Raw genomic sequence first — 144,179 nt, forward strand, 5'->3', positions numbered from 1 at the left:
CTAGCTGGTCAGTCGAGCCCCGTGTCCCTGTCAACTACAAGCAGTGAGACAAAAAGGTGTCGTGCGTATCGACCAAGCTGGTCAGTCGAGCCCCGTGTCCCTGTCAACTACAAGCAGCGAGACAAAAAGGTATCGTGCGTATCGAACTAGCTGGTCAGTCGAGCCCCGTGTCCCTGTCAACTACAAGCAGCGAGACAAAAAGGTGTCGTGCGTATCGAACTAGCTGGTCAGTCGAGCCCCGTGTCCCTGTCAACTACAAGCAGTGAGACAAAAAGGTGTCGTGCGTATCGACCAAGCTGGTCAGTTGAGCCCCGTGTCCCTGTCAACTACAAGCAGAGAGACAAAAATGTGCGACAATAAATATTCAGTATTGTTTTCAAAGACATATTTCAAGTATGCAAGAATAACCATAGCAAAGTTTACTAATTTATAATAATTTTCTTTTTGTATTACAAACTACTTCTAGGTAACTGGTTTCTAGAGGAAACTTTTGTATGAGTACAACATATTTCTCTTTGTGACGAGACTTAAACCCTAATAATTCATTAGTAAACCTCCTGCAACGTGCTGTCGACTTAAAGAATCAAGCTTTTTTCAAAGTTTCTGGCAAACGTTGGTAAAATTTGCTGCAAACTTGAAGCTAGCTTGCCCTACCATCGAGTTGGTGACATTCAGCCCAAGACTTAATGCAAGTGCAGAGGTTGCATGACAAGCCTAAAAAAAACTTCAAAGAGAATTAAGCCGCATAGCACCAAGGGTGGGTTTATAAACGCTGCAAGAAACGCAAGAGCGCAAGGACGCAGCACGCTATAAACGCAAGAAAACTGCAAACATATATGGGCCTGAAACATGCAACTTGAAACTGTAACACTTAGAAACAAATTCTCTATTGTGCTTTTAATCATCAATAACATTTTTTCCTAAAAAACTGTGGAATTCTTAAAAAAAGCTTGATTTAAAAGTGTCATTTACTTTCACTGTGAAATAGTTTAATTAGTGAAAACGCGATGTGTGTGAAAAAATAATATCTTTTTAAAGTTTTTGAAAAATTTCCTTCAAATGTGGAAGGCCGAAACACAAGTCGAAACGCTAGAAGTTGGGTTTTGGCCGATGCTTGATTTGCGTTTTTGCATCTTGCTTTTATTGCGTATAGTTTATAAAACCCAGCCTAAATCCCAGCCACAGCACACATGAGAGAAATTCGAGGTAACTACCCATATTTTTGATATAAATATTCCTTTTACTTCAAGCAACTTCTGTGATACTGACCAGGACGTTTTAGCACCTAATTAATTATTTGTCAGCTATGTAAAAACCCATTTGCCTGAAGCCATAGGATCATCAACACTGAGAAAGACGTTTATGGTGTCTTGCGCTGAATAGCCTATAATTTCCGGCCATAAGCATGATTAAATAGGTATTATTTTTTTTAACTCTGTAACTTCTCCCGACTTTGTCTCTTATTCACACACTAATGAACAGCTGTAAAATACTGCGGCGTTCTCCTGCGATACGTGCGCTGAAGTTTAATGAACGTAATGATTTAGTTGTAGCAAACCATAAACAAAAGGGAAATGTAAATGATCGTGTAAACGTTTTGGTGCCTCTTTGTAAATACATAGCCTATCAGGTCGTGTGTTTCCGGATTTAAGAAAGTGCCTCAGGAGGAGGTAGAGATCATTCTTAAACTAAATTCTAACCAAACGTTGACCAACTACGACAAGAAGAGTCTCGAACATTGTGCACAATTATTACAACAACAAACTGACAAAACTCATATGCTTTTAGTTCGAAACTACGTATTACAAAGTTTCCCAATGAAACACTGACAACGTGAGATCATTTTAGTAGTTCACACAATCCATTAAATTAATTATATCAAAAACAAAAACATTGACGACAACGTCATACGTAACATTTACATACTTATTAACTTAAAATTACTGGGACAAGCATACACAAATTTACCATTAATACATTTCAAATTTGACATGCTTTTCAGATTGCAGATTGCTACCAACTAGGATATTTCTAACAATGTTCACATACAACAGAAATATACTCACTGTAGTTTCAAGACTAATAGTTAAAAGGTAATTTACCACTTAAACATTTATTTTCCCAGTTCAACAAAAAAGTTTTCATGCCAACCACATGATGACAGTTTAGAAACTTGTAACTGCCTGCAAAATATATCAAAAGTACAATTTAAAGCTCTGGGTGATAGCATACCGTATCTTATAAATAGACTCGCAATCTTGATACTTAAGAATATTTCCCTCCTCCGCAACAGTATTATAAGAATATAAACTCCCACGCCACAAAATAGCATCACTTTTACGTATAAAGCTGACACTTAAACATACACATTGACTACATGACATTTCGTCTAGCTGAGTACAACTTCTACAACGAAACAGCAAACAACCACCTCGATAATTACTTGCCCCAAGTTTCTCAGCGATGCACCCTTTGTGAAAGAAGATTTTCAGTATAAAAATAGTTTTATTGGTCACAGCACTCGACAGAATCAAGCCCATATGACATTCCGAGTGATCGCTATATTAATATGTAGTTACAAGTCTACTAAGGTAGGGAGAAAGCAAGCTACAGTGAGATATTTTTTTCTCTGTAGGTTATACAATTAATACATCCTTTGTTTGAGACAAAAAAATGACATCAAATATGCATGTGTTTGTGTTTCCTGGTACTTGCTGTAGTTCATGATCAAAAACAGTAATTAATTTTGCAGACACACTATGTAATTGAATATTTTACCATAAACACAACAACCATTATTTTGTGGAGAAAATTGCCTATTATAGGGAGCCTACATATAGTTAAAAATATTATATAAATTTAATGCTAAATATTTCTTCATAATTTTAACAATCAAGGAAAATAATATTCAGTATTTTCAATATAATGATTAATTATTGAATAACTGTCCCTACCACTATTTTAATTTTAACTGAATCAGTGTACAAATAATTTAAAAAAAAATTACAAATATTTTTTCTTTTCAGGTTTTTCACTTTTATCAAAATATATAATTTTAAATGTGTTAAAATAATAACTCCAACACCACTATTTATCAGGCCATTTTGTTTCAAGTGTTTGATATGCCAGCAGTATACATATACTTTTGAAATTGCATACCAGCTACTTTATCGTTATATCCTAACATTTTTTTAAAACATAAACATGCATTTATGTGACATCAACCTGCATTGCGCATGCAGTAGGTTACAACATGAACGAAAGTAACACACTGACATGAGATGGAACCGGCGGTTCAGTTGGAGTACAAGGACATCTTGCGTATGATCCAGGGCACGTAGCGCGGCACGTATGTGTAGACGCCGGGCAGGTGAGGGTGTGCGCACTTGATGCCCCAGCTGACGATGCCTCCCACGAACCAGCGGTCGAAGCCCGCGTCGTCGCGGCACAGCAGCGGCCCGCCCGAGTCGCCCTGCAGGCAGCCCCGCCCCGCCCAATCAGCTCCCAGCTCGCACGCTCAATCAGATCCCAGCTCGCACGCCCAATCAGATCCCAGGTCGCACGACCAATCAGCTCCCAGCTCGTACGCCCAATCAGATCCCAGCTCGCACGCCCAATCAGCTCCCAGCTCGCACACCCAATCAGCTCTCAGCTCGCACGCCCAATCAGCAACCAGCTTGCACGCCCAATCAGCTCCCAGCTCGCATGCCCAATCAGATCCCAGCTCGCACACCCAATCAGCTCTCAGCTCGCACGCCCAATCAGATCCCAGCTCGCACGCCCAATCAACTCCCAGCTCGCACGCCCAATTAGCTCCCAGCTCGCACGCCCATCAGCTCCCAGCTCGCACGCCCAATCAGCTCCCAGCTATCACGCCCAATCAGCTCCAAGCTCTCACGCCCAATCAGCTCCCAGCTCGCACGCCCAATATGCTCCCAGCTCGCACACCCAATCAGCTCCCAGCTCGTACACCCAATCAGCACCCAGCTCGCACGCCCAATCAGCTCCCATGTCTCATGCCCAATCAGCTCCCAGCTCGCACGCCCAATCAGCTCCCAGCTCGCACACCCAATCAGCTCTCAGCTCGCACGCCCAATCAGCTCCCAGCTCGCACGCCCAATCAGCAACCAGCTCGCACGCCCAATCAGCAACCAGCTCGCACGCCCAATCAGCTCCCAGCTCGCACGCCCAATCAGCTCCCAGCTCGCACACCCAATCAGCTCTCAGCTCGCACGCCCAATCAGATCCCAGCTCGCATGCCCAATCAGCAACCAGCTCGCACGCCCAATCAGCTCCCAGCTCGCATGCCCAATCAGCTCCCAGCTCGCACACCCAATCAGCTCTCAGCTCGCACGCCCAATCAGATCCCAGTTTGCATGCCCAATCAGCTCCCAGCTCTCACGCCCAATCAGCTCCCAGCTCGCACGCCCAGTCAGCTCCCAGCTCGCACGCCCAATCAGCACCCAGTTCGCACGCCCAATCAGCTCCCAGCTCGCATGCCCAATCAGCTCCCAGCTCGCACGCCCAATCAGCTCCCAGCTCTCACGCCCAATCAGCTCCCAGCTCGCACACCCAATCAGCTCCCAGCTCGCATGCCCAATCAGCTCCCAGCTCGCATGCCCAATCAGCTCCCAGCTCGCACGTCCAATCAGCTCCCAGCTCTCACTCCCAATCATCTCCCAGCTCGCACGCCCAATCAGTTCCCAGCTCGCACGCCATTTATGCACTTTTACCACATCAGAAAATTTTGAATGTTTATAACCAAACAAAAAACACAACGAATTTTTGCGAGAGTTTAAAACTCAACAACACTTTTGCCCAATATTAACGTAACTAATGTAACATAACCAAACTTTCATTTCAGTAACGATCACCTAGACGTGCGAAAATATTATTTGCTAAACACACACCTAATCCAACCAAACTTTTGCCTTTACACAGCAAAAAGTGTTATATATGTGTATATAATATATTTTGAATTGCCATATTGTGGTTGGCTTTCATTGTACATCTTTGGCGTGGTGGTTCGTGTTCTTACCTCTCCTCCTTTCCTCCTACCCTTTACCCACTCATACCAGTGTTTCCACTGAAAGGCAAGAGGTAGGAGTAGGGTAGGAGTCGGGAGTTAATAGTGGAGGGGTTTGGGATTGAATTGGGCTGTGAGTTCGTGATTCTCACACTTGACTTTTAAGAAATGCCGTTTATTCTTTTAACACCGTTATGCCCTGTACATGGACGGGTCGCTGGGTGCTGCTACTCTAGCAGAGACTCGAACAGAGAACCTCGGCAGCGAGTACCCGCCACCCGGCGCATGACTAGTTGAGGCTCGCGGCCTTCTGGACTCTACTGCCGCTAGTATCTCAGCGACTCCAACATACAAATCAAAACATACAAACATTGTATTTGCGTAACTGCTAATTACTTGCCTAACATAGGCCCGAACACAACCATCCCTGGAGCTTGCTAAGTATACACTGTGAACTGACCTGCGGCGGAAGAAGGAGGGGGAGGAAAGGTCAGTGACCTGGGTGCTGCGTCGACCATTGCACTCACTCCGACGCCTTCGCAGCCCTATTGCTAAATATAGCCTCTAACATTAAGTATACTTAATAAGGCCACTGTAGAAATAGCTGGTTAGAGAACATGCATATTATTGTTCTTTAATTAAGGACTGCAATTTGGATACTTGCTAATAATTGTCCAGATAGACAGCATTGGCACACTTATTATGGACCTATTTTTAGTGTAAAGTGTACAGTGTATGATCACTGTAGCCAACATGGTTTAGGGACTTTGTGCTTATTTGCTTGTAAGGATACTGAAGTTATTTAGTATCTTAAACGGTTTAACCTTTTGTGTTAAATTCTCTGTGGAATATTTTCAAAATTTTAATCTTTAATTATAAAACTTTTATGAATGTTTATTGAAATTAAAGTCGAGGTTTTGTTTTTTATAAATTTAGTTAAACAATTTTTATTTTAAAAAAGAAATATTTTTGTGTAATGCCTTGTAGATATCACAAAAACGGCACCCTCAAATATGGCCCGAATTATAAAATTGTGGTCGTAAGGCACGCCGTGCTGGGGCCTATGGAAGGCCAAATTGTGACATGAATAACTAGTATGGCAGTTGCCTTGTAAATAGTCTTTGTTTGTAGTGCGACTGGTCAGCAGCTGAGATAGTTGAAATATTACTAACAATTTTTCATTTGTGATTTTACTTAGTGCTGAACCCAGGTAGAATTTTATGGTATCAGTCAATTTTCAATAAGTTAGGTGGTGTTTAATAAAGACAAGTTTGTAATAAGTAATGTTAAATGAAAATTACTTTTCTACACTGTCAATATAACAAACCAAAGACAGTTATCAATGAAATAAATTTAAGAAAAAAGGCCTTATTTTTAGAATTTTTGGAATTGTTTCCAAATTGTTTGGTCAAGATTGTAGTCAAGATGGCTGACAAAATGGCGGACAGTTTGATGGCTGTGTGTTGATTGACACTAGTGTTCTCTAGCCGATTACAAGTGAAACAAGATGGTGATCGACACTAGCACACTTTAGTACACGACACGAGAGTAATCCAATATGGCAGCCAATATTGCTATACTGTGATATATCGGGGGTTTAGTATATGCGGAGAGGGGGAGGGGAAGTGAGGCCTGTCTGCTTAGTTTTATGGTTTGTGTAGGGCTGCTCAATTAATTATTTTACAAGTGTAGAACTGAAGACACCTTACGATAATGTCATAACTGCACAGAAAAAATTAAACAAATATGTGTAGGATTTTTTTAAAAATATTTTAAATTTCAAATTACATGTTTACTCTCACCGAGGCACGAACTGTGGCCCACTGTTTTACTTTTATGTTTTATTCTGATAAGTGGAATAGATATTAAAATATATATAAAAAAGGTATTAGTGTTTTTAATTAGCATGTATTTGTAGTATAATATTGCACTCTAAATGTTAAATTTCAGTTGAATCGTTATATATCAAAGTCGAAGTCAACGGCTGTGATCAAGGGCACCGAAAACCAAGATGGTAGTCGAGGTCCACACCATGAACTAACTCTTTCCCAGAAGCGGCTGTTGTATTCTACTTACGGTCACATTCGCTGAACATTAGTTCGCAGTAATGGCGAGTGGGTGAGTGTGTAGGGACGCGATGTGGCGGGTGAAGCCGAGGCAGACGGCGAGCTGTAATTTGCCTGGCACGCGTCCTTGCCTCCCAGGCGAGCTGTAGCTTGCCTGGCACGCGTCCTTGCCTCCCAGGCGAGCTGTAGCTTGCCTGGCACGCGTCCTTGCCTCCCAGGCGAGCTGTAGCTTTCCTGGCACGCGTCCTTGCCTCCCAGGCGAGCTGTAGCTTGCCTGGCACGCGTCCTTGCCTCCCAGGCGAGCTGTAGCTTGCCTGGCACGCGTCCTTGCCTCCCAGGCGAGCTGTAGCTTGCCTGGCACGCGTCCTTGCCTCCCAGGCGAGCTGTAGCTTGCCTGGCACGCGTCCTTGCCTCCCAGGCGAGCTGTAGCTTGCCTGGCACGCGTCCTTGCCTCCCAGGCGAGCTGTAGCTTGCCTGGCACGCGTCCTTGCCTCCCAGGCGAGCTGTAGCTTGCCTGGCACGCGTCCTTGCCTCCCAGGCGAGCTGTAGCTTGCCTGGCACGCGTCCTTGCCTCCCAGGCGAGCTGTAGCTTGCCTGGCACGCGTCCTTGCCTCCCAGGCGAGCTGTAGCTTGCCTGGCACACGTCCTTGCCTCCCAGGCGAGCTGTAGCTTGCCAGCAGGCTGATTACGAGCACACACTTTGCGTTATAAGTTGCGATAAATAACGAAGGTTTGCGAAGAATATCGCAGGAACCAGCAACGTGATTACGAACACATCCTGTTTCGTTAAACTTCGAATATTGATGACGTTGTGGCGGTATATATCGCAAACTTTGATTACGAGCACACTTTTCAAGTGATATTTATCGCACCGGAGCTACGTTATATATCACGAGCATTTCAAGTGGTGATACAAAGCGAATGTGAGGTAAGTGATATAATTACTCTTAAAAATAATGTCATCCCGTCCTAAAAACGTCATTATAATCGCACATTATTGTTTTAAATATAGTCGAGTACGATGTAAAGCGATGAAGTTAAACGTAAACAATTGTTTTAGGTTAGCATGTGCATATTTAACATGCGAACATTATTCTTATCATGCTATTTCTGTTTATTAATTGTACCATGAAATCATTGTTTTCAATGCATATTTACCGTGTGGAATAATTATGAAGTGGTTTAAATACGATCAAAGTAGGTAAGAAGAATATTAATAAATGCTGTATCATAGCGTATCAAATTAATCCTAACCTAAAGAGCGATATTATTTACACGCACATTATGAACTCAACATAGCTATAAATAGTTCAAATAGGCTGCTTATGTATATTTTGTGTTTGGGTATTTGCTCAACATGCATTTTTGTTTAATCTGTGCGCTTGTAGACTTCAGACAGTAAATTGTATATTTCTCTATTTAGTTTCAGAAAGCTATTTCCGGCCTCCTTGTGTGTTCAATTGTGCAAGACATTTTTCATTTGTGCTCATTCATTTACATATTGGCTCTATTACCTAAGTGTGTTAACATTAGTAATTGTTAACAAGTGGGGCTGATCATAAAACAAATAACTTGATGAATAATTTATTTATCAATTCCCCTCCTTATACAGGATGATTCTATTAAATAACATTTCGAGCTTTTATGTAGGGGAGGCGAGGCTTTATTATAAAAATAAGTTTATGGAAACGGTAATTTTGAGTTCCTATTATCAACCTTGATACTTATTTCTGTTGAGATATTTCAAGTTGTTTACTGTTTAAATTGTTGGTTATGTGTGGTTAGCTACACTTCAAATACTGCAAACCTATTCACATCTACAGTTGGTTAGGTTAGCTACATTTTAAATATTGTATAATGAGGTAAATCTGGTGAAAAGCTACTTGTCCATATGTTTTTTTTTTAAATTATTTATTAGTTTTCAGACATTAATTCCAATAATTAACATAGGCTATCAATACTGTAACATTGTTTTACTAATAGAAAATTAAGCTTGCCTCACCTAACCAACCATCCACACATATTTTGTAGTACAATTAATGTAACTAACCTAACTTAACTAACCATTCACACAGATCCACACTATTTTTTTGTTATTTTTAATTCATCTAACAAACTTAATGGTGGGAATGGCTGGTTTGATTAGGTTAACTACAAATACTTGAAAGTAGTGTAGACAGTTTATTAGGTTATGGTCAGTGGCGAGGCGTGAGGTTTACATGAGGGGAAGCAATAACTCCGTTCACACCAAAACATGATGAGGTTGGGGGGGGGGGGGGGGGGGGTCTGGGGACCCTCCGCCGGGAAAATATGGATTTCAAGGTACAAAATGGTGATATTTAAGTAGTTTTCTTAACTGAACATTAACTATTCCACAGGTAGAAAAATTGACATTTTTTTTAATAAAATTATTTTTGAAAAATAATGATTGACTTACATTATTCTGATAGTAAAATACCTACTCTACATTACTTATATACTAAGTTGGAGTGTAGTATCATCGTACGCCCACAAATCCCCCACGCACTGCCAGCCAACAGCCCGCGGGAGAGATGCGCGCGCCCCGAGAGACGACCGCCGACTGAAACGCGACATCGCCACCTGCCGTGCCGAACTGTACCGGACATAGCCGAAGCAGTCAGCGGAAAAATTCCACCGTCTGCTTCGGCCATGTTCGCTCCAGTTCGGCAAGAAAGCGTTACCTTCGTAGCTTCTACCGCGTATTTTTCCAGCCAATCCCCTCCCTGAATCTTTGTACCATGCCACCCCCCTTCCGAAAGGAAACTACTGCGGCAGCCTTCCTGCTGAAAGCGATCCTACCAGCGCTTCTAAACCTAGCAACGCTTCTAAAACAGCATGTTTTTGTGTCAACGAGTTCTTTTTTTATAGCGCACAGCGCACAGTATTGGGTCCCAAGAAGATAGTGTAAAAAATACATACACCTAACTGCACGAGCCAAAGTAAAATACTATTCTGAATAAAATATTTATTTAAAAAATACAATGTCTGGAAACTGCCTGGGCAAGCACTGCTTGCCTTGCTTGCCCTGACGAGACGCCACTGGTTATGGTAGTTATATTAAATATACTGTGAACTCATTTTAACAGTTTTTAAGAATTATATATTGTAACACAGCTAACTCTAACCTAACCAACCACACTACAGTTTATACCTATTATTTTTGTTGGTAACATAACTTAAGAAACAGTTCACAAAATCACACAGTATTTTTAATGTAGCTTACTTAAGCCAACCAATCATTCTCATGTCTAAATTTTTTGATTTACCTAACCTAACAAGCAGTGGGGGATCCAGGATTTTGGTTTGGGAGGGGCTTGACCCAGCTGAGGCTAGGCTTTATCAAGGCAAACACTAAAACAATAGTGGACCCAGATGCTTTTGGGGGGGGCTTGAGCCCCTTAGCCCCCCCTCTGGATCCGCTACTGCTAACAAGCTATTAAAATGGCATATTTCTAGTTTAACTGCTTGAAGAATTACAACACACTCATGGAGAATTGTTGGAAAAGAAGTCGAAAAGTTAAAATGGTTTTTAGAAATTAAAGAAAAATGAATGCAGTTATGCGTTACATCGAGGAATATTAGCTCAATAATATCATCTTAAAAAATATTTTTATTAATCAGGCCCTCTTGTTAACAATTAGTAGCCTACCAAACTATATTACACTAATTTAGTTACCTAATGTTTGAAAATATTTCAGATTCTACACAATGGCCTTTGCTGCCTTTCTGCTAGCTATGGAACTTGAGGAGAAGGCAGAGAAGATTGTTAAGAAACCATCAAAATCCCTTCGAATTGCCAGATTGCATCCTCAGAAGCAGTTGGAAAACCTTAGAAAATGAAGAAACATGAAGAAACGAGCTATGCAATTTAATAAATACTTTGTTATAAAGTTTGTTGCATTTGTTAAAGAAATTGTGAAAATAAGTGTTCACTCATTTCCATTTTACTTTTGAGTATAACTTGGATATTATATTAAACACATGTTAACTTTTTATTTTCTGGTTTCAGCAGATGATCTCATTGTCCTGAGAGAGTTGGCAGTGGCTTTTTTGAACCATTGTTTTTTTTTGTGTGTAAAAAAATAGATACTATGCATCATTTAATGATAGGTTGTTATTTCAAGTAAATCTCATACATGGGAAATTGCTTGTGTGCTGCTTCATGTTTACAAGTTTATTAATTTAAAATTTTGAAATTTCAGATTTTGTTTTGGTTTTAAATGAAAAATATTTACAAAGAGTGTATTATTTAATATCTCAATTTTTTTCCATGGATGGTTATAATTAAACAATTATTAATATTAACTATTAATAGCCTGTCCAATAAAAAAAATCAATGCACATGTCTGTAAGGAATCTTGTATACAAAAAATGATTTCTTAACACAATATTTTCTCATAATTGGCAATTTTAGCACATGCCTCCAGCATGCCTTTTAACTTTTCTTTAAGTTCTTTGATGCATTTTTAATCAAATTGCTGGTTATCATTTCAGAAGCACATATTCCCAATGCTTCTCATCAGCTGCCAGCTGTCTTTCTTGAATGTTGTTTATCAGCTGCCAGCCATCTTTCTTGATTGCTGCTCAACTGATCTTTTTTTTTTATTATTTTTAAATTGTACTATTGATCATTACCAGTATGAATTGTATAGGTTACACTAGGTATCATATAGGCAGAGTTATAATAAAGGAGGTGCTAATAACAAAGTACACATTCTATAAAGTATGCTGACTAAAAGTATTATCAAGGTTTTTCCAGTCAAAGATTTCACAATGCTTGTATATAACCATTCTTTACTTTTTTTTTGTGTAAACAAGATATAACATGGAAGAATTTCATTAGACTAGCTGACTATGAATGCAAGTTTCAGCAAGTTCCACAACTGCTTGTTGTTGCCAGTGAGCCCATTTGTATACAGTATAGACATTGTTTCATGTGGACGAATATAAAAAAAATATTTTGAACTAATTTTTATTATTGTAAGTTTAGAATCAATGTAGGTATGTTTATTGAGACTGAGACAAGTACAAACAAATTAAATGACACACATTGCATTTAGCTAGATAATTCAGGAACAAATATTGACTTAGTATGATTCATCTTGCGATAAAGTTTGGTACAGCTCCATTCCTTGCACCTCCCCAGTCAACACTCTGCATCTTATGAATTATCATCACTCACTGTTCTTATCTTTCTATTTATCATCAGAATAACCAATAACCATTAAATCTGTGCTTAGATGTGTGTGAATATTAAAATAAGCAATTTTTGAGCTAGTATTTAGAGATCAAATCAAATGTTTCTTAAAATATGTGATAAAGCCTTTGAACAGCTTATTTAACTATATTAAGTAAAATTTAACTTAAATAAAAGACTAATACAGTAAATTAATATGTAACTGATTGTGACTGATGGCCATTCCTATAACAAATATGCATAAAAAAACTCTTAGGTTTCTTGGCTATCTTATGAAAACACAAGGATTGTAAGAGGTCTTGTTTTAATAATGAATCTACCAGGGGTATATGCAGGGGCAAGAGGAATATTAGCCTCCCCCAAAATCCTAAAAGAAAAATCTATATTCTCCCCCCACCCCTCCCTCCCTCCCAAAAAAAATAAAGCCAACAGCAGGCTAAGTGCTTCTATACCACTTTCCTCCTCCCCATCCCCCTTTCTCCCTCATAACAAAATTCTGCATACACTTCTGAGTAGAACAACTTTAATTTTTATTTTTTTTTAATATGAACTATTAACACTTCCATGTTCATGCAAGTCTTTTTTTTTTTTTTTGTGTTTCATTTTAAATGTAGCACACCTCCAATTTCTCTGTCAACTTTCAGGTATCTTAACTACTTAATTTTCACCACTCTTATTTTAAACCCACTACACCAATCTCAAACAACAAAATTGGAAGCATACCAGTATTGAAAAAAATATATATTTGATTTTCAAATAAATATTTGTAAAAGTATAGGATAAACAAAATGCATGACTACCACAATATAATGTCTACCAGAGGTTGAGGGACAAAACCACCTTCTAGAATCTACATCGTTCCCAATGATGATGCTGTACCGAAGATTTGGATAATTCTCTGGTCAAGGCTGCTCAGAAATATAACTTGGATAATATTGCCAGCTGTTATCTTAGCAGCTATTGCTTAAGCTGCTCTTTTTATTGCAGCATATATCATGTTGATCCATTACTGAATTAAAAAAAAATGGATTAAATAATTGGTATGCATGTACATCAGAAATTGTTCAAACTGAATATTATTTTACATATTAAACTATCAATTTCTAAACTTGCTGAGAAAAAGTAATCTATTAATTTATCTTAATGGAAAAAAAAGGGGGGGGGGGGGGGGGAGATAATTAAAATTATTGAATATTTCAAGACAGTTTTTAAAATAATTGCAGCATATTAATAATTTACATACATGTTGGATCATTAACCAACTTGAATGCCATCTTGAAAACAAAGTTGTTTACTCAGTAATTACTCTAATTACTCAGTACTTAGTTTCACTTGTTTAAGTCATTGGTGAGATTAAATTAAACAGCAATTAAAAAAAACATAGCAATGAACATTCATATCCTCAGATTATAAAAAAAAACTGTTCTTACACTGAAAATTTTCAAGAACTGTTCCATAATAACTGTTTAAAATTTCAATCTTTTTAAAGTGAAACATTATGGGCCTAATTTTATCCTTAGAATATGCAACCCAACACACTGAACAGTTTAAAACAGACTTAAAAAATAAAAATACAAAAAGTAGCCCATATCTTCTCCATTGTAATTGAAGGCTGCTGCTTACATAAAAATTGTAAAAACTAATATTTTGCCAATGGTCAATGGTTTTTAATGTCCCTAAACGTTTGTTAAGCCTCTTTGCCAGTTAAATCCACAGATACATGCAAGCTTCACATTCATTATTTGAAGAAAAATTGGCTGCAAACTCTCTGTGGCTCTTAATAAACCACACCATGATTTCTGTTGGGCAGCAGTAACTTTACCAGTGCCACTCTAAGGCTTATTTTAACTGAGAACACAAATATTCAACACAGTGTAGCCTACTCTTTAATAGCGGCATGTGCACTCTAATCAAGAAAACCACAAATTTAAATAATTTACTGTAATTAAACTTTACCAAGTGTACGAAGGGAGTAAAAAATGTTTGAGTGACCTATGATATAAATATTAGCAAAATTATTTGTATTTACGAATGGTACTAATATCTTGGAAACATTGTTTCACAACACTTGTATATAAAATCCACGAAAGCACATGAGTATTAAAATATATTTATAAAATATTAATTGATTAGATTACATAAACTAGAAAGCTCACCGCTGGAAATATGTTAAAAAGTGTTGTTTTTATTAGGTATGCTAATAACCACTTAAATTTATAATTAACCACATATATGTATAACTTTAAAGTATAAGGTTATGTTTTTACACAAGCACACCAAACTTGACTAAATATTTTTTAAATTCCATTCTTCATATCATATCAATAATAGGTAAAATAAAAACAGACACGGGTTCGTGGTAATTAGTTGTTCCTTTAATTTTGTAACCTGTAGAGTAGCCTCATTTTCATTCTATTGAAGTTTAAACATGCTTCTCGTTCGATGTTTATGTTTACATGGCAAGACGCAGTTAGCCACAATGACGACGCGAAATCTTTAACTGCATTTTTAATTTAAACTTCTACGAAAAAGGCAGCAAAAAAGCTTAAAATACTTTATTTAAGAAATTAGTGCATTGAAAAAGATTATTTTGTTTCCAGTAACACTAAGTATTCATGATTCACTTACAAAATAGTCTGTTCGACGAACATATTAATTGTTCAATTGTTGCTTGTCCTCTGACGTCATGGATTCGTATCGCAGGTTAGCGTTACCGTGGAAAATAACGAAACGCATATCGGAAGGTGGGTCGTAATCACCAAATGCGATACGTGTTTCGTTACCGCGTGAAGAATAACGCTAGTCGTCGATGGTGTTCGTAATCAGCCCGCTGACACGCGTCCTTGCCTCCCAGGCGAGCTGTAGCTTGCCAGGCACGCGTCCTTGCCTCCCAGGCGAGCTGTAGCTTGCCTGGCACGCGTCCTTGCCTCCCAGGCGAGCTGTAGCTTGCCAGGCACGCGTCCTTGCCTCCCAGGCGAGCTGTAGCTTGCCTGGCACGCGTCCTTGCCTCCCAGGCGAGCTGTAGCTTGCCTGGCACGCGTCCTTGCCTCCCAGGCGAGCTGTAGCTTGCCAGGCACGCGTCCTTGCCTCCCAGGCGAGCTGTAGCTTGCCTGGCACGCGTCCTTGCCTCCCAGGCGAGCTGTAGCTTGCCTGGCACGCGTCCTTGCCTCCCAGGCGAGCTGTAGCTTGCCTGGCACGCGTCCTTGCCTCCCAGGCGAGCTGTAGCTTGCCTGGCACGCGTCCTTGCCTCCCAGGCGAGCTGTAGCTTGCCTGTCACGCGTCCTTGCCTCCCAGGCGAGCTGTAGCTTTCCTGGCACGCGTCCTTGCCTCCCAGGCGAGCTGTAGCTTGCCTGGCACGCGTCCTTGCCTCCCAGGCGAGCTGTAGCTTGCCTGGCACGCGTCCTTGCCTCCCAGGCGAGCTGTAGCTTGCCTGGCACGCGTCCTTGCCTCCCAGGCGAGCTGTAGCTTGCCTGGCACGCGTCCTTGCCTCCCAGGCGAGCTGTAGCTTGCCTGGCAGGCGTCCTTGCCTCCCAGGCGAGCTGTAGCTTGCCTGGCACGCGTCCTTGCCTCCCAGGCGAGCTGTAGCTTGCCTGGCACGCGTCCTTGCCTCCCAGGCGAGCTGTAACTTGCCTGGCACGCGTCCTTGCCTCCCAGGCGAGCTGTAACTTGCCTGGCACGCGTCCTTGCCTCCCAGGCGAGCTGTAACTTGCCTGGCACGCGTCTTTGCCTCCCTCGGCGTAGCCGGCGCAGATCATGCCCTCGGTGACGTTCAGGTTCCGTTGCTGCAGCCAGATGTTGCACAGCTCGCGGTTCAACACCGGCACTTGCACCTCGTTCACGGCCGGCTCGTACTCGGTCGCTGGAACGCAACAGCGAACAAGTCCAGGTTAGGCCTTGCGTGTTGACGACGCACAATTCTGCGATGAGATCTAGGCCGTGACCGCATCCAAGCTCAGAGTTGTGTACTTACTTACGGCCCACGCAGCTACTGTATTTTTCCTTGTCTGCCAGAGCGTTTTGGACGTGCGATAGTGTTAGTCAGATACACAGGTTGTTAAATTAATAATATATATAAATAAATTGATAACAAACTATTTTAGCTAATAATAAAAAATTTACCCTCAGTTAGTTATAAAAACAAGAATTTATAAAAACTGCCTTACCTTTATGCAATTTATTTCGTAAATTACGATGGTTCTATGTGCACGTTTGTCATAAACATTTTATTATAAACATTTATTGATACATAATTTTTAGAATTTAATGTGTGAACCCTGACAATAAATAAATTCATATTGGTTTTACAAGTTTTTTTAGTAACTTAAGTGTTCTGTTTAATATAACTTACACCAAACGCTTTTAAAAATAGCGATGATTCTTTCCCTGGAAGTCCTCGAGAAGAAGACATATTCGTCTACTTGTAGCCCTTTATACTTCATTTCCAGTTCGGACAACCCTCATGAAGTCACTTCCGGAGACAAGTACGTATAAGTATACTTCAGGTGAATTATGATTTGTTACTGATTTGTGCATTTAACTTAATAAGTATCGTTCATTTTAATGTAATTGGAGTGATTGAAAAAGTAAATAATTTATCTTTATCTATACTTAATAAGCAAGAAGTTTCACTTCTGTCGTGCATGGAATCCACGCAAACACCTTTTTCCTTTTAAGTTTGTTATGAAAAGAAGAAATGCTATTTTAAGCTAATAATTATATGACTTTGCATGCGTTAAAACGATTATTTTTTAAATGTTTTTCCCCCTTCCAAACTTAAAGATTGAGGGTAAGACTGAGAATAAAGTGATTTTTTCACGTTAGTAAATACTTTTTGCAATAAAAAATTGTAGCACGAATGGTTATCTTTTAAAATTTTGGTCACTAAAACTTGTTTAATCGTACAAAACTAACTGTTACTACTTCAATCACCGACTGCTGCACCATTAATAACAAAAAAAAAAAATACTATCTGGTACCGAAAGTACCGGGAATTTTCAGTTCATTGGACTAGTACCGTAATCCCCGGTTCTGAAAATCGGTTACGGCTCCGAATACCCTATCGCGTAGGGGTTCATGTGTCTTGTGATAGGTGTTTGTTTGGCGAGCTCCGAGTGAAATTGAAAAGTTGTCGTTACTTACTGTCAAATGTTATTGTCAAACACTTAAAGTAGGTATTTGTGAGTATAATGAACGTTGTTATGTAATGTAAGATATTAGTAACATGATGTTAGAAACAACATCGCGTTAGATGTATTCGTATTTGTTTATTCGTAGATCATACATCATACCTAAGCTGGTCCATGGGCGACTTACATGACATCAGTTTAACTAACATCTTCAATTTTAGTAGTTAAACATTTTTGTTATCTGCCTAAACGTTTGATTCCCGGTGGGCTAATACCTTGCGTTGACTCAAATAGTGTTCGTGCTTTAAAAAGTAGTATCTGATTCCACCTGATATAAGTTACCTTCGAGAAAAATACAAGCATCGAAAATTCAATATTTGTTGTGTTGTAAAAGCAGCCTCGTTTTATGTGGAAATACGGGATGCTCTCTCATATTCGCAAGACAGGGAGGGCTTCACTAGACATCAAGGGGAAGAGAAATCGTCTTGCATGATGTTTCTGAGGTGTTTGAAAGCATATTATTTGACTTAGTTATGGATATATTTTTTTTCTTTCACATCATAAAAATAATATTGTAAGTGCTGATTTAGTAATAGGAATTAACCAATTATACGAAACTCTTAATACAATAATTGTATGTCTCATTATGAAAAAAAAGAACATAAAGATATTTTTTGCCATGGATAACCAAGAGCACTCAGGGAACACCCACAGGAGTCTTGTCAGTTACATTAATGACCACACGGAGAAAATCAACTGATGCCTTGGAAAAAATGCATGTCCGTAAATGTTACATTTAGACGATTAATATATAGTATGAGTAGTATGTTTTGGCCGGAGCTGGGACAGGCTTCAGGCTGTGGTGCCTGTGGTGCCAACCGCCATATTGGATTGTGACGTCACGGCGGCCATCTTGGATGGTTGTGACCTTGACCTTTGACCTTGACCCCGGCGGCCATTTTGGATCCGCCATCTTGGATCCGCCATCTTGTATCCGCCATTTTGGATGACGTCATTGTGTTCTCGAACATTCCGGTGATGTGTTATCCGCCATTTTGAATGATGACGTCACTGTTGCATTTTCCGTTACGGTAGCCATCTTTAACTTTTTTATTTATTATCCGATTTTAATGAAATTTTTTTTAAAATTTATAAAAAAATTTAAATAATAAAATTTTAATAAAATATTTATAAAAAAAAGCAAACATGTACGACACGGAGTTCGGAGTCCTCGGTTCGAACCCGGTGAGGGCAAAAAATAATTAAAAATGGCGACCGATCCTTCCCCCGTGGTGGGTGCTAGCAGACTGACTCCCACCACTTTTTTTCAAAGCATATATATCGTCATCTAGTATTACGTCATGTCCGCCATCTTGTCTTTGATGCTGGAAGCCATCATCAATGTATCGTCGGCGAGAGTGCGCTGACGCCATGTTAGTTTAGTTCTTATCCGCTAGAGTGCAGTAATCATTTATTACTGTGACACCCGCCATCTTGAAATTTGGCCGCCATATTGAAAATCCGTAATTATTTAGCTAGAAATTCGGGAAAAGTTCCAAAATTCATTAAATAAATCACTCATTAATTTACATATTGATTCGATCGATTCCCGTCATCGGTTCGATACCCGATCGATGCAATAATGTTTAATTTTATGAAAAAATAATAATTTCAATAAACCATGTTAAACTTTCGTAAAGAGACTTTAAATCCTCTACTACCATCATCCTATCAGACGTCAAGACTACCATATTGGAAATTCGTAATTTTAATGCTAGAGATTCGGGAAAAAGTTCAAAATTCATTAAATAAATTTGTAATCTATATACTGATTGATTGGATCGACTAAGGTCCTTGGTTCGATCCCTTGTCGATACAAAACAACATTAATATTTTAAAAAAGTACCACTAAAGTGTAAGGTTTGAGAAAATAAAAAACACCGCAAGTTCTTTTAAAAAAAATTTATTACATAAATTCAATACACTACTACAAGTACAAAAAAAACACTGACAAATTACCAAAGCCTTTTGGATTCCTCGATTCAAACAGTCTTCTTACTGTACGGACTAAGCCTTTTACATGACTTTAAATGACTATCCGATCCGTTCATCACCACAGCCAGAGACGGACTGAAGTTCATAGCACTTATATATAGTCTCATTAGCCGATACAACACATGAGTCAAATCAATAACCATGTTCATTATACGTCTCGGAGCATTTTTTATAATGACGATGTAAGCTATCGAGACGTGAAATTAGTTTATTGCACTTATTGCACTGAAATTGTATTCTGTGAACATTATTAGAACAACCGCTTCTTTCATGTCTGCGAGCATTTGAGGTGATAGTAAATGATGCACCACAGTATTTGCACTGATGCGAAGTACGCTCTTCATTAATTGAAGAATCCATTGCTGACGATGAAACTTCGGATGATGGTGGTATCACATCTGTTGAAATCTCCTCCAATGTTGACGTCGTCGTTGCCAACGGGATCTGCTCCAACATCGTCGGCGCCAACGTCATGGTTCCCGTAGTCGATGGTACATCCTCCATCGAGTACGATGTTAAAGTCGGTAAAGATGTCATCGAAGTCTCAAGAACAGGCAATTACGCGACTTATGCACCAGAAGAATCAAACTAGGTGATCCGTACACCGTCGACGGCAGTAACAAACTGAGCGTCCTGCTGTCTAGGACTCGTTTATATACATTAACCGGTTTGAATAATACGCTAGTCAAATCAAGAACAATTTACTAAAATACTAGAGTCAAAACAACATTAAAAAAATAGAAGCACCATCAACAAAAAAGGAAGCACATTTGGAAGCACCTTCAAAAAAGGAAAAACAATAGGAAGCACCGACAACGAAAAGGCAGCACAATAGGAAGCACCGACTACGAAAAAACAGCACATTTGACAGCACCGACAACGAAAAGGCAGAACATTTGGAAGCACCGACTACGAAAAGGCAGCACATTTGACAGCACCGACAACGAAAAGGCAGCACATTTGACAGCACCGACAACGAAAAGGCAGCACATTTGGAAGCACCGACTACGAAAAGGCAGCACATTGGGAAGCACCGACTAAGAAAAGGCAGCACATTTGGCAGCACCGACAACGAAAAGGCAGCACATTTGGAAGCACCGACTACGAAAAGGCAGCACATTTGGAAGCACCGACTACGAAAAGGCAGCACATTTGACAGCACCGACAACGAAAAGGCAGCACATTTGGAAGCACCGACTACGAAAAGGCAGCACATTTGGAAGCACCGACTACGGAAAGGCAGCACATTTGGAAGCACCGACTACGAAAAGGCAGCACATTTGACAGCACCGACAACGAAAAGGCAGCACATTTGACAGCACCGACAACGAAAAGGCAGCACATTTGGAAGCACCGACTACCAAAAGGCAGCACATTTGGCAGCACCGACAACGAAAAGGCAGCACATTTGAAAGTGCCATCATCGAAAAGACAGCACATTTGGAAGCTCCATCAACAAAAAAAAAGGCAAAGAGGAAGCACAAGTTACGAGATCTAAGTCTTAGTTAGAAATCAGAATACAAGAAATAAAAACATTAAATTCTTATAATCTAAATTATTTATTTTATTGCTTTACATTATACAAATGCAAGTAAAACAAGCCATTATTGTATGTAGCCATCATTCCTCAGTTCCTTGAGTATGAAGGATATTTCTTTGATGCACGAATAGTTTCCTGCACAAAGCGAACCATGTAGAAGTCTTAGCCGGTCAACCAATATGTTTGGATCTTTCCATGATGTGTAATCAATCTCTTCTACCACCATCTTCCTTGCACCTTTATAAATATTATGATCTCTGGTGTCTTCCGTTTTACCGCCAACCTCAGGGTAACTTTCATGTTTGAGACGGTGATCATCACAAGCTTGATCAGATTTATTTAATATATCACGTCGTTTCCACCGTTTCGGTCTCAGGACACTGCCACATTCTTCGATCTTGGCAGCTTTAGGTGCTTCATCATAGTCTATGTCTTTGTCAACAGCCTCAGAGTCACTGTAACAATCACCGTAGAAGGAATCGTCTTCACCCAATTTACCGTAATAATTCGATGTTGATGATGTTGAAGTGTCTTCATCGTCTTCATGCTTCCTTTTTAGGAGTCCATCATTTTTACAAAGTAGGAAAGATCTACTTGAATTCGGCTGGAATATATTCTCACTTTTCACGTTAAGGATTCTTCCATTGTCTTCATTCTTCCGTAAATCATCAACCTCCTTCAATTTAAGTCCTTTGTCGAGATCGGAAGAGCCAAGAAAATTATTGTCGTAATGCAGATCACTCTTCCTTAGGATAGTAGATTCATCGTTGTCCTCTAGCTTGTACGCAGGCTTGGCGCTACAAGTTCTGCCATGTCTTTTTAGGCTCTCTCTCCGTGTAAACAACTTGCTACATCGAACACAACTTATCATATTGCGCAGTGGATTTTTAACACAGTCATTCTTCTCGTGTTGTCTTTTATTCTTTCTCAAGATAAACTCTTTACTGCAAAACTTACACCTATGTTCTCTCGATACAGCGTCAGATCCCAAATCAGAATTCATATTAGTTACTGAGACTAATGCCAGATACCAATTGAGTGTTTTAAATTAGATCCAATACTTAAATAGAAATTTTTTCATATTTCATCAGCGAGAATTAATATATCTCATGCAAAAGTACTTTATGTATGTAGTTCTGCTTTTCAACAACAGATGTCGCCACATGTTGCTTGCAGGTAAATAATATTTAGTTCTTTTATGCGGGATGCGGGATGCTCACTAACGATCGCAAAAGAAGGATGGCTTCGCTAGACTCCAAGGAAAAGGAAGTTCGTCTTGCATGTTGGTGCTCCACAGATGTCTCATGGCATAATATTAAATTGACTGAGTAATGATATATGTTAATTCCACCTGATAAAAATATTGCAAGTTTTGATTTAGTAGCAGAAATTATCGAATTAAATGTAACTCCAAATAAAATGACATGTCTCATTAGACAAAAAAAAATCCATGCAGAGAGCGGTTTCTCAGAATAGTCAGAAACACTTGAAGAAACCACAGGAATGATTGCAAGAACACGGGAAAACCCATCAAAATATTGACAAGAATAATCAGGAGCACACAAAGAAAACCATCAAAATATTGACAAGAATATTCAGGAGCACACAGAGAAAACCATCAAAATATTGACAAGAATATTCAGGAGCACACGGAGAAAACCATCATAATATTGACAAGAATAATCGGAAGCACACGGAGAAAACCGCCACAAGTTTTCTTTGTTATCATAAAATTACAGAAAAAAATTAATAAATAAAAAAAACACAACAAATTCAAAAACTGATTATGCTAGCTTGTGAACTTCTCATTGTTGAGCAAAGATAGAGTTCTAGTCCAAGCCAGAATCAGTTTTTGAATTTGTTGTGTTTTTTTATTTATTAATTTTTTTCTGTAATTTTATGATAACAAAGAAAACTTGTGGCGGTTTTCTCCGTGTGCTTCCGATTATTCTTGTCAATATTATGATGGTTTTCTCCGTGTGCTCCTGAATATTCTTGTCAATATTTTGATGGTTTTCTCTGTGTGCTCCTGAATATTCTTGTCAATATTTTGATGGTTTTCTTTGTGTGCTCCTGATTATTCTTGTCAATATTTTGATGGGTTTTCCCGTGTTCTTGCAATCATTCCTGTGGTTTCTTCAAGTGTTTCTGACTATTCTGAGAAACCGCTCTCTGCATGGATTTTTTTTTGTCTAATGAGACATGTCATTTTATTTGGAGTTACATTTAATTCGATAATTTCTGCTACTAAATCAAAACTTGCAATATTTTTATCAGGTGGAATTAACATATATCATTACTCAGTCAATTTAATATTATGCCATGAGACATCTGTGGAGCACCAACATGCAAGACGAACTTCCTTTTCCTTGGAGTCTAGCGAAGCCATCCTTCTTTTGCGATCGTTAGTGAGCATCCCGCATCCCGCATAAAAGAACTAAATATTATTTACCTGCAAGCAACATGTGGCGACATCTGTTGTTGAAAAGCAGAACTACATACATAAAGTACTTTTGCATGAGATATATTAATTCTCGCTGATGAAATATGAAAAAATTTCTATTTAAGTATTGGATCTAATTTAAAACACTCAATTGGTATCTGGCATTAGTCTCAGTAACTAATATGAATTCTGATTTGGGATCTGACGCTGTATCGAGAGAACATAGGTGTAAGTTTTGCAGTAAAGAGTTTATCTTGAGAAAGAATAAAAGACAACACGAGAAGAATGACTGTGTTAAAAATCCACTGCGCAATATGATAAGTTGTGTTCGATGTAGCAAGTTGTTTACACGGAGAGAGAGCCTAAAAAGACATGGCAGAACTTGTAGCGCCAAGCCTGCGTACAAGCTAGAGGACAACGATGAATCTACTATCCTAAGGAAGAGTGATCTGCATTACGACAATAATTTTCTTGGCTCTTCCGATCTCGACAAAGGACTTAAATTGAAGGAGGTTGATGATTTACGGAAGAATGAAGACAATGGAAGAATCCTTAACGTGAAAAGTGAGAATATATTCCAGCCGAATTCAAGTAGATCTTTCCTACTTTGTAAAAATGATGGACTCCTAAAAAGGAAGCATGAAGACGATGAAGACACTTCAACATCATCAACATCGAATTATTACGGTAAATTGGGTGAAGACGATTCCTTCTACGGTGATTGTTACAGTGACTCTGAGGCTGTTGACAAAGACATAGACTATGATGAAGCACCTAAAGCTGCCAAGATCGAAGAATGTGGCAGTGTCCTGAGACCGAAACGGTGGAAACGACGTGATATATTAAATAAATCTGATCAAGCTTGTGATGATCACCGTCTCAAACATGAAAGTTACCCTGAGGTTGGCGGTAAAACGGAAGACACCAGAGATCATAATATTTATAAAGGTGCAAGGAAGATGGTGGTAGAAGAGATTGATTACACATCATGGAAAGATCCAAACATATTGGTTGACCGGCTAAGACTTCTACATGGTTCGCTTTGTGCAGGAAACTATTCGTGCATCAAAGAAATATCCTTCATACTCAAGGAACTGAGGAATGATGGCTACATACAATAATGGCTTGTTTTACTTGCATTTGTATAATGTAAAGCAATAAAATAAATAATTTAGATTATAAGAATTTAATGTTTTTATTTCTTGTATTCTGATTTCTAACTAAGACTTAGATCTCGTAACTTGTGCTTCCTCTTTGCCTTTTTTTTTTGTTGATGGAGCTTCCAAATGTGCTGTCTTTTCGATGATGGCACTTCCAAATGTGCTGCCTTTTCGTTGTCGGTGCTGTCAAATGTGCTGCCTTTTCGTTGTCGGTGCTGTCAAATGTTCTGCCTTTTCGTAGTCGGTGCTTCCAAATGTGCTGCCTTTTCGTAGTCGGTGCTTCCAAATGTGCTGCCTTTTCGTAGTCGGTGCTTCCAAATGTGCTGCCTTTTCGTTGTCGGTACTGTCAAATGTGCTGCCTTTTCGTAGTCGGTGCTTCCAAATGTGCTGCCTTTTCGTAGTCGGTGCTTCCAAATGTGCTGCCTTTTCGTTGTTGGTGCTGCCAAATGTGCTGCCTTTTCTTAGTCGGTGCTTCCCAATGTGCTGCCTTTTCGTAGTCGGTGCTTCCAAATGTGCTGCCTTTTCGTTGTCGGTGCTGTCAAATGTGCTGCCTTTTCGTTGTCGGTGCTGTCAAATGTGCTGCCTTTTCGTAGTCTGTGCTTCCAAATGTGCTGCCTTTTCGTAGTCGGTGCTTCCAAATGTTCTGCCTTTTCGTTGTCGGTGCTGTCAAATGTACTGTTTTTTCGTAGTCGGTGCTTCCTATTGTGCTGCCTTTTCGTTGTCGGTGCTTCCTATTGTTTTTCCTTTTTTGAAGGTGCTTCCAAATGTGCTTCCTTTTTTGTTGATGGTGCTTCTATTTTTTTTATGTTGTTTTGACTCTAGTATTTTAGTAAATTGTTCTTGATTTGACTAGCGTATTATTCAAACCGGTTAATGTATATAAACGAGTCCTAGACAGCAGGACGCTCAGTTTGTTACTGCCGTCGACGGTGTACGGATCACCTAGTTTGATTCTTCTGGTGCACAAATCGCGTAATTGCCTGTTCTTGAGACTTCGATTGCATCTTTACCGACTTTAACGTCGTACTCGATGGAGGATGTACCATCGACTACGGGAACCATGACGTTGGCGCCGACGATGTTGGAGCAGATCCCGTTGGCAACGACGACGTCAACATTGGAGGATATTTCAACAGATGTGATACCACCATCATCCGAAGTTTCATCGTCAGCAATGGATTCTTCAATTAATGAAGAGCGTACTTCGCATCAGTGCAAATACTGTGGTGCATCATTTACTATCACCTCAAATGCTCGCAGACATGAAAGGAGCGGTTGTTCTAATAATGTTCACAGAATACAATTTCAGTGCAATAAGTGCAATAAACTAATTTCACGTCTCGATAGCTTACATCGTCATTATAAAAAATGCTCCGAGACGTATAATGAACATGGTTATTGATTTGACTCATGTGTTGTATCGGCTAATGAGACTATATATAAGTGCTATGAACTTCAGTCCGTCTCTGGCTGTGGTGATGAACGGATCGGATAGACATTTAAAGTCATGTAAAAGGCTTAGTCCGTACAGTAAGAAGACTGTTTGAATCGAGGAATCCAAAAGGCTTTGGTAATTTGTCAGTGTTTTTTTTGTACTTGTAGTAGTGTATTGAATTTATGTAATAAATTTTTTTTTCAAAGAACTTGCAGTGTTTTTTATTTTCTCAAACCTTACACTTTAGTGGTACTTTTTTAAAATATTAATGTTGTTTTGTATCGACAAGGGATCGAACCAAGGACCTTAGTCGATCCAATCAATCAGTATATAGATTACAAATTTATTTAATGAATTTTGAACTTTTTCCCGAATCTCTAGCATTAAAATTACGAATTTCCAATATGGTAGTCTTGACGTCTGATAGGATGATGGTAGTAGAGGATTTAAAGTCTCTTTACGAAAGTTTAACATGGTTTATTGAAATTATTATTTTTTCATAAAATTAAACATTATTGCATCGATCGGGTATCGAACCGAGGACGGGAATCGATCGAATCAATATGTAAATTAATGAGTGATTTATTTAATGAATTTTGGAACTTTTCCCGAATTTCTAGCTAAATAATTACGGATTTTCAAGATGGCGGCCAAATTTCAAGATGGCGGGTGTCACAGTAATAAATGATTACTGCACTCTAGCGGATAAGAACTAAACTAACATGGCGTCAGCGCACTCTCGCCGACGATACATTGATGATGGCTTCCAGCATCAAAGACAAGATGGCGGACATGACGTCATACTAGATGACGATATATATGCTTTGAAAAAAAGTGGTGGGAGTCAGTCTGCTAGCACCCACCACGGGGGAAGGATCGGTCGCCATTTTTAATTTTTTTTTGCCCTCACCGGGTTCGAACCGAGGACTCCGAACTCCGTGTCGTACATGTTTGCTTTTTTTTATAAATATTTTATTAAAATTTTATTATTTAAATTTTTTTATAAATTTTAAAAAAAATTCATTAAAATCGGATAATAAATAAAAAAGTTAAAGATGGCTACCGTAACAGAAAATGCAACAGTGACGTCATCATTCAAAATGGCGGATAACACATCACCGGAATGTTCGAGAACACAATGACGTCATCCAAAATGGCGGATCCAAGATGGCGGATCCAAGATGGCGGATCCAAAATGGCCGCCGGGGTCAAGGTCAAGGTCAAATGTCAAGGTCACAACCATCCAAGATGGCCGCCGTGACGTCACAATCCAATATGGCGGTCGGCACCACAGGCACCACAGCCTGAAGCCTGTCCCAGCTCCGGCCAAAACATACTACTAGTATGGATAGCATGATAAATTTTATAATATTCTTAGCATATATATCTTTAAATATGCATATATTTTTAATTATATAAGTATGCTTAGAATATGTATTATTATATTAAATATGCAAGCATATGTACAACTGAGCTGTATTTTTTAATGGCAAATAACAATTTAAAAACCACGAAACTTTGAATGAAATTAAAACATAAACGAAAATTAGAATTACAAAAATGTAAACACAACATCGTCACTACCGCTCACAGCGTTCGCTGCGAGAGCGTGCGGCTAACACTGCCTCAAATCGTTCTTTTGAAGATACAAATTCCTGATCAACTATATCTTATCTTTCCGAACAATGTCAAGCACATGTATTGTTGGTAATTTTATTCTTATTTTCATTTGAAAACGTTTTATAAAAGTCGTTACTACCACTTTTACGGGTTGTAAAGTCTGCCGATAACACTACTTACTAAAGTCCAAATTGCATCAGGAACTGAAAGTTTTGCGTCGAGTTGGCTGTGGAAGAGAATTCACTTATTAGCATGTTGCCAACCCCTTCCACCTTAAAAAATTGGTTGTCTGTAAAGTCGGTTTACGGACGATAGTTTAACGTGACAACGTCATAACAAAACATTGAACAAATTATTGCATACTTTTATGAATAAAATGGAATCATTTTTATAGAATTATCACTATTTTGTATGGATACAAAGAAGGAGTGAAATGAAATCTACAATTTAATTGATAAATTTACTTTTATTTGCACTCATTAATTCAAATATGTTTATTACTTTAACGAAGAGATTATTTTAACTATAACGTTTATACATGTTTGCTATTTAACTTCTTCCAATCTGTGTTATTCTGTTAAGGATATGACGATGATAGGAAAAGTAGGAAACGAATGGGAGTGTTTCAAGTTTAATGTGCCTCGAAAAAGTCAAATCGATGGTTGTTCCAATCGAGTGGAAGAGAGATATATGCGGCGCAAGCGTACAATGAGCGTTACGGGACACAGCGTAACGGGACAATGTGCGTAACGGGACACTTTTTCGTGCGTGCAGCCGGCGTTCATCGATTTATTGGACGTTGTCACGTCAAAAAAATAACTCTCGAAATTAGTTGCTACTGAAAACCAGTTGTTGCCCGATTTTTCCGATGAACTAAGAATTTGATCGCTCCGAAGACGATGGTAATCTGCCGTCAACAATCATGATGAATTACGTGCTCGTTAGCATGTTTGTTACTGAGGCGCCGACACTAGACTCACTCTCAGAGTCCTCTCTCTTGCCCCAGCCGATGACGGTGCACATGGTGCCTGGAGCTAGCTCGTAGTGGGGCGAGGGCAGACACACCGGCAGCAAGTGGTCGTGGAACGACACGCGAGACTTCAGCTGCGAACAAAAAAAAAAAGGGGGGGGGGTTATCTGTAAAGTCGGTTTACGGACGATAATTTTACGTGATAACGTCAGAAGAAAACATTGATGAAAAATTGCATACTTTTTAATTTTCAAATTTTATTTACAGTTTTTTTTTTCAAATTTAGTTTAAGTAATTTGTTTAAATATAATCACGAACAATTAGTTAAAAAGCCCGCCTTAACCTGTTTGATATGATAGAAGATTTTCTCGCACGGTGGTTGGCCGGTTCTTGCACACTCGGCCCAGGCGGAACGTGACAATTTTTCGTGCGTGCAGCCGGCGTTCGTCGATTTATAAGACGTTATCACGTCAAAAACCAAACATAGACTGGCCAAACCTGCCTGGACACTTTTGAAATAAACCGCCGGGAACAAATCACTGGCCATTAATCGGGAATAAACTATCAGGGGGTGGGTAAAATGGGGCAAGCTGGGACCTGGAAAAAGAGTTCACTGGAAAACATCCCCCCCTACCCCTTGCTAATAAAATATCTTTCGAGATTCCACTTTATGGACTTCTGTGTTTTCAGGACCCACACCGAACATCAATAACGTAACCTAGCAGCACAAATAACGTCTAGTTTATAATTAAGTGCTTGCGGAATAGCAGGAACGGAAACGCCAGGCACGAGAACAGCAGTTTTTCTTCGGCCCGTTTAACTCTAAACCTGGCGTCAAAGCCAATTAGACTCGCCCGTCTCGTTTGGCTACCTGGGCAGAGTGCATGAACCCAACAACTTCGCCGTGTCTTGCCGTGTTTTCGTTTTGAATGTAAACAATTTTTTAAGTTTCAAAAAAAAAAAAAGCGAGCGAGTCTCTCAGTACTCGCCCGTGATGTGCAGAGATCTAATCTCAGTAACGACCAACTCATGTGTTCTCGTGTTGTTCATGTTGCAAATAAACTCATAATACGAAATTTGGACACGATATTTTAACGTAGAATTCTTTAAAATAATGCCGAGCGCAATAAATAAACTGATGAATAAAATAGTTGCTTTAAAAATACCCAAATTTATATTTGCGAATTACATACATAATTTCTGCGCCTACCGCTAGAATTCACTGCCTAAATCGTTAATGTTGCTTGCCACCATTAAACGCAGATCGCAATCAGCAGCACGAAACAGTCCTAAATTTTAAACTTTTTCAAACAGCTGCGATAAAACCCGGGTTTACGGCCTGATTTTCGACAAGGAATTTCATCCAAATACTGCCCATTTTGTCAAAATTTACTAAACAGTTAATACTATAAAGTTTCTGCTCACATTAGGAGTTAAACTTCTATGGCCTTAATAACATACTAACCTGAAAACTTTTTAACACATATTATAACACTAAGTATATTTTAGTATACATACTTTTATTTCAGCCGCCTTTTTGGGTGATACTGACCCGGCCACCTTTTTCGATGATATTGACCCGGACGCCAACATGAATTCCACAATTTTGTTTTTTTAAAATCCTCCCACCATCTCGTATTCTAGAAGTATCCACCATTTTGTTTTCTAGTACTTTCTTCCAACTTGGTATATGATGTCACGTAATCCATATTAATAATTATTGTTTAAAAAATAAGAAATAAATTTAAAATTCATAAAAACTTTTAATTCCGATTTTAAAAAACGAACTTACATTTTTGACCTTACAGACCTGAGTTCGATCCCATTAAGGGCAAACTAATAATTTCATTTTTAATCATTCCTCTATGGGACATGCAGCATATTGAGAGTTACCACTACTACCAATGCATTTATCATTTCCACATTGTAATGTCATAGTAGCCAGTAGCGGATCCAGAGGGGGGGGGGGGGGGGGGGGCTAAGGGGCTCAAGCCCCCTCCAAAAGCATCTGGGTCCACTATTGTTTTAGTGTTTGCCTTGATAAAGCCTAGCCTCAGCTGGGTCAAGCCCCTCCCAAACCATAATCCTGGATCCGCCACTGATAGTAGCCATCTTAGATCCACCATCTTGTTTACATCTGCTAGAGTGTGCACCCGCAATCTTGGTTTATATTTTACTCGCTAGATTGTAGTAGTATTTATTACCTGACCATCAACTATTAAAGCATCCGCCATATTGCCAGTCATCTTGGCCGCAATATTGAAACTCTGTAATTGACAACAATAAATTCATGAAAATTCCAAAAATCGTTAAAAATAATTTTTTTAATATTTTGATTCGTTCCTTGGACGATGAAAAAATAATTATGCTCAAATATAATAATATAATTAAATATCACCTCAATTTAACACTTTACAATAACATTTTTGATTTTAAATGCCACAAATAAAACAGCACATTTTTACAAATTATATTTATTATGTAAATTATAGTCTACTACAAGACATGCTGTATGGGAATGCCCGAATAGTGTGCAGAAAGTGTTTTATCACTGATACAAATGTAATAAATGTTTTGGTTTCTATGATAACTTAAATCGACATGAAGAAATATGCATTGGGGCCAGTAATGCGCAACATCGTAAATTGAGTCTTATTGAGTGTGCATTACCCAACTGTAATAATAACTTTGAGCATGTTAGATATCAGTGCAACAAGTGTAGTATCCAGTCTATATACTACGGAAAATTATAAAGGCACAGTAAGTTTTTGCAGACTGCTGATTGGCCATACATTAGAACAAAACTGTATCTTTTGTGGCAAGACATTTACAGACAGGAAAAACACAAGTCATCGTGAAATATACTATTACCCTTTAAAGTAAACAGAGAACTCTCACTTGTGTAACACATGCAGTGATCTACTGCCATGTGTAACTTCCCTGAAAAGGCACATCGTGATATGTACATGTCTTGTTTCGCATTCCAGGAAGACTGAAGCAATATAAAAATAGTAGTATAGGATTTACATACTAAATTCAATTAGAAAAAAAATGGTTTTATTTTTTTTTTTTCACCTAGAACCTCGAACTTTTGTTGTAAAATACTAAACTCAGGCGATATTTAATCAAATAAATATCTTTGAGCCTAAAATATGTTTTAGCATTGATCATGTATTGAACCACAGATAATTATCGTCCAAATTAAACAGTATTTAAATAGATAAATGATTTGGTGTTTTTTTTGGAATTTGTTTCAACATTTTTGTTTGTTAATGACAGATTTTCAATATGGCGGATGCGATGTCATATTCAAAGATGGTAGAATCCAAGGTGGTAGAAAGTTATAGAATCCAAGATGGCAGAAAAATATAGAAAACTAATTTGTGTAATCCAAGATGGCGGCCGTGTCAAGGTCATCCAAAATGCTGGCCAAGGTCATATATAAATATAAAATGTTAAGGTCAGTGTCATGCACGATGGCCGCAGTGATGTCCTAATCCAAGATTGCAATTAGTCATTGACCTACTCCATGGTTCACGCCCTAGTAGGCCTACCCTGCACCAGACTCACCCATTATCTACTACTATTACATTAAAGATATTCTAATAGTGAATTTATTAAAAAAAAAAAAAAAAATTTCTTCTATTTTTATGTTTACGCTTTGGTTATAACCACTGAAAACTAACAACATTTGCACCAATAAAGGGGTGAACCTGCTACTAGTATTTTCACGGAAATTGTTCTTATCTCATGCATTTATTACAACGAGAACCTACCTGGAAAAGAGCCACGTCGTTGTCGTGCGCTACTCCTAGATTGTACATGGGATGTGGCACAACCCGACGAACCTTCATCTTCTGTCCGAAGTAGGCATGCGAGTGACGTCTTGTTATCCCGAGCTGTATGGTCCAGCCGGATGGGTCAGAGATGCTGGAAACATTTCGTCAGCAATAATTTAATTAATTTATCAAGTGCCAGCCAACAGGCAAATTATAAAATAGGCTTGCACTTTACCAATACTAAAACAAATACATGGTTAAACAACACAAACATAGAAGGACAATGTGGAACAAAATAAATGTGAAGGACAGATGCAGGTACCCAAGCTATCAGCCACAACACATAAAGTAATTAATACATTAAAAATAATAATTAAAGAAAAATCTACTAAATAAATATTATATACAAAGTAATAAATGATTAAATTACATTTACATTTTTTCTCAAAGATACTATCTGTATATATTATTAATTAATATTACTAAAAGTAAAATACGAATAACTGTAGAAATTATCAACTTAGGAAGCAATAAGGCCATGTATCAGATGAGATGTCAGAGCGGTCCTCCTTTGCTCCCTTGTTGAGAGTCTGCCCGCTGCTTCCCTGAACCCTCCTGCATCAAGCACCCATGCTGCCTTCCTTGCTGCATACATTTATCTAGCCCAAAATATAAAGCAACACACTTGTATGTGTAAACATTTAAGTACAATTATATTAGTAATGGGTACGTAGTATAGTTGTGTTTCAACATCAAATGCTCATGCTGGCTGGCAACAATGTAACAAAATTAGTATTTAACTTTAGAATAAAACAATATCATACAGAATAAACACAATTCAAGATATTTTCTGTGAATAATTAAAAATCAAAACCAGTGATTGGAGAATATTCCAAGACATAGGGTGCCACGGCTATTGAAATGTCAAATCACTCGCCTCCCACCAAGTTGGTCAGGGTTCAATTTACGACCTTCAACTTGTGAGAAACGTAGCGAACATTGCTGTGAATCTATGGGGTTTCTCGGAACACTACCATATCCTTCACGAATGCATTCGGTAGCTGTCCCGCCTGATAGATTTGCTTCTCGTCGATCTTCAATGAACTCGATGCTAATGAGGTTTGAAACTGTGATTCTTTTGTATATTTGAAGTCATGAAAACCATATAAACTGGCTTTAACTACTTTAAAGTTCTTAAGCCCCAATGCGACCGACAAGTACACCTCGAATCTGTAAGAGAAAGAGGGTAGGCCCTGCTCTTGCCTCAGCCAAGCATGGAGATATCTAATGCTGATTCAGTATGGTTGAGAAAATTCACCAATGCCAAAATATTCTTAGAATACTACTACTACTACTACTACTACTACTACTACTACTACTACTACTACTACTACTACTACTACTACTACTACTACTACTACTACTACTACTACTACTACTACTACAGATGCATTATAATCTTTGCAGAGAATTGAGCTAAGTGGCGCAGTGGTTAGACACTTCACTCGCATTGCATAGAACATAGGTATGAAACCTGGTCCAGCCAACTTGTCTGCAAATTTCCATGTTTCCCCTATATCAATTCAGGCAAATGCTGGCACTTTTTATTACTATAGTCTGTCATGTTGAGTGTATCTGTCTCTTATGACGATGACCTTGCTGCTGACAAGCCAAAACGCCAATGTAAAATTAAAAAAAAAGTTCTGCTGAGATTCCCGTAGAGCAGCAATCAGTGGCAATAGTCGGTTTTGTAAACTAATGTAATTGCAGAGGGAAAACTGTCTCCAAACGATAAGCAGATGTAGCGAACAGAACCACGCCTCTATATTATTTTTATTCTGACTGTAGTTGTTACAACACTTTTTGATGCTGTAACAGCCGCTATTGTCTGGCGGCTTACTTTTGCTTCTATTCGACCTGCACACTCTGTGCTGATAGCCCGTGGCTGCAGCCTGATTGTTCCACCAGATAGCTTGTTTGATCTTACTTTTGACTACACTGATGACTTCTCAACCACGAATTCTTTAATTATTCCATCCAAAAGGTGAAATGTCTCCTATTTACAAGGATGTGACTATTGAAATGTGGCAGCAAAGCCACAAACTAGTCATTTATTTGCATTTTCTTAGCAAAGTACTTCTTTTAGTATTTCTTCTGTAAGCCACTCCTCTTCATAATCTTAATCACAAGTCACCAGCAAGTGAGGGCAATGATTGTGGGCCGAGAAAAAGACATATGTTTTAGAAGGTTGAGCTTCATTCATTAATTTATTTAACGTCTCGTCGACAGTCAGGTGATTAGAGACAACACACAGCTTAACCATACAGAGATGTCGGGGATGCAACCTATTGTTAGTAATCATTCAAGCATTGTCACTGAGTGTGTTTTTTTGGGAAACAATGGAAAACCAAATGGATGGCTCGACGTGATCCTTTGGAATGCAAGTCCAATGTCTTGGCCACAGCGCCAATCTCCCCATAAGGGACAGTTGACTAGCAAAGATAGATGAAGTTTCTTAGCGGTGTTTTATCAATAAGAATAGACTACCTGTACATTTACGTCTTGATTCTACAGTTTTCCTTTAAAAGGGCTAGTTTGTGCCCAAAGTATTTTAATAAATGTACTCGATGCCTTCAAATATCCCATCATTAATTAATGCATATCTCTGATTACATGTTTCATTAGCCTCTCCGCCAAAAGTTTCATGTGTGGTGCTCTATATTTCTAGCACATCTGTGTAGTTGTTGTTGTGAACAGTAACTCTGTGTGTGTGTGTGTGTGTGAAACTAGTCTCAGCGCGAAAAGCTTAGACGGGGAAACGTTGACACGACTATATAAATAGGAGGTGCGACTCTTACAGTAGGAACTGAAACCATGTTTCGCGCGACATGTGTCGCTATCTGTTGTACTAGTAAAATAAAACTCGGACAGGGGTTCAAAGCCATTTATTTAACTGCTTGACGACCAGTTGTTTAGTAACAGAAATTTAAACTGTGCGAGAAATACTCAATTCTGTTTTGTAATAAATTAGTATAAAAAGCAAAATTTCTGGTATGCTACACCACAACATATGTGGCTACAAAAATAAAGTGAATTAGTTTTCACTGGTTTGTTTGCCTGATATCAACGTATGCATCAATATAGATATATTAGTAATATATTATGAAAGCTACTATCTAGCGGACGGGCCCAAAACTATTTTAAAAAATTGTGTGCGTGGAGTCCATGCACTCTAGAAGTGAAACGTCTTGCTTTTTAGGTATATATATATATATATATATATTTTTTCATTTTCGATCAAACTATAAACATAAAAAATGAATGATAATTATAAACTGAATTGCACAAATCAATAACTCTATTCCACACGAATAAATAAACTGTAGAATCTTTAAATAAAAGAAAAGAAATATGGCACCTTCAATCGTCAGCCATCACGAAAACTGAGGAGTTGACATACACAAGCAGCGTCACGAGAATTCCGTAGCATCACTGCTGCGGCATTTCTACCTCTCCCTTTTCGGCTCCTCTTCCGACCGTTACAACCAGCATGTAGCATGCTACGCTGCTTACCTATCCCCTATCCCCCCTCCTTCTTGACATCTTCCCCTTCGACCGCTAGCGCATGCGTTGGAGTGGCGTCGCCGCTGACGCACTCTCCTACTCCACCGGTTCCCCCACCACAGACAAAGAAGCAGGTGTCGGTGGGGGCAGCCGGAGCGGACACCTACTTGCCGACGCAGTGCGACGCGGTGAGCACCCACTGGTCGGCGATGAGCACGCCGGCGCAGTAGAACACCTCCTCGGGGCCGCCCAAGATGGCGACGAGGAACGGCCAGTCGCCGGGCGACGCCTCCGTGCCGCCCACGACGCGCAGCGACGGTCTCGGGGCGGACATGCGGCGCTGCCTGCCGCACACTGTCGCAGACCATGCAGTTAGGCCATGCCCACCATGCCCGCCATGCTCGCCTTGCCCACCATGCCCACCATGCTCGCCATACCCTCCATGCTCGCCATCCCCGCCATGCTCGCCATGACCACCATGCCCACCATGCTCACCACGCTCGCCATGCCCTCCATGCCCTCCATGCTCACCACGCTCGCCATGCCCACCATGCCCGCCACGCTCGCCACGCTCGCCATGCCCTCCATGCTCGCCACGCCCATCATACTCGCCATGCCCGCCACGCTCGCCATGCCCGCCACGCTCGCCATGCCCTCCATGCTCGCCATGACCGCCATGCCCACCATGCTCGCCATGCCCACCATGTCGCCATGCCCGCCACGCTCGCCATGCCCGCCAAGCCCGCCATGCTCGCCATACCCTCCATGCTCGCCATCCCCGCCATGCTCGCCATGACCACCATGCCCACCATGCTCACCACGCTCGCCATGCCCTCCATGCCCTCCATGCTCACCATGCTCGCCATGCCCTCCATGCCCACCGTGCTCACCACGCTCGGAATGCCCTCCATGCCCGCCACGCTCGCCATGCCCTCCATGCCCTCCATGCTCGCTATGCTCGTCATGCTTGTCATGCTCGCTGCAGCTCGGGTGTCACTGGCCACAGACGGTCTGTGTTCGCTGTGTTGGCGACGTCTCGGCTATTTTTCCAACTTCGCGCATGCGCAGATAAACAATAACCATCTGTTTTTTCGCGCGGAATTGTGCTTCACTTCTGCGTTTGCTGTTTACGAAGTTTAATTTCTCTCAGTGTTGTGCTTTGAATAGTCAAGTCGATGGAAAAGTTAATAGAAAGATTACGAAAATATCCATGTTTATGGAATAAATCGATTGAAGAACATAGAAGGCAGGATATGCAGGAAAATTCCAGGGATTTTATTTCAATGGGATGCTATCAAACTGAGTTGGGTTTATCCTTAAATAATCCATGAATTTGGTTTCGTCCTCACTTAGCGACTGCTTCATCAAATTAAATTCTTCGAAATCTTTGGTTTTTATATTGAATTCATGTACCCATTTATTTTTGCGTTCAGGTACTGTGAGAGCCGGCAGAATATCATCAGAATATATAATATAATATTATATTACCATAATATAATATATAATATTATCGGAATCATCACTTGAATCCCACGGCATGCGTCTCTCCGACATCGCGAACTAGATTATCCTGGCACAGTGAACATAGCGAACATTGCGAACATAGCGTAGCTTTCTGTGGCGCCTCGACTCTAGCAACACCAGGAGAAGGCATTGCCGCAGCGCCCCGCCAAAAACACTGCGGGAATAGTGTTCGACCACGCCTCTTGACAGTCAGTCAGGTCCCGATTTCAAGTGGCTATCGCTCTGGACAGATATTCATTTTCCAGTTCCCCCCAAACATCATACAATTTTACAAATTCAAGCTTTTTTATTATAAGTTTTAAAACATCACATTTGGCAATTAAATACTAAGGTATTTCAAAGACAAAGTTGGTTTGTCTTTTTTTTATGTTTGAATTTATTACATGGTTGTTGCAGTTTTATACGACTGTTAAACGAGTTTTAAATCTATTTCCAAAGTATTTGGTTTAAGGCCTAATATTAGTTAGTATAAACTAACATTTCCCCTTGACATGTCTTCTTGAAAATCAAATCACTACCGTACGTTAAAAAAAACTTATTTTTCCCGTCCCTCAAAATTTGTTTGTCCAATTTTTTTCGCGCCTCAGATTCTCCTGCCCCTTAACAACTGGCGCTCTGGGAAAGTGGGCGGTTGGTCCGTTTGTAGATCGGGGTCTGTGGTTGGCAGGTATGGGTCAGAAACTCCATAAAACACGATCATTTAGAACTGTTTCCACAATGTGGACACTGCACTTCAGCCAAATTTTTTGGACGTCCAACCAACGTGGCGCTGACCGTGAGCTGAAAAACAAGCTTCCCCTGGTTACCATGCAAAAATGCAGACGTGGCAACCCCCTGCATAAACAAAATGCTGTGTACATCCTACTGTACATAACCTACTATTCACTGACACAAAGTTAGTGCATCTTCGATTGATAAATTGATTTTATTTTCCTGTGAAAAAAAAACATGATAGGCTAGGTCTGTAACATGATTAGAACTCTTCGAAAAAATTAGTTCATTATTTGGTTCCTATGAGGATAGGTTTATGCTCATCTAGGTGATTGTAACACAATTTTTTTTTTGCGTTAGCGACAGTTAAAATTATTTAAAATCGTAAAATAATTTTTTTTTCTCAAAATTGACAAAATTTTCTTAACCTAACTTAAACTAAGTGTATTTTGTAGGCAGGGTACGGATAAGGGAGGAACATAGATGCGTCCTAGGTCGAAGCCTATACTCCTGGCCATGCTGGGATTAGCCATGCAGGCAGAGGGTCGCATGCATCGTGTGCTTTGCTCGGGGATTGGCCAGCCTTGGCAGCGATCGGCGCCATGACTAACTCCCCTCACTCTTAACTCTGGTATATAACTAGATAGTTTAGGCCCAGGTTAAACCTGCATAGACACTGGGAAAACACTTCACTGTACATTTTGTTTTGTTAAATTTCACATTATAGGCCTATTAGGTGTTAGTGTGTATTGTTTTTTTTACATTTTTTGTCGCGTTAATTGAAAAAAAAAAACCATAAGGCTTATGAATATTTACTCAATTATTGTAGAAAAGTTTTACTACATCATGTAATTTTACTCCAAATGTTGGTTTGTATTCTAAAAATTCAAAATTTATGTAAAAATATACCATTGATGTGTTGATGTGTCAATTAAAAACTTTTTTAAAAAATTTGCACCCACACTGAAAAATTATTCTAAAAATGGCATATACAAACTTTTAGTAATTTTAAATTTGTGTAGTGTATTTTTTTTAAAAAAAAAAAAAAGGTTCTGTACAGCTAGTGTAATGTAAAAAAATGTTTATATGTAACCAAATTGTGCATCAGGCTTCGATAAAAAATTACAAATATAAATATTTATTTCAGTATTTTATGTGTAAAATAACACATTTGGATGTATGTGTAAAATTACACATACAACAAGACTTAAATTAATCAAAGCCATTTGTATATGTATATTGGGGGCTCCGAGCGCTGGTTCCTGGTTGAGGAGCGCGAAAAGCCGACTGCCATTGTGGATTGTGACGTCACGGCGGCCATCTTGGAGTCAAATTAACTCGAACATTTTCTTAAAATTCCTAGAAATTTCCCTATTTCATGGGAGAAATTCCCGTTTTGAGAGGAAATTTTCCCGTTTTTAATCAAAAACTCAATAATTTGGAATTCGAAAAACATCAAAATATATTTGTCTTAGAAAAATGAAAATTCCCCCTTAAGGCTTAAATTCCCCATGGGAAAGCCAACTAATAAGCCTCTGGAGGATAGCTTTGAACTTGGCCATGACCGTAGACATGAAATCTTTATTTTCCGACCAAAAATTCAGAATTAAAACCAAAAAAATATTTTAAAAATGTCTTCAAAATTTTAGTTACTTAATAGATTTTGGTCCCCGTTTCGATTCCCGGTGAGAGTAAACATGTAATTTATTAATAAAAATAAAAAAAAAATTAATTGCAATTTAATTAAAATTATAAAATCCTTGCTTACGTCACACCCTCCATCTTGGATTCCGGAACGTTGCACTTTTCCTAACGGCTAATGTGTTTTAAGGTTTTTCGAATATAATTTTTTTGAAGTTTTTAGGAAAAAACGAGAAATTTTCCCTCTAAATAGGAATTTTCTAGGAATTTTGAGAAATGTTTGAGGTAATTTGACAGCAAGATGGCCGCCGTGACGTCACAATCCAAGATTGTGATTGGCTACTCGCGCTCCTCAACCAGGAACCAGCGCTCGGAGCCCCCAATATATACCAATAACAACCAATTTTTTGTCAGTACACTGTAGTTGTATATACACACATCATTGTAAAAGTGCATACAATTTGTCACAGTAAATTTATAACGACCATGCTAATACAAAAATTACAATTTATCTTGCTATTTATACTGACAAAAGCACATTTAATTTACATTAGGTTAGCATAGTTATATTTCCATTTCTTCATAATTCTTATTGTGCACTTTGGTCGGGAGATTAAAATGCTTGACTAATAATTAGAAACCTTTGGGTTCAATCCTCAGCTAGGTTATTGAGAATATTGGAAAAAAAGTGATTTAAATTAAAATACACATAGTTAATAACAGCTGTAATATACAAAAGTAAAATCTTTTTTTGGAAATAGTGAAAATTAACATGTTCAGTGAAATTTTAAATTTGGTAGATCATACAGTAAAATTAACTGACAGTTGTGGAAAAATTTCCAAATGCATGCAACACAGAGTAAAAATACACAAACAGCTATAGCATATTTACCAAACCATAGTAATTGTAAATGTACGCTAAATGTATGTGGCAGCAGAGTGTCCACCGTTGTTGGTGTTAATTTTACACCTACACGTGTCTCCTGTGTTTAAGTAAATATATACCAACACACGTGGGTGTGGGACCACACAATATTTCCGCAGTGCGGGCTCAGACATGCGGGATGTAGAAGGCATGCACTAAGCAGAACAATGGGGACAGTCCAGAGTAAGAGTAGATCGGGGTGGAAAATAGTCTACCGTGCGGGGTTTGGCGTGCGTGGACGCTAGGTCGCTTTCTTATGTCATCCAGGTGCGGATGTTTGTAACCAGGGACGTAAGCGTCACTTGTGGTGGACAAGGGGGGGGGGGACTCTTAAACCACCCAGCCTCCAGTCACCTCCTACATTCTACGGGGAGAGGAAAATTAATACACCTTACAAACTAGGCACTCGATAGACATATGTACGCTATGTAGTACGCTCTGCAGAAGGCCACCTCCTCGGATCGGAGTCTATTTTGCCGATTTATTTTCCCTTCAATTGGTACTACATAATGTCTAAACTAACATTTAATTATAGGGCAGAACTGTCAACGTATGAATATCACAGGAGAATGGAGACTTGAATGCATTCGTATTGTAATATCCATTGCAGTAGACCCGATTTGCTACCACAAATTTTCACAATGCAATCCAAAATATACCATGCCTGAAATTTATTATTTTTCAAATATACATATTTTGACGCAAAATGGCTCGAGCGAGCCGCAAACATCGGAACTGTTGGGAGCTGATCCGGGGCCTATGAATCACAGGCTTACCAGCACACAGGTGCTAGGGAATTGTTGGGAGTGAATCTAACATGTTAACAGGCCACGCCGAAACAAGCAGTTTGTGTTGAGGAACAAGTGTCCGGGAACGCAACCCTGCAAATTTTGTAGGCACGAACTGTAGTGCGCGAATTTGAAATTCGCGCGCATTTTTACGGTACTTCACTGGCTGAGAAGACTCGCGAAGCAGGCTATGAGCCGGGCACAGAAGTGCAGAGCTAGCAACAAGCCCTGGTGACCAGATGTCTGGTTTATACCGCCATCCAACAAAATAGGTGATTAAAGACGAACATACATAAAGTTTAGTTACATCAGTCATTTTTAGGAGAAAATATTTTTACATGTGTTGCTTGTGTAACATGCTCGTACTTAATGCATAAGAAATGAATTCTGAAAACTTGCGGAGGCGAAAACACGTGTTTTTAAAATTGTTGTATCAGATGCCTTGAACTTCAAACCTTGAACGACTTACTTAGCACATTCCCCCATTATTTGGCCTATAAATCAGACTCAGTTCTGAAGGATCGTCAGTTCAGGATATTCGCATTTTTTTAATGATCGTGCTAGTTCGGAAATGGTAACAATCAAAATTTTGATTCTAGAAACTGAACAAAAATATTAATGCTTAAAAAGATCTACAGTACCATAATTAGTACAGGAGACCTCCACTGTAAGGTAGCTCCCATTACAATTCTTCAGGTTCTTGAGCAGACGTCTGGGATTTTGCCGATAACTTTTCCATTCATATCGGGTGTTGTTGTTGTGCAGCAGCATGGAATTGTCTCCTCTTCTTGTCAAGGTGTTGGAACTGGCTCTCCTGTTCAACAGTAAACTATTCTGTTCCTCCATTCGTAGGTTAAATATAGGCTAAATTGTACAAAGTTCTTATGGTAAATTGTAATTTTTTTAGCTTAAATACTTATTGGTTTACTGATCTCAGTCATTCTCTACTAAACGTTTAGTTGCGGCAGTAATTATGTTATATGAAGCGTTCCAGAAAAAAAAGTTTATTGGCAAAATGAAAATGATCACTTTGAGGGAAATGGTGTATGGTTGTTAATGCCAGCACCATCTGCCGTCTCACCTTTGAACAACACGGAAAATCCGGACGGACATTGACAAGAATTCGCTGTACTAACGATTGTTCCTACATTACTTTTCATGAAAAAAAGAAGATATTTTTGGTGCTTAGATAATTTTGCTTCGGAACGCTTTATATAAGTCTTCTTATTTGTAGTATGCGCAATGCCTTAATAAATGCATCAGTGCCAAATATTACTTACGTGTAGCCTAGTATAGAGCACAGCGTCTGAGCAGAAGTACCATTGTCCCACGTCTTTAGGCAAGCCGGTTGCCACATCTGTCGTTCAGCATGGAACACGTGTAGCTGACCATAGCCGATGTCTCCCATACGTTCGCTCAGACGGACTGTAATAATATTCACAAACATTCAGTAAGTATTGTTACAACTGTATTTTTAATGCTTATATTTTAGTGTTAACCAAACAACAAGACCGAAAAAAGATGGATGCGAGTGCAAATGCGGGCGTTGGTGCTCCAGCAATATATTTTTTTTTTTGCTACGCGGTAGCATCAATGAAACCGGCGTATACTCTCTCAGTGAAAACTACAGTTTTTACTGTATTATTTCGTTTTTCTCAGATAGAAACTCTCAAAATATTTAGCGCCAGCATGCGGCCAAAGTAGGTGGGTGACAACAAGCCTGACGGCCTGGAGAAGCAGGTCTACCAACAGCTTCGCGAGTTCCGCCAGCGGAGCGCCTGGATTGGTCGAGCTTTTAGTCTCATACGAGTTGGAGAATCCATCTTGCAAGAAGTTTAGCTGCGAGAAATGTTATAAGCAGCTTACCAGGAATTACAAATTGAAAAGACTCTCGAAGACATGTGGAAGATAGTACTGGGTGGCAGAGAGTAAATATACCACCTCAACAGTGATGCATAAATGCGCTTACGAATATACCAAGCATTAAAGCAACAACAGCAACATCATCTGGCTCATGTGTGAAAGGATTTTTGTTATCAAATAGACATCTTTGCAGATACTGTGATATGCCATTCGCATTTTCCCGTGATGCACGAAGACATGAGAAGAGTAAATGTGTGAACAATCCTTGTCGTACGAAGTTTCGCTGTGATAAGTGCCATCAATGGTTTACTCGTATTAACAATTTGAAAATACATCCAAATAACTGTAAATGTGAAGTCCAATTGCCTACTGTGCAACTTACTGCAGGCATTTCGACTCCTCAATTTAGGGAGAAGACCCAAAAGCGAAAAAGCTCTAGTAGTAAAGTAGATGTACAGCAACCGATTGCGATGACACATGGACATGAATCTAAACCTAAGGCTTTGTTGAGTGCATTACAGGTAAATGATAATGGATTTTACTTGGCGAAATATGTATTTCACGGAAGTTTTGATATACTACTACAGCTATTAATTATATTTAAGTTTAATGATAAGGTAACTGCTTTCAATAAAAAAATAAAATTGGTACTACATGTTTTTGTAAATGTCGGCCTAAGTGTTTGTATATCTGAACAAATATATTCTCAATTTTATTTATTGTGGAAAGAAATAAACATATGCAAATATCTTACTTGTTAAAGTATTTTACTGGTGAATTAAAATAAAAGAAACTAAAAAAACCGAGAGTAATACTTACTACAGTTTCTTTCGTCCTGGCCCCAAGGACAATCCACGACTCCATCACACATGTGGGTTTGGGAAATACATCTTCTTCCTCCGCAGTGTATCAGGCCTGTATGAGAAAAAAATATGTATAGATTTGAGTTCATTGCACACAGAATATCAGCAGGACGTATTCACTCTTATATTAAAAATGTTATTAGTAATTTCTTCGTAACTTAAATACATCCTAAAGTAGGCCTAAACCAATCAAACAAGGCAGTGCACAAGTAAAGCATTTCACCACAGAGATAAAACACGGGAACTGGGTTTAAAATATCGATTGAACCACCCGGATTTTGGTTTTTCACGTTTCTCAAAAATACTCTTAATTGGCTCCATTATGACAGCGACACTGTACACACGATCATATTATATATAAATTCTATATAATTTTTCATATCACACATTCTACAGACACAGTACGAAATATGCATTCTCCTTCACATAGGCCCATTAAGACAGAATACATACGAACCAACAAAAATATATATATTCGGCAGTGTGTCTCTGAATATAATAAAACATTACGACATGCAAATGAAACACATTTAATACCTACCTTTTTATTACCATTATTTTAATATTTTGACACTGTTCATTCTTTACAAAGAGCATAATCAGGATACATTTGTGGATGCATATGAAACAATTTAATATCGCATTTAACATGTAGCGTACATTATCTCGTGTGCAAATAAGCTCAAAATCTTTTAGTCAAGATGTAATTAATGATTGATGAAGGCGAAGGTTTTGTGCAGATGTCCCTCTAGTTAATCAGTCCAGTTTTGTGCAGGATGTAATGCATTAAGTCCATTCCTCAGATGCCACATCACTGCACGTTTGTAGTACTCTCGGGAAGAGTTTGCAGTGGATTTACATTAAACCATTTGGTATGTTTATCAATAAAGTATTCATTATTGTTTTTAATCTCGTTATTGTCCATTTCCGCACATTAGGAAACACTTCCTCATTGTATTCCGTGTCTTCGTATCCGCACCATTGACAGTCATCTTCCCTAAACCAGTCTTATACCCTTCCTTTTATGCTGTTTGAGTAATGTCGTTATAGCATTCATGTGTGGGGGTATATTAATGGCTGTTAATTATTTACATAAGGGAAAATTATTCCATTTGAAGGGCCAGTCTCACAGTGGTGGCTAGATATAATCTTTTTCAAGAAGCATTTGTTCCAACCAAAATGTATTGAATATTTAAACGTGTTACGATTGATTCCTTTCGGTAAAGTGTTGGTATTCGTTCAATACATGCGTTGTCTTGTTTCTGGGTAAAGGTTTTGATTATGTTGGCTGAAAAATAACCAGCTTTCACTTAAAAACCAGAAATCTATTAACACTAATCTTCGAGCTGTTGAGAGAAATAGTTTTCTCCTCCCTACCCGAAACGAAAATAGTTTCCAAATAAACCATCCAACAGACATTGTTATTCGAACTTGCAAAGTTCTTGCGCTATGCACCTTATTTTTGGCAGTATTATCAAATTAACCATGAATACTCATTGTAGTAAATACAATTTCATGATCTCAAAATCTGCCACATGATTTTGACACTTTCCAATAATTTCGTTCTTATATATTTGTATGATTGTGTTTATTACACAAATTAAAATCTTTGGAAACCCAATATTTTGCTGTTGTCGCGGTCTACTATCACTTGAGGTTGAGGATTGCACTTTAATGGTAGTTTATTACAACATTTACAATTTCTTGGTATTCCGCAACACATGTTTTAATGGTCATAATTTATTGGTCTGATCTTTTTTCGCGTGTAATATCATCTGCATTTGAGGTCAAAAGCATCAGTACTCGGACCACATGCATGGCTTCCCTGCGGTGGGAGAGTAGTTTTCAAATGGTTTCAAGTCATGCAGTGAAGAGAATCGTAGACATCGGAGGACGACCCTGTTTTACAGATCGTTGTATTTCCATGAGCTTTGTGCAGTGTCCATTTACTTGTATGCGTGATTTAATTCCTCTAAAAGTTATCTGAACCCATGCAGTGATATTATCTAGGAAATATCATTCTATTTAAGGTTTTGGCAAAATCTAAAAGCAGGAAATCTGCGTAAGATGTTTTCTTTACATTTTCAAGAATTATTTCGTCCCTGAACGCAGTTATTTGTATAATTATTTTCCATTTTGGTATTGCACGATTATTTCCCGGTTCTGTGATCTGTCCTAATTGATGAGCCACCACCTACTTATAAAATTATCAATTTCTAATCTGTATTTAACAGAGTTATTGGCTTAAAATCTGCTCCTGTCATTGTCACGGTAATAAAACAATTAGGCAGTTACATAGCAAAAAAGCTAAGCTTTTTCTTATGTAGTGTTTCTCGCAAAATAGGACATACTTCCTGGCCAATAATTTACTTATAGGGCCCATTACACATAAAACTCACACGAATTTCCTGTTTAAGCCAGGTGATATTTTGTATGGGAGGTTTTTTACTTTGTTTAAGATTTCCGTGTCACTGGTATTTGCGATCAGTTGTTCTTTATTCCCGCTATGAAAAATCGCTATGCAGTGTTGTAAATGTAGTTACTATCGTTATTTTTAAAAAATGTGTAAGAACCCTGGGAAGCGATGTTAAAAACTATAAATTCTTCTGCTGCTTCAATTTGTGGTATGCCATACCCAACAATTATGGCATACCAAAGTGTTTAAATGCTAAAAGTACGAATCTTACTGCAGTAAGTTCTTTGTCGTTCAGATCGAAAACGTTAACAAACCTACCCTACGCTGCATTTATTTGTTCACATTTAATAACAGTTTTTTAAGACTGAACTATTTCCCATTCGGATTGTCTTTTTATGTTAGTATTCAAAAAATGTATTTAGCAAGAGTAAATTTTTATTTTAAAAAAAGTTCCTAGTAGTTCTGCATTTTGCCGATTTCACGTCAAGTCTGAAATGTAAAATTAAAACGATACATATATTTAGTGTATGAGAATGCATAAAACATTTATAAATTTTCTAAATATAGATAATTACGTTAAAAATACGCATATATACATAGGCATAAAAATTAAAATGTATATTAAAGCACAAGTATAAATGTAACATCCCAGAGCAAGCCTTTGCGTGACTACCTACTGTTGAACTTGCATTGGTTTCCCAAGTGCACTCCTAGGTTCTCTTGAGTCCAAAATCCTCTGTATAGTAGTTTACACGAAAAGTGGGATAAACTGAGAGTTTAGTTATGTTTTTGTATTCCTGTTTTCAAATTTAATTTTATAATATTTTTATCATATGGCAAGCAAACAAAAAAATCAGTGCCTAGTCGGTTACTATGGTTTGGTACAGCTAAGAAGTACACGGACAAGGACAAAAAACAAAGAAGCTCCTCCTTGAGATGTAGCGAAGCCCTTTTTTTATTTCGGCGATAAGAGAGCATCCTGTATCCCACATCAAATAGTGTCAGCTTTGCAACAAACATAATTATTAATATTTGTTATGTGTATTATTATATACATGTCTGATTATGCCATTTCAGTTTCATAATATTTTTGAAATTTGTTTTAATGATAACCAGAACCTTTAGGACCTTGTGATTTTTTCGGAAAGAAACTATCTTATGAAATTTTTTTAGCGCTGGCATATAAAGATTAGGTGGCTGGGAATTATTTAAGCATTAATTTAATCATAGTCAAATGTTTATGTCTGGTGAAGTTTCGATTATGTCATCTCTATCTCGATCTGGTCGACGATATACTTACTGCAGCAAGGATTGTGATAAAAGTTGCAATGAACTAAGACATGAGAAGAATGACTGTGTTAAATGTCCAGTACGAAAAATTGTAAGTTACGACCAGTGTGACAATGGCTTACGGAAATAGAGATTTAAAAAGGACTTGTTAAGTCACGCTCACTCACAAAACAGGGTATGACGAGGACATTCTCTATGTATACTAACTGAACCCAACCAAGCAATGTATCTCTCCGATTTTCTTTCGCCGTGTCCTACCAGTGCCACCCAAGCCTAATATATAATCAAACCTTGTATAATCATATCCCATAGTCGCATAGTTCATAGTATCCTCAAAATATTATACCACAACAATTATAAGCAGGGCTAATATTTGGTAACATGCATAGAACTACTTTTTTAGAGCACTGATTTTGCAACATCAGATTTAAACTCTACAATATATACTTTCACTCGAAGAACCAAGTATGCTAGAGTTTGATACACTCCATGAACGCTTTGGGCACCAAAAACTTGAATGCAGTTATGTAAGAATGCTATTGAACTTTAGTAATAAATATTTTATCTTAAACGGTTTTATAATTTATTTTCTTACAAACAAACATCAGTTGAAATATTTTATTGCTTTCATTTTAGAAATCCCGCACTTCTCACTTCATATACATTTGGTGATAAATTTTCAGCATTTTCCGAAGCAAGTGTAAATGTTGCCCTATCGACCCAAATGTAATATGAATTTTTTCATGACGTGTAATTATTATCTTCTGCTGGTGCCATATTCCCTTAACAATTATTATTATTATTATAAAATATTAATATCTCTAGAGTCTTCATCTCTATCACCAGCCTCAAAATCATAATTATTGTCATCACCTCTAGTAATCATTATCATCATCACAACCATGAGCACTGTGATTTCCAATTATTTTATTGCGACGTTCCCATCATTTTAATCTCAAAGGCGATGAAAATAATGAAAGAAATTTTAAAAAAAATGATTGCATAACAAAAACCAAAATATACTGTCAGAAGATAACGATAAGCGAGAAGTTAAAACCAAATTGTGTAAATATTAATAGTCAAAAGGCTCAACTCTGAAGTGTATCTCAATAGGATCTTACCTACTGGCCTGCTCTTGTAGTTGTGCCTGAATCAAAAATATTTAAAATCATTCATCTAAACATGTTCTCAGTCAAAAATGACAGGAAGATTATAAAAACATCACAACGAATTATAAAACATTTATTAAAACACAGATGTAACTCACACCTAATAATAGATTTTTAAGTCGTGATTTTCGAAAACGTCAACCATCAGAACCCAGTTTACAAAAAAAAAAAAAAAAATTGGCAAATCAACATTACGAATGCATCACATATCCAGCTTGCTTACCTTTTGCACAAGTGAAACAATTCAACTCGTCCGTCTGGTCTTCGCAGTCAATATGGCCGTCGCATCGCCAGTCTTGTGGGATGCATCGTCTGTTGTCGCACTGGAAGCCAGCGGTGCACACTGTAACCAACATTCAGAAGCTCTGTTCTAGGCATAGAGGAAGTAACACTTATTTTGAGTACTTGTAAAAATGGCTTGAAATATTTAATTATTGAGCAATTTTTTTTACGTGAATTTGTATTATAATTCGGGAAAGTCAGTTATAAAAGTTGAGTGTAAAGAAAAAAAAAGAATGATTTCAAAACATTATCAAAAATAAACTAGTATTAGTATTTTGGAGTTGCGCACACATATAAATAGGGAATGGTTTGCGTATGCGCCGTTATAAACAATTTTAATATGTTTACAGGTTGGTACGAGTGATAGGCAAGTTTCTCGAATGTTCGATTCCGGGTGACTGATGTACCTTGAGAGCAGATATTAGACACACGCGTACAGAAATTAAAAAAATAAGTTTGTGCAAAATATAGTAAACAGTTTGAACTACTTTTAAAAAGTTTGAAATAAGATCACGATTAAGAAACTGTGAGACGAAATTGCATAGACGGGTTTGAAAAATTTTCAATTTTGTGGTATATTGCGAATTAATACAATCAGAATCGCAAGAAACCGTTTAAAAGAATAGAACAGCTTTAGACGGTTACAAAAAAGCGCCACTCACCGGCGCCGAACGGACCACGCACTGCGGGGAGAGAAAGGAAGCTAAGATGGCGAATATCGCTCGGCCCTGCACCACTGATTAACGTAAAAACTTGCGGATGTGTCCTGACACAGCTAACCCCAATGTTAAAAATTTTTTTAAGAGTAGCAAAAGCCTAAAAAATGTTATGTGTTTACTCTCAGAATTCTCAAGTTTAGAACTTTGAAAACTTAAAAAAAGAAAGGCAGTTAAGTAATAAATTATTTCTTTTTCATCCATGATTTCGAAGCCCTCCATGCAGAAAATCATAAATGCTGTGTGGTGCTGAAGTAAGTAAAGGTATTTGATTGCGTCTCGTCGAAAACGAAGTCATAAAAACCCCGTCACAATGACAAATTTTCGCATCCAATATGTTTGATAAAATAACGTTGTTATGACTTTATCGGAATCGTCACTAGCACAGCCTTTTTTTTTATTTGATAAGTAGGGTCACTTTAGTTACCATCAAATATTTTGCATATAGGACCAGTTCTAAAACATGTTCGATGTTGGACGGAATCAGCTAACCAGAATTCCGCCCAGCGAAAACGGAAATGACGTCCGTTTCCGTCACAAGGAATATTTAAAATGGCGATAAACACAAGGGCGATTAAAGAGTTATAAAAGTGAAATATCTTAAATTAAATTTATATCAATGTCGTATGAAAATTCATTTTACATGTAAAAAAATCAATGATGGTTCCATAAAGTTCACAAATTGCAGAACAATAGGGCCTAATTATATTACATAACGAGTATTAATGTGAATTAAATTTATAAATGGTTTAAAGGTTAAAAATAAACAAAGATTACTTTAACAAGTTGGAAATTTCCATCCACCACTGTGATACATTATGTAATATTAAAATGAGATTAAAACGAGGAAATTCAAGCTAGCCCAGTACAAACATGATTTTTGATAGTATGACATGACTTAAAACATATCTAAGTTTATTTTTTTGAACTTTACTTGATGGAGAAACTTGTAAGTAATTTTTCGTCTAATATTATCCCTCATGTAGAGCAGCTACTTCTATAAAAGGGTGGTGGGGGGTGAAGGCGAATAATAACTAAAGTAAATTTTGGTTAGGTTAGGTCAGCTACATTAATATATCGTGTTAGGAATTATTTACGTGTAATCATTCATGTTGCTAACGTACCTAATTAACATTTCACTTAGGTTATTATTTACCTTATTTCACAGAAGCCGCTATTTTGAAGAGTAACCGAAATAATTATTTTTTATTTTATTTTATGTGACGAAGTTAAGGCAAGCCACCTTGTCCACCACTTAACCACAGACATGTTATACAATTAAATGTAGAGTTACAACAAAAAAAACTAAGCTAACCTAAATAAAAGACAATAAACAAGTACATGATAAACAACTTACAAAATAAAATACAAACTAAATAAACAAACCAATTACTAGCAAGTAATGGAACATGATTCACGCTTTTTAAGTAACATGTTACTGATATCACAATTGATACATTTTTTAATAGTAAACACAAGACCGAAATAAATTTAAGACTTTTTTTTTTAAATATCACTCATGCCAAATAAATTGGAAACAAAAAAAACTATTTATCCTTAAACTTTAGATTAAATTTTTTTAACCTGTAACAAACAATTTAAATAATCACACATAAACACACAAACACACACACACACAAAACCACTTCTTGTTCCACTTTTGCAATATTTTGTTGTTTGTTGAGATATTTTATAACAGACGTCCCGAAAGATGAACGTGACATTTGTTGCCTAACTGGCCTCCAAGCGCGCACTGCAGCTACAGAGAAAGATTTAGAACGGGCACTGGAGTGATGAATAAGAACTAACAAATACAAGCTGTTCTTGGAACGAGTACCGATATTGTGACGGGAATTTAGGAAGTGAAATCCTTTAGCTAGATACGATGGAAAGTTTGAAAGTACAACATTTTTCAAAAGAAGTAGGCTGTGTATTTTTCGTCTTTCGTCTAGTTTTAGCCAAGAAATCTTGTCGTGGTCTCGTGTTTTTAAACTAAAAATAAAACGGATGCATACCTTTTCAATTTTCTGAAGTCTGTTCAGTAATGACTTGCCAGCACCAAACACAATGGCCTGTGACTTGTAAGGATGAATTTGAAGCCCGTCATCAGTCGCCCAAATTAACGTCATCTTCAAGGTCCATATTAAATCGGGCAACATTGTTAACGTTGTCAGAGGGAGGGAACGATTAATATAATTGAAGATCGTCGGCATATAAGTGGCACTGAGTGTGTTTAAGCGATTAAGGCAGGTCTTTTATCTACAAAAAAAATATAACCGGTCCAAGCACCGAGCCTTGTGGTACTCCAGCTATGACCTTGGACCAGTCAGATGAGCTACCAGCAATGACGCTTTGACGTCTAGAAGACATGTACAACTTTAACCAATTCACTGCATTATTTGTGAAGTAAAAATTCCATTCTAGCTTAGCCAACAAAATTTCGTGGTCGACATTGTCAAAAGCTTCACTAACCAAATGGAGATTCAATTTATGCATTGTCTCTTGCGGGAAAACAGCATGGTTCGAGACATTTTTTTTTGTGTATATAGCTTTGGCAATATTTGCCGAGTGAATCTCCATTTGGTTAGTGAAATTGTATGCTTATATATATAAGCATACAATGGAGTTCATCATTGGTGTTGAAGCGTCGTCCTCCAAGCCACTTTTTCAACGTGGGGAAAAGGTGATAGTCACTCGGTGCCAAATCCGGACTGTAAGGAGGGTGATCAAACACAACTGAGGTGTGAGTTTGCCGCTCCACATGGTTGGTGGAAGGTGGTAAACACTACGAGACGTGTCGATTCGTGTACGAGCGATTAGGGTATCGATTAATGGGCATGCCATGGAGAAATGAAACTGTAATCACACTGCAGGCCACTGTTAAAACGTGGCTGAATAGGCAGGAGGCATAATTTTATGCAGAGGGTATTGGAAAGCTGGTGCATCGGTACGACAAATGCCTCAATCTGCACGGTGATTATGTGGAAAAATAGAGTAAAGATGTAAGTTTCTTTTGACATTAAAATAATTTCCCAATTCATTCCCGTTTTTTTATTACAGCCGATCGGAGGATGAAAACAAAAATAACCCTCGTAAATAACAGTTTTCTGAAATTAATAACTTCTTTGTATCACTCACCTGGTTTCAAAGCTCGTATCTCCTCATTGACGACTTCCTGATAACCAATGCAAACATTTGGGTTTGGTGATTCAGGAAACATGCTGCAATCCAAATAGTCTGGTAGTGTCAAACCAAACAGATCAAGGAAGAAACCACAACGACGTTTTGTTTCTGTGAAAAAAAACAAAGCAACATGTTTCTTAAAAAACTATAATCAACTCCTCTATAAATGTTTCAATAAATTTATATATCTAGACAAGTCTTATTGTTGTTACATAGAAAACCATTAAATTAATTGACAGTTTCAAAATATTTTAACTAAACTACATATAATCTTATTTTGGGCGCTGTACAACAAAGTTAAATTAAGTATATTTTCTCAAATAGTTTTTTAACAAAACAACTGAATCGTAAACTGGTAAAAAAAAAATGCCTTCTTAGTTCATTGCTAGTGAACTCAATATTTTCTGTTATTTTTAAGTGGACTAGACGCATGCGTAACTATGTTACTAATGTAACATAATCTAAAGGCTTGTAATTATTCCATAAATTTTCGGAATATAGTTCGCTTTTTTTTTTGATAGTTTAATGTTTTCTAAAGATAATACAAATTATATAACACCAATTGCTATGAAAAGTATTATGGTTTTGAGAAAAATGCGTATTCTTGTTTATATACATACATATTAGGCGTAACAGAAATGATTTACAAGCTATACAGGTTTGCATCACTGCTATGGTAGGATATTATTAATTTCACCATTTATTGTTTTATTTACGCATCCAGATTTCAGGAGAAGGGAAACATTTAATGCCTATAGTCAGAATTACTGTGACTTTATATTATAGAATTCGAGACATAAATATTACTTTTATACCTATTGCCTGTTGGAAACGTAAATACGTTTTTGGTCAGGGTCTGAGATATGAGTTTGTACTTATGTGTAAATATTGCCGGTTTAAAATATGGCAGAAGATATTACATTCCAAATCTGGCCAAAAGAGTACAAATTTTAAAAGGGACAATCAAACTTTCGTAAAATTATTGTCATTTTCCTTTTCAATCTTTAAAATACGTTTTCTCGCTAACCCTGTAAAGTACAGAGTAGTGAATACATGAAAACAATATGTTTTTTTTTTTGCTTCGTAAGCGATTATTTTTATGCCACCTCCATTCCATGTTTTATAATTTTTGCAATTAGTGAATTATAATTTAGCCATAAAAATAAACATATTGTATATTAATGTATAAACGACGCATTTATTGCTACACTATTTGAAAAAAATCGTGTTCTTGTATTTAAAAGGTGATCTTGTCTGGTGCGCAATGTTAAGAAAGCATGCACGAGTCTCAAGTATTTATTAACTACAATATAGTACTAATAATTCATGCTAAGTTTATGTATAAATATATAGTAAGTAAATGTGGCTAAATAAATTCGAAACAATGATTTATCGATGTATAATAGTTTATATGATAATTTTAACTAGGGTAGGGTGGGGCTATTTGAGTACCCTAACATTAAAATCAAAACTTTTACATCTTAAATCGATTTTAAAAATTTATTTTTGCTAAACATTGTTACTGCACTTATTGAATTACACGTGTCTCAGTTATAGAAGTCATATATATCAAAATGCATACTATAGAAATAAAAGTCAAACCCATTGTAAAATATGTCAATAATAGAATATGTGGGGCTATTTGGGTTTCGCAAGGGGCTATTTGAGTCGTTAAAATTATATTTAATTCTGGAGTAAATGAGCTGTTAAAAAACAAATTGTTCTTCGAAGTTATCTGCAAGTCCCTTTAGGCAATCTTTCGCGTACAAATGTTTCCTACAAAATAAAATGTCTACTAAGACCATGTTTAATAAAACAGAAACACGAGTTTCCATGGTCATTAAATGCGTTTCCCACAAACAAACATTTTCTGACCGACAGCTCCAACACAAACTTCATGATACCAGCGAACACATTGCTGACAAGTTATCCAGTCACCTTTCTTCAGCGATTCCAAGGAGTTATAACATAGGCTACAAAAACTACACGTTGTGTTACCAGTTCCTTCGCAGTGCATTGATACTTAGTTTGGATCATCCCAGAAGATGAATTTGTAGATATTTCACGTAAATCTTCAGCTGGACAGTGAACACTTCTTGCACTGGAATTTTTCTTTAGTTTCTTGCATGGTTGTCATTCCAATAGTTTTATTTGCCTCTTTGCTCTACAGTCAGAAATATTATCTTTTGATGTCAAAAGTCGAGATTTTTGTTTTCTGCTTCCTTGTTTTTGTTACTATTTGTTTTAACTGGCGTTGAGAGAATCTGAAAAATCTGGAGATTTTGAAGACAACTGCTTCGTGGTTAAAGTTACAGTAGATATCTCGGAGGAATCACGATATTTTTGTGTAGAAGCAGATTCTCCAGAAAGTGGAGTCGATGGAATAGAGCTCTCTAGCCCAGGTGGTTCTTGCTGTTTGTAGAATAGTGTCGATGGTAAAAATTTCTCTTCATGGACTATTTCAGGATTGTATGGATGTATTCCTGTACATTGAAAACCTTTTTCTGCAAGAGCTGGCGTTGCAGTTCTGAGCCAGACCTTTTTGAACAGTTCCCCAAAATTGAACTTGCTGATTTTTCCACCTGGTTGGCTATGGATATACTGCGTGGCTTCAGTGTGACAGTGTGTTAGAGAGTCTTAAACACAGTTCTGTCCATGGGTTGAAGCACATGAGTTGTGTGTGTGTGTGGGGGGGGGAGGGGGGGACAGAAAAAGAAGTTAAATGTCATTTTGTTCACAAAACTCCAAGCATTCGAGGGAGCAGTGAGAAGAATGTCCATCCAGCACGAGAAGACATTTTCCGGGAACCCTAAAAACATTATAATGTTTTAACCAAAAGATAAATATTTCCTCATTTATGTACACAGACTCCGACATTTTAACTACCGTTCCTGATGGCATGTGCTCGTTATACTCTTGTCGGAAACGAACACCCTTAAATATCACCATTGGTGGAATATACTGACCACTTGCACTGCATGCTGCAACTATTGTAACATTTTCCCCACGTTCTAATTTGGTGATAGATGTTACTTCTCTTTTCCCTTTTGGAGCTACAACTTTGACTGGTCTATTGTTCATAGGTAGGCCACTTTCATCAACATTATAAATGTTCTGAGGTTTACAGTTGACTCCAATTTTAAGAGTTGTAGTTTGAAGCAAAGAATAAAAGTCATTCACCGCACCTTTATTCACCCCTGCAGCACGAGCCTTCGAAAGTCCTTCGGGTTTTCTTAACGATAATTCAGGATGTCTTTTCATAAATGAAAGGAACCAATCTTTCCCTGCGATTCCATATTCTCCCCATGGATGTTTTATACTACTTGACACAACATACTTGTAAACAGCACGACGCACTCCTTTAGAACCACATCCTAATCCTCGATTGGATAAATTTATCAGTCTCAAAACAAGTTCCTTCTCTTGTTCGTCACTTAACACTGTTGAGTGGCCAATTTTTTTCTTTCTTGAAAGATATTCTTGGAGGTGATGCTCACTGTACGATTGTCTAAGTCTTTGTGTATACACACTTCTCCAAGACAGCTTTGGATGCTAAATTAAGCTGCTCACTTGTCCACTTTAAATATGCACCAGTCATTTTGTAAGTGGGAACCAGCTGGAAAAAAACAGTGAGATAATATTACATAATATGGTGTGCAACAAAACTTTTTCATATAAATGTAATGTAATATAATAAATATTAGCAAAAACCATCTTTACATTTAATAAATATATCCTTGGTATCACAATCACTTTTGTGTTGACCCAAATAGCCCCATTATTGACCCAAATAGCCCCAAAAAAAAAAAACTACTCAAATAGCCCCAATTACTTTAAATCACAAAATTAGCAAAATATTAAATTTATTAAAAATAATTCTTGCTGTGAATATACTAAGAGACTCACAAATTCTTCTTCTTTCGTTTGACATATAACACTTACGATAAAGTTTCACATGTAACTTGGATATCACTATTTTCCCGGGTATTAAACTTAGAGTTTAATATTTCAAGACAGTGAGATGATTACCTTGCGCCGTTCGCCGCCGGTCCGTACACAAAATACCACATAACATCCGCACACAACATGTCCGTCTGCTCAGCACAACCTTCTTCTCGCTTTTAAAGTCCAGGCCGTGCCGATGATGCGCGGAGTTATTGCGCAGAAGCCGAAAGTCTTATTTCGACTCAAATAGCCCCACGACCCAAATAGCCCCACCCTACCCTATATATATACATTTTTAGGGAATTATTTTAATTATCGGTCCACAAAGCATCAAAATTTCAATTAAGTGTCTCTAACGTTGCAGAAACATAACATTGCTTTTGGAAGGTAGTTACTTCCATAAATATATGTGAAACATTTTGTGTTGTGCGAGAAGTATTCGCATATAATCACCCAATTACAAATAAATTTAAATAATAATTTTTTTGTAATATAAAAGTAATTTTGAACAATTCCTTGGTAACATTTACTATCACAAACCTGATGAACAAAAGTACTTGCATACGCGTTTATAAATTAACAGTAACTACTTTTTGAGTGAAATTAAATTTACAACTACCATTAATTCTACTTCAGAACTGTTGGTTAACACCGAGTATAACAACATTACGCAAAAAAAAAAAAAAAAACGGCCGTGTCATGCAGTGTTCATAGACTTGTGAAAAGAGAGCGTTAGTTAGTTAGTTCGAACACTTGGAAAACATTAATGGAAGTAATTTTTTCACTATTCCCCAAAATGTTGCTTAACATAGCCTGGAATGCACCCAGTTAGGAATATAAATTTAACGCCATGTTTTTTTTTTTTTTAATATTTCGACACCTAATTGACTGAACACTATGTATGGATTATAGTCATTTTTGTTTCACAATCGAATTTTTTTTAAAAACTCTGTTGATTGAAATAATTCAGTTAATAATACGTGAAAGAAACCACATATATGGAGGCCTGTGCTAGGAAAAAAAAACCTCTCGATCGTTTGTATAATAATAGATTCGAACGGTCATTTTCATGCACTAACTTAGCTGCTCAGTATATATTGCTACGGTTTATTAAAAAAATATATATTCGTTGTGGGAAAACTACTACTGGGTTCATACATGGATAGCCCAATTAAATATTTTATTGCACAGTTTTATTGATTGCCAATATTTACATCACTAACAAATAATCTTTCTTGGAATGTATAATATTCAATTACACTTAAAAATGTTTATTCCCCAGTCACTAGCTTTTTACACACCGCACACCTAGCTGGGCCGCACCTCTGGCGCAACTCTCGCCGCAGCACTCCTTGTGGACCTCCGTCGCGGGACTCCGTCGCACTTCCCTTCGCCGAGGATCCGCTCGACGCTTCGCTGGAGACTCTCGCCGCACCCGCGGCACTATCGCCGAGACTCTCTCGCCCCGGAAAAACTCTCCACGGAGGCCGGCGTCCCGTTCTTATATAGGGCCTCGCGCCTTTCCATAAGTCACGTGCGCGGCTGGGGCCAGTCGTGTCATCCCGGGCCGACCCGACACCCGAAGCATCGAGAAATGCATCGGCAGCTCGCGCGAGATTCCCAATTGCTGCCAGGGGCCAGGTAGCGGCGCCGTACGTAGAGTGGAGGGGGAAGAGGTACCGACGACCCTTGTAATCCGCCAGGCGCGCGTGGCATGTCTGACGTCAGCGGCGGCCACGTGACGTCAGTGGCCATGCGGGGCCGCCAGCCAGCTCCGAACCTGCGCGCGCCGCGGTCCTGCTCACGTTCGTAACAATATGTTATGCTGACCTTTCTATCATTTATATACGGAACTAGCGACTGAAGCGAGAAAGGTATTCGTGAGCAAACCAATACTTATTTACTATATAGCAAGTGTTAAAAACTGCTAACTAGTACATTGCATGAAACATGATACTATTGTAAACCATTAAATATATAATATTATATCTAGAACACATGCTAAAGCATAAAGATTTATAAATATAAATAAAATTTGTGATGTGATAATAAACCGAAATCACCTTTATTTTACTATGAAAAATATTTTATTTTATCTTTTTATTATTTTTCTACTTATGATATAAATTATGTTAGTACAAAAAAATTTGAATAAATTTACCTTAACTAAGGTTTTTATGTGGCTTGTACTTTAGCATTAATTTCAATATGTAATCAAATAGTTCTCAAAGTATAAAACCGTAGCTGGTAGTAGGCGTTTATAGTTGTCAATAAATTATTTATGCTGTTTTAGAATTAATACATTTTGTAACAGTTTCCACGACCAGATATTTTGTAACGAGTACAGTACCTAGTCATTTATTCTTTGGTGTACAAAGGTTGGATCTCGACGGTAATATCCGCACCAACCAAGTCGGCATACGAACCTCGTATGCGAGGGCGCGATAATTCTTCAAGTGTATCACAAGTGCCTTTCGTACATAATTTTTTTTTTTTTTTGCCATAAATGGGCAGTGTTGAAGGTCGAGTTCTGCGAAATCCGTGATTGATCCCGGGGTTGATTTTCATTCACGTTCTACAACCGGAAGCCTTTGCCAGAACACTCATGTGCATAATATCTATGGGGTAGGGCTGTGTGAGATAGGGGACTCTTCCTGTGTACACGCTGCATTCACGGTAGCCACGAACCAGGACTCAACGGCGAGCATAGACTCAGATGGGACAAGGACATGAAGTCAGAGGTGACACGAATAAACAAACTGCAGAGCGAGCTGGGTTATTTACCTATATCTTGAAACGTGAAACTTTTACTCTCAAAACAATAATATAATAATATACAATACTCTTAATTATATATCTTGAAACGTGAAACTTTTACTCTTAAAACAATAATATAATAATATAAAATGATGTATAATAACATACAGTACTCTTAATTATATATGATGAAATGTGAAACTTTTACTCTTAAAATAATAATATAATAATAAACGATGATATAATAATAAACAATAATCTTAATAATATATAACTTGAAAAGTGAAACTATAACTCTTAATACAATGGTTCTATTCATGTGAACTGTCCGTCATTCACACAAGTATCTCATGTCAAATAAAAGAACAACTATCTGCAAGTATTGTGTCATGTTTAGCGCTAATCTTATGTTAACTGACTAATATCTTCTAACATTTTTTATGCTTGCATGTTATTGGGGTTGCTTGAATAATATTTTTAAGTCATTTGGTTTATACACGGAAAAAATTTGAGTAAGACGTTTTGACTGATTGTTGTACTGTTGACGACATTTAACGTCTGTTTACAATGCATGCTTACATATATTTAAAAGTTTTTTATTTGAATATGTTGTACAAATGGTTTTAAAAAAAATATGTTTATTACGTGGCGATAACTTATCTTTTTCGAATGCCGAGATGCTAAGTAATACCAAGTAAATAAATTTTGTTTCAATAAATAATAATTTTACTATACAAAAGGGCAAGTGAATCCTTGAAAGAAAATGAGAGAAAAATATGTTTATTCTTTTTTTTCCTTAACGAAACCATCATAGCCTTTAAAACTTAAATTGTAGATAAACTGTTAAAGAAATATAGCAGTGCACTTGCAGCTAAACATCGAATTTACGACTAATGTTTCTTGTAATAGTGCTCGTACATCTTTTATTTTCTCGTACAATATAAGATTTTTCCATAGCTGTTGTAAGCACCTAGAATTAACTTCCTTAGTAAATAAAGCTTCAAAACTAACTTTTATGTCTAAGAAATAGTTATTCAGGTATTCACTAAACTTAACTATGGTATTAATAATGGCTGATTAAATATGCGTAAACGTGATAAATACTTTTAAGATTTTATGTATTTGTAAGTTTTTATTTAATTAACTATGACAAAACTAATAATATAAGTATTTAAAAAATAAATAAATATTACTCTTCAGTGTCAAAATATATGTTGGCCTCTTTTATTGTGCGCAATTTTATTACACTAAGATGTAATTTAACTTAAAAAGTAAAATATTATTAACAAGAACATAAGAATTAAAACATATATATATTCTTGTCGAATCACTCTTAGGTGAGCCGTTTTCGCAAAAAGCTTACGGAAGTGTTAGACGCTTAATTTGAATTGCCTGAAAAGCAGGCAACACGCACTTGAAGCCAGCTTCGCGATGGCCTAAAGACTTCAGAGACGCTAACGGTAGCTCCCCTGATATATGTGTTTAGTATTGGTTATTCTGTTGATTATGTTTATTTCTTAGTTTATAAATTTTAATTAATATTTGGTTGATTGTAGTAAATTAATTTTTAGTTAATTTTATTTAATTTGTTTTGCACTTAAAAGCCTATCAAAAATACCGCTTGGTTATTTTTTTTTGGTAAAGTTGGCAGCCTGCTTTTAGCACGTTATTTTTTAAATGTATTTTCATTTCAATTGTTTTAAGATATGTTTGTTGGTATCGGTTGTAGCGTATATTACACGCGAGGCTTATAAGTAGGGACACCTGTATTTCGCGAATACATTTCGTGTCAAGGTATTTCACAAAATACTGTAGCTTTTCTCCTGTGGTTATTGGCTGAGGTCGGTGAGAGGTGTCGTCCCGCTCTTGACGGGGCCAATGAGAATGTGGTCACCGTACTGCTGCACCCTCACAATTTGCCATGACTCTTAGAAAAAGTTACAGTGTTTTGTGAAATACCTTGACATGAATGAAATCGCGAAATACAGGTGTCCCTACTTATAAGAGGTGGACTTTCAAGAACTGTGAAATACGTTGACTAACACGCGCGCCGATGAACTAAAGCTGTTTGCCGTCTCCGCCGCCAGGGGCAGCAGGAGGCTGTGGGAGGGGCGAAGTGACGCAGTGGCGGAGAGCGGGCCGCTGGAGTCGGCGGAGAACGACCGGGCCCTTCAGTACGGGAGTGACGGCGAGGACGTCATAAATGTCACGCAAGAGTTCCAAATTTTGAAATGCACAAGTCGAGAGTGCTAGTTCGCGCGCGCCCTACCGGCCTTCAACCGGCTGCTGGGTGGATCGCAAAAAAAAAAAAAAAAAAAAAAAAATCAGATTTCGCCGCTGGGTCAGGAGACCTGTTGTTTGAAGCTACGTCTTCAATACGCAATTAAGTCATCAGCTCCATATCCAAAACCCTTGCAATCCCGTGGGCGGAATCAGGTGTTCCTTTTCGTGCCCCAGTTTGACTGGACTAGTGCTGCGGCTTCATAGCAATGAGTCGTGCTAGGCGGCCGCTTAAAAAAATTAAACTTAAGGGTATCGAACGTGATGATCATGGCCAGTAGAACAGTTTTACGTAAAAGAAGAAACTCCGCATGCGGTCCCGCGGCGCGCAGACTTTAACACGACCCGGGTCGAATACACTGAAAATTATTTTATAGGACAAGTTAATAAGTATGGGTATTTTCCATGTATAGATTTTTTTTTAAGGTTGTTTAAGTACGCTATACATGCTGAATAGAATAACGAAATTTGTGTTAGTTGTAAGTGTGGTACATATATAAAACATGTACAATTTAAGTATGTTTTAGTAGCATTTTTTTAATGCGGGCTGATCTAGTGTATGAATAACAAGCCTTGTTTAACCTCAGATTCAGTGTTGAATCAATTTTGGAACGTATTTTTTTTCTAGTTGCGTAGTTATTTTAATAAGGTGATTGCATTTGGTTCTTAAATTAAATTTTTAGTATACGAATGTTTTGCTCTGCTTTTCGGGGCACCTGCTTAAAGGTACAGCGAGAAAAAACACACGTTAAAATTACGTAAAACTAAAAAAATTAAATTGTAATTTTTTTAAATTTTTTGATGGCCGTTCCCAGACGTTTGTCTGCCTTGTGGTTGTTTGCCCTTGAGCGGGTAACCCATTACACATTACACGCGACATGCTCTTGCGGTAGTGCACCATGAAAGCACCGTAGCAAGTAAGCAGAAGTACAACAGGCACCGTAGTACATAAGCAGAAGTACAACAGTTGCAAGGAACAACGAAGAAGCTAACTGCATGTATGAAGTTATTTTCAACGCTCACAATACATAAGCACCATATGTAAAGACTTGCGAAATTCGCAATATTTCAATCACCAGGGTTTTTATACACATCATGACGATGTCATTTGTTGATTGCCTGCCGCCACATTGTACCATATATCCTGGCTGTACATGACTGGTTAACGCCTTTTTTTTTTCATAATTTTCACCGAATGCTTGTCCATTACGGAGTGTCAAATAACCCAAGTTCCAGTGATAGATGTCAATGAAATGTGTAACAGTTTGCATACTAGCCTGTTGCTAAATAATAACTAGAATGTTTTACGTCCCTACTCATAAGATACGCCAGGATTTAACATAAAAGTGAGACACGTCGTTGTTGGTGATGGTCTGCTTGGATCTTACTTTCTACCACGAAGACTGGAAACATGTACCAAGAATTTCCCGAACGGGGCCACCCTGATTGTTAGACGTTCCCCTCTATATTCGTTATTGAATTGATGTGCACGAGGAGGTTGACAGATTCAATTGGCGCTCGCTTGGTCGGCCAGGGAGGCTGTGTGCCATTGGCTCAGATCAGCTGCTTTTGCGGACAGCACCGTCAGCGACCTGCGACGTCATCACAGCCGCTGCGAGCTTTCCTGCCCTCGAGCCGTCTCTGGCGCCGGGAGACTCGTGCAGTACCAGGCCGCCATCAGCTCGAGGCGAGTGCACTGGGTCTGCTGGGTTACCAGACGTCCGGCAAAAGGAGGACATGTCCTCCTTTTTATGTATTTTTTTGCGTCCGGCCGGATTTTTCTTAATGCTCCAAAATGTCCGGCTTTTTTATGAATTGAGATAATTCCTGCAGTTACACTCTGAGTAAAGCGCGCGGTGCGCGCTAATGCGCTGTCCGCAGAGTCACCCCACTAGTAAGTAGTTCTATGACAGCTTGACAGGTAGCAGCACATGCAGAAGCACGTGTTTTTAATATGCTGTATATGCGTATTTTGTTTGATTCTTTATACTGAAACTGTATTAAATGCCAAAACATTGTAAAATATCGTACTCCATTGTAATTAATTCATGGCTTTTAAAAAAAATATATATATTTTCCTCCTTTTTAGTGAAATGTCCTCCTTTTGCGAGGTGAATGTCCTCCTTTTCTGTTATCAGTGTCTGGTAACCCTAGCTGGGTCCCACTTTGGGCGAGGTTCGTGCCTGCACGATCGTCCGAGATGACAACAAGCTGGGTTCCTTCCCTGTGGACTCCTCAGCGGACACGTGACCCGAGCGACGCCTGACGCGCCAACAGTCCCGGCGAGGCTACGCCTGTGTTGGCGCGCGCGGTAGAAACCACAAACAAAAAGCCCCATAATGATGCGTGTTCATTTTGCTGTACCCTTGAATTTTGGCACCCTTCGGTGCTCCCCCACGCTTAGCATATTTCTCGTTTCAGTCTGTTTGTCAGGCCATTAAAATTTAGCGTATAACACGTGTGTACATAAGTACTTCACGAAAACTGCTGACCTGATTGTGTTCCAACTAGACAAGTTCTTTTTTTTTATTTCAGTGTGCTTGTTTATGTTATTGCAACGAAAATAGATTACAGCATAGTGTTATCAAATTGTATGAGGAAAAATAGTGACCAAAAATTGTTATTAATGAATGGGAATAATACTGCCAACCGCGTTTTTTTGATAAGCTATAAAAAGTTTCCGATATTTCTTTAAAAAAGGTGCTTTGAATTTGATTCTTAAGGGGCATATAGCTACCTAAACAAACACTTTATAAAAAAAATATGCCAAAATGTTTTCGTTTTTTTATGAGGAATTACATTACAGGCTTTGTCGATGTTAGGAAACATTTTTATTGTTAAAATATTATCTAAGTCCTTATTAATTCCAGTATAATCAAAAGTTTCGATGAAATTTAACTTATTTTCTAGAAAAACTTACAATAGTATACAATAATGTTTTCTGAATTGTGTGAAAAAAATGGGTTGGTTTAATGTGTAAACTGATTGCAACAAGAATTATTAAAAAAGCGTACAAATATATTTAGCTGAATAGGATGTATTATATACATCGTTTCTATTCATAATTTTTTTTTTTTAAATAATGTTAAAATGACTCAAAGAGTTCCATTTTAAGTATTCTCAATTTCATACTGTCTCGATTTAAATCATTGCTGGTTTGCACTGTATGTCATACAGAAAATTTGAAGAATGGAACAAAAAAGATGAACACACAAGCATACAGAAAACTAGCCGAAATCAGCCAATGTCAAATGTTACATGTAAAAATAGAACAGAGAATTTTGTGGGAAGAATTAGTCAGGGAATACCACAGCACACACGAACAAAGTGGCTGTGCCTCTTTGTGCCTGATGACGGACACAGATTTTAGTTCCCGAAACGTCGCAACTATTTGGTCTCAGATAGCCTACTGTGTTCGTCTGTGTCGTCATAGTTGTGTTGTCCAAAACATCTGTTTAGTTTCATCACTGGGTTCACCCGTTCGTCACTGTTGTCGTTGCGCTGTCCAGGTTATATCAGTTTTGTATCACCGTTGGGTTTGTCTGTTCGTCATTGTGTTCCAAGGTTATCGAGTGTCTGTTTTTCTGTTCTTACTAACCCGTCGTTGTCAGCCCACTGCGTTCGTACATGCCCCGACAGAATTCTCATTTAACATTTGATATCGGTAGATTTTGACTTGTTTTTCTGGGTATTCGTGTATTCTTCATGACATAGAGTCAAAACCAGCAAAAGAGTATGTAGTAGGGGAGTACAGGAATGCTGAGACACACAAAGAATATGCAAATTAGGTAATTAATCACTGTCACCCCTCCCCGTCCACTTATAAATTGCAAAGAGTATTAATGAATAAAGAACTACATACGAACAAAATAACATTTTAGTTCTTGACTCGGCAAAAAAAAAAAAAAATTAATACTCAAGTCCCTTGGTATTTCAACCGACAAAGTGTTGGCTACGTATATCCATTGCAACTTCAATACAGGATACACAGGAGTTACGCCCCTCCAAAAACATGCAAAGTGAAATAAACTTATTCTTATTTCAAGAAATGATCTGCCCCCATACTTCAAATCGATAATTTGCACCGAAAACAAGAGCGACAGGTTACATGCACATAAGAAAAACGTAGTATAAACATGCATACAGCACTTTTTTTTTCCACATTTACAGACACACAGCATAAAAATCAGCAAAGAAAAATTCATAAAATACTTGAAAACAATCCAATGAATTTAAAAATAGTAACAAAGATTTCGGAAAAATAAAAATCCGCGATCTCTCTAATCCCACTACTATAAAATTCACGCAACACTCGTTATCCAAGTAGCAGGAAAATACACGATCTTCCCCCACTGAGACCATGCTTTTCACTGATACCTAGTACTCGCTCACCTGCAGGCGCGTGTTTCCCCAGCCCCATACGAGACATGTCAGTGTCAGGCTCCTGTATTAAAAGGCCCTCGGAATATTTTCCATGGACCACCAGAGACGAGCCCCTATACAAAACTTCGCCCATTATTCAACACAGGAGGTATCATTTACATTCGCACTGACAAAAGAACATCGTTAAGTAATGCGGGCGCTCTCAAAGCCTCTCTAGCCACAGTGGCCCCTTAAAGTAAGGAAAAGAAACTGAAGGACAATGCCCCATCATTACCTGCGACCACCCCCCTCCCATAGAACGCAACACACCTGCCCTCTGAATACCTTAGCCCCACGTGCCAACACAGTCTGCTAGCTTACAAGATGTCAACCGTGTTTACAAAATGAAATATATATATATAAATTGGTTATACTATTTAACTTAAATAACTATTCGATATACATCAGCTTCCAATTACTGTCATACCCAACACTCCAGCGCAAAATTCCCATATACCACTCACATATCAAAATAAATGTCAAATATATGCGAAATGACATTCTCCAACACATAAGAAACATGATAATTTTACAAAAACATAAATTTATACCAATCAAAATGACAAGAAAGTTTTGTCGAAGGAGTACTGGGTATGTCAGTAAGTGGAAGCTGTATACCGAATCGGTACATTATTTAAATTGTGTTACCAATTTTAATATTAAAAAATATTTTTTATTTTATTTTGTAGCAAGTTTGGATCTTGAAAGCTAGATGTACATTTATCAAGCAATTTTAATTTTATGTATTACTGAAGACATTGTCTTTTGGTTTGGAGATAAATTTAGTGGAATTCAAACAATTTTGTCTGGACATAAGAATATATTATCTCAGTCTTTATTCGTGGTATTATATGCCTGATACTGTACATAAAATACTGGTCCACAGTACAGAGGCCATAAAAGCTACGATTGTTCCAACTGGGTAGCTATCGGAAGAAGCGCAGGAAGCTAGCAACAAAGATTGTCGTAGGTTAGGGGAGCATAGCACCAGAAAGCGTTCGTGTATTGCTACGAATAGAGAATTATTTTACATGTTGATAATAACATCTGACTATCTGATCAATAACCTCCGAGAGGTTCCTAAAAAGAATACGGGTAAATTGTGTTAAGAAGTCTTAAAGTTTATTATAGCTCCTATAATAGAGCCTTGACCTCTGCCATGTTCAAACCCGACACCTCATAATGAGAAATACTATCACATAACTGATACCTTGGGCAATTATGGTGACGAGAATTAGTTTTGGAATTATTTTGTTTTTATTTTGAACTCAATGTGTAATAATGTGTATTTGAAGTAGCCTAAATTTGTAATTTTTGTTTTGATTTATTTGTATTTTTCTTCTATCTAATTTTTTGTATAAAATATATTGGTTTTTCTGAATTTTAATTTTTATGGCAGTCCTCACTAATAAAGTTTATTATTAATAACAGTGATTTATAATTCTTATAATACACCATAACCGATCGATATAAATGCAACACTGCTGAAAAAAAAAATTGTCCGCCTAGATTGTACAGATGAAACACTATGCAGCACCTCTGTACAACCCCCCTCTCCCTGCTTCCCATTTTATAGTGTTTTCTCATTGTTACTAGAGAATACTCTGCTGCTCTCGAGGGTTCGGCAAGTTCCCCACCTGCATGAAGTGGTGTAACTAAGTCGCCATTGTTCTGGAAGCTTCGGGTGTCAAGTCTACCCTGATGAAGCAACATTTCGAAGAAGTGCGAGACCATTCCAGAAGAGGCCTGAGGGGTATACAAAGAGTGATGCCGTCCTCCGAGACAATGAAGTAAAGAGGGCGAGTGACCCATTGGTGAGCAGAAGCAGAGAATGAGCGACGGGCTTCGTGTGCGGAGACTGATGCATCGGGGACCAAAACATCCAGGCCTTTATTGTGTTCTATGAACGAGTGAGTAGTACAAGGCAGTGTGTTGGGACAGACGTGTGCGGTAAGATACCAGCAGAAGGGAGAGCTACTGTCGAGGCGAACTCCGCTGTGTAGAGTAATTTGTGAAATAAATGAAAGTATGATTAATTTGTGGATATACATTTTAAGTGTTCTAATTCAATCAACAGTGTAAAAAGTAGTTAATAAATAAAACTGTTTTAAATTGGTTGGGCTATTATTTTCGAACCTGTTTTCCCACTCGTAAAATATGGTGTCAGAAGTGGGATAGCCCTAATTAATAGATTGAGGATTCAGTTTCAAAATTAAAATAAGCAAAAAAATCATAAAAATGTTAGAATTTATGTATTCGAGAATAAAATTAATATTTGTAACTGTATTTAGTTTAAATGTTATAAGTTAGTGTTTGTTTGAGTGTAATAAACTTAATTTTTGTTTTGAGTAGGAGTTTAGGCTAGTTCATAGGTGAAATTAAACTGTAGTTAATAGGATAGTAGTGATAGTGACAGATTGATAGTGCATGTTGACAAGGAAGATGGCGGCCAACGGTCTTTGTAACAAAATGGCTTTCATGGCCGAAAAAAAGAGAAGCCAGGATAAAATGGAGAGTAAACAAGAGGAAATTAAGAATGAAATTAAGAGTGGCCCGGAAGACTTGAAGAATGAAATAAAGATCGGCCAGGAAGACTTGAAGAATGAAACAAAGAGTGAAACAAGGAACAGCCAAGAAGGGGTGAAGAATACCATGAAGATCGAAATCGACAAATTAAAAAGGCACAAGAAGACATGCGAGTTAACTTGTGACTGCTCAAGAAGAAACAAAAAAGATTGACGAAACCAGCATTCATTTCGAAGGTAAAATGCAGTGTTTGGAGAGGCATCTCGCAAAACAAGAACAGCTACTTTTCCAACAGCAGCAATAGCTAATTCAGCTTGAACAGGCCACTGAAAGGCATGTAGAAGCTGTAACAAAGGAGTGCCATCGAACGATTAAAGAAGCTATAGTTGTTGCAAGCCAAAGGAGCATTTCCAGAGATGTCAAAGTGGAAGGCTCTAATAATGGCCACCCAAAATCCAAGCCACCTAATTTCGATGGCCAATCTTCGTGGGCAGTATACGGACGACAATTCGAGGCAGCTGCGGAGGAGAATAGTTGAAATGAGGAAGAGAAGGCTAGAGCACTTGTCTTGGCCTTGCGAAAAGCCCCATCCTAGCTGCTTCAGACCATACCAGTTAGACCAGTAGCACTATGCTGTATTTGTAAAAGCTTTTGAGCTGAGGTATGGTGACTGACACATAGGCGAAGTTTACATGACTGCATTGAAGATATATCTACAGTGATCCTCAGAAACCTCCAGGAATTCGAGGATGATATCGAGAAGCTTGTGCACCTTGCCTACCCATAGACTCTTGCATAGTTCCTGTATCAACTAGCTACTAATGATTTTATAGATGTACTCAAGGATGCAGAAGTCCAGCAAACCCTTTGCTGGGCCCACCACAAGAAGAGTTGTGATGCCCTGGTTCATGACCTAGAGATAGAATCGGCATGGAATGCATCCATGAACACCAACATCAAGACCAACAGAATGGGACTAATACCAGACTGCGAGAAAAAATGCCACCATCAATGAATGGGAAATCATCAGGGCTCTGAAGAAGCTGCTTATTGGCAATTGAGGCTCCCAGTTTTGGAGGACAGGAGGTTGCCCATGCTGCTTTGTCTGCCAAGAACTAGGGCATATTCAGTGGGACTGCCCGACATGCAAGAAAACCCCACAGCAAGAAGAGCAACAGGGAAACGAGCAGTAGTGTGATAATCTGTTACTTAATGGCTGGGCCAACAGCAGACAGTGCTTACTGATCATCGATACTGGAGCATGTGTATCTATAATTCGTACAACCATCATTTAAAGGGATCAGCTGAGATGGACATCTTTCCCATACAAACTGAAAACAGCAACTGGAGACACATCACCTGTACGTGGACAGCTGAATTTGAAGTTAAAGATAGGGACTTGGACATTTTTGTAGACATATTTTGTTGCTGATGTTACTGGGAATCGACATCATGAAAAAATGTGGATTTTTTTCCTTCATATGGTCAGTCGGTTATTGTGAATCAGAGGGGAAGAGATAGCATTTGTACTCCCAAACAATTAGAAGTTCCCATAATGCAGGTAATAGCGATGAAACTGCTTCCATTCCTGTCAATCATGAGCAAATAATAACAGCATGACCTATATCATCAAGCCAGATATGACAAATGACTGGAGAGAATCCTGATCAGCTGCAGAATTACCAAGGTTGGTGAGATTATATCTTTAAGTGCGACCAACCTCGAATCAAAAATGAAGGTTTTGAAGCAGGGCGAACAAATAGCTAACTGTAGACTAGTCCTTTAGGTAGCACAGTGATAAGGTACTTCACCTCGTGAGTACAGTTTACCACCACTGAGCTCTGAAGTAGAGCAGTTATTAAAGTGATATCAGGAGAAACTTGCCCCTGAAGAAGCAGAATAAATTAATGTTTTTCTAAGAAAAAAAAATGTATTCTCTCGGGGGGGGGGGGGGGGGTTGTGTGAGTCTACCATCACATTAACACAGGCAATAAAGAAACAATATAGCAGGCTCTACAGTGGCTACCTTTTGCAAAGCAAGAAGAGGCTGAGAAGATTATTTAATGCATGATGAAGGGTGGGGTAATAAAGCCATCAGCGAGTCTCTAAGGCATCCCCAGTCGTTCTGGTAGCAATGAAGAATGGCAAACTGGGGTTCTGTGTGTACTTCCAGAAACTGAATGACATCACCAAACAAGACAGCTACCCCCTTCCACATATTGATAACAATCTGGATACACTTTCTGGCACTTAGTGGTTATAGTCATTGGACTTGAAGAGTGGTTACTGGCAAGTGGAGCTTTTGCCAGAGGACAAGGAGGAAACTGGTTGATAAACATGAAGTGGATTGTTCCAGTTCATTGTGCTGTCACTTGAATTATGTAATGCTCCCACAACTTTTGAAATATTAATGGAACTTGTGTTGCATGGCTTGACATGGAAAATATGCCTGCCTGGTATATGTGGATGACATTATTGTGGTGAGAAATACAAATAAGGAGCATCTACAAAAATCTCCATAATTTTTTTTAACAAGTTTCGCCATGTATGAGTCAAATTTAGCCCGAAGAAGTGTTCCTTGTTCCAACATGATGTAACATTTCTAGGTTATGTGGTATCACAGGATGGAGTATGGACAGACCCTGATAAGATCCAGTCTGTCAAGGAGTGGCCTCGACCTAAAGATAAACATGAGTTAAGGAGTTTCCTAGGACTTTGTACCTACTAAAGACACTCCATCCTTGAGTTTCCAGGTATTGCCAGACCACTCCATCAACTGACAGAGGAGAAGAAATAGTTTTTGTTGTCTTCTGGGTGTGAGGCTACCTTTCAGAACTTTAAGGAGTCACTATGTTCTAGCCCCATACTTGCCTACCCACATCATAATGGTGAGTATATCCTTGACACAGATGCAAGCAGAGATCGACTGGGCACTATAATTTCCCAGGTTTAAAATGAAGCGAACGAGTGATCGGGTAGTAAAGAAAAAAACTTTATCTAAGCTCGAACGTAACTATTGCGTTTCCAGAAGAGAACATTTAGCAGTAGTTAAGTCCCGGAATAATTTTCACATGTATTTATATTGGAGACAATTACTTGTACGCATTGACCATGCTGCACTTAGTGGCTATTGCAATTCAAGAAGTCAGAAGGACAACTCGCTAGGTCGATGGAGCAGATACAGCAGTATAATCGCCGAATCGAACACAGGAAGGGCCGAACTCACAGCAATGCGGATGCCTCTCTCGTTGACCATGCAATGCAGACTGCAGCCATAGCAAAAGGACAGAGAAGAACGAAGGAATCGAAGACATCAGACGCACGACTATCGTTAACAGCGAGGATAAATGGGACCATGGCAGCCTATAATTGGTACAGCGATAAGGCCCTGAATTTAGGCCAATTATAGGCTGGTTGGAGAGGGCTACAGGACTTCCACCATGTCATGAGATATCCAGTGACCGAAGGGCTGTGAAAGCTTATTGGGCCCAAGGGTATTCCTTGAGGATAGTGGATGGGTTATGAAGAGGGCATGGGAAATTCAAATGGTAAATTTGTTACCATGAAGCTACTCCTCCCGACAATCCTAGTACCAGAAATGCTAAAATAAATGCATGATGTGACCTCGGGTGGTCACCTTGGAGTAAATAAAACGCTAGCCAAGTTTCATCAGAGCTAGTACCGGTTAAGGTGCTGTAGGTTATAGAATTTTTGTGTTAATTAATGTCAATTGGTCAGTGTCATTACTAATGACATTTAAAGTTTTACACAATGGGACGATTAAAATAATATAAAACAGTATTTTGTGATAAATTACTAAATAAAATACAAATCAAAAACAGTATTTACAGATAATTAATAAAAATTCAATCGGTATAGACTACTGTAAAACTGAGTTATAATTTTTTGTTTAAACTCAAGGTTGGTAATGTCCACTAAATGGGAAATAATTATTTAGGATAACAAAAAAATATCTGGTTAAAATTGTATGGATTTAATTAATAAGAAGTTTGATTATGTCTATGATTATAAGCATTCTAAAGAAAAATAGATGAAAACACACTAAAAAGCAAGGAAGAATTTTATAATACAATCTACAACATTGAAATGAGTGAAAAAGTTACAAGCATGCAGAAATATTTAGGTATAAATGTAATATATGCTACCTGACAAAATATACAAAATCATAAAAAACAGACAGTCCCAACGAATAAAAAAATTATTTTATAAATGTCTATATGAAAAATTAAAATATATAAAAAAGCATTTCCATTAAAAGTAAAGATAAAAGGGGGGGGGGGGGGGGAATACGACAAAAAACGCTATGATATAATTAAATTTTTGGAAATTAAATTAATGGTGGAGTCATTCAGGTCGTAACATATAAAGTAAAGTAAAAATATTTGTATAGAAAAAATGTATTAAAAGAAACGAATCAAGCTTTTTAATGTAGATGCAGACAACGTAATTGAAAGCGGAGGGGAACAATATTTACCTCACGGAGAATATATATGGAGAGTTCAAACATTGGTGCAATAAAAATATCAGATAACTCGGAAACCGGATACATCTCCAACGAAGATTTAGAATATCTTTAAGAATTGCGTGATGAGCATTCAGATTTACACTAAGGACCTGAAAACAAAATTCCAGATGATCCAAACAATCAAAAATTAAGTATTACAAACCTACGGGATGGGGAATAAAATGGTTACCATCAGAAAAATATGAGCATCCGCCTATTAAATGCGTGAAAGAAAAACAATATTTATAAGACTTTGATAAAAAAAATAATAATATTTCCCGAAAAATGCAAGTGTAACGGTTTCAATGCAAACAAATTATAAATAAGCCTGTAGAACTTCTAGAAGTTTATGAGAATCTAACAGCTTGATATAAATAAAATGAAACATGAAAAAAACTGCTATTCAGTTTGTAAAAGATGTATAATAAACAAATCAATTGGGATGTAAATAGCAAATTCCAACCTAGTAGATTAACGTCGTCTGAGGTTAGTGCGAAAAAAATTTCAGCAGTTCAGACGAATGTTTGGGTGGGTTTATTAGAGCAATATAATATTAAAATTTCTTAAAGCGAAATCTAGTTTAAAACTTGAATTATTAAAAACTGATATATTGTTTAAATATATAGTCGTTAATGATTTCAAGTTTAACTTAGAGATTATAGATTGTTTAGTTATTTTATTACAGTAAGCCTACTATAACAGAAGTAGCATTTTTAAGATTAAATCAAACATGATATGATCCATTTATAAAAAAAAATATTTAAAAAAAAGCAGTAACAAAGTGCTATTAAATCAACAGATGTATAAGCATTAAATTTTTTTCTAAATATTTTTCTTGATTAAGAAGTAATGTTGCATATAACTTATATTACAAGCTTTAAAATATGGAGTTATTTCTTCAGATTATAAATAAGTACGTTTTACTTTCTAATAAATATAAAATATACGTTTTAAATGATTAAATTTAAATAATTCAATTTCTTTTTGTCGTTTGTCACTAAAGATATATAAAAGAAAAATTTTTTAAGAAAAAAGTATCTTTAGGATTTTCAAATTTAAAGTACTAATTTTAATTCATATCTTTCAAATTGCTACAAGAAAACACAGTCAATTTTATGATTTGACACGTTTTTTCTCAAATTTATATGAAAAAAATTTACTATTTATGTGGTGCAAATGCACGTGTACTAGCAAATGTGGCTTGTAAAAGTTGCTAATGTAAGTACTTTTTGTATCATGTACTGTATTTAAGAAAAAAAATTATTTTTGGGTGCTCATTAGATCTTATGTTGAAAATGTTTATTTTACAAGCTGTGTTTACTAAATATTATGAAATTGGTATTCCAGATACTTACTCTGTATTCTTCGCAAGATAAATTAATTAGTAAAATAACTTACAAATTATGTATTGTGATTTGCCACGTCTATGGTACTAAAATTACTGTAGACTAATGACTTATTAGGCGAGATGTTAAAACATGCCATCTCCATGGTGGTCATTATAGAAGTGCCAATATGTTTGACAAGTAACAATAAATGTATAAACACTTTTAACTGGTTTCGGAAGCTATACAGATAACTATTAGTACTTCTATTGTCCTAAAATGATGCCACAGCTTACATTTGGTAAAACCAAAAAGTAGGAGAGTGGCGTGAGTGTGGATGCACTCGCCATATTTTTTCTGTCATTGTAGAAGTCGAGATACAATTGTCTTGGTGTGTACTTCAGTTGGAGCCATTGGTTGAAGGGCCTACATCTTCAGTGACAGCCTTAACACCAGCGTAGGGTTGTACATGGTAAGTAACATTTGGTGCGATTTAGCTATTTTTCACAATATCGCTTTTAACCCTAAACCACACAGTTCATGGCAAACTGACCATGGTTCCACAAAGAAAACTACTAAAAGTTATTGTAGGTATTTGTTTCAGTGTGTTTTTACAACGGTAATACATTTAAAACATAGAGACACGAATCTATAATAATATTTTTGAACTGTTTTAGTTTGAAATGGATATTGTGAATTAAAATCTCATTCGTGACAAAATAGATTTTTAAATGTAATAATCTATTCTGGTACATGGGTGTGACTCTAGGTTTGCAGGACTTTTCAGTATGCAAATAATTTTTCTCTACATAATTTTTCTCTAAAAAAATAAATTTAGCTACCCATTGTTTTTAAATAATATTTTTTCAATTTGTCTCTTTACTTGAACCCGTATCTGAATTTGAAGTTTATAATGTCATATTATGCAACCCAATATTTTTAATTGATTTTTTAATTTATAACAGTTAAAAGTGACAGTATAAAATAATTTCAATAGCGCTTTTATTCTATTGGAACTAAAAACATGATAAAAAATCAGTTGACTATAACATGTTTCCTTTTTTACTTATATAATTATTTTAGGTCAAGTTTAAGTTACTTTATCAAATTTAAGAAGATATGTGGTAGACGTGGTTCAGCTAAAAAATAGAGCGTGAGAAATGAGACCGACAGGCTACCCGCATCCAATCCCTGATGCATGTGTTGTATACCATGGCTTCTTCCACTACTCAGTTCGTTTGCAGTAGGTTTTTCTAATCACAACTAATCAACACTTAAAATTTCAGGTTTCTTGTAGAAAATTTTAAAAAAGTAGTATTTTTGTCAATATTATAAATTTACGAAGTTATACTAGTATTTTTAGCTAAAAGGTTTATTGCTTAATAATCTACATTCATTAGACACGGTATTTATTACATTATAGTTTTCCGCAACATCAATGTTTTTCTATTATTTAAAATATTATGTATTATAATTTATTAGAAATGCACCTATCAATAATTCTACCTTAGCATTATAAATTAAAGTTCGTTGAGATTAAATACCGTTTTAATATTTTAAGTGTGAACATACCTACTGACACGAGTAAAAATATTACCAACATCTAATGTTAATTTGGAATATGCAAGAGAAGATCTAAATAAGATATTGGTAATTTTTAATTTTCCAAAAAAAAAAAAAATTGCTTAAGCATAAAAGCAGAAAAAAAAACACATTTTGAGGACAGTAAGTGCACTTTTATATTAAGAGTAAATGTTAATCTTGCTCGCATTTAAGCTGAGCGTATATAAACCTATTGCAATGGTCACATCTGCTACGACCACGAACACGACAGCTAGAGGTGAACACTTCCAATGGGAAACACGGGATCGTTACCGAAACACAGTTTGCTGCATGGCGTGACAGATCTCCCTGTGGATCCGCACTTCGGCACGAACACCGAGCACAAAAAGAGGGCCGCCAGCTCGTAGCAACGCACTTCCACGATCGCATTGAACATCTCGAATTCCTGAAAACAATAATTTTACATTTCAAATAAAACATTAAATAAATTGTAAATCACATTATTAGAGTTATGAGCATTTACTGACCATTCAAACATATCAGTTTAAATAACAATAAAATTGAGTATCGTTAAGTTTATTATTACTTTGAATTAACTTTCACTGCTATTTTTTTCTCTACGCTTCGTTTTCATCAGAACACTTAAGTAGTGTAGAAAAGGGGCTCCGGGGACAGGCAGGCTATGGATGTGGAGCTGACCACCATCTGACGTCACGGCGGCCATTTTAGACTCAAAAATTACTCAAATTGACTGAAAATGACTCAAAATTTCTCAAATTTCCCGATTTCGGGGTAAAAATTCCCGTTTTGAGGGAAAATTTCCCGTTTTAGTCCTTAAAAATCCCAACGGCTTCAAAATTCCTAAAAACGGCTGAAATTCCCTAACGACTAGCCGCTCTAAGCCGCACCTTCTCTATTAGGATGCCATGACCGCCATATTGTATTAAGATGTAACTGTTGCAATTTCCGTTACGGCCACCATCTTTAAAATCTGTTAGATTTGTTCTATAAAGAGGGAAATTTTTTAAAATTCATAAATAAATTTAATTAATAAAATTTTATTAAAAATATTTAGAAACACTGTTGCACATTTTGTTATGCCCGCCATTTGGGACCTGTATGACCTAATCTTCTCAGCAAAGAACACTCGCTTCAAATATGTCAGAATAGTTTCTAGATGTAGCAACTTTATTTTTTATTTATGAACTATGAAATGAAAAGCTTAATAAATTAAATACAATTGTTTGGTTTTGAAATATTAAATGACATGGATTCATACCTGTTGAGCATCCCTTTGGGTGAAATGGCCAATATAGTTTGGAAACATGGTGTAGTTGTAGGACACCCTGTGGTAGTGGCAAAAGCTTACAATCACTGGTAGACAGAGGCCTGTAAAAAGTCAAATATTAGACGATTGAAATTAAAACCTAAGAAATATAAGTTCCGTATTTTTCATTTTAACTATAAAAATGATAACTTCTGGTAAATTTGTATAGAATGAGTCTTTTAAAATATTCTTCATGGAACATGTGTGAAAAGACTGATTGAGTAAATACAGTATGACAACGAGCTATCTAGAGACGGGTGTATAGCAACAGCCCTCCAACATTCGAGGAGCTCCAGTACCTCATTATCACGGGAAGCCTTCTTTTCACAGACGAGAGAGCCAAAACCCGAAGTTCCCCGAACTTTATATTTTTTTTTCCGTATCCTTAATGTAGCTATCCTAACCAAATCAACCGTCCACAATGTTTTAAAGTATTTATGACGTAGCTAACCTAACCTAATTGACCATTAGTATCCTTTTATCAACACCGCCATATTTATTTACAATGAACAAAAAAAAAAAACCCGAAGTTGCACGATCGGACGTTTGGCTCTCTCGTCTGTGAAAAGAAGGATTCCCCATTTTCACAGGTATTCAGGTCATCCACGAGGTTGTCAGAACACGTGGTGTCGTCTGCACACACACCTCGATGCACGCGGATAACATTCCAGCGACTCATTCAGTCAAGCTCTTATTACACTGGGCTACGTTTACAACACCACTCCATCTTTTCACACATGTTTCACGGGATCGCTTTTAAAAGACTCATCCTGTATACTACATGGACATATTGTGTGTTCTCTGTTTAAATTATGATTTAAATGGAATATGGCAAAAAAAATTACTTATAAAGTTTGCAGAATTTTTTAAAAATTTAAACTATAAATCAAAAACAATTATATTTTTAACATTGATATAAAATGTTATACTTTCACTGTAGTGCATATTTCCCTTTATGCCACTAACAGTATTAGAACTTAACCAATATATTGTATATGCCACAGGTGTAAAAACACCATAACAGTATAAAAATAAATAGGAATTATTTTTAGACATTATTTTTTACATACAATGTTATTTGTAGACTTTGCTGTTGGTCATTTCTTAACGCTTCACTATGAATGACATACACACCATGCAATATCACCACTTTACGTCAAAATGAGTAGTGGGATTATGAAAAGCCTCATGAAGTTTTAAGGGTGTGGTGCAGGGTGCGAATCAATGACCGGCCACCAAATTTAATTTTCTTGTCAGCATATCACGTTTTCTTTAAGAATGACTCAAAAATCCTCACAAAGTCACAAAATTTCCATATTTTTAAATAAACTTTTCCAGTTTATTGGGAAATTGTTTTATTCCACAAAAATTTAAGATTTTTTAAATTCTAAAATTTGTTTAAACTCCTTAAAAAATAGTAAAACTTTTAATTCAAATGTCTGGGTTTGTACCTTACCTTTGATTCTGACCAGGACTGAAATTATCATACTAATTATCCACACTACGAATAAGCACTCTATGTCGGGCAACTTTTCGATTAATTATGGATACTTTTATTACGCATCCTATAGGCCCATACTCAATATATTTCCGCTTGCACATACTCTTATACTACCTATTATATCCAAGTATGTATATGCACACATAGATACATACAAGGTTGTGTCAAATTAGTGCAAACATAATGATAAATGCATGGTTTTTTCTTAATTATTTGGCAGCCGGTTGTTGATTCGAATCTCGCACCTCACCTTGAAACCTGCACCAGAGATCCTATAAACACACTAATAATATTACATTCTGTTAAATTCATGTGTAAATAAATTCACTACACGTTTAGAAACTACAATTATTCAGACACAGCACCACTTAACAGGTGAGGTGTAATACAGGTTGTTTCTCCAGAATGAAGAATTACCCGGCTATAGATTACAAACTCCAGCCAAACATTTCACCGGTCACCACCACACATTAAAGATCTACGAAGTAACACCAAATAATATGTTAGCGAAAAAAGTATTTACCTGGCGCGGGGTTCATGTCATCTGAGCTACCTCTTGCGATCTCAACGGATGTGATGGTCTTATTAACATAATGCACTGGCGAAGGGTATGCTGAAAAAAATATTTAGGATTTTAGGTTGTAAATTTTGTATTTACAACTAAGACACAACAATTAAATCTACGTCGAGAGTTGCAGTAGTTGATGTAAACAGCTTACCTCACAAAAAAGTGATCAAAATATAAAATGACATATAGCCTGAAGTTGATATCGGCTGCATCCTTGTAATTGAGGATGGAAGAGGTTTATTGCAATTGAAACAGAAGTTAGCAACGCAAGGCACCATCCACGCATCTTCTATAACTCCGTTGCAAAGCTTCCGAAAACCATGTTTTGCCTGTAAAACTTCTACATTCAAACCACATTCAAAGAACTCATTTGTAATAACGAGGTTCGTAATAACATAACTTTTGAATATATATTTTAATGACAGATGTATGTTGATTTTTCGTGTAACGAAAAAGTATAAATTGTGCTCCATGCTTTAACATTCCTTAAATAAAATATTAATAATATTATTTTTAGTGCTTTTTAATGAAACTTTGAGTATAAAAAATATATATTCTCCTTTTCATAGCGACATAATGTTACCACCCAAGAAATAGCCGTCATTTTACTGTCTTTAAAAACGCCACAATGATATTTTTCACTACAAGGGGCTATTAATTTTGTATGGTGTTGAAACAGACATTTGTTACTAAACTATCTTAACATTCGATCTCTTTCATTTCCATGAAAATTTCACGTAATTATTTTGGCCGAAGGTTTGATGTTTTGAACCCTCTACACACAACTACGAGAGACATTACATTAATTTGAACCCTTATAAAGCTTATGAATCGGCTTTTCAAATGAGGTATATATTTCAAAACATGGTCTTTGAGAAACATTTAAAGTTATAATAGGCACCAGTAGTAGACTTCTTGGAGACATTCAACCTGTACAATTGAAGGGTCGCCACTCTGTGTACCATAGTTGCACAACGACTGCAAAACCAGTTCAGATACTTGCTCTCTGAAGCGATGAAGCGTTCAATGTGCCAGCGAGACTTGCACTTGATGCTCCATTGATTACGTTCCTAACGCACGCACACGTCGCGCTAGGCGGAGCCGTTATGTACAATTAGAAAAATTTTACCCTTAACCGCTACGTCTGTTTGAACTACGACCGTGAGTCATATTGCAACATAAGATCTTTTATCGAGGTTATTTTGTGAACAAAATGAGTTGAAAATTGGATGGTTTTAATAATAATTTGACCCCGTTGGGGTCAAACCCGGATTTTTCGCAAGTGGAGAAACTTGATGGAAGTTGCCGTGAAACGATGTGTTTTCTCGGGGCAATCCCGTTTCCCCTCACTCATTCATTCCATTATTGCTCCATTCACATGTCATCACCCTTCATCGTCTCTAATGGCCTCGATGTCTACGAGACGTGAAACCCTCAATTCGATCGTACATTGTCTTGTGTTTTGAAACAAAGCTATGAAAAAATACAGTCTGAATAATGGAAATCACTTTAAACTTTTTTTTTTTAGTATTAAGCCTCTTTTGGGAATTATTATTTTTATTTTTGTTGAAAAATGTTTCCTCAAAATTGGGAATTTTTCCTCGAGTAATTTTGCTGAATTTTGTGTCAATTTTAATAATTTTTTTTTGGTCAAGGTTTGCGAAACAGCTGCCGTTAAAGTCACAATTCCAAGATGGCTGCTGACAGTTTTCAATCCTCACCCAGCACCCAGCCTCGTGACCGACATTTGTATACTACTGACGGCATGTTGCTGACGCGCGCGGGGCGCTAAGGGCGATGCGGGCTGCCGCATCACCCACATTATAGCCTCAACGCACCAGGCAACCAACTAGCGAGCAATCTCCGCTTCGACAGCGCGCCTGTACGGGACTTTAAACGGCGACCCTGTAATTGTTGGTTTAATATCGAAGAAAAACTCTCCCTTCGCATCTATATGCTACTTACAGTACTGTGTACCAAATTTGGCACACATAAAAACTTCCGTACATTTTTTTGCCGTCCAAAATGTCATGATAAAAATTAACTTATGAATAGAAACCAACATAAGAAAGTGCAATTCGTAACTAGACACCGTTAGTAAATCTTGATGGTTCACAATTGAGACGGCGGCCCGACCGAGTGCAAAAATAGACATACATATGCTTGATGATAACAATTTCCGAAACTGCAAATTAAATTCTGTACCTCCAAATTCATTGTGATGCCAGATTTTTTTTTAAAGGTTTGGGTATGCAATGATTGCAAGCACGTCAAACATTATGAGACAGAATTTAGTTTGATTACGCAACTATGCTACATAATTTTGTGAATAACGGAAGCACGAACAAAAATACGTTATCAATAAGTTTTCTCCGGCATTGAAAAACATACTTACATACGAAGAAACTAGCATTCTTTTTAGCCTACATTCATTCATTATACCTTAGCAATCGTTAAATGTACATACCACTTATGCAAGAACAAAATGAATTCAAATAAAAACGTATTTGGTAAACACTACAAAATCTCTTCTATAATGTTCTACAAAAATTGAAATGAATCGTTGCAGCAACCGTAGTATAGCTATTAACGGTTGGTTAAATAATTTGTTAAAACATATATTGATTAAAAGTTGAAACAGTCTAGAGCATAAACCATTTGTCAAATATGTGTGGTTTACCTAGTATAGTACACATCATTTCAGATTTGAGTAAGAACTGAAATTTTTGGTTGTTTTTCCTCCAAGAAATACACTAAAACTAAATATAGGACACAATACATAAACTGATTAAAGATACAACTTGTCAAAGTAAGATATAATGCATTTTTTACAGAAAATTTTAAATTGTTAGTAAACAAACTTGAAAAAGTGACAATATTATCGTGTTGGTTGTCACGAGACAAGCATTTGAGCATGTGGGTGCTGACAATGATGCTTGTGGTAGCAATGTTGTTTGTGGTAACAATGCTGTATCTAATCATGCTTGCATTTGGGATCACAACGAGAAAAAGACTTGTTTAGTTGAACAAAGCGTTACTTCGTATTTTACGAATAAAAAAAAATTATCTAGCTTTTAAACCAAAACATTTTTTGTCCAAACTAAGTGCTGAAAAGGTTAGACAACAAAAACTTTACGGAATATAAATTTAATTTTATAATAATTTTTGGACCAACAAATTCTGCTATTACAGTAAACAAATCTGCATTTAAAAAATATTTGTGCATCAATAATTTGTTTTTAGGCAAGCAAATCTTTCTCTCAGTGTATAGTGATATATTGTGTTATTGTAATAGTGTAATGATGATGTTTGTGGGGTTATTTGTAATTCATGAAATTTTTGGTACCTAAAGGTTTGTTACTAACAACGATTATGGGATATAAAAAAACTTCAGCTTGCTGAGATTGTAATATTGGTTATTGAGGAGAGTACATGATGTTGGTTTTAAATAAAGGATAGATTGCCGTGGTTTTAAACTAACAATAATGGAAAATAAAAATGAAAATATCGGAAATACATACTTATTTGGGTTTTATGATAACGACTCACATAAATTAAGAAATGTACATTTTTTGGTGTTGATGGATGATGGTGATTTTGTTAGTGGTAGTGGTGGGGATGCGGCAGTGACGTTGATTGCTATGTTATATGTAATCTTTTTTGCTAATGATGGCTGACATGATGACAGTGATTGAGTATACGCAATGACAAACGTTTATATAATAGTAGGCATTGCAAAGAGAGCGTGATATAGTGTATGCTATTCACGCCAAACGTTTTTGCAAAAGTTTTAATAAGTGACTTTACCCCAATATGTTAACTGTAAAATGCAACTTCACTCACCTCTAAAGTACGCAGCCAAGCCACCAGCAATCGCTATCAAAGCTACAGCATTTAAGAACACTTGACCAAACCTAAACAGCAGCCTCTTTCTTGTCGGGTAGTGTGTAGATGGTCTGCGCATATCTCGGATTATCTAAACATTTGATAAAAGAAACAACGAAGTACGTTTGTGAATAAACGTTTCAAAGAACTGTGACAGTAATTAAATACAATTTAAATCCTAATCACAGTTTATTTCAAAACAAACCTGGTTATTTCCTAAATGTTTTGTCTAGGTCGTAATTAAAATAACAAAAGAATTATGTACTTCATGTAAATTAATAATAAAGATACAAAATTTTGGAACATTTAAGAATACTTGCATGTAATCAACATGTTATCAAATTTAGAGACGAAAGAATTATGGTGTTATTGAAACAGAACAACTGTATAAAGCTAAATAGGTGTAATGTTTGGAATAAAACAAAAAAACTTATGCAAGTATATAATGATTTTAAAAATAAAACCTTACTTATAAACTTGAATGTTATCCAAAATATATATATATTTTTTTAAAAATTTACTATTTGTTCAGGTAACAGTTTAGGTATTGATTAAAATATTGCAGTACACATTGCATTAGGCATTACCAAATATTTAAAGGAACAGTAGGTACTTGCATATTAAAAACAAATAAATAAATTATGTGCAATAAATCAATTCAAATAATATATAAATAAAAAACCAAACATGCATTTATATCAAAGAACTAAAGGTTCTTCAGAAACAAATGTACAGCAAATAATAACAAGAATTACAACTACGTGAAGAATAAACACTCTCTGTGGTACAGAGTTACATACAAAAAACATATTCATAAGTACAGTGACTATAAATAACATTAGAAGAAAATATAAATTGTTGTATGTGCTTTTGTTTTAAAACTGCTTCAAAAATAAACTTCTTACTTTAAACACACCAAATATCTGTGAAACACAATAAAAAGTTTAAATAAATTAAGTATATAATATTATTATATATGTTCACTTATAATCAAGCTCATTCGCAAATTTTATATTGTTTAAATTTAAATCTCAAATATCTATCTTGATTTTTCTTCAAAATAAGATTCTAAATATTTTTATGTATGGTTTAATGAAATTTCTGGTTATGGTGGGTATGATTTCCGGTTTAAAATTTAAGGATGTATAAATATCATGGAGATAATTAGTTACGAAGACAATATTTGTACAAAGTTTTTAAATACTCCTTTCAAATAGGGGAAAAAAATACTATTTTGGTTCATGCCAGATGTAAATTACGTAAACAGTTTTTGATTTACTCTATGAATTCAGCAATAAAACTAGATATATAATAAAGCTATACCATCATGTCTCATCATTTCAGAGAGTTTGCAATTTGAAAATGTTGCTTGAGCTATTCAACGCGCTACGATGTTACTTTATGTGTCAGGCGTGAGGCATACACAGGCTTCAGTTGGCAAAGTGCGAGAACCAAAGTTGACATTGTGCACAAAGGTAAAGCGTGATTGGTTTTCAAATACATGCAACACATATATTTGGCTTTAAATATATTATAATGCCAAATGATTATTTTTATAACAGGCCTAACAGATTTTTTTTTCCAGTTACTCTATAATGATTTTACTCTTCTCTGTGCTCAGGTGATTATTTTGAGTATTTTGATACGCATATTGTAATTTATTTTCATGTGGTAAAATTTTTAATTGTTATTTTGAGACTGTTTGTTCGGACGGGGGGACTAGCGGGTGGCAGGCTGCAGGCGAGATGTGACGTGTGTACGTGATTTCTCTTGTCCCAGTGTCCTGGACGGCAGCTGGTGTCGACCACCTGCGTGGCTGCGTGGCTGCGTGGCTGCGTGGTGTTCGTGGCACTTCACTCCAGCGCGGTGTGATGTCACTGGCTCCACAGGCTCGCATGTGTGCCCTGCTTTTGCAAAGGACATTCTCAAAACCGTTAAAATTTTTTTGAAGTGAAGCTTTTTTGGCTGCGATGAGAGTAAAGTTTCAAGGCCGAATTTTAATGCAATGTTTTCGCGAAACACTATAGTGAAAGTGTCTGACGCGAAAAGGACATGGACTAGGTAATTGGCCAAAGAGTTATAAAGAGAGAATTATGCTATATATGTTGCTGGGCTCTTTTGCGTTCTCCTCTTTATTAAATGATTCGTCCCTCACAAAAAAAAACAACCGAGAAAGATAAATGAACCAAAGTATAAGACAGAGAGTATGCGCATGCACTTGTTTCCGCAAATAGATGTAGATATTCTATACAGTCAGCTGTGAATGCCTTGAATTTTATATTTGTTACCAGCGCGTTCGCGTTCCTATTTGTTCAACCGGCAGCGTAGAAGCGCTGTTGAGACGACAGTCCCTGCATTTCCTGCATAAATAGTTCCACCTGTTTTGAAATTCATATTTTGTTCAGAAATTTGGCGTGTTCCAAATGGTAGAATTGTTTGAAGAAACATTAACACGTGCAGTTTATGTTTATGATGTGAGTATTTTAACAGTGAGAAATATTTATTTAGAAAATTCTTATTTCTCTCTCTCTTTCTCTCTCTCCCAGTTTACTCCTTACGATATACATACGAGTCGAGGTTTGAATTGCCAAAGAAGTATCGCCTATATCACGTGTACTGAATTATGCGCGCTCTATTTTTGTCAATTTTTATGAAATGCGTATTGTTTTAGTATTTCCATTATAAAAATATAAATTAATGTGAATATGAATATGTATGTGCATATTGCAATTTATACTATTGTTATTTAATAAAAAAGGTGTTTCTACTGTTCCGTTATTGGTGTAGTAAATTAACAATAGTATATTAGCGTCTAAAAGTAGCATATGCTTTGAGACTTCTATGTTTTACAGTTAATGAATGTATGCCACGCTAAACACACGAGGGTGTGTATTTAAGTATTTTTAAAACTTTGACAATACAAGAAAACAATGAAATAACACAGAGAAAATGCGTACTTCGCTCATATCTGTGGCCCTTAGGGACCATTTACCTAAAGACAGGTTTGCTGCATGTAGATTGTGAAACAGTTGGATTAGCCATAACAAGATGAGTTATAATTAAGATAATCTCAGTTTTAAATAGACATGAACAAAACCCTTGTCATTTTTAAATATATATTTTTTTAAATAAGACATAGTGATTTGCCTAGCAGAGAAAAGGTTTAAATAACATTTAAGAAAAAAATAATAAAACACATAACCCTAAATTACTTCACGAAATACTGTCGATATCCAATATCGTCCTTGAACTCACAGAGCTGGCAGGAAGTGAAATTACTCCGGGAATTTTTTTTATTTTGAAACGGTTTTTACTCGAGGATAGCAGAAGGTATTCAATTGCGAGATAATAAGGGAAACTCGCACTGGAATGAATTCCTAATATTTAGAGGATCTTCCCCCAGATGGCAAATCCACACCCCCTCCAAAAACCCTAATTTATAAGGCTCCGGTGGTCCCGAGAATATGCCATTCCGTTCAAAAACACGACACGCGTGCGATACCGCGGAACCTGTGATATCTAGAGACCGGAAATACTCGCGGATTCATTTAGCGGTAGGCTAGAATTCAAACAATTTTACTTTTGAACTGTTTAAATCATTTGCCCACATTTAACGTGGAAGACAATGGGCCAATTAGAAACCCTCATCAAAATAAGTAACGAATCACAGGTAGCCCAGGCAAGAAAAATGTCAAGCAGCAGCAACCAAAGGGCAGGGGACCCTTGCCCAAGCGCAGGGATGTTAGACAGTGGCTCAACGAACCTGGTACAGATGTCACTAAAAGCTGGTATCTGAAGAAAAAAAACTGGTACACTCCAAGATCTTACACTAACAAAGATCCTGTAGGTTTTGTTTCATAGATTTTATATATATATATATATATATATATATATATAATGATATTTATATAAACTGCTTTAATACGATATATACTATGGAAACATAAAAGGTTACACAATTGTCAACAAATAAAGTATGATAAGGTTGGTAACCTATTTTTTATTCAATCCGCACCCCATGACGGCAATACGGCATGGCGCTGTGATCAATTTCTACAGAACTAGCTTCTGAAATTATAAGATGGCCATAAAATCTTTAGCACCTAGTATGCATGGTTTCAATTAAATTAGCACTTAAAAATTTCTCTTAAAATGCAGTTTTATTAAACGTATACAGATGGAATTATTAAAACGCAACTATTCGAATTATTCGTCCACGCCTAATGTTAATTGTTAATGCATGGCGCATCGCGTATGGTCGATGTTCAAAGTTGGTATTTCTGCATACCAGCACAATTTATACTTGGTACATGGTACAAGACCCTGAAAAATTGTATGTGTACCAACAAGTTGGTACGTCTAACATCCCTGCCCAAGCGTGCACATGACTGTGGAGTCTGCCATTTAGATAATTGAAACCGCGAGTTATTTTCCAGTCCCTAGTGACGTCACACCGCGTGGCCGGAAACCCCCGGCGCGGCACGCGCTGAAGTGAAGTGCCACGCAGCCACGCAGCCACGCAGCCACGCAGGTGGTCGACACCAGCTGCCGTCCGGGACACTGGGACAAGAGAAGTCACGTACACACGTCACATCCCGCCTGCAGCCTGCAGATCACAGGGAACAGTGTCTCAAATGTACACTGCGGGTGGGCGGTAGACGTGGTTACACTCAAATACTAACGACAAGCCACGGGCGGTCTCTGCAACCAGAGCGTCATCTTACAAGCTCCCTAGACGCGAGGCTATGCCCACTAATGATCGTGTGTGCTGTTGGTTCCATTTGAACATTTCATTCGTGTGGCCAGTGATTGTAGCCTCGTGCACAGGGGCTTGGAAATTGACGATCAGCTATATGAGCGACGAGGTGTGGTCGAACTTCGTCTGTGGCTTGTCGGTAGTACTTGACAATACCACAATGAGGCCCACAGGCGGGGGAACACGTCATCGCTACCACTCAACTAAAATCGTCAAGATGGCGGACTAACGTGTAGCAGCACACACACACACACACACACACACACACACACACAATATATATATATACACACACAATATATATATATATATATATATACACACACACACATACACAGGATGACCCATTTATAAAGACCTGCAAAATTCGCGGTTTCGATGGCCTTCAGGATAGACTGAACATACCCCTGTACACTCGGGCAAATAACGCAAGTTCATTGGCTGCCGACTTGTAAGTCGTCTCAGCTGGTTTGTCTGCGATTCGATCCTTCTTTGGTTGAGGGTTTATAACTGGTTTAGATTCGTCCAGATGAACAGTAAGCCAATAGCAATAGCAAAATTATCTAAGAGGTATATGTGTTTGAATTCTAGCCTATCACCGAATGAATCCGCGAATTTTGCAGGTCTCTACCCATTACTAAACGTGAAATCGATAATTCCAGTAAATTACGGTTCTGATTATATAAAAAAAATTTTAAAAGTGTCTGAGTTTTCAAGTTATAGCAATTTTTTCAAAAGCTTTTAAATCTCCACCCTGCACCAATATAATTAAATACTGGACTCAAAATATTTGCTACAAAATCATAAATTACCTTACTATTGGTAACAATTCAAAATAAAAACAAACTATACTTTAAGGGGAAAAAATTTTTATTTCGTAGACTTCTGCGAAAAATATTCATAATTGATAAAATGTAACTAATTATGCTGTAAAAAATGAATTTGCCAACTTAGCAAGTTATTTTAAAATATAGTTAATTAAAGAATAGTACTTGTTATTTGAAAATATGGCTACTTAAAGCAAATAACTTGCTAAGTTAACAAAAAATGTTATTACAGTGTAAATAGTCAAAGTTACCCGATTAAAAATGGTTGCCAACCAAATATAGCTTATTTGATTTTAACTAAAAATTTTATCATCAATAGCAGGGTTATTGTATAGCAAAAGGTTTTAGTCATAGTAGCTAATAAGTTGGTGCAGGGTGGGGATTCAAAAACTTAAAACTAAATTCTTATAACTTGAAAATTACATCACTTTTAGAAATTGTTTTATTCAGAACCGTTTTTAATTGGTCTATCAACTCTTCTCGGCTTTACGTTGTTATTACACATTCTGTAAAATGTTTCATGAACATCAGGGACGTACCAAGCTTATCGGTGTGTCAAATAAACCTTTCTGATATTAAAAAATCTTCCGGAATACATTGCGTGAACTTAAATAGTCACGTAAAAATAAAAAAAAGTAAAAGAAAAAAATCCCTACTTTGAAATTATTTGTATCCTGGTATTACAGTATTAATAACGTACAATTCCCTTTATTTTGAATAAATCTCAGTTAAGCTGAATAGTCTGATACGTAAACTATCAATTCAAAGCTTTCAAGTTTAAATCCCAGCCACGGAGAGAAGTTTATAACTATTTTTACAACTTATTATTGCATTTAATACACTAAGTTTAAGAAAATTACATTGTAACATGTTATTTTACTAAACCAAAATTTATAATACCCTTCAATACATAGCTCTACCACTTGATTTTGTCAGCTTCGGCTAGTGGGTATAGCAGAACATAATATCGATACTTCCCAGCATTCAACAGTAGTCCTGCTGCTTAAGACGGCCGTGCTAAGAGGCTACGAAAAGTAGGCGGGAATGTTTATGTCATCTACATTTTTTTTTTAATTTGGGAATAGGGATATTGGCGGAAGACAGATAGTCGTAAGCAGCAGTCATGATAAGAAGAGGCTATTGCATTTTAGAATCACACATCTGGTTACCTAGTCCAACCAATGAATCTCGAAATAAAAATTCAATTAAAAATTTTACCGTGTGAAAATAAGGGGAACTTCCGAATATATGTAACTATATACTTTATTTTTTACATTTTTAATGTACACAGAAGAGTTCACAGGACATGAGAATATAGTTTCCAGGAAATTGTACTACTAGATTTAAATCTATGTGTGTAAGTATTTATTGTAATTAAAGGAGCATCGTAATATGTATATGTATTTATTAGACTAACTTCCTTAGTTAAAATAAATATTCTAGTGTTATAAAATTCATACAGAACCTTTTCTTAAGAGAAATAACAATGGTTAGCTGAGCCTAATTGAATGTGAATTTATTATGCGCAAATAAATTGATGATTTCTTTTTCTCAAAATTTTTAAATTGTTTTAAAGGTTTTTTTAAGTTAGGTGATTTTCAACAATTAATAATTATGAATATCATTATTTGTTGTGTTGACATATAATGGGTATTTGTAATAAACTGAAATTGTGAGTTTCATTTGAAATAAGAAATTAATGATGAGCGAATTATTCCTATGTTAGTGTCACTGATAATTGAAGCTTAACATCTATAAAATTATAGTTGCACCATACAGTTACATATATAACTCTTATTACATATATAAATGTGTTGGGCTGTTTTGTAACTCACCCTGTGATGCAGGGACATATTTGAGCCATGTCGAAATCGTACAATCGCCTGAAGTGAAGCTGGTGTGGAAATACTTTTTGTTAAAGACGTGTTACATAGCTCATCCTTACCACAGCCTTCGTACACTATCTTATCAAGAAGCGCATCTTTACTAGCGCCTGTAACAGAATACTTGGCCACTTTGTCGCAACGACTGTTCGTGCTTTTTTTGCCTACTTCGTGATGTTTTAGCAAAGGTGTTTCCATTGTTTTGTTTGTGTAACTAGGGGACGAATTTGGACTGAAACTGTCACTTGAAACATTCGAGTCGTGTCGAATTGTAGATTTGATTGTGTTATTTTCACTTTGTTGAGGTAATGGAGACGGGATAGCAGTATTTGCATGACTATCACTGTATTTCTGCGTCTCGTGACAAGTCTGGCTGTTTCTCGGCGTCACAGACTGGGAGTGTTTCTGCAGTGCAGGTTCCTGTGTGTCAGCAATCACCTTTTGATTAGGGATGTGAGTCAAGGAGTCAAAATTAACGCCGACATTGTGGCTACGGGTCACAGCCACCTGCCCGTCTTTCCCTCTGATCGCTTCGGAAGCATCCTCCGATACAGTTGCCCTAGGCGCCTGTAGCTGAGACCAGGACTGTGGATGTTCAAAAGGTTTCTCCACAGCGGCGGACGAATAGTGTTTGTGAAAACTGGGAACATTCGCTTCATTTTGACAAACGTAATTTGACCTACTGGTATTGACGGTCCTACTAGGTGACCGTTGTGCAATTTCTGGCATCACGCCCGTACTCTCTGCGTGGCGTAGATTTGATGGGTGGATTTGAGAAGCCAGTTGTTCTAAGGTTTTGTGAGCTCTTTTAGTACTCTGCTCGGATTTCAAATCAACTTGTGAAGTTTTTGGGATGACCGGTGTGTCTGAAGTAGCTTTTTCATAACTCTGATAAATCTTTTCACTTGGAATAGTCTGGGGAAGTAGTGATGTGCGTGTTGGCAATTCTGGGAGGTGGAGAGCGCGAAGTTCGCCTTTTTCTGTTATCTTAGGCTGCTGAAAGCCGTCTAACTTTTGTTGAGAACTTATTGCTCTTCTTCTCATTAAGTCGTGATCATCAAATAAGTGAAGGTTTCTCAGTTTCCAATTCGCAAGCTGTACTTTCTTCTGCAACTGCCGTTCATAGAATATTTGTTCGTCTCTGTCGCGTTGCTGTGGCCTGTACGGTAGTGGATGAATCTGTGGAGCCGTACAGATCAGTGTTTCTGGTATAAGCGAATCCATCCTCCTAAATGGCGAAGGTGTAACTGCTAGTGGTGCGTGCTGTATATAGTGTGGTTGTACTGTTATCTGCTTCTCTCCGACGATTGACGTTGGAATATTTTGGAATTTCAACTGATTTAAAATGGTTTTTGTACCTACTTGTTTGTCATTTATAAGATTGGGGTTATCGAGGAGTTGGTCGTATCTTGTATGCTGGTAGAACCCGCAGTTTTTTTGTGATGTTTTGGATGGTGATGAATTTTGTTTTCTGCCGAGTAATTCTGATTCAGCACTGATGTTTCGTTTATGTGGTGATGTGTGTGTTGGCTGCTCGTAAAACTGAGAAGATGGTAGAAACTTATTCGTGTATGCATACTCAGCACTAGAAATGCGTGTAGGCAGCCCAAACCTGCTTCTCTCTGGCACAGCCGGAGGCTGCGAGAAGATAGCATTTGGTCGTGGAGAGATCTGAAAAAAAAGGAAAATACAACATTATCAAAATTTATTGCTGCATGTTACTATGAAGTGAAAAAAAAATCTTTTTCAGAAACATAACATTTTGAATTTTGACATGGGCGATAAAAATTATTAATAGCTTATTTATTAAAAATTTAAACATTTTCACTTTTTAAATAATATTGAGCAATAATTTGGTGCATGTAAACTAGAAATCCAAACTTCATTTATTTTAATTTTATCTGGGATTTACGTCACGTCGACAGCCAGTTCATTAGAAACGAGCATATGCACAAACCAAATGCAGGGATATTAGGGAAGAAACCAGTCGTCGCTCCTGTAAGGGACCACCCAGCAATTGCCTGAAGTGATTCAGGGACGCCAAGGGAAGCCGAATTCAAGATGGCTTGACCGGAAAATTCGAGTACCAATGAATGCGAGTGTCAGTGTTTTACAACTGCGCCACCTCGTTTGCTAAATATATCCAAACTTCCAGCAGGAAAGTAAATTTACGACAGTACCGGCGATTGGTTAAACGGGCACAAATTTAACGAAGAGTGTTACTTTGTAGTTACTAAACGCTAATCTCAGTGAAGCTCTACTCCGAATTATACATTATTTTTACGAAGACACAGATTTACTGTTCTCAGAATTATATGCCAATTGTCTTTGCACAGTTCTGTGAGTTAAATTTATTTCATTCAATAAATTGTTTGTCTGAATAGTGCCAAGAAAATGTATCATTAAGATAACCAAACCATCAAAATGAAACCGACGAACATCAAATCAAAATTTTTGTTTGTGGCAGCTGTATGTGATGAAAACATTTAGCTGTGGCAACCAAATCAGCGTTTAAAACCAAATTAAGTTTTATAAATTTATTTTAAATAAATATGGTTGGCATTATTTCAACAGTCGCATTTTCAAGGGTATTTGGTTAAATTTACCTAAATATATTCTATTTGACGCATTAAATTAAAATTATTTTATTTCCTTCTGATACCGAAAAGCAACCCGCTAACTCGTCTTCCTCGGTACATTCTCAGAGTAAATGTTTACTCTTGTTACAAAATTTATGTTTAGGGATACATTAACTTACACAGGATTATTGTGAAGTTGTGTAGTTGTGATTTCTCATGAAAATTGAGGTAGGAAACATGACTTATATCCCAGCGTGACTTGTGGGGGGGGGGGGAGGGGGAGGGGAAGGAAGGGGGAGACCATGTCTCCTGGTAACTCGAGATTTATAATATTTAAATTAAAATTATTTTTGACTACGTGAGATCAAACATGAATAGCTTTTTTTTTTTTTTGTGGTTAATGCCAAACACCAGCGATTCCGTGTTCGTCATTGAACAAAATTATGTAACCCTGGTTATTTGTGACGAAATTAATATTTTGCTTTTTAACTAACAGAAGGGGTGCTTTGGTATAAGAAAAACTTCAGTTAACGATTCTCCAGATAAAAATAGTAACAAAGTGAAACGGTGTGTTTGTTTACCTATGAGCTATGACCTGTTAATAACAGGCATGTTTTCAAGAAAAATTTGGCGAGGGCTGGTTGACGGAAATGAGATACAAACTATTTGTACATGCATGTTTTAAACAAGGATTAGGGCAAATTTGTAGATAAGAATCATAGCGATACGTGATGGCTAGAATATATGAAATAGTCCGGGTATTAATGCCATGTCATGGATAAATATGTGAAATCTATATCATAAGCACACAAACAAGCAACAACAATAATATTTACTGCTCAAAGATAGCTCTCCGTTACTTATATTTGGAGGTCATGCCACAACATTTTCGGTGCTTTTCAGTTCTACTGCAGCTTATGTCGCAGTTTCTTGATATTGCCATGGGATGTGTATATGTTTGTGATTCTCATTAATAATTTAATATTTTTCACGTACAAGATTAGGCTATCGTAGGGGCAGGCATTTTTCGCGAATAAATCTTAACGCCTATTAGACTGCAACAAGGTATACCCGCACCAGTGGTTTCTCCCTTGTGATTGGCGGCCGTCTGCGAGAGAAGTCGTTGACTTATTTGACCGAGTCACTTTGGACGCGTTTGCTTCCCCACTGAATTACAGTGATTGGTGTTGTAACAATCGACATGCGCCTGAAAGAAATTCACCCAATCACGAAACACAGACGATGCTACAGTGTTTTAACTTATAACTGATCTCGGAATCTTTTCGCGAAATATGCATGGTCCTAGGCTATCGCAATCCAAACCTTTTGCTTCCTGTCATCTGGTTGACAGAGCTGCATGGGATGGTTGCTGGATGCTTGGCTTGCTGACAGTTCTTGCATGTAGTCCTCAGCTGAGTGCAAAATGGGCTCCAAGAGGTGACTGCTCAACCGCCTCTCGTTGAAGCCAGGAAGTGGAAGACAATGTGATGTATCAATTCTAGGCAAACCGGGAAAGGTAGGTTATTATAATGTCACATTCTAATGCAGAGTTTACATAAATATTTAACCAAGTACTTTTAATTGTGATAACACATCATAAGTGTTAATTTGTGAAAAACATAAAGGAGACACATTACTACATCCCGTTTATTCATGTTAAAATTATGTTCTGGAGCAAAATATTTGTCAGTACAACATATGCATACACTTTTATTGTAAGTAATTTGGAAGTTTATTTACAATAGAAAAATATTTCAAATGGACAATCTAACGTTTTACAAAACGATAATATGACTATTCAAACTAAAGTGTTAAAAGTAACTGCTAATATGAACATAATATTTATTTCACTCTAAGACATTTACAATGACACGGATGCATGTTGCGGTCTGATATCTTGAACTTAACAGCTCAATTAATATTGAACTTCAAAATTCATTAACTTATCTTTCCCAGAATATAACAAAAAATTTGTTACACAATTAATCTTTTATACAATTTACATATTGATACGATATTTAGATTCATTCCCAATGCTATAAATTTAAAAAAAACTGTTAGAACACGTGTAATTCAGTGTATATGTAAATCTTAGTAATACATATATTTTTTATCTCCTTTATAAATTGAATTCCGTTACAGCAAAAATTTATTTGCTTTGCAATATACAAAACACATTTATTTGGGGTAAAATGAAAAGGATTTCATATAATTGATATGTAGTAATAATATTTTCTGTAATGTAATAACCATTCGTGCAAACGGCATAGCAGGAAAATATTGTATTTAGAAAAAAAAACTTAATTTGGTAAATATTAAGTTCAAAATTTACTTTACGGATTTTCTAGATGTGTTCCAATGTTAACTCAAAATTTTCATCAGTAACAATGGGAGACATAGGTACATTGCAGAATTTTCTTTTTATGAGACAGTAAATGTTTGTGCACTGTGATTTTCTGCATTCCTTCCTCCAGGATGTTTACAAGCAGACTGACCCCCAACATCTACGCCAAGATATATATTTTTCTCGCCATTGTGGCATTGTGATCACTCTTTATAAGTGTTAATTAGTGCAAAAAATAACAGAGATACATTAATACACCCCATAAGTAGTATATACTGGGAGCTCCTGCTACAAGAATAGGCGTGTTGATTGAGGATGGGGTCTATGATCGTCCACCATGATGTCACGGCAGCCATCTTGGATGACCTTGAGCTTGACCTTTAACCTTGACCCAACGGTCATGTTAGAACCGCGTAATGGATTACGCCATTTTGAATACTTGGACTTTTCGCAATTTTGTTTTGCCACCATATTTATTTATTTATTGCCATATTTTAAGTGGCGAAGTTAAGGCGTACCGCCTTGTCTTACACTTAACCACATACATCTTATTTTTACTTTTTCTAAATTACAGATTACTGGATTATAAAAATTGTGCTTTAAGAAAATAAATATTAATCTGTTATTTTCTATAATATTATTAAATAAATAGCTCAGTGCATTGGATAATTTCATACTAGGCAGGCCTAATTCCTCATTTTTACTTAAAGTAGTATTAGATTAATTACGTTCGTCAAGAAATGAATTTTAATTAATTCGCATGGATGGTTGTCGACGCAGTTGCTCCGGTAGCGAATTCTAGCGGCGGGTGCGGGACTACGCGTGGTCGCGCTCAGAAATTTAGTGATTGATAGTGAATACTTGTCCATATAACAAAAAAAAATATGTATTGTGAATATTAGTAATAGAAATTGTGTTTAGAATCTTTTTCAAGTGTATTTATATAAGTGAGGTTATGTTCCCATGTTTATATTTCACTAGCTGCCCGACCCGGCTTCGCACGGCTATACTGATGGAAAAAAATTAAGCCACATCTCCCATTTACAGTAATGGTAAATAAAAAAAATTCAGTGAAAATTTATTACAATGCTGTATAATGTACCGGAGAGAAAATGAATAGCACCGATGGTTTCCCGAATCGTGCACGAAACGTACAATTGATGTACCCGTACTTCGCTACGGAAGTCTACAGGCATATCACTCTTGCGCCGCTCATTATACATGCCCCTCCTTGTGGGTACGCCACTGCCGCGCGATGCCCGTTGCCATGGAGACGCAGAAGGCATGAACAATGCAAAATCCTGTTCTCATGCAGACAAAGTACCCACTGTTGCCTGGTTTTAACCACCTATGGGATCTAATTTTCGGAAAATGTCATCCTGCGTAACATAAGGAACATTACTGTGAAGTTTCAAGTCTGTAAAATATATATACTTCAATTAAAGGGCAATTTTTGATATTTAAAGTACCAGCAAAATTTCAACGGTGATGAGGACTGCACTAACAATGAAATATTCGTTGCCCTAGAGACGAATGAAGCATCAACAAAGCAACAGCCGTTGCCATGGTGATTTCCTACCAAAAACTGGAAATTTTGATATATTACGCCCCCGAAACTCCCCTTGGGATCGGATTTCCGCAGAATCCGTTCTTAGTGAGCGTCTACATCACAAAATGAGTAACTATGCTAAATTTCAAGTCAATCGGGTGATTAGTTTTAGAGATCTCGTGATGAGTGAGTCAGTGAGTGGTATTTCGCTTATATATATAGATACAAGTCCTTGTCACAATTGTAACGGGAGAGGAAAATTATTGATGGTCCGAGAAATGAAAATTAATTAAAAATAATAAAAATAATTCTAGTAAAAGAAAAAAAAAACAAATTAAACACAGAGAGAGGAGAAAAAACAATAGTTTAGGTTTGCGATTTAAAGTGATAAAAAGTATTTAAATACTAATTGAACTCTTATGAGGGTACTGATTGCTTCGTTGTTAATATCACACGGGTGTTTTTTACTTGTATGGGAAAATTAAGAATGATAAGGCATCTAGTGCGTGGCAAAAATGTTAATAGGCAATAGGAAATAAACTTCTAGCGCCTGCGGCATTGTCAACACACACTTCGTACGTGTACTGCATGTTGTATCTAACCCCCTCCAACGCATTTGATTCTAAATTGGACTTTTAGTAAGGATCCCTAATGTTATTGATAGTATAATATAGCCTATAGCCTTCCTCGATAAATGTACTATCCAACACTGAAAGAATTTTTCAAATCGGACCAGTGGTTCCTGAGATTAGCGCGTTCAAACAAACAAACAAACAAACTCTTCAGCTTTATAATATTAGTATAGATTTTCATTATAAATTATTATAAATCATAACATTCTTATTTAATAAATAATCAAAATTAATAAATTAGAATATTTTGTTAGATTTTCACAAAAGTTTCAAATTTGCCTGTATTATTTTAATACATTAAATAATTAATAATTTTATAATGCCAAGTAAACTTACATAAGTACACGCACCCATTTTTTTCCCCCTCTAAAATACAACGATTACAAAAGAATGGCGCGTGTTGCCAGGCAGTGAGGTCGACCGCGGGCAGCAGCCGGTGAGTACCTGAGCGGCGAGGCGCGCGCGGCCGCCTCCAGTCCCGCCCCCGGCGGCGCGAAGCGTCTGGGCGGCGGGCGGCGGTGGCAGGCCGAGCTCACCTCGCTGTCCGCTAGCGACGAGCACATGTCGCCGGTGGCGCCTGCAACAGTACAGCAGTGTGCGGCTACAGTGCGGGCCGCAAGTCTCGGCCGCTCGGCGATCCGCCAGTCGCGCGATTCCCCGTCCGCTCGTCAAAACCTAGCCAAGCTTTAACCTTAGTTGGACGGAACGGATGAAATCATAACCTCAAAAAATGTCTGAAAACCATTGCCTTTATTTTATAAAAAAATTTATAATAGTGTTTAAGTGTTTAGCTGCTTCCTTATTATATATATATATATTTAACTTGCCTTTAAACACGTTTTAAGTTTATATATTCGAAACAAAAAAAAAAAGAGTCTGAGACATAAAAGTAATTAAAAATGAATGCACAATATCTCAAAAATGTATATTTTTTAAATTATTTTCTAGTTTGTTTTGTCATTTATAAGCGCGTATCGTTCACGATCGTCGAACTGGTAAACCGTCACAATATAAATTTTTTTCAAAAATTTAAGCCTGAATAGTTGTTGGCAGCATCCGAGTGGGAAAATACTACGGCGGACGGGCGGATCATTGTGAATCGCTAGGCTTGTTGACGAACGAACTGATGGCGGACGGATGCGACGGATCATTGTTGAGTCCAGCTTTAATGCGTGAAGGCAATGGGAGGATTAGAAGCAAAATGATTCACAGCGAAAATTAGAGTGTAATCAGCCATGACGTAACAGAAATAATAAATTAATAAACTAATGGTTATATAAAAAGTATTCAGTTGGAGACACGGCTTTCTTTCAGGGTATTATAAGTGCACTGGTCTGGTGTTACCTTAGTTGGCTAATGTGAAGCGCACAGAGGAAAACTTCCGTAGGCTCCAAACATTAGCTGATGGGAAGGATTACAATGCAGGACGAGAATAGCAACAGAACTCCCTTCTGGTAGGGAGACGGAAGAACAGAACTGGCGGCGTATACTTCAAAAAACCAAATAGAGGGGGGGGGGGAATATATATTTCGTGTCGCTTTACATTCAGGAATAATCATAAAAAAGTCGAATTTCCCAAAAGACGTTACATTATAATTTTAATGTATGAGTATGACGGAATAATCAACACTTAGGCAAACAATAAATGACACAATTTTACGAATGATTACAAAATAAAATTAAAGCTACACTCGTGATTGAACAGGCGAAGCGAAACACTCTGGAGGGTATAGAAAACACAACGATAAGACAAGGCGCAAAAATGCACGCAAACGTGCGTAACAAATAGAGCATCCAATAAGGGTTACAAAATTAATAGAAAAACAATACCAAAGAATGGCTCCATACACTATGTTGGTCATGCTGTTTGTCATAACAAACTTCAATAACGGACAAAAATACGAATTTGCAGACACACAGAAAACAAGCCAAAATCAGCTGATGTAAAAATTTAAATGTACACACAGCACAAATAATTCCGTAGAAGGAATTAGAAAAATATAACAGCACAGACGAACAAATTGGGCTGGAAACGACGAGACATTTGCAACAAAACCGGTAAATCAAAACAAAAACTGAGATCTGTTCCTGTCATCAGGCACAAACAGACTGATCTATTTATCTATCTGTTTGTGTGTGAGGACGGGAAAAGAACTCAGTCCCGGAAAAGTCGCAACTGTTTTGTCTTAAGAAGCCTACTGTTTTCGTGTGTTCTGTCCTCGTCGTGGTGTCCAGTATATCTGTTAAATCACATAGCTGGGTTCACTTGTGCGTCCCTGAGTGGCCGTTGTAATGTCTACGTTATCTGTTTAGCATCATTGTTGACTTCGTCTGTTTGTCGTTGTGTTGCCCAAGGTCATTTTTTGTGTTTATTTACTGTTCTGGTTGAAGGTGTCTCATCGTTTTCAACCTACACTCTGTTGATCTGAGCTGCGATATTTTCTGACTAAATCTTTCCACAGATTTCTCTGTGCGGTCTATGAATTAACTTTGGATATCGTCTTCTTTAGTTTTTTATTGTGTTTCTGCATATTCATCTTTTTTGTGCGTTATTGAGTTTTTTTCTGATTTACAGTGTAACCAACAATGGCCTAGGTCCAAAAAAATTTGTAATTACTCTTCCTCTTGCAAGAACAATTCAAATAATGAACCAAATACCCCTAGTAGTTTGGCTTCGGCCACAACGCGTGATGATAAAGCATAACTGAATATTTTAAACGATTAAAAGTATTATAAGATAAATATATTTTATGCCATGAACATAAGTTAGTCAAAGATTGGATGGTTGCGGAAATTAATTATATGATCTACGCAACTACAAAGACAGATCGTGAAAGGATGACCTAGTAAACAAGAATCCGCTAACTCTACAAAGTGCCCACATCCCTAAATATTACAACTAGGGAAAATAATCTTTGTATTAACTGGAGAGTGGGGTAGACTGAGTACGGTCGTGACAGTCGTCATATTGGCGAAACTGTAAGGAAAATGGGGAAGGGAAGGCAAGGGAAGAGAGGAGCGGCGTGCCTGTCCGGACGTGTTTCACAGTATTGCGTCAGCCGGCGCGCGGCGTAGCGGCTTGCAGAGTACCACACTATTATTTCTCCATGAAAAGTAAGTTTGTTGCTCGAATTCTTTGAGTGTTGTTTTATGTATACAAATAGAGTGATAAGTGTTTTTTCTCGTAAAAACTTAAACATTAGTGATTAAATAGCAGTGATTACTTTGAACGTAGGTTATCCGGTATAGTCATGGCAATTTTTTTTGCGAACGAATGCAATGGGTACGGTTGTGTCATATTTTCTGGGTACAGTTGTGACATAAGTAAACTTTTTTTTTTTTTTGCTTTTAGATGGATCAAATGCCAAGGAAAATGTAAGCTCTGGTCCCACTTTGAGTGCACAGATGGTAGTCGCCATTACATTTGTCATAACCGTGAAGAGTCCGACTAGATCTCAGTAGGTTACTTTTTTAGAAGTAAGAACTTCCTTAGATTTTATTGATTTTGTTTTTGTTGTTGCATGTTCACTTACAGAAATGTTTATTTAGGCTGTTATACAGCTGATTAGAATTTTAGTTAACTATTGGCTTATTAATATGAAGACTGTTAATAATTAAAGATTCTATAGAGCCTTATCTTAATATATATAAATCTCGTGTCACAATGTTTGTCCTCAATGGACTCCTAAACCACTTAACCGATTATAATAAAATTCGCACACCATGTGCAGTTCGATCCAACTTGAGAGATAGGATAGTTTAAATCTCAAATTATAGTCGCAATTTTAATTTATTGCGATTTATAAAAGCGAAATACCACTCACTGACTCACTCATCACGAGATCTCTAAAACTATAAACCCAATTGACTTGAAATTTAGCATAATTATTCATTTTGTGATGTAGACGCTCACTAAGAACGGATTCTGCGGAAATCTGATCCCAAGGGGAGTTTCGGAGGGGGGAGGGGGGGGGGGTAATATATCAAAATTTCCATTTTTTGGTAGGAAATCACCATGGCAACGGCTGTTGCTTTGTTGATGCTTCATTCGTCTCTATGACAACGACTATTTCATTGTTAGTGCAGTCCTCATCACCGTTGAAATTTAGCTGGTATCTAAATATCAAAAATTACCCTTTTTTTTTCAAGTATTTATATTTTACAGACTTGAAACTTCACAGTAATGTTCCTTATGTTACGCAGGATGACATTTTCCGAAAATTAGATCCCATGGGTGGTTAAAACAAGGCAACAGGATTTTGCATTGTTCATGCCTTCTGCGTCTCCATGGCAACGGGCATCGCGCGGCAGTGGCGTACCCACAAGGAGGGGCAAGTATAATGAGCGGCGCAAGCGTGATCTGCCTGTAGACTGCCGTAGCGAAGTACGGGTATATCAGTTGTACGTTGCGTGCACGAGTCGGGAAACCATCGGTGCTATTCATTTTCTCTCCGGTACATTATACAGCATTGTAATAAATTTTCACTGATTTTTTTATTATTTACCATTACTGTAAATGGGTGATGTGGCTTAATTTTTTTCCATTAGTATAGCCGTGTGAAGCCGGGTCGGGCAGCTAGTTAGTTATAAATGGGGTGGGGTGGCAATGAATGATGGGGTGAGGAGGAATAATTGGAAGGGGAATGACGGGGTGGAAATGACTAATGGCAGTAGATTAACAAGGGGAGAGGTGGTAGGATGGAGAGGGGAAGAACAATTGGGAGAAAGCATCGATGGGGCGGGGCGGGTTGTTGGGGAGGGGAGAAACGATGCGGAAGTGAGTAATGATGGGCATGGGAGGAACGATGGAAAAGGGAGGTACAATGGGTACTAAGGAGCAATGGGCAGGTGAGGGAAATTAGGGAGGGAAGGAACGAATGGGAGGGAAGGAACGAATGGGAGGGAAGGAACGATGGGGATGAAAGGAATGATGAGTAGGGAAGAAACGAGGGTGAGGGGAGGAATGAAGGGAGAGGAGAAATGAAGAGGAGGGGAGGAACGATGGGGATGAAAGGAATGATGAGTAGGGAAGAAACGAGGGTGAGGGGAGGAATGAAGGGAGAGGAGGAATGAAGGGGAGGGGAGGAACGATGGGGAGTTGAGGAATGATGGGGAAAGGAGGAACGTTTGGGAGGAGTGGAACGAGGTGTACGAAACAACGCACCACCGCCTTTCGTCTCCAGATTTTTAGCCTTAAAAACCACACTGGTGCTCCGTCACTAGTGCAAATAAATTGGACTAACTTTTGACTTAAATTTATATATTAGCAATATTGATTACTTCGAACATTTATCACATTTTAAAATAAAAATGTATTCATTAACTGTAATAACTTGCATCAACTGTAATAATGAGTTTGATGGAGATTGTGCCAGTGTATATGCTGGTTTACAATCGGAAAACTTAAAACAACTTCAGACACTAGTGAAGTATACAACACAGGATTCTAGAAAAATATTTACCGAAGAAACCACGAAACAATGCGTACTTTTCTGTTAGTGCCACCCACTGGAACTCAATGACTAAAGATTAAAAAAAAAAAAATCTGTTATACGTCGTTGAAGTTGTGGCTGAACAACAATTTAATTTTAAATAATAGAAAAAATATTTCAGATTGAACTCTAAACGTCTGGATTAGGTTTATTTGAACGAAGTTCTACAACCCCCGCGAATCTTCCCGCTGTAGTGACAAAATTCACGGCAGTGGTAGAACTTCATTCAGTTAAACATAATCCAAATGTGCTGTGTTTCATCTTATACGCTTCTCTGTTATTTACAATAAAATTGTTGTTCAGCCCCAACTTCAAGGACGCATACCAGCCTTGGGAAACACTTTAGACCGTAAGTCGTGTAGACTTTTTCAACTTACTGTAGTTGGTCGTTCGAATTCAGACTCACACAGTATATAACTATGGGGCACTGCTCGCAAGACGTTTGGCACGCACTATACGCTCTTCGTGTTGACGCGTGACGCACGCTGTGGCCTTACTCCTCTATCCTCTCCTCCTCCTCCTCCTCCTCCTCCTCCTCCTCCTCATCCTCCTTTGTCGCCGCTCCAGCAATCAACCCTCGTGACGTAGCTTACGGGCCCGACGGGCGACGCGCGCCTAGTGGATTCGATCCATGGATCCCGAAATCCCACTCCATTTCCAGTCCCGAAATTTCCTAAGCCCGTGATTTTCGGGATTGACAATGACAGAAAAATTGGCATGAAACATACATCATAAAACGAAGAATTTCCGAACGAAACGCACTCGTTTTATCTGCCTCTATCACTTTGGCTTTCTTGCCCACCATCTTGTTTTAACAGCTTAAGTCGCGTAAGCTTCGCAGCGAATTTTCAAAGTCAGTTATTTCACAATCCCCGTCGAAACTTATTATTTTAGCGGCCTAGGACTCCTCGCGGGCCTCGGGATTCGATGCCAAGTTCGGGTACTCGGTCCCTGGGTCCGCTACTGGCGAGATGATGTCCCTGTTAGTCAGTCAGCAATGGCTGCTTGGGGTTGCTTCACTAAGCAAATGATCTGAGAAAGTCGCGTTTGTTCCGGCACATAGAGAAGTTGTAATTTGTGAGAGTTGTGACGTTGTGAGTGAAAGTTTTACTAAAAAGCTGCGCCTTGAATTTCGTAAGTAGCATTTTTTTTTCTTAATTTTTGGTTAATTAGCATAAATAACCTAAAATAATGGTTATGAACTAAATTAAAGTCATTTTATTATTGCTTACAATTGTAAATAGTAAATATACAATATAGTAGTTAGGAATAGCCGATCCGAGCACAGAGGCTGGAGGCAAAGGAGCAATGAGCAGTGACCTTTGACCCCTGACGTCACAGTTATGACCTTTGACCGATGACATCATCACCGATTTCCTGGAAATTTCCCGATTTTCCGCCAATTTTCCTCAAAATTTCCCGTTTTTCCCTCAAATTTACCTCAAAATTTCCCATTTTCCTACAAAATTTCCCTACAAAATTTCCCCATTCCCGAAATTTTCTAAGTATCCGCAAATCTCCCCATAGAGGCTTGGTATCATCCTTACCTATCCGCAAATCTCCCCATTGCGGGTTGGTATCCCCCTTACCTCCCCACCCATATCCGGATCTTGGATTACGTCATTTCCGGCCACCATTTTGAATTCTAGAACTTTCAACCATTTTGTTTTCCAGTATTTAATATTATGAAGTCATAGCCGCCATTTTAATCACACCTGTTGCAATTTTCGTTACGATCGCCATCTTTGTTTATGACATCACAACAGTCATTTGTTTTCGTCTGCTGGAGGCCGCCATCTTGGATGTTGTTACTATCGCCATCTTGAATTTTTTTCTTCTGTGCTGGGGCCCGCCATCTTGATTTTACATTATGTTCCGCCATCTTGGATTTCCCCATCTTTGTTTCTGATGTTTGTTCCTAGAGAGCATCACCATCGCTCTATTCAGACACATAAGGTCGATATTTCATTACATACCAATGTTATTATGGTCCTTATAAATATATTAAAAATATTGTTTTTATACAAAATACATTCGGTACAGCTGAGATTCGAACCATCGTTCACACAGCTCTGACCTTTAGGTTGGAAAACATACGACTTTAACCGCTCGGCCATCAAGACAATTACCGATCGAAGAATTAAATAAGGTATATATATATATAAAACATTAACACACATATTCGGACTTGTAATATTTTTATTGAAAGTAATAATAGCATCATCTTTTCGAGAATTATACGACATATATTTTTATTATTGTTTTAATACTCGCTACCAGGAGCACTAGTGTAAAGCAGAGTGCAGCCGCCATCTTGTTTTCTGTATTCGCTACTAGGAGTGCTAGTGTCTAGCAGAGTGTGCAGTGGCCATTGCCATCTTGTTTTCAATATTCGCTACCAGGAGCACTAGCGTATAGCAGAGTGCAGCCGCCATATTGTTTTCTGTATTCGCTACCAGGAGCGCTAGTGTCTAGCATAGTGTGCAGCGGCCATCTTGTTTTCAAAATTCGCTACCAGGAGCGCTAGTGTCTAGCAGAGTGTGCAGCGGCCATCTTGTTTTCAATATTCGCTACCAGGAGCGCTAGTGTATAGCCAAGTGCAGCCGTCATCTTGTTTTCAATATTCACTACTAGGAGCGCTAGTATCACTTAGTACACACATAATTTGCCAGAGGGTGTTATATATTAGTTTAATTCTGCCCTGCTGGAGTGTAGTGCTGTCTTGACCTACAACATCTTCAGTATGTCCCTCACCTTGAACTTTCCGCTATCTTGGATTACATCATTTATGTTCGCCATCTTGTCGCCAAAACTATCTTGGTATCATCACATTTCACATTACTGTCGACACCCTGAACTTCCCGCCATCTTGGACTATATCATCACATTTGACTTATAACATATCCGCACAGCTGCCAACTTAGATTTTGTTATCACACACTTTAATCTTGACCACCAACATATTGTATTATCATCTCATGTATGCACCCACCATACTTGATTATATTAGCATACTAACTTTCATCCTCTGCTAGAGTATGTAGATTAATTATTCGTAATGAGCATCACATGATCCTCCCAAATACTAAGATTTAAAAAAATGTATTGTCATTAAACCTATCACGGTCCTTATACCAAAGTCATACTGCAGACTGTGCACTGTAGCACTCTACTCAAACTGACTTACATAGCTTACTTTTTCTTAACATGCTTTCATTTGCGCTTACAATTTCTTTGAGGGCTTTCATTTGCGCTTTCAATTTCTTTGAGGGCTTTCATTTGCGCTTACAATTTCTTTGAGGGCTTTCATTTGCGCTTACAATTTCTTTGAGGGCTTTCATTTGCGCTTACAATTTCTATGAGGGCTTTCATTTGCGACTACAATTTCTTTGAGGACTTTCCTTTACACTTATGTTTTCTTTGAGTGTTTTAAGTTTCGCTTATGTTTTCTTTACATGCATTCCTTTGCGATTACATTTTCTTTATATTGTAACTCAGTATCTCATGTAAACAATATTTAAGTATCCATATATATCATTAATCTTAATAGCAAATGTTATGGTCATGCATGCATCCTTATTTTTATAGTTGTCACCATAAATTAAGCAGGATAAATTAAGGGAAATAAAAAAAAACATAGTATACATGAAAAATTTATTTTATTTACAAAGTTTATTTTATACACAGTCTTTTACATAAAGTAAAACATCTATGCTGAGTCAAAATGGCTAATTCTCAGCTCCAGACGGTTCACCGAAGTCAGCGTCCAACCAGATCCTTTACCCATATATTCTTCTTCTTCCATGCAGAGTTCTTCTATACTCTGTTTAACTGACCGATCTAATTCGTCAGAATCGTAAATTGCAGCAGCCGATGTCTTGAAAGCACGCTTGCTCACTTGATTCTCATGCGGTGGCGGTTTACCATATTTCGACAATCCAACCATAAGTTATATTTTAAAGGCCCATGTGATGCTGTATCGTCCATAAGCTGTTGTATTATATTTTGCTCAATATCACTCAGAAAAGTGCAAATATCTTTGGCCTCACTAAAAGTATTTAGATAGTAATAGTCTTTCAGAACTCCTCCAAATGCAGATTGTGCCAAGTAAAATCCATTATCATTTGTCTGTAACTGACCAAGCATAGTGTTATATTTATGTCCAGATGACGATGCGGGTGGTTGTTGCTGCTGATCTCCTTTAATGCTGGAGCCTGTGCACATGGGTACCTCTAGTTTAAATTGAGGAATCGTAACGTTCACATGCTGTTCCACAGGCAAGCGAACAACACCTTTACAAATCTTCATATGTCTTTTCAAATTATCTCTGCGAGTAAACCATTGATTGCACCTATCGCATTGAAACTTCACATGTGAGGGATTCCTGACACAAATACTTCTCTCGTGCTTTCGCGCATGATGAGCTAATGCAAACATCATGTCGCAGTAGTTGCAACGATGTCTATTTGATGTGCCTTCCAAGACTTGAGCAGATGTGTTCGACGACGCAACACTTAAACTATTTGACACATCAATGCAACGCGGTTGCGGAGATATCATCACTAGTGACCACATAACTCTTCCTTTACATATTTCTTCATGTGTTTTTTTCAATTCTTCGCAGTGAGTAAATGTCTTCTGACATTCATTACAGAAAACAATAGTGCGAGATGGATTCTGCACACAATAACTCTTCTCATGACGTCTCATGTTAAAACTTGTTGAGAACATCATATGGCAGTGCGGACACCGATGCTTCATTGGTGGTGATGGCTCCATGCAGGATTTCGAAGAACTCGTGGTAGGATCCATACTCTCCCCAAATGCCTTTGTAGTTAAACAAGAAAGAGAGCTCCCAAGCGATGTTCACTCTTCGGAGTCAGGATGACAACTAAGCTACTAATTCCATCCACATCCCTACATATAAAGCCAGCCCCTACCCCCACTACGACACTCTTCACATCATCAACATGTTTACTCAGGACTCAGCTTGCATAGGGTCTCTCTCTCTCTTCTACTCCAAATCATTCAACTATCCTAGAATTCTTGAAACAATCTAGGAAAAGCAGATTCATAACCTAACCAATGTAATCACGAGATTATTTCTTTGTATGGTAAACACAACTAAAATACATCCCCTCCAGCTGCCATGATCTATTATTAATAAAATGCCTCATATCCTCTTAAATATTAACATCTGTATAGGACTTTGCACGCCTCATTTAATTTCAAAACTCCCAGCCACTATATCTACGCAGAACCATAAATCATTAATACTATTCCAAATCACAGTCTTACACCAGCATGTTTGTGTAATATTATCCACTGTATTTTTTTCGTAAAGTTACCATTCCAACATAACCTACTAACATAATACTTAGATAATGTTATGTAGCATTCCATACCATTTTATCAGTCAGTCGTAATCATGCATAACTATACTCTAGCCATTGTTCTAAAGCAGCCAAATTAATTACTATCAGTCCATCATTATCACACTACTTAATATAATTCCATAAATATTTACCATAAACAAACATTTACTACACCATATTAAATATGTACTAGGTCCACCCAACAATCCAACATGAACATCAGTCAAAAGAAAGTTTTTAAATCTACAAACCATAACATACATTCCTATTCCTCAGCCTCGCAGTACCCAACATTCATCAGCTTACAAACTCTTTAAATTAAACATTTAATTATGTATTTTTTTCTTTCATTCTTTGAATGTTTCTTGCAGTAAATAATTTTGAGTCAAATACCACTTATAGACATAACCAGTCACATCCTGCCATACAAAAATTCACAGCATATCTCGACTTAACCACAGGATAAATCCATACAAGATCTTAAAAACCAACTAAATATAATACTTAAGATATGTACAAAGTCCGATCTGACATTCTGGTCGAGTCATTGCGTATGAATACAAATATGAGGAGGGGACACACAAGCTAAGTCATTACATACGAATACAAATATGAGGAGTAGGGATCGTAGTATATTAAAACAAATATGAGGAGCGATCGTAGCATACATACATAAATCACACCAAACTTTACTCAAATACCAACTATATCAACCAGAAAAGAAAATTGTAAGAGGTATGTTTCCAATTTTAATTACTTTCCGATCGATCATTCAGAAACACAGGCATAAAACACATAAATATCGTCTAAGATCAAAAGAACTGCAAAGTCAACATATAATGTCACAGTCTAAGACATAAGATCTATGTACATCGCATTTATATCAGCCTTTTCCCTTATCCACCTAAAGTGTATGAAATGTAAGGCCAGCAAAAAGAAATACTCGATACATATCACCCATTTTAATTGTCCTTTTTCACAATGAAAAATACTTGTAATGATTATGCGTAGGGATTCCAAAACCAATTTCTTACTTAAATAACAACTACTATGCCACCAATTCATATTATAAGTACTGATAATAACTGTGCTTACCCACATAATATGAACATAAAGTTAAAAAACAAAAATTAATCAACCATCATTCTCAATTCTCAAAATCCTCAACATGTTAGTAGATCTACATAACAACAATATGTAAATCATGTGTATAAGTATTTACAACTGTTTAACGATTCGAGTAGTTAAACCATACAGGCTAAACATTACTTTAAGCCTTAAATATGTAGATCATAAATATATTATTTTCCGAAGGATTGAACATGTATTTGAAATAAGCATTGCCGCTAAGCTACATACATACATACAAGTTAATGACATTAGCACTCATTCGATTATTGAGTAACAATATTGAAGCAACATCTACAATGTAATGTCAGAAAAATGAGAAGTAAATGAAATGAGAAGGATCTAGAATTAACAACAAATGCTGGAATTTGGCACACAGCTATATTTTACTATAATCACTGATACAGCTAGGTACATTATACCAGGAACAAGTTCTTACACTTTCAATTACCTCCAACAATATTCGATGATTCTGGATTCAGCTGCGAAAACATATCATGAAAGAAAATGTTTTTTATCAGGTTCTTGTAGTCGGACATTACTTAATGTGCCAAGTTAAATCTCTTTAGGTGAATATATATATATTACACACCATTAATGAACAATCATTTCCAACTGCTTCACTTATAAATCACATCATCATCATCTGGAAGCCGGCGAGATCTTGTAAACTGGAGGCCAGTCTCATAGTAGTTTGTGCTGGGCTGGATGCTTTCATAAGAATGAAATTATATGTTGCAGCGACTCATGTGCAAATTCAAAATATCACTTCGTGAAAACAACTTTCCACATCTATCACACTGATGCGACTTGGAGGTAGGATTCACAAGACAATGATGTTCTTCATGTCGCCGAGCACTACTGCTACTTGCAAACTTCTGCTTACAATATCTACACAAAATTTCGGATTTACACTTCACAATATGGAGGTTAAAATTTTCTCGTCGCATCAAAAACTTTCCACATCTGTCACACAGAAGGTTTATATCGGGGGAAGTCTTCATACACTCATATTTTCCAGCACGTGATGATTCTAGTGACACTATAGGTGATGTAGGCGTTGGTGATGGCGGGTGCGATAACTTCGGCTTCATTTCTTGTGTAGTAGAATGATTCACTGCTAGTGATCTACCACTAAATGTTTGGCCCATTGCAGGAGAAAAAATAACCCCTGAAGGCTATCCCAATGAGTCTCCGCTATTTAAAGCCCAGAAACAAACTGATGGATTGCTATTTACATCACGCCTTATATACTCTCGAAACCATGATCACATCATATTTACCAATCAAAAGAAGCCGAGTTCTCTTACATACATAAATATGTATTCACACGGACATGCACTGCACTCACTGAATACACACAATGATCATACAATGAGACTAAAAACTAGCTCCAAATGGATCCAAATACCTTCAGTAGCTATAATAGCTCCAACTGCTACCATAGCTCCAACTATCTCCAATAGCCCAAATAAGTTCATTAGCTCCAACTAGCTCCAATAGTCCAACCAACTTCATTAACTCCAACTAGCTCCAATAGTCCAACTAACTCCATTAGCTCCACCTAGCCCCAATAGTCCAACTATCTCCAACTAGCTCCAATATCAACAACTGCTACATTATCCCCAACTAACTTCATTAGCTCCAACTAGCTCCAATAGCTCAAACTAGCTTCAATAGTTCCAACTAGCTCCAATAAAACTGCTAAAATGACTCAAAATTAATCCAACTGCTAAAATAGCTCCAAACGGCTCCAACTATCCAAATAAATCCAATATCTCCAACTATCTCTAATAGCTACAATAGCTTTAACTAGCTTCAGTACTTACAATTAGCTCCAACCTCATCTGACTCTAGCGCCTCAATTGCCCCACAGACTCCAAAGCACCAACCGATTTCAGATATAAGATTACACGAAATAAAATAAAAAAAAGTTTATATTCATATTAAAATTTATTTCACAATTTTATACACGTTTCGGTAAAACATATTATTGTATGTAGCCTGCTCTCCTTAGTTAAAGAAGTATAGTCAATGTTTCTTTGGTGATGGATACTTTTTCGGCATTTTGAAAAGCAACTAGAAGCCTTAACCTATCGACCAATACATTAGGATCAACCCATGATGTGTAATCTATCTCGCTTATTGTTATTAATATTTTTAAGCTATCTGAAGTCTTCTGTTTTAACAACCGTCTCATTGTCTTCCACGCAGTGATCATCATAAGAATGACCAGGTTTATTTATTTTTAACACGACGTTTCCATCATTTAGGTCTCACCGCTTCAACATATTCTTTAAACTTTTTTTTTTATCTTCGGGTGCTTCATCAAAGTCTTTGATGTTTTCAGTAACACAACACTTCCCTTGTTTAGATCTCACAACTTCATCACATTCTTCAATCTTGTCAGTTTCGGGCACTTCATCAAAATCTTCGATACCTACGGTTCCATCGTTTAGGTCTCAAAACTTCATCACAGTTCATAATCTTGTGAGCTTTAGGAGCCGCATTACAGTCTTCGATATTGCCAGCTTCAAGTGCTTCATCAAAATCTTTGAAGTTGTCAGCTTCAGCCTGTTCTATGTTGTTCATAATTTAGTGAAGGTAACTTGAATTTGGTGTAAATAATTTTTTATTTCGAATGAAGACACTACTTTCATCATTAGATTTCAATTCTATTTCATAAGTGATATCTAGTTAGAGTTGGTAGAGCAAGCATTTTCAACTTCGAGTTCATAATAATTTTTTAATAATTTATCTTCTTTCCTCTTCTTTGCTGTTGTAGACCTGACCTCGTTATCATTAGATAGTCTGATTGCACATATCTTGTGATGTTTATTCAACAAATATCTTCGACTAAAGTATTTCTGACACAGATTGCAACTAAATGGCCTTTGGTAAGGACTTTTGGTAAGGAATGTACACTCTGCTCTGTCATGTCGCTTCGCATTTTTTTTCCCCTCAAGGTGAATTCCTTGTCGCAATATACACACCTGTGTCCTTTCGACTAATACCAGATGCATATTGGGAGTTTTAATTTGTAACAAATACTTAAATATTATTTTTTTAACATGCCATCAGCAGTAACTAATTTTCCTTTTTTAAAATATGTAGGTTGCAAGTAGTTTCGCTTCATGCTAACATATATCACCACATGCTGTGTCAAAGTAAAGTTTGTGTATAATTAGGTAGGATGCTCTCTCACAGTCACAAGAGATGGAGAGATTCGTTAGACCTCTAGGGGGGAAGAATTATTTCTCAAGGAAAAGATCAGGTAACATACCGAACTGATGCTGGTAGCGATAAATAATCCATGTTAGCTTCTACAGCCAATACAACTTATGTGTTATTTTAATAGTAGACTTATAATATTCCAACACCAAGAATAAATGTTACTACTAAGATAAATAAAATAATAAATTGGAGAAGGAGATGTATCAATGTATTTGAATATTAGAATATGTCGTTGCGGATGAATGTGTGTTGGCAGCTTTCTTAATATTTTTTTTTATAACAACTGCCTGCAGTCAGCTAAAGAAAAATGAAGCTATAATAAAATAAATTATCTCCCACGACGGAAAATTTCTTTTCTGATGTAGGTGGGCACCATATATATATATATATATATATATATATATATATATATATATATTTATAGTATATAACTTATGCTAAGGCATATAATATGCTTAAGCATAAATAAATTTTAATTTTAGATATGTTAACATATATATGCTTTAGCATATGTTTTAAATATATCTAATACAAATATGCAAGCATAAAAGATATGGTGCCCACATACATCAGAAAAGAAATTTTCCGTCGTGGGAGATAATTTATTTTATTAAAGCTTGATTTTTCTTTAGCTGACTGCAGGCAGTTGTTATAAAAAAAAATATTAAGAAAGCTGCCAACACACATTCATCCGCAACGACATATTCTAATATTCAAATACATTGATACATCTCCTTCTCCAATTTATTATTTTATTTATCTTAGTAGTAACATTTATTCTTGGTGTTGGAATTTTATAAGTCTACTATTAAAATAACACATAAGTTGTATTGGCTGTAGAAGCTAACATGGATTATTTATCGCTACCAGTATCAGTTCGGTATGTTACCTGATCTTTTCCTTGAGAAATAATTCTTCCCCCCTAGAGGTCTAACGAATCTCTCCATCTCTTGTGACTGTGAGAGAGCATCCTACCTAATTATACACAAACTTTACTTTGACACAGCATGTGGTGATATATGTTAGCATGAAGCGAAACTACTTGCAACCTACATATTTTAAAAAAGGAAAATTAGTTACTGCTGATGGCATGTTAAAAAAATAATATTTAAGTATTTGTTACAAATTAAAACTCCCAATATGCATCTGGTATTAGTCGAAAGGACACAGGTGTGTATATTGCGACAAGGAAATCACCTTGAGGGGGAAAAAAAATGCGAAGCGACATGACAGAGCAGAGTGTACATTCCTTACCAAAAGTCCTTACCAAAGGCCATTTAGTTGCAATCTGTGTCAGAAATACTTTAGTCGAAGATATTTGTTGAATAAACATCACAAGATATGTGCAATCAGACTATCTAATGATAACGAGGTCAGGTCTACAACAGCAAAGAAGAGGAAAGAAGATAAATTAGTAAAAAATTATTATGAACTCGAAGTTGAAAATGCTTGCTCTACCAACTCTAACTAGATATCACTTATGAAATAGAATTGAAATCTAATGATGAAAGTAGTGTCTTCATTCGAAATAAAAAAATTATTTACACCAAATTCAAGTTACCTTCACTAAATTATGAACAACATAGAACAGGCTGAAGCTGACAACTTCAAAGATTTTGATGAAGCACTTGAAGCTGGCAATATCGAAGACTGTAATGCGGCTCCTAAAGCTCACAAGATTATGAACTGTGATGAAGTTTTGAGACCTAAACGATGGAACCGTAGGTATCGAAGATTTTGATGAAGTGCCCGAAATTGACAAGATTGAAGAATGTGATGAAGTTGTGAGATCTAAACAAGGGAAGTGTTGTGTTACTGAAAACATCAAAGACTTTGATGAAGCACCCGAAGATAAAAAAAAAAGTTTAAAGAATATGTTGAAGCGGTGAGACCTAAATGATGGAAACGTCGTGTTAAAAATAAATAAACCTGGTCATTCTTATGATGATCACTGCGTGGAAGACAATGAGACGGTTGTTAAAACAGAAGACTTCAGATAGCTTAAAAATATTAATAACAATAAGCGAGATAGATTACACATCATGGGTTGATCCTAATGTATTGGTCGATAGGTTAAGGCTTCTAGTTGCTTTTCAAAATGCCGAAAAAGTATCCATCACCAAAGAAACATTGACTATACTTCTTTAACTAAGGAGAGCAGGCTATATACAATAATATGTTTTACCGAAACGTGTATAAAATTGTGAAATAAATTTTAATATGAATATAAACTTTTTTTATTTTATTTCGTGTAATCTTATATCTGAAATCGGTTGGTGCTTTGGAGGCTGTGGGGCAATTGAGGCGCTAGAGTCAGATGAGGTTGGAGCTAATTGTAAGTACTGAAGCTAGTTAAAGCTATTGTAGCTATTAGAGCTAGTTGGAGATATTGGATTTATTTGGATAGTTGGAGCCGTTTGGAGCTATTTTAGCAGTTGGATTAATTTTGAGTCATTTTAGCAGTTTTATTGGAGCTAGTTGGAACTATTGAAGCTAGTTGGAGCTGTTGGAGCTAGTTGGAGCTAATGAAGTTAGTTGGGGATAATGTAGCAGTTGTTGATATTGGAGCTAGTTGGAGATAGTTGGACTATTGGGGCTAGGTGGAGCTAATGGAGTTAGTTGGACTATTGGAGCTAGTTGGAGTTAATGAAGTTGGGTGGACTATTGGAGCTAGTTGGAGCTAATGAACTTATTTGGGATTTTGGAGATAGTTGGAGCTAATGAACTTATTTGGGCTATTGGAGATAGTTGGAGCTATGGTAGCAGTTGGAGCTATTATAGCTACTGAAGGTATTTGGATCCATTTGGAGCTAGTTTTTAGTCTCATTGTATGATCATTGTGTGTATTCAGTGAGTGCAGTGCATGTCCGTGTGAATACATATTTATGTATGTAAGAGAACTCGGCTTCTTTTGATTGGTAAATATGATGTGATCATGGTTTCGAGAGTATATAAGGCGTGATGTAAATAGCAATCCATCAGTTTGTTTCTGGGCTTTAAATAGCGGAGACTCATTGGGATAGCCTTCACGGGTTATTTTTTCTCCTGCAATGGGCCAAACATTTAGTGGTAGATCACTAGCAGTGAATCATTCTACTACACAAGAAATGAAGCCGAAGTTATCGCACCCGCCATCACCAACGCCTACATCACCTATAGTGTCACTAGAATCATCACGTGCTGGAAAATATGAGTGTATGAAGACTTCCCCCGATATAAACCTTCTGTGTGACAGATGTGGAAAGTTTTTGATGCGACGAGAAAATTTTAACCTCCATATTGTGAAGTGTAAATCCGAAATTTTGTGTAGATATTGTAAGCAGAAGTTTGCAAGTAGCAGTAGTGCTCGGCGACATGAAGAACATCATTGTCTTGTGAATCCTACCTCCAAGTCGCATCAGTGTGATAGATGAGGAAAGTTGTTTTCACGAAGTGATATTTTGAATTTGCACATGAGTCGCTGCAACATATAATTTCATTCTTATGAAAGCATCCAGCCCAGCACAAACTACTATGAGACTGGCCTCCAGTTTACAAGATCTCGCCGGCTTCCAGATGATGATGATGTGATTTATAAGTGAAGCAGTTGGAAATGATTGTTCATTAATGGTGTGTAATATATATATTCACCTAAAGAGATTTAACTTGGCACATTAAGTAATGTCCGACTACAAGAACCTGATAAAAAACATTTTCTTTCATGATATGTTTTCGCAGCTGAATCCAGAATCATCGAATATTGTTGGAGGTAATTGAAAGTGTAAGAACTTGTTCCTGGTATAATGTACCTAGCTGTATCAGTGATTATAGTAAAATATAGCTGTGTGCCAAATTCCAGCATTTGTTGTTAATTCTAGATCCTTCTCATTTCATTTACTTCTCATTTTTCTGACATTACATTGTAGATGTTGCTTCAATATTGTTACTCAATAATCGAATGAGTGCTAATGTCATTAACTTGTATGTATGTATGTATGTAGCTTAGCGGCAATGCTTATTTCAAATACATGTTCAATCCTTCGGAAAATAATATATTTATGATCTACATATTTAAGGCTTAAAGTAATGTTTAGCCTGTATGGTTTAACTACTCGAATCGTTAAACAGTTGTAAATACTTATACACATGATTTACATATTGTTGTTATGTAGATCTACTAACATGTTGAGGATTTTGAGAATTGAGAATGATGGTTGATTAATTTTTGTTTTTTAACTTTACGTTCATATTATGTGGGTAAGCACAGTTATTATCAGTACTTATAATATGAATTGGTGGCATAGTAGTTGTTATTTAAGTAAGAAATTGGTTTTGGAATCCCTACGCATAATCATTACAAGTATTTTTCATTGTGAAAAAGGACAATTAAAATGGGTGATATGTATCGAGTATTTCTTTTTGCTGGCCTTACATTTCATACACTTTAGGGGGATAAGGGAAAAGGCTGATATAAATGCGATGTACATAGATCTTATGTCTTAGACTGTGACATTATATGTTGACTTTGCAGTTCTTTTGATCTTAGACGATATTTATGTGTTTTATGCCTGTGTTTCTGAATGATCGATCGGAAAGTAATTAAAATTGGAAACATACCTCTTACAATTTTCTTTTCTGGTTGATATAGTTGGTATTTGAGTAAAGTTTGGTGTGATTTATGTATGTATGCTACGATCGCTCCTCATATTTATTTTAATATACTACGATCCCTACTCCTCATATTTGTATTCGTATGTAATGACTTAGCTTGTGTGTACCCTCCTCATAGCCTATTTGTATTCATACGCAATGACTCGACCAGAATGTCAGATCGGACTTTGTACATATCTTAAGTATTATATTTAGTTGGTTTTTAAGTGTAGTAGTTGGAAATGGGGGGTTCAAGCACAGGCGCAGGAGCCAGGAGCCTGCCGCCATCTTGGATGACGTCATTTTTGACCCAAAATTCCTCAAAATTCCTCAAAAATGACTCCAAATGACTCAAAATTTCCCGTTTTCGAGGGAAAAATTCCCGTTTCGAGGGAAAAATTCCCGTTTCGAGGGAAAATTTCCCGTTTTATTCCGTAAAAATCCCAGTGGATAGAAAAGTCCTAAAAGTGGCTTAATCATCCCTAACGCAAGCCACTGTTAAGCCGCTATCAGGACTTGACCTTTGACCTTGCTAATCTATGCCAATCTATGCTAATCTATGCCAATCTATGCCAATCTACGCTAATCTATGCCAATCTATGCCAATCTATGCTAATCTATGCCAATCTATGCTAATCCGTATGCTAATCTATGCTAATCTGTATGCTAATCCATACTAATCTGTATGCCAATCCATGCTAATCCATCCACCATTTTGTATTTCTAGAAATTTCCACCAACTTTGAATCGTGACGTCACCGTTGCACTTTGTGTCACGGACGCCATCTTGGATTGGAATTTTTTTTTTTCGAACTTTGAAATTCGATGTAAACATCAACCACCATCTTGTTTTCGTCTGCTGGTGGCCGCCATCGTGTTTTCGTCTGCTGGTGGCAGCCATCTTGTTTTCGTCTGCTGGTGGCCGCCATCTTGTTTTCGTCTGCTGGAGGCAGCCATCTTGTGAGAGTGCGCTCACGCCATGTTAGTTTAATTCTTACCCGCTAGAGTGCAGTAATCATTTATTATTACTGTGACACCCACCATCTTGTCATTTGGCCACCATCTTGAAAATCCATAATTATTTAGCTAGGAATTCGGGAAAGATTCCAAAATTTATTAAATAAATCACCCATTAATTTATTTATTGAATCGCTGGATTCCCGTCCTTTGTTCGATACCTGATCGATGCAATAATGTTTAATTTTATGTAAAATAATAATAATTTCAATAAACCATCTTCAACATTCTTAAAGAGACTTTAAAACCTCTACTACCATCATCCTATAAGCCATCAACACCACCATCTTGGAAAATTCGTAATTATATTGCTAGAGATTCGGGAAAAAGTTACAAATTCATTAAATAAATTTGCAAACAATAAAATGATTAATTAGGTCGACTCAGGCCCTTGACACGATTCGGAATGAAGATGGAAAAAAATAAACATAATATAATAGTGGCAGGTTCGAGAAAGAAAACAACACAAGTTCTTTCACAAAATAAACTTTATTACATAATTTCTACTTTACTACACGAACACTTGCGAAAGCCAGCAATCTTATAATCATTTAGGTCCGCAGCGGCGTGAAATGACTAATTCTTAGCTCCAATCGGCTTATACTAGAAAGAGTCCAGCCAGAACCTTTACAGACATAGTCCTCCTCTTCTTGACAGAGTTTCTGGATACCGTTTTTAACAGTATGCTTCACATCGTTAGAACTGTAAATTACTGCAGCCGATGTCTTGAATGCACACTTCTTCACTTCGTCTTCGAATGGATACGGCTTTCCATATATACAGTCCAACCACAAGTTGTATTTTAATGAACCGTTTGTTGCTACATCATCAGTAAGCTGATTGATTATGTTCTCTTTGATATCATCAAGAAAATTACAAATGTCTTTCGACTCACCTAACGTATTTGGATAATAGTAGTCTTTCAATGTTCCACGAAATGCAGACTGCGCCAAGTAGAACCCATTATCATTCACTTGTAATGCGCCGAACACAGTCTTAGGTTTATTTTCATGTTCAGACGTCATACCAATCGGTTGCTGCACATCGGTTTTCTTGCTTGTTCTCTTACGAGTCTCCAATCTAAAGCGAGGAGTCGAAGTTTCTACAGGTAGTTCTTCAGTAGACACACGGACTTTACCGTTGCATTTTTTCACATGTCGTCGCAAACTGTCAATACGTGTAAACCATTCATGACACCCATCACAGCGAAACTTTATACGAGATGGATTCTTCTTGCATTTACTCCGCTCATGTCTTCGTGCATCATGAGAAAATGCGAACGACATATCACAGTAGCTGCAAGGATACCGTGGTGATGAAGACGATCCTTTCAGACCCGAACCAGATGATGTTGTTGCAGCAGTTACACCATCTCCAGGCATACTCTTATGAACATCAATACATCGTTGCTGCACCGAAACCTTTACTTTCTGCCGCACAGCAGGTCCTTTGCATGTCTTCATGTGCGTTTTCATATTATCTTATCTTGCAAATTGCTTGTGACATTTCTCACAAACAAACATTTTACGATAAGGGTTCTTAGCGCATTCTCTCCTCTCATGTCGTCGAGTATTGCTGCTGTTTGTGAAAATCTTGTCACAGTAACAGCACCGATGTTCGTTAGTCGGTGTTGAATCACCAGTCATTGAAGTTTCCATCGAGGGCGAAACGAAGTTCGACGAGTTTTCCTGCGTAGTCAGCACCACCGGCATTAAAGTCTCTCCTGCTGACGGTATCGCGACTGTTGAAATCTCCTCTTTTGATGACGTCGTCTTTGCCGACGGGATCTGCACCTTCTCCACCGTAGCTGACGTCAGGGTTCCCGTAGACGATGGTGCGTCGTCCATCAAGTTCGGCGTTTTAGATGGTAAAGATGCCATCGAAGTCTCAAGAACAGGCAATTACACGACGTATGCACCAGTAGAATCAAACTAGGTGATCCTTACACCGACGGCGTCAGTAACAAACTGAGCGACCTGCTGTCCAGGACTCGCTTATATACACGCACCGGTTGGAATAATACTCTAGTCAAATCAAGAACCAATTACTATAATACTCGAGTCAAAACACCATTGAAAGAAGAAGCGCACCAAAATAAGGTAACGCATTTGGAAACAAATTCATCAAATGAAATGAACACGCAATGCACGCACTTGCAGCTTTCATCTCAAGGTATCATTTAAATTTCATTCAAGCGAAGTATCAAGCCAATGTCACATCATATTATCATCCTATTGGTCATACTATCCTCAAAATATAACAGTCTTATAAATCACACCAGTTATAGAAGGACTTATAGTTTATAACACACATCATTTCAGCCATTGTTCTTTAACAAATTCGAATTTAAAAATGTAAAATGTAAGTACTTGTTAAGTTGAAGAACCAGGTACATAAATATATTATATACTTTATGGACACTGTAGGCACAAAAACCATGAAAGTACATATGTAAGAATGATATTTAATAAAACTAATATTAGCTCTATACCCACACGACTATGTGTTGACTGCTGTGTCTAGGGTGTTGACCTCAATTTATACCGCTAGGACCTCCCTCCAGTCCAGTCACGTGTACCGTTGCTTCCGCTGTTGTCCCCCGTCTTGCTGGCGGCCTCCAATATTCGAACGAGGTGATCAACCATCCAAACCCTAAACATGTTCGCATTGTGTCTTGAGATCGGACCTAGACATCCAAGTTACATAGAGTATAATATACTCTGAAATACATAATAAAGAGAAAATTGATATAAATAACATTATACTTTGCTTAATAGTTCCAGAAGTAATGAACGCACTGCTTGACCAGTGACAGGTGTAACTAAATATTAAATATATTTTATTTTCCATTACCTTTCGTGGAATTTATTAATCATTCACTCTACGAAAAACAACTCAAGACAATATACCTGACCATCGAATTAAAATACAGTACCGCTATGCCTTACATGAAAGTCTAATTATTCGATAATCTGAATAACCTATAAATCGTTCATGTACAAAGCCACACATACAGGCCAATTGTCTATGGACCATCAGACCGAGTCATGACAATATCAGACGTATAGGTTAGAATTTTCAGAACCGCAGGACCTTCTTCGTCTTTAGATAATTACAGTCATTTAGACCATCATGAAATCTTAATACATACTAAAGGACCAAGCGACCTTGAAAAATATTTTAGTAACACCAAGAGGTTTTGAACTAGTAAATATTCAGTCACTACATATTTTACTATGCGCAATCAACAAAAAGGAAGCACCATCAACGAAAAGACAGCACATTTGTAAACACCATCAACAAAAAGGAAGCACAATCGGAAGCACATTCATAGAAAAGGAAGCACAATCGGAAGCACAATCACAAAAAGGAAGCACATTTGGAAGCACAATCACAAAAAGGAAGCACATTTGGAAGCACAATCCACAAAAAGGAAGCACATTTGGAAGCACATTCAACGAAAAAGGAAGCACAATCATAGAAACAACGCACAATCGGAAGCACAATCAACAAAAAGGAAGCACATTCGGAAGCACATTCACAGAAAAGGAAGCACAATCGGAAGCACAATCACAAAAAGGAAGCACATTTGGAAGCACAACCACAAAAAGGAAGCACATTTGGAAGCACAACCACAAAAAGGAAGCACATTTGGAAGCACAATCCATAAAAAGGAAGCACATTTGGAAGCACATTCAACGAAAAAGGAAGCACAATCATAGAAACCACGCACAATCGGAAGCACAATCAACAAAAAGGAAGCACATTTTGGAAGCACCATCAACAAAAAGGAAGCACATTTTGGAAGCACCATCAAAAAGGCAGCACATTTTGGAAGCACAATCAAAAAAGGCAGCACATTTGGAAGCACCATCAACAAAAGAAGGAAACACATTTTGGAAGCACAATCAAAAAAGGCAGCACATTTGGAAGCACCATCAACAAAAAGAAGAAAGCACATTTTGGAAGCACCATCAAAAGGCAGCACATTTGGTAACACAAGTTACGAGAACTAAGTCTTAGTTAGAAATCAGAATGAAAGAAATAAAAACATTAAATTTTTACTTTTAATATTTAATTTATTTCTTAAGATTATACAAATAGAAGTAAAATAAGCCATTATTGTATGTAGCCAGCTTTCCTCAGTTCTTCGAGTATGAAGGATATTTCTTTTATGCACGAATAGTTTCCTGCACAAAGCGAGCCATGTAGAAGTCTTAGCCGGTCAACCAATAAGTTTGGATCTTTCCACGATGTGTAATCAATCTCTTCTACCACCATCTCACTTGCTTGTTTACTATAAATACTTTTAATATCACAATCGTCCCAGTGATCATAATAAGCGTTATCAGATTTATTTATTATAACACGTCGTTTCCATCGTTTCGGTCTCAGGACACCGTTACATTCTTCGATCTTGTCAGCTTTAGGTGCTTCATCACAGTCTATGCTTTTGTCAACAGCCTCAGAGTCACTGTTACAATCACTGTAGAAGACATCCTCTTCACCCAGATTACCATATGAATTCGATATCGATGATGTCGAAGTGCCATTATCGTCTTCATGCTTCCTTTTTAGGAGTCCATCATTTTTACAAAGTAAGAAAGATCTACTTGAATTCGGCTGGAATGTATTCTCACTTTTCACGTTAAGGATTCTTCCATTGTCTTCATTCTTCCATAAATCATCATCGTCCTTCAATTTAAGTTCTTTGTCGAGATCGGAAGAGCCACGAACATAATCTCTCTCAAGACAAGGAAAATTATTGTCGTAATGCAGATCACTATTCCTTAGTCTAGTAGATCCACCGTTGTACTCTGGCTTGTACGCAGGCTTAACGTTACAAGTTCTGTCATGTCTTTTTAAGCTCTCTCTCCGCGTAAACGACTTGTTACATCGAACGCAACTTATCATATTGCGTAGCGGATTTTTAACACAGTCATTCTTCTGGTGTTGTCTTCCATTCTTTCTCAAGATAAATTCTTTGCTGCAAAACTTACACCTGTGTCCTTTCGATACAGCGACAGACACCGAATCAGGATTCATATTAGTTACTGTGACTAATGTTAGATACAAACAGACAGTTTTCCAATTGGAACCATTACTTAAATATAATTTTTTAAATATTTCTTAAGCGATAGTTATCTCATGCAAAGGTACTTGTTGTAAGTAGTTCTGCTTTTCAACAACAGATGACACCACGTATTGCTTGCAGGTAAATATTATTTCTTTCTTTCATGCGGGATGCAGGATTCTCACTAACGATCGCAATAGAGGGATGGCATCGCTAGACTCCAAGGAGAAGGTAGTTTGTTCTTCCAGTTAGTGTTTCTCAGATTTCTCAGGGTATATATTATTATTTGACTGAATAATGATTTTTTTTTTAAATTCCACCTAATAAAAATAAAATAGAAGCACTCAGAGAAAACCATCAGGGATGATGTCGTTTATAAACATCATAAATTACCATTTTTTTAAAAAAAAGTCCAAATTTAATCCTGCTTAAGCAAAGAGTTCACAAGCCCGCTTGTGAACTCTTTGCTTAAGCAACATGAGAGTTCTAGCACAAGCCCGCTTGTGAACTCTTTGCTTAAGCAACATGAGAGTTCTAGCACAAGCCCGCTTGTGAACTCTTTGCTTAAGCAACATGAGAGTTCTAGCACAAGCGGGCTTGTGAACTCTTTGCTTAAGCAACATGAGAGTTCTAGCACAAGCGGGCTTGTGAACTCTTTGCTTAAGCATGATTAAATTTGGACTTTTTTTTAAAAAAATGGTAATTTATGATGTTTATAAACGACATCATCCCTGATGGTTTTCTCTGAGTGCTTCTATTTTATTTTTATTACGTGGAATTTAAAAAAAAAATCATTATTCAGTCAAATAATAATATATACCCTGAGAAATCTGAGAAACACTAACTGGAAGAACAAACTACCTTCTCCTTGGAGTCTAGCGATGCCATCCCTCTATTGCGATCGTTAGTGAGAATCCTGCATCCCGCATGAAAGAAAGAAATAATATTTACCTGCAAGCAATACGTGGTGTCATCTGTTGTTGAAAAGCAGAACTACTTACAACAAGTACCTTTGCATGAGATAACTATCGCTTAAGAAATATTTAAAAAATTATATTTAAGTAATGGTTCCAATTGGAAAACTGTCTGTTTGTATCTAACATTAGTCACAGTAACTAATATGAATCCTGATTCGGTGTCTGTCGCTGTATCGAAAGGACACAGGTGTAAGTTTTGCAGCAAAGAATTTATCTTGAGAAAGAATGGAAGACAACACCAGAAGAATGACTGTGTTAAAAATCCGCTACGCAATATGATAAGTTGCGTTCGATGTAACAAGTCGTTTACGCGGAGAGAGAGCTTAAAAAGACATGACAGAACTTGTAACGTTAAGCCTGCGTACAAGCCAGAGTACAACGGTGGATCTACTAGACTAAGGAATAGTGATCTGCATTACGACAATAATTTTCCTTGTCTTGAGAGAGATTATGTTCGTGGCTCTTCCGATCTCGACAAAGAACTTAAATTGAAGGACGATGATGATTTATGGAAGAATGAAGACAATGGAAGAATCCTTAACGTGAAAAGTGAGAATACATTCCAGCCGAATTCAAGTAGATCTTTCTTACTTTGTAAAAATGATGGACTCCTAAAAAGGAAGCATGAAGACGATAATGGCACTTCGACATCATCGATATCGAATTCATATGGTAATCTGGGTGAAGAGGATGTCTTCTACAGTGATTGTAACAGTGACTCTGAGGCTGTTGACAAAAGCATAGACTGTGATGAAGCACCTAAAGCTGACAAGATCGAAGAATGTAACGGTGTCCTGAGACCGAAACGATGGAAACGACGTGTTATAATAAATAAATCTGATAACGCTTATTATGATCACTGGGACGATTGTGATATTAAAAGTATTTATAATAAACAAGCAAGTGAGATGGTGGTAGAAGAGATTGATTACACATCGTGGAAAGATCCAAACTTATTGGTTGACCGGCTAAGACTTCTACATGGCTCGCTTTGTGCAGGAAACTATTCGTGCATAAAAGAAATATCCTTCATACTCGAAGAACTGAGGAAAGCTGGCTACATACAATAATGGCTTATTTTACTTCTATTTGTATAATCTTAAGAAATAAATTAAATATTAAAAGTAAAAATTTAATGTTTTTATTTCTTTCATTCTGATTTCTAACTAAGACTTAGTTCTCGTAACTTGTGTTACCAAATGTGCTGCCTTTTGATGGTGCTTCCAAAATGTGCTTTCTTCTTTTTGTTGATGGTGCTTCCAAATGTGCTGCCTTTTTTGATTGTGCTTCCAAAATGTGTTTCCTTCTTTTGTTGATGGTGCTTCCAAATGTGCTGCCTTTTTTGATTGTGCTTCCAAAATGTGCTGCCTTTTTGATGGTGCTTCCAAAATGTGCTTCCTTTTTGTTGATGGTGCTTCCAAAATGTGCTTCCTTTTTGTTGATTGTGCTTCCGATTGTGCGTGGTTTCTATGATTGTGCTTCCTTTTTCGTTGAATGTGCTTCCAAATGTGCTTCCTTTTTATGGATTGTGCTTCCAAATGTGCTTCCTTTTTGTGGTTGTGCTTCCAAATGTGCTTCCTTTTTGTGGTTGTGCTTCCAAATGTGCTTCCTTTTTGTGATTGTGCTTCCGATTGTGCTTCCTTTTCTGTGAATGTGCTTCCGAATGTGCTTCCTTTTTGTTGATTGTGCTTCCGATTGTGCGTTGTTTCTATGATTGTGCTTCCTTTTTCGTTGAATGTGCTTCCAAATGTGCTTCCTTTTTGTGGATTGTGCTTCCAAATGTGCTTCCTTTTTGTGATTGTGCTTCCAAATGTGCTTCCTTTTTGTGATTGTGCTTCCGATTGTGCTTCCTTTTCTATGAATGTGCTTCCGATTGTGCTTCCTTTTTGTTGATGGTGTTTACAAATGTGCTGTCTTTTCGTTGATGGTGCTTCCTTTTTGTTGATTGCGCATAGTAAAATATGTAGTGACTGAATATTTACTAGTTCAAAACCTCTTGGTGTTACTAAAATATTTTTCAAGGTCGCTTGGTCCTTTAGTATGTATTAAGATTTCATGATGGTCTAAATGACTGTAATTATCTAAAGACGAAGAAGGTCCTGCGGTTCTGAAAATTCTAACCTATACGTCTGATATTGTCATGACTCGGTCTGATGGTCCATAGACAATTGGCCTGTATGTGTGGCTTTGTACATGAACGATTTATAGGTTATTCAGATTATCGAATAATTAGACTTTCATGTAAGGCATAGCGGTACTGTATTTTAATTCGATGGTCAGGTATATTGTCTTGAGTTGTTTTTCGTAGAGTGAATGATTAATAAATTCCACGAAAGGTAATGGAAAATAAAATATATTTAATATTTAGTTACACCTGTCACTGGTCAAGCAGTGCGTTCATTACTTCTGGAACTATTAAGCAAAGTATAATGTTATTTATATCAATTTTCTCTTTATTATGTATTTCAGAGTATATTATACTCTATGTAACTTGGATGTCTAGGTCCGATCTCAAGACACAATGCGAACATGTTTAGGGTTTGGATGGTTGATCACCTCGTTCGAATATTGGAGGCCGCCAGCAAGACGGGGGACAACAGCGGAAGCAACGGTACACGTGACTGGACTGGAGGGAGGTCCTAGCGGTATAAATTGAGGTCAACACCCTAGACACAGCAGTCAACACATAGTCGTGTGGGTATAGAGCTAATATTAGTTTTATTAAATATCATTCTTACATATGTACTTTCATGGTTTTTGTGCCTACAGTGTCCATAAAGTATATAATATATTTATGTACCTGGTTCTTCAACTTAACAAGTACTTACATTTTACATTTTTAAATTCGAATTTGTTAAAGAACAATGGCTGAAATGATGTGTGTTATAACCTATAAGTCCTTCTATAACTGGTGTGATTTATAAGACTGTTATATTTTGAGGATAGTATGACCAATAGGATGATAATATGATGTGACATTGGCTTGATACTTCGCTTGAATGAAATTTAAATGATACCTTGAGATGAAAGCTGCAAGTGCGTGCATTGCGTGTTCATTTCATTTGATGAATTTGTTTCCAAATGCGTTACCTTATTTTGGTGCGCTTCTTCTTTCAATGGTGTTTTGACTCGAGTATTATAGTAATTGGTTCTTGATTTGACTAGAGTATTATTCCAACCGGTGCGTGTATATAAGCGAGTCCTGGACAGCAGGTCGCTCAGTTTGTTACTGACGCCGTCGGTGTAAGGATCACCTAGTTTGATTCTACTGGTGCATACGTCGTGTAATTGCCTGTTCTTGAGACTTCGATGGCATCTTTACCATCTAAAACGCCGAACTTGATGGACGACGCACCATCGTCTACGGGAACCCTGACGTCAGCTACGGTGGAGAAGGTGCAGATCCCGTCGGCAAAGACGACGTCATCAAAAGAGGAGATTTCAACAGTCGCGATACCGTCAGCAGGAGAGACTTTAATGCCGGTGGTGCTGACTACGCAGGAAAACTCGTCGAACTTCGTTTCGCCCTCGATGGAAACTTCAATGACTGGTGATTCAACACCGACTAACGAACATCGGTGCTGTTACTGTGACAAGATTTTCACAAACAGCAGCAATACTCGACGACATGAGAGGAGAGAATGCGCTAAGAACCCTTATCGTAAAATGTTTGTTTGTGAGAAATGTCACAAGCAATTTGCAAGATAAGATAATATGAAAACGCACATGAAGACATGCAAAGGACCTGCTGTGCGGCAGAAAGTAAAGGTTTCGGTGCAGCAACGATGTATTGATGTTCATAAGAGTATGCCTGGAGATGGTGTAACTGCTGCAACAACATCATCTGGTTCGGGTCTGAAAGGATCGTCTTCATCACCACGGTATCCTTGCAGCTACTGTGATATGTCGTTCGCATTTTCTCATGATGCACGAAGACATGAGCGGAGTAAATGCAAGAAGAATCCATCTCGTATAAAGTTTCGCTGTGATGGGTGTCATGAATGGTTTACACGTATTGACAGTTTGCGACGACATGTGAAAAAATGCAACGGTAAAGTCCGTGTGTCTACTGAAGAACTACCTGTAGAAACTTCGACTCCTCGCTTTAGATTGGAGACTCGTAAGAGAACAAGCAAGAAAACCGATGTGCAGCAACCGATTGGTATGACGTCTGAACATGAAAATAAACCTAAGACTGTGTTCGGCGCATTACAAGTGAATGATAATGGGTTCTACTTGGCGCAGTCTGCATTTCGTGGAACATTGAAAGACTACTATTATCCAAATACGTTAGGTGAGTCGAAAGACATTTGTAATTTTCTTGATGATATCAAAGAGAACATAATCAATCAGCTTACTGATGATGTAGCAACAAACGGTTCATTAAAATACAACTTGTGGTTGGACTGTATATATGGAAAGCCGTATCCATTCGAAGACGAAGTGAAGAAGTGTGCATTCAAGACATCGGCTGCAGTAATTTACAGTTCTAACGATGTGAAGCATACTGTTAAAAACGGTATCCAGAAACTCTGTCAAGAAGAGGAGGACTATGTCTGTAAAGGTTCTGGCTGGACTCTTTCTAGTATAAGCCGATTGGAGCTAAGAATTAGTCATTTCACGCCGCTGCGGACCTAAATGATTATAAGATTGCTGGCTTTCGCAAGTGTTCGTGTAGTAAAGTAGAAATTATGTAATAAAGTTTATTTTGTGAAAGAACTTGTGTTGTTTTCTTTCTCGAACCTGCCACTATTATATTATGTTTATTTTTTTCCATCTTCATTCCGAATCGTGTCAAGGGCCTGAGTCGACCTAATTAATCATTTTATTGTTTGCAAATTTATTTAATGAATTTGTAACTTTTTCCTGAATCTCTAGCAATATAATTACGAATTTTCCAAGATGGTGGTGTTGATGGCTTATAGGATGATGGTAGTAGAGGTTTTAAAGTCTCTTTAAGAATGTTGAAGATGGTTTATTGAAATTATTATTATTTTACATAAAATTAAACATTATTGCATCGATCAGGTATCGAACAAAGGACGGGAATCCAGCGATTCAATAAATAAATTAATGGGTGATTTATTTAATAAATTTTGGAATCTTTCCCGAATTCCTAGCTAAATAATTATGGATTTTCAAGATGGTGGCCAAATGACAAGATGGTGGGTGTCACAGTAATAATAAATGATTACTGCACTCTAGCGGGTAAGAATTAAACTAACATGGCGTGAGCACACTCTCACAAGATGGCTGCCTCCAGCAGACGAAAACAAGATGGCGGCCACCAGCAGACGAAAACAAGATGGCTGCCACCAGCAGACGAAAACACGATGGCGGCCATCAGCAGACGAAAACAAGATGGTGGTTGATGTTTACATCGAATTTCAAAGTTCGAAAAAAAAAAATTCAAATCCAAGATGGCGTCCGTGACACAAAGTGCAACGGTGACGTCACGATTCAAAGTTGGTGGAAATTTCTAGAAATACAAAATGGTGGATGGATTAGCATGGATTGGCATACAGATTAGTATGGATTAGCATACAGATTAGCATAGATTAGCATACGGATTAGCATAGATTGGCATAGATTAGCATAGATTGGCATAGATTGGCATAGATTAGCGTAGATTGGCATATATTGGCATAGATTAGCATAGATTAGCATAGATTAGCAAGGTCAAAGGTCAAGTCCTGATAGCGGCTTAACAGTGGCTTGCGTTAGGGATGATTAAGCCACTTTTAGGACTTTTCTATCCACTGGGATTTTTACGGAATAAAACGGGAAATTTTCCCTCGAAACGGGAATTTTTCCCTCGCAACGGGAATTTTTCCCTCGAAAACGGGAAATTTTGAGTCATTTTGAGTCATTTTTGAGGAATTTTGAGGAATTTTGGGTCAAAAATGACGTCATCCAAGATGGCGGCCGGCTCCTGGCTCCTGCGCCTGTGCTTGAACCCCCCATTTCCAACTACTTTTAAGATCTTGTATGGATTTATCCTGTGGTTAAGTCGAGATATGCTGTGAATTTTTGTATGGCAGGATGTGACTGGTTATGTCTATAAGTGGTATTTGACTCAAAATTATTTACTGCAAGAAACATTCAAAGAATGAAAGAAAAAAATACATAATTAAATGTTTAATTTAAAGAGTTTGTAAGCTGATGAATGTTGGGTACTGCGAGGCTGAGGAATAGGAATGTATGTTATGGTTTGTAGATTTAAAAACTTTCTTTTGACTGATGTTCATGTTGGATTGTTGGGTGGACCTAGTACATATTTAATATGGTGTAGTAAATGTTTGTTTATGGTAAATATTTATGGAATTATATTAAGTAGTGTGATAATGATGGACTGATAGTAATTAATTTGGCTGCTTTAGAACAATGGCTAGAGTATAGTTATGCATGATTACGACTGACTGATAAAATGGTATGGAATGCTACATAACATTATCTAAGTATTATGTTAGTAGGTTATGTTGGAATGGTAACTTTACGAAAAAAATACAGTGGATAATATTACACAAACATGCTGGTGTAAGACTGTGATTTGGAATAGTATTAATGATTTATGGTTCTGCGTAGATATAGTGGCTGGGAGTTTTGAAATTAAATGAGGCGTGCAAAGTCCTATACAGATGTTAATATTTAAGAGGATATGAGGCATTTTATTAATAATAGATCATGGCAGCTGGAGGGGATGTATTTTAGTTGTGTTTACCATACAAAGAAATAATCTCGTGATTACATTGGTTAGGTTATGAATCTGCTTTTCCTAGATTGTTTCAAGAATTCTAGGATAGTTGAATGATTTGGAGTAGAAGAGAGAGAGAGACCCTATGCAAGCTGAGTCCTGAGTAAACATGTTGATGATGTGAAGAGTGTCGTAGTGGGGGTAGGGGCTGGCTTTATATGTAGGGATGTGGATGGAATTAGTAGCTTAGTTGTCATCCTGACTCCGAAGAGTGAACATCGCTTGGGAGCTCTCTTTCTTGTTTAACTACAAAGGCATTTGGGGAGAGTATGGATCCTACCACGAGTTCTTCGAAATCCTGCATGGAGCCATCACCACCAATGAAGCATCGGTGTCCGCACTGCCATATGATGTTCTCAACAAGTTTTAACATGAGACGTCATGAGAAGAGTTATTGTGTGCAGAATCCATCTCGCACTATTGTTTTCTGTAATGAATGTCAGAAGACATTTACTCACTGCGAAGAATTGAAAAAAACACATGAAGAAATATGTAAAGGAAGAGTTATGTGGTCACTAGTGATGATATCTCCGCAACCGCGTTGCATTGATGTGTCAAATAGTTTAAGTGTTGCGTCGTCGAACACATCTGCTCAAGTCTTGGAAGGCACATCAAATAGACATCGTTGCAACTACTGCGACATGATGTTTGCATTAGCTCATCATGCGCGAAAGCACGAGAGAAGTATTTGTGTCAGGAATCCCTCACATGTGAAGTTTCAATGCGATAGGTGCAATCAATGGTTTACTCGCAGAGATAATTTGAAAAGACATATGAAGATTTGTAAAGGTGTTGTTCGCTTGCCTGTGGAACAGCATGTGAACGTTACGATTCCTCAATTTAAACTAGAGGTACCCATGTGCACAGGCTCCAGCATTAAAGGAGATCAGCAGCAACAACCACCCGCATCGTCATCTGGACATAAATATAACACTATGCTTGGTCAGTTACAGACAAATGATAATGGATTTTACTTGGCACAATCTGCATTTGGAGGAGTTCTGAAAGACTATTACTATCTAAATACTTTTAGTGAGGCCAAAGATATTTGCACTTTTCTGAGTGATATTGAGCAAAATATAATACAACAGCTTATGGACGATACAGCATCACATGGGCCTTTAAAATATAACTTATGGTTGGATTGTCTATATGGTAAACCGCCACCGCATGAGAATCAAGTGAGCAAGCGTGCTTTCAAGACATCGGCTGCTGCAATTTACGATTCTGACGAAGTAGATCGGTCAGTTAAACAGAGTATAGAAGAACTCTGCATGGAAGAAGAAGAATATATGGGTAAAGGATCTGGTTGGACGCTGACTTCGGTGAACCGTCTGGAGCTGAGAATTAGCCATTTTGACTCAGCATAGATGTTTTACTTTATGTAAAAGACTGTGTATAAAATAAACTTTGTAAATAAAATAAATTTTTCATGTATACTATGTTTTTTTTTATTTCCCTTAATTTATCCTGCTTAATTTATGGTGACAACTATAAAAATAAGGATGCATGCATGACCATAACATTTGCTATTAAGATTAATGATATATATGGATACTTAAATATTGTTTACATGAGATACTGAGTTACAATATAAAGAAAATGTAATCGCAAAGGAATGCATGTAAAGAAAACATAAGCGAAACTTAAAACACTCAAAGAAAACATAAGTGTAAAGGAAAGTCCTCAAAGAAATTGTAGTCGCAAATGAAAGCCCTCATAGAAATTGTAAGCGCAAATGAAAGCCCTCAAAGAAATTGTAAGCGCAAATGAAAGCCCTCAAAGAAATTGTAAGCGCAAATGAAAGCCCTCAAAGAAATTGAAAGCGCAAATGAAAGCCCTCAAAGAAATTGTAAGCGCAAATGAAAGCATGTTAAGAAAAAGTAAGCTATGTAAGTCAGTTTGAGTAGAGTGCTACAGTGCACAGTCTGCAGTATGACTTTGGTATAAGGACCGTGATAGGTTTAATGACAATTCATTTTTTTAAATCTTAGTATTTGGGAGGATCATGTGATGCTCATTACGAATAATTAATCTACATACTCTAGCAGAGGATGAAAGTTAGTATGCTAATATAATCAAGTATGGTGGGTGCATACATGAGATGATAATACAATATGTTGGTGGTCAAGATTAAAGTGTGTGATAACAAAATCTAAGTTGGCAGCTGTGCGGATATGTTATAAGTCAAATGTGATGATATAGTCCAAGATGGCGGGAAGTTCAGGGTGTCGACAGTAATGTGAAATGTGATGATACCAAGATAGTTTTGGCGACAAGATGGCGAACATAAATGATGTAATCCAAGATAGCGGAAAGTTCAAGGTGAGGGACATACTGAAGATGTTGTAGGTCAAGACAGCACTACACTCCAGCAGGGCAGAATTAAACTAATATATAACACCCTCTGGCAAATTATGTGTGTACTAAGTGATACTAGCGCTCCTAGTAGTGAATATTGAAAACAAGATGACGGCTGCACTTGGCTATACACTAGCGCTCCTGGTAGCGAATATTGAAAACAAGATGGCCGCTGCACACTCTGCTAGACACTAGCGCTCCTGGTAGCGAATTTTGAAAACAAGATGGCCGCTGCACACTATGCTAGACACTAGCGCTCCTGGTAGCGAATACAGAAAACAATATGGCGGCTGCACTCTGCTATACGCTAGTGCTCCTGGTAGCGAATATTGAAAACAAGATGGCAATGGCCACTGCACACTCTGCTAGACACTAGCACTCCTAGTAGCGAATACAGAAAACAAGATGGCGGCTGCACTCTGCTTTACACTAGTGCTCCTGGTAGCGAGTATTAAAACAATAATAAAAATATATGTCGTATAATTCTCGAAAAGATGATGCTATTATTACTTTCAATAAAAATATTACAAGTCCGAATATGTGTGTTAATGTTTTATATATATATACCTTATTTAATTCTTCGATCGGTAATTGTCTTGATGGCCGAGCGGTTAAAGGCGTATGTTTTCCAACCTAAAGGTCAGAGCTGTGTGAACGATGGTTCGAATCTCAGCTGTACCGAATGTATTTTGTATAAAAACAATATTTTTAATATATTTATAAGGACCATAATAACATTGGTATGTAATGAAATATCGACCTTATGTGTCTGAATAGAGCGATGGTGATGCTCTCTAGGAACAAACATCAGAAACAAAGATGGGGAAATCCAAGATGGCGGAACATAATGTAAAATCAAGATGGCGGGCCCCAGCACAGAAGAAAAAAATTCAAGATGGCGATAGTAACAACATCCAAGATGGCGGCCTCCAGCAGACGAAAACAAATGACTGTTGTGATGTCATAAACAAAGATGGCGATCGTAACGAAAATTGCAACAGGTGTGATTAAAATGGCGGCTATGACTTCATAATATTAAATACTGGAAAACAAAATGGTTGAAAGTTCTAGAATTCAAAATGGTGGCCGGAAATGACGTAATCCAAGATCCGGATATGGGTGGGTAGGTAAGGGGGATACCAACCCGCAATGGGGAGATTTGCGGATAGGTAAGGATGATACCAAGCCTCTATGGGGAGATTTGCGGATACTTAGAAAATTTCGGGAATGGGGAAATTTTGTAGGGAAATTTTGTAGGAAAATGGGAAATTTTGAGGTAAATTTGAGGGAAAAACGGGAAATTTTGAGGAAAATTGGCGGAAAATCGGGAAATTTCCAGGAAATCGGTGATGATGTCATCGGTCAAAGGTCATAACTGTGACGTCAGGGGTCAAAGGTCACTGCTCATTGCTCCTTTGTCTCCAGCCTCTGTGCTCGGATCGGCTATTCCTAACTACTCAATATTTTCTTACAGTTAATAGTTTATATTTTGTTATAGTGTGCCGTTCGATAAAAAATTGCTAAATGTTTTTCTCTCCTGTTTTCCCAGATTATTCCTCTGTTTCACTTTTTCTTTAACATTTCCGTTACCATAAGTTACCATTCAAAATACTTACTTGAAAATAAGTAACTTATCTAAACAACATGATAAGCCACTTTCACTGTAAGAAATGTGTTTGACTAATTCTTATTTTAATATTTTTTTTGTTACTGTGCATCTTATTGTTGTTATGTAGAATCAAATGCTTACTAAAATTCATAGGTATGTTAACTTTTGTTGATATATAATTTGTTTAAGATATTAATTACACATAGGGTAAACCGAGGTAATTTGGTTATATTTCACAGTTATTGATAAATGGCTGTAATCTATGTTGAAAAATAAATTGTTTATCAACAGGATGTCTTAATATACACTTTCGTTCGTATGTTAAACCTTATAGACAATTGATACTCTAAACAATGCATTTGAAAATCAATTTTTTATATTTACACTTTTTTTGATGTAATTTGGTGATATATATTTAATTTGGTGATATAGTCGAGGTAATTTGGTGACAAAACATATTTTATAAATATAATTCTTTAAAGTAGCCAAATCATATTTATGTTACATAATATACACACAGTAGCACATAAACTTCCAACTAAATGTTGTTATGACATTAAAAAAATAATATATAAATTTTTATAAGCACACTTTTGAATTGACATTTATAAATCATACACGTACATACACAATCCAGGATTTAAATAATTAACATTAATAATTGGACATAATTACTAAAAACAATGTTATATTAATTAGAAAATATAACCCCCCCCCCCCCGCCTCATAAAACGTCATAATTATCATCGTTGTATCAAAATGTTTATATAGAAAGCAATTGTAAAGAAACTTTTTTTACAGAAAAGTTTTAGCCAATTTATACATTATTTACTGGGCACAGTTGTCACACATATAAATGGTTGTGTAATCATCAGAAGTTTGACACATCTCGTGGTATGGTACTAAACAAAAACAACACTGGACCCATTTAGCACCATTTATTTGTTTGCAATCGGAGGAATAACTTTTCTCACAAACCCCACACAACCAATCTCTTTCTGGCTGAATGTTCGTAGGTTTAGGTGTTGCTGAATTTAGTTACGTGTTCCTTCTTACTGTTTCATTCCTAACTGTCTTTTTCTTTTTTAATCCCTCATTTTTACCTGGGGGTGTTAAACATTTAGCTGAGGAATCCCTTTTCTTTGTTTTTTTGGTTGTCTGCTGATCCTTGTGGTTAGAGACAGGCTTTTTCAAAATGCCAGTGACAGCTTCTTCCAATGATGCCTGGCTCGCATTCATCGAGGGAACCAGCACTTTCTCCCCTGAACATGAAGCTTCTTGTCCGCTTGAAGTTGTATCAGTTGCCTCAGAATGGGAAACTTCATCATTTTGAGCACGTTCGGTGTAATTGACTGGAGCGAGTGCTGCATGTGTTATGGCATCGGGATTAAGTGGCACAATTCCCAATTTTCTGAAACCTGCTCTGATGTTATTACATAAGAAGGCTTTTACAAAACTAGGGGTCATCATTCGATGAAACAAAGAACGGTTTGGTTTTGTTGATGATTCCCTCATAAATTCGTCGAAATTTTCAGCCCAAGCTACCTTAAGTGCTTTGTAAACTCCCACGTCTAGTGGCTGAAGGAGGTGGCTGGTATGTGCTGGGAATGTAAACAAAAAAATGTAATTTTGTTTGGCCAAATATATTACTTCTGGTGAGATATGGGAGGTGTGAGAGTCCATAAGTAGTAACACTGGTCTTTGAGGCGGGATACAGTTGATGAAGTGCTTCATCCAGTCATAAAACAGTTCTGAAGTTATCCAACCTTTAGGTGATAGCCGCACTAGTGTGTTGGGAAGAGAATAATGTTTTAAGTCATCATTCCCTCGAACACCCTTAAAAATAACCATGGGAGGAACCCATGAACCATCAGCACACGCACATCCCAAAACAGTATGAGTTTCACCTTTATCAGCAAATGTCCTTTTATAAATGTATATTTTTCCAACAGCAGTGAGAATTTTTTTAGGTTTAACAACGAACGTTAGTCCCGTTTCATCACAATACCAGATGCAATTTTTCATGTTCTTGATTCCTAATTTTGTCAGCACCAAATCAAGCTTTGAAAAAAAGTCATCGATCATTTTACGGTTTCCCATGGATGCTCTGTATGCAGCTAAATTTTCAGGTACACGTAAAGTAAGTCCACATCTTGTTTTAAAGTTTACCCACCACCACAAGCTTGCTCTCTTTTTCTGTGGGTTAAAAAAATGTTCACGACCACACACTTCTGCCATTCGGTAAGCAACATCTCTTAATTGTTTAACAGTTAGTCCGAACCCTAATTCTTGCAGTTCAATGATGTAGTGATAAATATTTTGCTCTAATTCAACGTAAAGCGCATGAGGTCTTCCCATTTTAGGCAAACTAACGACCGACTTTGGGTTGGGATTTTCTTTTAAAAACCAAGGGACATTTTCTTCTTTTTCTGCTTTGTAAATTGTAAAATTGTTTTCAGTCACAAGGTCAGCTGCTTCAATAAGGTATCTGTGGTTGTATGATCGATACACTTCAATTCCAGAAACAGACTTTTCCTTTGTTTTATGTTTGTTCACTGATTTGCTTAGTACTGGAGGCATTTTTTTAAACTAAGTTAATTTGACGATATAGGTAATTTGGTGATAACAGGTAATTGGGTGATAAGACTGATAGCAAAAAAGCATTCACATTAAAAAAATATAAGCAAGAATACACATGATATTTAAATAAAATACTTAGTATTTGTCTGGCCTGCTTATGTAGCTACATTTCAAAACTATTATTTTAGCATGGGTATAAAATGGAGCTTCAAATGCCAAGAAAATGTTCTTAAAACTTCAGGTTTTGTGAAAATGTAAACATCAATCATCAAAAGTTTTTGCACTGAAAAACAAGATCCACATGTACCTAAACGTTTCCACGTTGCTGCATCGAAAAAATGCCTTTATTTCTGCTGAAAAAAACTAAACATAAGAAATCACTTTGCTTGCGCGTCACAACAAGACAATATTTGCACGGTACTAACATTTTTTTCTTGTGTCTTCGAAAGCGTTCAACAGAGCGCTCTGCCCGCAGTGACCTGCGAAGCTAGACTTATACCCTATCTAGCAACAAAATTTGGAAGCTTTTCCTCTACAGGTTTGTTAGCGAGCAGCGATGGCAGAAATATCACCGAATTACCTCTATCACCAATTTACCTCGGTTTACCCTACTGTTAGTTTATTTAAATTCAAAGAGATATATTTTACTTTTGTGGAATATCTAATATGATTGTGAGAATTCAAGTCTGGTCGCTTATAAATGATTATCGTGTAAGGACATATAATTACTGTGTTGGTAAAACTGGATGAAAAACTTATTTTCACGTGCTTTTTGGCTTGTATTTTGTTTGCCGTCCCAACTGCCGGGATTATCCCGCGGTCCCGGGATCGCCCGCACACAATCCCGAAATGGCGGGATTAGAAATAAGGGCCGGGGTGGAATCCTCTGCGCGCCGCACAGTCCCGTCGCCGGACGGGAAGAGTCCGCGGGATCGTTTCGCGACAGGACGGGATCACGAAGCGCCTGTGTATTCGCGCGGCTTCCTTGAGTGTCGCGCGGCTAACGAGAAGCCCGCGGCGGAGGAAAAAAAAAATCCCCAACTCAGAAAGTCAGCGGACAAAGAGCAGATAATCCCCTCGACATTTCGATGGTCGAGGGTCCAAGGTCACGATGGTTGAACTCGCGTAGCGCACGACGTGACGAGTGGCTTATTCTCTGTGACCTCTGTGTACAATGCTCTTTTTTTTTTTACACAAGATTTCGTTATGCATCTGCCCTAGTATGCTGTGATCTCATTTTCATTAATTTACTTTCTGTTTGGTTGAAATCATGCGCTATGTTGGAAATTTATTTAATTTTTTTTATATACTTTGGAATCACTTTAAAATAAACATAAATTGTTTCTTCAAAAAAACTAGTTTTTACTTCTGCAAAAAAAATCGTCACCACATCTGCTATATTGTTCAAGTGATACAATATCTTATTTGACACCCGATGCGGTACTATGGAACACTCTTATGGACAGTTGCCAGTCAGCGGCGGGCCGGAGCGGCGAAGGATGGGAACGCGGGAGGAAACTCGGAAACCCAGGAAACAACCCGACGGCTCCGGCAACGTCCGCCACATTCCTCGCAAAGAAACTGGTCCGGGTCTGGGATCAACTCGGCTCAACTCGGACTCGGGTTCGGAGTTCGGAGCACACGTCATCGAGAAATAACAACATTCCTTCAAGAGCTTTACCACTCAACAGAACAGTATGTTACGAATCACTACTACCATCAAGCCAGCATCTGGGAAAACAAACTGCAGTGCCTTATCCATTATGTGGCCAACGGTTTAAAACCGTTTCATTTTTTCAAACAATTGTGCAATTTTTGGTTTCTTGCTAATTCTAGATGATTAAAAGAAGTATTTCAATGATACATAGTACTACACAAGTTATGTTTTACGTATTGCCCATGTGTGGAAAGACAGTAATTTAACTTATGGTTAAAAATCATGACATAGTTTGTTACGTGTGTAATTAACTCAGAATTTTCATGTAAGCGACTTAGGTGTGCACCGAGTATTGCCGCCGGGAGGCAGGCTACCCGCCTTACTTGCCGTCTGGTAGCAGGCTATCCACCTTGATTGCCGCTGGGAGGCAGGCTACCCGCCTTACTTGCCGTCTGGTAGCAGGCTAGCCGCCTTGATTGCCGCTGGGAGGCAGGCTACCCGCCTTACTTGCCGTCTGGTAGCAGGCTAGCCGCCTTGATTGCCGCTGGGAGACAGGCTACCCGCCTTACTTGTCGTCTGGTAGCAGGCTACCCGCCTGCCATAGCCGCCTGGTGGTGGGCCACCCGCCAACTGAAATTATCGCCACGCGGGCCCGTCGCCACTTTCAGAAGTTGGCCTCCTATATCGGCCCTGACGTCATCGCTACATGACAAAGGGGCGACTACAGTATAGAACATTTGTGCCGGAAATTAGGTATTTCGGCACGTTTTTTTTTTTAATTTTTATAATAATATTAAATTACTTTTGGAAATCTTGTTTTTCATATTTATTGGTTACACAAGGGTCATTTACGCTTTGTTAGGCTGGTGTACTCTACTTAGTTAAATTTTGCGCCAGTGGCCCGAGGCACCTTTTCTCAGGGGCCAATCTGATCTTTTGCAAGTCTAAGACGTCGTTAGCAGCCCGGATGACATTTCTCCCGCTTGCAGTCATGCCTCGCGGCCTGTAATATTATTTACCTGCATGACTAAATTTGTACACAACAGCTCTGGACGAGTTGTTACCACTTCTCAGAGACGAGCTTACAACAGTGCTTTCCGTCACGCATACGTCTTAGGTTCACTCATAGAAAGTCACGTTAGGATGCTCTTTCCCAGCCTCGTTGCGTTTTTTGTCCACCCTCACCCCCCAGCTCCCCACCTTGGTTCTCAGAATTCAGCCCAGGATCATTGCCCTGACGTGAACTCTCCAGGCAGTGGCCTACTTCAAGAACGATTTGCCACAGAAAAAAATATGTGCAGAAATGGACCACCCACGACATCTAGTGGTAGAAACAGTTACTTCTGCTCTTGTCGCCAGCGAGTGGAGCTAGCGCCCGCGGCACCTGGTGGCGACATTGCTAACCTTCCTCTTTCTTTCCCCTGTAGGCCGCCAGAGAGCAGCACCGACTGCGCCATTAGCTCCAGGCTGTAGCATACGTCTCGGGCGAGTCGATCCCTTATTTGTTTCAGACACCCCTCAACAGATAGCGCTAAAATCGGCCAGTGCTACCAACTTCGAGATATCGAAGTCAGAGTTTTTTTGTGATTCCCACTCGGAGAACTTCGGAAAGTTTCGGTCCGGACGCCATAGTCTCCCCCCCCCCCCCCCACCATTTGTTTGAGCTATACCTTTTAATTACGAGACGCGGCCCTTCCGCGGACACTTCGCGTCGCGATTCCAGACGGACTGTTTTAGGTTATCGGCGGATCGGCGAGACGCACTACAAGACTTCTGTCCGGCCGTAACCGACAATGTAGTCAATTAGACAAGGGATGCTATCTCTATTAATTCTTTAAGTAGTTTAGTCCGTCTGTACAGTACTCAGCATAGTAGTTTTTTTTTAAATATATATTTTTTGTAATGATGGAAACGTCCGCGCCTCCCGCGTTTTCGCGATCTTAAGATCCGGACTTGCTACACTTCAGAACCTAGACGCCAACTTCCCTGTCTGGTGAGTTACTATCAGCTTTATTCCCATACCTCCCCTTATCTTTTTGTGGGCATTTTCTGCCCAGTTTGCCAACTGTCTGTGTACCAGTTCTGATCATGTTTGATTCGGACTGTTCACAGACAGGCTCCAAGAGCCGGATGCGTACTTAGCCGCATTTTCACACACTTCCTCTTCAACAAATAGGCACTCTGGCACCATGTTGACTCCTGAACTCCGGCCAGCGAACATCAAACCTCCGGTGCTACAGTATTTATGAACCTTTTTGGAACAACCTTTAAATTACTACGTTCGAAGAAATAATAATTATATAAAACTTTCGTTCTGGACTTTAAGAACATACATTGGGATTATTTGAACCTCTTTGTATTTTTTTATTCGTTTATTTATGTTTAATGAAACCTTTTATATTCTAATTTAGGGCCGGCCCATATTTTTTTTTAACATATCCGAGAGTTCTTTTAATTACGTAATTGATATTGTATTTTAACACATTTTAATATCTGCTATAAGTTTCCTTAAATAAATATGGAGTAATTATATTCAGACGGAATCACACCTTGTTTCTGTTCATTCCTCATGTCCTTGTGAAACTAAAAGATCCACCGTTACAGCAGTGTGTTATGTCGTTGGTAGTATTTATGTACTTAATCTTATTTACCTACACTGCCTCAACGTAACAAAAATGGTAACATTTAGCGTGATTAACTTTCTATCTGCTTTGGTTTGATTTATGAGCAATGCTGTAACACATTCTATAAGGAAATATTCGTTACGAGGCTTGCTGGTATAAATAGGGGATCCCCGCAAGCCAAGAAGCAGAAGCAGAAACAGAGGGGAAGATGGTGTGCCGAAGCTGCCTTCACATCGCACCGACTACCGCCCCAGAGCTGCCACGCAAAGTCACGCAAAGTCTCCTTGCCCGACGAAGAGGCGTCGAAGAATCAGCTAGACACAGACATTGTCGTTTGGTAAGACTCCCATTTTTATTTTGCAACAAGGACTTAGCCCATCTCCGCCGAGGACGAGTGCAGAACCTGGAGCGAGTGAAGCGGTATCGAGTTACACGAATGCGGAGTTGTATGGGTTACGTCTACAATGGACGTGTGCAGTGCGACTACAGTTCGGGAACTTGGTAGCATGTAAGCAAAGGAAACTGAAACGGAGTTTATAAGCTAATTAAGAGGATTGAAGTTTGTTGGAAACGAGTATCGTTTCATTTAAGTGAAATTCGACGTAAAAACATAAGGCACTTGTGTAAATAAAGTCGGCAGACATATTTTGAGTATTCTGTTAACAACAGGATCTACATAGGTCGAGTGACGAGTGAACAGGGTGTCATTCCAAGGAGTTGTGTCCGCTGCTACACGGAACACGAGCATCGTGTGCGAGGTAATTCACTTGGATTAGTTGGAGGCTGTGCAGCTGCGAGTTCAACTCGCCGTCCCCAAGATCGTCGAGCGAGTCGACAGCTGAAGCCTGAAGGCGGGCGCCCGGTTGTGCTGCAGCGACGAGCGAGTACATCGCTGAGCGAGTGCTGCACTCGCTGCGAGGATTCATCTGCGCAGCCTCACGACAGAGGCGCGGTAATACAAGGCGTGTGACTTTATCATTTAAACGCACTCTTGCGAGTGGTTATAAGCTAGGACAGTTATACCAAGGAAAATATACATATAAAACAGTTAATTTTCTGAGATATCAAATTATAATTTTTTAATTTTATTAATTGTTTGTA

At 37.5% G+C, this 144,179-nt stretch overlaps 1 protein-coding gene across 1 annotated transcript; it reads right to left on the reverse strand.

Annotated features, from left to right (window-relative positions):
• Positions 1 to 231: 231 nt before the first annotated feature.
• On the reverse strand, positions 232 to 92,192 carry LOC134528966 (atrial natriuretic peptide-converting enzyme-like). The gene is made up of 16 exons (XM_063362634.1): positions 92,173 to 92,192; positions 91,416 to 91,953; positions 83,956 to 84,088; positions 80,068 to 80,157; positions 77,996 to 78,105; positions 77,029 to 77,161; positions 53,329 to 53,481; positions 49,416 to 49,535; positions 44,274 to 44,369; positions 42,872 to 43,016; positions 42,233 to 42,405; positions 36,170 to 36,356; positions 32,436 to 32,589; positions 28,670 to 28,793; positions 16,021 to 16,169; positions 232 to 3,472 (listed from the first exon to the last, which is right to left on the reverse strand). Exons 1-16 carry the CDS (start codon positions 92,190 to 92,192, stop codon positions 3,296 to 3,298), a joined length of 2,502 nt encoding a protein of 833 aa, XP_063218704.1. The 3' UTR covers positions 232 to 3,295.
• Between the last annotated feature and the right edge of the window lie 51,987 nt (positions 92,193 to 144,179).

The sequence above is a fragment of the Bacillus rossius genome, chromosome 2 (genome assembly GCF_032445375.1).
Source record: "Bacillus rossius redtenbacheri isolate Brsri chromosome 2, Brsri_v3, whole genome shotgun sequence".
Lineage (NCBI taxonomy): Eukaryota > Metazoa > Arthropoda > Insecta > Phasmatodea > Bacillidae > Bacillus > Bacillus rossius.

What these genes read in the sequence shown, in the direction of transcription:
- LOC134528966 (XM_063362634.1), bottom strand. Translation starts at nt 92,192, where the DNA reads ATGCCAGAAATTGCACAACG. An exon ending in ATATGTCCCTGCATCACAGG is followed by an intron (nt 84,089 to 91,415) that starts GTGAGTTACAAA and finishes TCAAATGTTTAG; the next exon opens with ATAATCCGAGATATGCGCAG. An exon ending in ACGACGTGGCTCTTTTCCAG is followed by an intron (nt 28,794 to 32,435) that starts GTAGGTTCTCGT and finishes TTTTGTTCGCAG; the next exon opens with CTGAAGTCTCGCGTGTCGTT.